The 144,179-nt window shown below is 45.7% G+C and overlaps 4 protein-coding genes across 5 annotated transcripts; 1 reads left to right on the top strand and 3 right to left on the bottom strand.

The window, feature by feature from the left end:
- Positions 1-34,112: 34,112 nt before the first annotated feature.
- On the bottom strand, positions 34,113-86,544 carry brip1 (BRCA1 interacting helicase 1). Its single transcript, XM_080460219.1, has 20 exons — positions 86,419-86,544; positions 86,082-86,281; positions 85,291-85,402; positions 84,475-84,561; positions 83,583-83,716; positions 81,521-81,625; positions 72,921-73,193; positions 71,241-71,462; positions 70,957-71,156; positions 70,752-70,884; positions 69,386-69,540; positions 68,733-68,910; positions 68,323-68,463; positions 67,269-67,430; positions 51,025-51,184; positions 50,671-50,792; positions 37,014-37,126; positions 36,854-36,936; positions 36,493-36,771; positions 34,113-35,187 (listed from the first exon to the last, which is right to left on the bottom strand). The coding sequence occupies exons 2-20, from the start codon at positions 86,172-86,174 to the stop codon at positions 34,598-34,600; spliced, it is 3,342 nt and encodes a 1,113-aa protein (XP_080316345.1). The 5' UTR covers positions 86,175-86,281; positions 86,419-86,544; the 3' UTR covers positions 34,113-34,597.
- A 6,751-nt stretch (positions 86,545-93,295) lies between these two features.
- Positions 93,296-97,977, bottom strand: LOC308107447 (transcription factor 7-like 1-B). 2 transcript variants are annotated; one of them, XM_080459766.1, is made up of 6 exons: positions 97,843-97,977; positions 97,696-97,758; positions 95,766-95,937; positions 95,554-95,661; positions 95,431-95,449; positions 93,296-95,208 (listed from the first exon to the last, which is right to left on the bottom strand). In XM_080459766.1, the coding sequence occupies exons 1-5, from the start codon at positions 97,860-97,862 to the stop codon at positions 95,432-95,434; spliced, it is 381 nt and encodes a 126-aa protein (XP_080315892.1). In that variant the 5' UTR covers positions 97,863-97,977; the 3' UTR covers positions 93,296-95,208; position 95,431. The 2 variants fall into 2 exon arrangements, with proteins under 2 accessions (XP_080315892.1, XP_080315891.1); XM_080459765.1 differs by lacking the exon at positions 93,296-95,208 and having other exon boundaries at positions 95,318-95,449; positions 97,843-97,974.
- Positions 97,978-111,644: 13,667 nt separating this feature from the next.
- LOC308107664 (uncharacterized protein) lies at positions 111,645-115,393 on the top strand. The gene is made up of 12 exons (XM_080460126.1): positions 111,645-111,783; positions 111,862-111,912; positions 111,993-112,037; positions 112,118-112,182; positions 112,468-112,573; positions 112,734-112,831; positions 113,333-113,479; positions 113,761-113,821; positions 113,901-114,029; positions 114,118-114,213; positions 114,315-114,409; positions 115,094-115,393. The coding sequence occupies exons 2-11, from the start codon at positions 111,904-111,906 to the stop codon at positions 114,393-114,395; spliced, it is 837 nt and encodes a 278-aa protein (XP_080316252.1). The 5' UTR covers positions 111,645-111,783; positions 111,862-111,903; the 3' UTR covers positions 114,396-114,409; positions 115,094-115,393.
- A 9,064-nt stretch (positions 115,394-124,457) lies between these two features.
- ppm1da (protein phosphatase, Mg2+/Mn2+ dependent, 1Da) lies at positions 124,458-143,374 on the bottom strand. The gene is made up of 6 exons (XM_080459842.1): positions 142,523-143,374; positions 132,445-132,673; positions 131,208-131,332; positions 129,611-129,792; positions 127,756-127,980; positions 124,458-126,065 (listed from the first exon to the last, which is right to left on the bottom strand). The coding sequence occupies exons 1-6, from the start codon at positions 143,133-143,135 to the stop codon at positions 125,757-125,759; spliced, it is 1,683 nt and encodes a 560-aa protein (XP_080315968.1). The 5' UTR covers positions 143,136-143,374; the 3' UTR covers positions 124,458-125,756.
- Between the last annotated feature and the right edge of the window lie 805 nt (positions 143,375-144,179).

The following is a 144,179-nucleotide window of genomic DNA, read 5'->3' as shown; positions in this document are numbered from 1 at the left end:
ACATCCTCAACATCTTAAAATCCTCAACATCCTCAACATCTTCAATACACTCACATCCTCACATCCTCACATCCTCAACATCTTCAATACACTCACATCCTCACATCCACAGCATCCTCAACATCTCAACATCCTCACATCTTCAACATGAGGAGCATAGAGGGAGGTTGGGGGAGGATAGAAGGAGGATGTGGAGGATGGAGGAAGGATGGGGATAGAGGGAAGATGGGGGATGATGGGGGAGGACAGACGGATGATGGGGAGGATGGACTGCTCTGGTCAGATCAGTGTGTTTGGAGTCGACAGCAGTTGTGACTTGCTACTGAACTTCAGGAACCATCAGACCAGAGGAATGTTCCAGTCTGCAGCGGCTGTGAGGCAACATGGACCAAGAAACTCCAAACCTCAGTCAACATGGTCTGGGACGTTCTGGAAGCTCTCCATACAGTTCTGCAGATTCAAACATCCTGGTGTGACTCTCCTGCTCCTCCACCTCCCAGAGGACCTCTGCTGGACTGAGGTCTGAGGCTGTGGAGGTCTTTGGAGTCCAGAGAACTCATCATGGTCCAGAAAGCAGTGCGAGAAGGTCTGCTCTCTGAGAGCTGGAAGTCTCCACCAGGAGATGGTCCACTGTGGCCATGAAGGGACAGACATCCTCAGGTAGACTGTGGAGTTTCAACCTGCTCGGCTGAGAGGAACCCTGGAGGTAGTTGGTGGCTAAGTGAGTCTACCTGCTGTTCGCTGTCATCAGAGCTGCTTCCTGGAAGCTGACCAATCACAAAGAAAATCAGAATTTCTTCTCCTGTGAATCATGAACATCCTGTTTTGGAATCAGACACAGACTCTGACAACTGCTACACAGTATAGGATGTTTTCAAAGTTCTTAAATAATTACAGTCTGGTAATGTGGCTATTTTTGTCCAGTTCTGTTTTGTAAGACGATCAGAAGTGATGAGGTGGCACATGTTCTATCAGAGCACTGACTCACATTCCTCCCACAGCCTGAAGAAGCCACGTCACTAACCCAGTTTATTTAAGATTAATGTTGTGGAATTGGTCCAACCTCAGGAGAGTAAATTAGTGTCATGTTCAAGTATTTGACAGCCTTTGTCACACAGATATAAATCAATTAATGAGAAGTTAAAGTTGTTAGTGCAGTGATCAACAGGAGCCCAACTGCAAATTAACAACTTCTCTCATTTCAGAGATTCTTGAACTCCGCTTCCATGGACCTGCCTAGAGCTGCATAGAGCCACACAGAGGTGCATAGAGCCACACAGAGGTGCATAGAGCCACACAGAGTTGCATAGAGCCACACAGGGCTGCATAGAGCTACACAGAGCTGCATAGAGTTGCATGAGAGACAGCTGTCATACAGGCTGAGAGAGCAAACGTCACACTTTCCTCCCTGATGAAGTGCGCACACATGCACGTACACACACACACACACACACACACACACACACACACACACACACACACACACACACACACACACACACACACACACACACACACACACACACACACACACACACACACACACACACAATCAGCTCTCCACTCCCTTGTTTGCACTGCAGCTTTGTTTTAGTCGCCTCATTGCTGTTTGTGTGTGAGCGAAGAGTGTGAGACCCGTTTTTGTTTGGATGACACTTGTTTGTTCTGCACAGGCGTGTTTGCGTTGCTTTTGGAGGAGGTGGCAAACATGTGGCCCACAGGCTGAAACTGGCCTGTCTGGCCCGCCGGAGGGGCTGAAACAGTAAAAACTAAAGAAGACATCCACCGTGGGTTTGTAATAACTTCTGTGAATCGTTATTCTAGAGGACATTACACTGTCCAAAACAAAAAGTCTCAAACATTTATGATTTAAAAATCTGTTTTTAAAAACCAAAAAAGACACAACTGTAAACAAAGTATTGTTTTCTGTATTTACCAAGATAACCCCATAGTGGACCTCCATTTCTGAAGGGTTAGGGTTCTGAACCCCTCCATCATACATTGTATGTCTTGATGCTACATGTTTCATGACTAAAGGAAAATCTACTCAGTGAAAACCTTCTCCATTAGTCATAAAGGATGCAGTGTATTGGTGTTCAAGTTCACACATGTTGAATTCTACATTTAAATGTTTAAAAAATAAATGAATTACAACTAAAAAATACAACAACAAAACTATTGAAAAATGAGAGGGTAACTTTTATACATGCATGTTCAATAAAGTAAAGACAATCGTGTGTGTGTGGGGTAATTACCATTTCCTGACTCACACACCAGCGATGCTTCATGGTAAAGAGCCTGAGGCTCAAACACCAGCGATGCTACATGCTACATGCTACATGCTACATGCTAAAGAGTGGAAGGCTCACACACCAGCGATACAACATGCTAAACAGTTTGAGGCTCACACACCAGCGATGCTACATGCTATATGATAAAGAGTTTAAGGCTCACACACCAGCAATGCTACATGCTAAAGAGTTTCACGCTCACACACCAGCAATGCTTCATGCTAAACAGTGTGAGGCTCACACACCAGCAATGCTACATGCTAAAGAGTTTAAGGCTCACACACCAGCAATGCTACATGCTAAAGAGTTTCAGGCTCACACACCAGCGATGCTTCATGCTAAAGAGTTTCAGGCTCACACACCAGCAATGCTACATGCTACATGCTAAAGAGTTTCAGGCTCACACACCAGCGATGCTTCATGCTAAAGAGTTTCAGGCTCACACACGAGCGATGCTACATGCTACATGCTAAATAGTTTCAGGCTCACACACCAGCGATGCTTCATGCTAAAGAGTTTCTACAGTAGCATAGCACAGAGCAGAGAGAGCCGCTATGCTACTGTTAACTGTGAGGCTGGTTTAGAGTCACTACAGTGATGTAGAGTCACTATAGAGGAGATGTAGTCACTACAGAGGAGATGTAGAGTCACTACAGCGATGTAGAGTCGCTACAGAGGAGAGGGAGAGTCACAATAGATGAGATGTTGAGTCACTACAGAGGAGAGGGAGAGTCACTACAAAGGAGATGTAGAGTCACTACAGAGATGTAGAGTCGCTACAGAGGAGCTGTAGAGTCACTACAGAGGAGAGGGAGAGTCACTACAGAGATGTAGAGTCACTAGAGAGGAGCTGTAGAGTCAATACAGAGCTGTTGAATCACTGCAGAAGAGATGTAGAGTCACTACAGAGGAGCGGTACAGTCACTACAGAGGACGGTAGAGTCATGACAGAGGATGGTAGAATCACTACAGAGGAGATGTAGAGTAACTACAGAGTTATAGAGTCACTACAGAGAAGCTCTCGAGTCACTACAAAGGAGCTGTAGAGTCACTAAAGAGGAGCTGTAGAGTCAGTACAGAGGAGCTCTAGAGTCAGTACAGAGGAGATGTAGAGTCACGACAGAGGACGGTAGAATCACTACAGAGGCGATGTAGAGTCACTACAGAGATGTAGAGTCACTACAGAGGAGATGTAGAGCTGCAGGGTACACAGCTCTGTGGCTCAGGCTCTGCTTCTTTCAGTTATAAGTGAGCCTGAACTGTCTTGATGCTTTTCTTAAGCATTCTTTCTCGCTGATAATGTCATTAACACTAAACCAGTTTGGACAGATTGGCAAAACAAAAGTGAGGAGATGAAGTGAACAATGGCAGCACCTTGTCTGTGACTAAGCCACTCACTCTGTTGGGACAGCAAATGAGCAGAATTAGCTGCAGAAACAGATGTCTCTTTATTGGTGCTGACACAATAGGCGAAACGGTAAAACCCCACAGCACATGCACAATGCTGATCCTTTGTGGGCTGTGGCAGAGCAGCGTGTTGCCGCTGGAGAGAAGGGAAACAGTGCCCCACTCTGTCCACAGCCCACCACACAGGCAGGGCTCTGCAGGCCACCGTGTCAGGGGCAATAAGGCTTACAGCCTCAAGCAGGAGGAGGGCAAAGGTGGTGACAACGTGTCTGCAACACCTCCACATCACAGTAAACACATTAATGCGTTGCCAGTGATCAGTGTACATGGATGCACGCACACAAAAACAAAAGTTGTCTAATTAATAGGAGACAAGGCTATTAAAGGCACAATAGGGTGTAAGGAGCTTTGTCCTGGTAAACTGGGTCATGATGGAAAAGCACCAGAGAGAAGAATGGAACAGTGTGTGTGTGTGTGTGTGTGTGTGTGTGTGTGTGTGTGTGTGTGTGTGTGTGTGTGTGTGTGTGTGTGTGTGTGTGTGTGTGTGTGTGTGTGTGTGTGTGTGTGTGTGTGTGTGTGTGTGTGTGTGTGTATGACCCTCACCTGCCCAGCCTCTCAGTGTTTGGCTGGAGGTTCACACACAGCGGGGATGAGACTGCCCTAAACCTGCCTTTGTCTTTCTGTCAATAATCATGTTTGCACTCTCATGATCCGATGGCTTTAGCTCTCCTCAGTTACCACCTACACCACTGACTGATGAACGGCCTCGCCGCAGCACAGGGATCAGTGCAGCAGCTACTGACATGTTGTCTTTTCTTTGCCTCCTTTCATCTTCTCAGTCGGCCTCCAGTTTAACAGCAATAGAGCAAACACCTTGGAGGGAAAACAGCCTGACGCAGCAGCAGAGAGAGCGAGGTTAAAGAGAGAGAACCAGGAAATGTCTGAGCTCACAGTCAGGAGATACAAACAGTAGCTCCTGCACCAAACACAACACTTATCACAATTAGCCTGAAAGATGTGCTTGAGTTCTGCTCTGAGCCGGATGAACCATGTGGAGGACTAAATAGTCTGAAAAAATAGTCAACAAAAGACCAAACAATTCAAAGGTGATACAGACCTCTGACATTTAGGTCTGCATCCTGCAGCCAGCCCCCGGCTAGCTCAGTTGGTAGAGCGTGAGGCTTGAAATCTCAATGTAGTGGGTTCATGTTCCACACCAGGCGCCACCTTCCTGTGGGCTCACCACCTGCAGAAAGGTTCTTAATCGGTGCAATGTGATCTGGGTGACAGTGCTCAGACTGCCACCCGGAAACAGATAAGCAGGAGAAAAAGGATGGATGGATCCTGCAGCCACATGTGACTCCACTGTGGAGACTCCATCAAGCTTCCACTACATTATATGGAAATAATTACCTTTATTTTTTAATTGTAATGCAATTAACATGATCTTTGAGATTGACTTGGAGATGATAAATATGATATTTATAGTTTCCTCTAGGTGAAATAACCAGGATTAAATACAAATGAAGGAAAGTTTTAGAAGAACGTGTTATTTATTTACTATGCATACTAACAACCTGCTGCTTTAACTGGAGCGCTGACAAAAACGAATGAAGAGCTGCAAAACAGTGAAAATTAAGTGGTTGAATAGTGGTATGGTCTAAAAAACAGGCGTGGTCTAATAGAGAGGTGTGGTCTAATAAACAGGCATGGCCTAATAAAGAGGTGTGGTCTAATAAACAGGCGTGGCCTAATAAAGAGGTGTGGTCTAATAAACAGGCATGGCCTAATAAAGAGGTGTGGTCTGCAGTCAGTTGGAGAGAAAGGTTTAAATTTCAGTCAAAATGTTTCCGGGGCCTGAATTTGTGTTATTTGTTAAATACCTGCGGCAAGAAACCTACAGCTCAATCTTTGTTTTAAAATAAAAAATTTCAATACAGCTATCACTCATTTTCTACTGTTCTGTATATTTAATCCTTTACAGGACAATGAAACTTTTGGAATCGCACAATTTCAGCACTCACATGTTGTTAAAGGATATTTCAAGGCTACTCGTTGTGAAATCAGTCTCCAGTAAGAGAAATCTGTTGTAAAGTTTAAAACCGACGAAATTTTAGTTAACTAATATTTTAAACAGGCCACTGGGAGTCCTCAAAAAGCTTTCCCAATCATATGGAACTAGTGTCCTTAAAAACGTGTTTTCACCAGACAAATGAAATGTTTTGTCACTTTTCAACTCATAACAGTTGATATAGAGGAAAAAGAAACTCTGGTCCTGGTCCTGGTCCTGGTCCTGGTCCTGGTCCTGGTCCTGGTCCTGGTCCTGGTCCTGGTCCTGGTCCTGGTCCTGGTCCGGGTCCTGGTCACCACGTTGGTAGTAACTAGTAGTTCTGCACATGCTCAGTAGAGCCAATCAGAACAAAGTTTCCTCTTTGTTGTCATGATTCCCAGTCCATATTCTCCTTGACTTGATACTTTTACTTTGACAGCCAACATAACAACAATACAACTTGGTAGTTTTATTTTGACAGTCACCGTAATAACAATCCAACTTGGTAGTTTTATTTTGACAGTCACCTTAATAACAATCCAACTTGGCGGTCTGTCCACTAGAATGTCCGCAGTCTCCCAGTGTTAATGTTTACAGCTCATTGTTCTCTGCTGCATGTGTGTGTGCTTTCAGTACTAAAACTAACAACAGCACCAACTAGTGGACCAAAATGCTAACTATATTATTTTCAGTGTTTCTGCTGTTGCCATGGAAACATAAATTGTTTTCAGCACTTTGCCGGGTAAACATAAACCTCCTCTAAAATAAAACGGGGCTTTAATCCAATTCCTTAGGGATAAAACTGAATTTAAAAAGGAGCCCAATAAATAAATAAATTGAGATCTAGTAGGTTCAGAATGACTTGTATAGACATTGACTGTGTTCAACATTATTAAACATCTCAGATTTCATATTCTTAAGCAATAATGAGTGGTAATAGGATCATATTTGAGGGTAAAATGTGACAATATGAATGATTGAAGAAGGTTTTCCATGGAGCACAGTGCAGTCGGGAGGAATCAGTGGAGCTCTAACCTTTGACCTCCAGCAGCTGGCTAAAGCGGGGGCAGAGGTCAAGCACAGGTTCAAGGGGATCCCCACCCTGGATCACATTCAGCACGTTGTTCTTTCTGTTTACTTGATCACTTGTCTTCATTTCTTCCTTCAGATTCTTACATTAACTTTTTTCACGTCATCGACGCATTTGAAAACTCCGAAGCACCAAGTGCACGTCCTCCAAAGGTATTTTCTTGGTACGAAACATTGTGATGACCAACAGATGAGCCAAACACAAAGCTGCTCCAGATAACAGGCATGTTTCAACTGTGATTAGCTGCTTCCACTCCGCTCAGCCAAAAATCGCTCATGGAACACAAACTGACTTTAACCATGAAATCTAATACTCTACTCAAGACAATTATACAGAATTATTCCCTTTCTTACCTCCAAGGGTTAAATAAATCAAGGTGCCAGAATATGTACAGTATATTTCCTCTCATCTGAATCCCAGAAGAAGAAGAGTTAATGATGGATTGTTGCTTCTCCCCTCAAAACTCCAACCTGCCCTCATAAAACCACTGAAATCCTTCAGTTTATCAGTTTACCTCGGTGGACTCTCATACCTGCCCAGGTGATCTAATCAAGTTCCAACCAGCTGAACAATGAAGTGTTCAGTAGTATAACTCCTCTGATAGAAACAGCCGAGGAAAGACCAAACAAACAAGTACAAATGTATTTACTCTCCCAAAGTCGAACACATGAGGTCACAACAAAGGAGATTAGGTGGAGGAAGGATATGAGTGAGCAGCAGTTCTCTGGACCAGAAGAGGTCAAAGGTCAAAGGTCAGACTGATAGAAAGCCAACAGGGACTCAGAGAAGTCTGAGGAGTCCACCAGGACTGGACAGGAGGAGGTCTGAGGACTCCACCAGGACTGGACCAGAGGACATCTGAGGAGTCCACCAGGACTGGACAGGAGGTGCTCTGAGGAGTCCACCAGGACTGGACAGGAGGAGGTCTGAGGAGTCCACTAGGACTGGACCAGAGGACGTCTGAGGAGTCCACCAGGACTGGACAGGAGGAGGTCTGAGGAGTCCGTCCCTCCATGGCCACAGTGTACCAGGTTCTGGTGAAGACCTCCAGCTCAGAGACCTTCTCAGTTTCTCACTCTGCTTTCTGGATCAATCCTCTGGTGATGATGAACCACGTCTGCAGCTTTGTGTCGGATGGAACAGAACTCTGCTTCTTCATCACCTGCTCAGGTGAGTCAGGTTCCTCTGCCTCTCTTTCTACAAAAGCTGATCATGGTTGCTGCTTTTTCATGTATGATCTATATGGATATTGATAAATATTGGTGGGTCATTGGCCACAGCAGCCAAATGAATAGTGGTTATAGGTATTGGCTGGATTTGTCATTAGTGCATCTTTTCTATATTGTTATAGCACAACAAGCTCCCTCAGTGTCCACTGCTGCCATCATTCATTCATTCATTCATTCATTCATTCATTCCTGTGGTCTGAAACTGAGCCACTGAGTTATGACCTCCCTCACCAGCAGGAGACTCCGCCTCCTCACTTCTTACCAGTCCTGATGAAGACACGACCAGAAGACAAGCTTTGACAAGATTTGTTACCACTGTTCGCTCCTCAGTAATGTTCCTATTAATAGGATGCATTGTGGGTATTATGTTCTGTCAAAATATCAAGAGGAGGAGAGAGATGGTTTGTACAGCAGTGTTGAAATACACTTCGACAACACTCTTTGGTGTGTTCACTAAACTATTCCTTCTAAACAACATATACTGTGTGTGTATGTTATAATATTCAGGTTTGGAAGAACTGCTCTTCTTCCAAACCTGATCTGATGAAGACTCTGATGAGGACTCTGATGAAGACTCTGATGAAGACTCTGATGAAGACTCATTCAACAATACATGGCAGAGACGAGCAGTGCCAATTCTCACAGGAAGAACATGCATCCCTTCATCAGAGCAGCAGTGCAAACACCATGCTTAGTGCAGAAGCACTAAGCCCTGCTTTCAAAAATAAAAGCTTGTGGGCTTGTCGAGTACATTCAGGGAGTCCAGGAGGAGGGAAAGTACAAAAAGAGGTGGAAGAAACAATGAGTGAGGAAAGCGGCTGGAAGCGGCACCTGTCACGGTACAGGTATCGGGCTGGAGGAGACAAAGCTGAGCATTAAGCTGCTGCTGCAAAGAGCAGCACTGCCTGTTTGCTTTGGAGGTGTTGTCCCGCTGGCCGGCGGCTACGTGAAGCCAGGAGGCCCCTGGCCTTTGTTTCCAGACACGAACTGAGGGTGTTGAGGGCAAGTTGTGGACGCAGAGCCCGACTTCCTATCAGATGGGTAGAACAGGGGGAGCCTCCAGGAGACACCTCTATTTCTCCTGTGAAGCCCCAACAAGGACCAAGCCGTCTGAAGACATCAACAGCATCGTATTCTGAAGAGCTCAGGCTTTTATTGCTCGCACTCACATCCTCTCTGTTCAATGATTCCTCCATATTATTACCGCTCTGCTCTGGTGGGTCGTGTGACCCAGAGAGAACGTCTGTGCTCTTTCAGTTATAAAGAGTTCTCATGTGAAACTCAGAATTCAGACATCGTCAAATGCATCACCACAAACCACAAAGTCCCTCTGACTCACCTTGTCACACAGTTTCACAGAAAACGATGAGAGCAATGAGAGCAATGAGAGCAATGAGAGCAATGACAGTGATGAGAGCAATGACAGTGATGAGAGCAATGAGAACAATGGGAACGATGTGAACGATGAGAACATTGAGAGCAATGACATTGATGAGAGCAATGGGAACGATGAGAACATTGAGAGCAATGACAGCGATGAAAGCAATGAGAATGATGAGAGCAATGATAATGATGAGAGCAATGACAGTGATTAGAGCAATGGGAATGATTAGTGCAATGACAGCTATGAGAGCAAAGAGAACGATGATAGCAATAAGAACAATGAGAAAAATTAGAGCGATGACAACGATGCGAGCAATGAGAATGATGAGAACAATGAGAGCAATGACAGTGATTAGAGCAATGATAGTGATGAGAACGATGAGAGCAATGAGCGTGATGAAAGTGATGAGAACATGGGAGCCAATATGCTACCAGCTCATTTTGTCTTTGTAGCAGCAGAAACAACATTGTTCTCTATGAGCAGCCACTGTGACCAGAGTGCAGGGACCGTCTGCAAATTACTAACTGCTGCAACAGTGAAGACAGAGACCACAGGAATACCTGATACCTGACTGGTATTCACTATGTCACCAGAATAACCTGACTGGTATTCACTGTGTCACCAGAATAACCTGACTGGTATTCACTGTGTCACCAGGATAACCTGACTGGTATTCACTATGTCACCAGAATAACCTGACTGGTATTCACTATGTCACCAGAATAACCTAACTGGTATTCACTATGTCACCAGAATAACCTGACTGGTATTCACTGTGTCACCAGGATAACCTGACTGGTATTCACTGTGTCACCAGAATCACAGCAGCTTCAATTGGTGACACTACAATGCTTGGTCTGATAGTGAGATATGGTTTGGAGTGTCTTGTGACTTTTGTCTAATATTAGTAATTCCACATGGAGACATATCAGACATTATGTGTGTATTTCGCTTTATGTCATTTCCTGTCTGAGAGGAGTTTGTTTGTATGACGAGGATCTTTGTAGGACCACCGTCACTCTAGTGGCTCCGGGTCTCTGACTGGTGTGGTGAATGAGTGGTGACAGGGTAAATGTGTGGTCACAAGGTCAATGTGTGGTGACAGGTTGAATGTGTGGTAACAGGGTAAATGTGTGGTGAATGAGTGGTGACAGGGTGAATGAGTGGTGACAGGGTGAATGCGTGGTGACAGGCTGAATTTGTGGTGACAGGGTGAATGTGTGGTGAATGTGTGCTGACAGGTTGAATGTGCGGTGACAGGACGAATGTGTGGTGAATGAGTGGTGACAGGGTGACTGTGTGGTGACAGGGTGAATGAGTGGTGACAGGGTGAATGCGTAGTGACAGGGTGACTGTGTGGTGACAGGGTGAATGAGTGGTGACAGGGTGACTGTGTGGTGACAGGGTGAATGAGTGGTGACAGGGTGACTGTGTGGTGACAGGGGGAATGAGTGGTGACAGGGTGAATGCGTGGTGACAGGGTGAATGTGTGGTGACAGGGTGAATTTCTGGTGACAGGGTGAATGTGTGGTGAATGAGTGGTGACAGGGTGAATGTGTGGTGAATGAGTGGTGACAGGGTGACTGTGTGGTGACAGAGTGAATTTGTGGTGACAGGGTAAATGTGTGGTGAATGTGTGGTGACAGGTTGAATGTGCGGTGATAGGGTGAATGCATGGTGACAGGGTTAATGTGTGGTGGCCAGCGTGGTGGCTGGACTGCAGCAGGAAGGTGAACACAGCGACTGCCAGCTGGTCAACAATACAAGAGGATTAGTTCCTACTTCAAACAGGGTGAGGAGCAGCCGTGTGCACGCTCACCACTTGTATTCAGGATTTATGAACCTTTTGAAGTCAGAGCTCTATTCTAACAGGCAGAAAGCCGCTGAATGGCCGCTGAGCCCAGAGAAAGTGGAATCAACCTGTTCAAACAGAGATGGGCTGAGAAGTGTCATTCCCACGGCGAGGTGTGCCAGCCAGCTTTGGAAGTGTAATGAGTCGGGGCAGGCTCTCGGGTATGTTGCCACAGAATTAAACACTGAATGTGTCCTGTTTGACTTTAAGAGCTGCCGTCCTTAAATAGTCTTGTCTGTCAGCACTCACAGATTCCACTAAGAGGCCAGAACAAAGAACTTTCCTGTCATTACTCCGTCGGGATTTTTCTCAGTGCTCCTGGTGACTGTGTGTGGTGAGAATAGGTGTAAGATAAGAAGAACTGCCAGGATATGACAGGGTGCAAAAGATCTAAATCCCTGGTCCAATCCCACATCTATCCACAGCTTGCACTGACACACACCTACTTTTTGGTGTGTTGAAGCGCGCTGCGTTAACACTTACTGTATTGACACAGGGCTGGACCACCAACAGAACCACTTCTCACGGCCCCGGCGCTCCTCAGCTCCCTGACAGGTTTTAACGCTGCACCTTTCACCTGCACTTTGTCAAAAGAAAACACAGCATTTAGCCAGAGATGAGTGAGAAGTTACATGTTTGATCTGCTGCAATATTTGCAAAAGGATTCCCGAACGTAGAAGCGATTAAGCGTGTCGCAGGGAGTTTCCCCACACCTGCGCGGTGAGTGCAGCTACACAGCAGAGTCTCCACCCTGTGAGCACAACATTTATTCTATGTCATGTTATTAAGATCTACTGTAATCCCGTTGCCAGACAGCGCACGCTCTGTGAGCCGATTCTGCAGAAAGCTGCTTGTTTTCTGTTTCCACATTTACCTCTGCAGTCACCGAGGTCCTTCACCAGTTCCCACTAAGATTTCCTAGAAGTGGAGGAGACATGTTGGTAGAGCGTTCGCTGTCCTAAAGTGCTTCTGTGTCTTCCCTGTTGGTGGTGACCAGGTTTTGAGGAATTTGTGAGGGAACCTTTACTGCACCATCATTATGAGGAGAACATTTCTTCACACAGATTCTGAGTTTCCACTCTACTCGACGCCTTGAAGGATGGAGAGAAGGAGCTGGCGGCCCCACATCACATTGTTTCCTCACAGCAACACAACACGAACAGACCTGTATGCAAAAGAATCCTTTTCAACATTTCTTGTGTTCTCGAGTGACGATCTTCATCACAATGCTGATTTCCGCACATTTTCTGAAACGAAAGTAAAAAAAATGGATCCGGTTTCCTGTCACTCTGATGTAAACAGACTTCAGTCTGGCAACACAACACACACCTGTCCTGAAAGAAATACCAAACAAGCGTCTCAGAATCAGCAGCAATAACATGCAAGCCGATCGTTTGGGAAGACTTTCTTAGTTTTGTTGTTTGTGATGTAAATAATGTACTTCAGTTGCTTTGTGTGCTGCAAGTAGAAAACTGAGTATTCTGCATTCTGAAAACCCACCAAACATGTTTAATCCTGTTTCCATCAGAACTAAATCCTGTGCTGTGTGTATGCGTGTGTGCGTGTGTGTGTGCGTGCGTGTATCTTCAGGACATAACATCAGTAGTAGATTTCCTTTCACTCAGGTTTGTTTTTTGGTTTGCTTCAGAATAAACAGCTGATCAGTCGACGACTAAACGTCTCCATTAAAGTCGGACAGACCAGCGACTCGTCCTTTTTAACGAGGGAACCAAAGTCTTCCCACTGTCGACCCCGTTGACCCCCCAGCTCCGCCACAGCACCAACATGAGAAAGAGTAGAAGGAGGCTCGTTACACACTATGTGAAGTCCAGTGTCGTTCTTCTTTTCTCTGAGGATAAACTCTCCGTCTCGCGGGGTTTGGTCCGCAAAACTTTCTTCACTTTGGGGGTCCGTTCACATTACACCAGTGTGCGGATCCACTGTATCCCAAGGTGGAAAGATTCTTTCCCGGTCACTATTCCCTCCTGCAGAGACTGTCGGAGGCTACGGCGCCTGTTACTGCACATACGCATCTCTCCCCCTCCCTCCCCTTCCTTCTGCTCAACGGCTTGTAAACAAACATGGCCGACTCGTAGTGGTACGACTCGCGGTCTGTATTCTAGTTTTATCGTCCAGATCAGTAGTTTTATAGTTGAGACTCACCCCTGATACCATCCGATTCCTCATCAGTCCATTAGAATGGCAGTTCTCTCCATTTTGTTCACGTTTATATCGTATCGTTCTCTGCACTCGTCTGTGTGGTTTCATTACAAAATCAAGCAACAGCGCCCTCCTGTGGCCCGGCAGACTAACTACATCTTTGTCAGTGTGTCCGTTGCTGCAGTGGAAACGCACTCCTTTTTTTAACGGATTAGGTGTTGCCACATGAAACGTTGTCGTGTAAACGGGATCCAAGTTTCAAACTTTTATTCTCCAGTTTTTTACCACAAAAGGTGAATTCAGCTCGGATTCAGTCCATCACTTCAGTGAAGCCAGATTCTAGGTAACTCTCTTGGTACAGTCTTTTTATTTCTGACAGGTTTATTCTCTTCAGACTGATGCACCACCATTTTATCTCCCACTGCTGACTGTAATCATTTTTCTGTGTATATTGGACACTTTTAAATATCTGTTTTTAATTTTTAAATGAATTATACATTTTCAATTTAAACCTGGTAATAGTGTGACATAAATGGATTAAAATGCTGATTCACCTATTTTCAAGACATAAAAAAATTCAAAATCAAACATGTTAAACCTTGTAAATCCAGAAGGCTTCAGGACTCCCCATGAAGCTTTGCCCCCTGGTTATGAATCTAAATTCTGATCATTGCTTCCATGACTCTGATGAGACACTGCTCTGACTTGGAGATCTGACAACAACAACGACGATGGCGACAATAATAATAATGATGAAGATGATGACAATAATAATATAGATGATGATGAGAATAATGATGACAATAATGATGACAATAATAATGATGATGATGATGATGATGATGATGATCACACTGAGATGACAATGATTCTTATATGTTTAATTTACATATCCATGAAAATCTTTGAAAGATGTTTTTATTTTACTTTCCATTTTAAACTTTCATGAGCACATCATTCGGTGATTTGCTGGACTTTAGTTGGCGATGCACAGATGTGGATTATTTACATCTACTATAGAAACATTAAGGCTGTCGGGTGGGACGGCGCCCTCCTCCTGTTTCTCTAAACATTAACACCGGGAGAACACGGACGTTCTCATGGACAGACTACCAAGTTGGATTATTATTACGGTGACTGTCAAAATAAAACTACTAAGTTGGATTGTTATTAAGGGACTGTCTAAATAAATTTATTAAATTGGATTGTTATTACAGTGACTGTCAAAATAAAAGTACCAAGTTGGATTATCATGGTAACTGTTAAAATAAAACTACCAAGTTGGATTGTTATTACAGTGATTGTCAAAATAAAAGTACTAAGAGGAAGAGGAGAATATGGACTGGGAGTCATGACACCAAGGAGGAAACTTTGTTCTTACTGGCTCTACTGAGCATGTGCAGAAGAACTAGTTACTACCAACGTGGTCATCAGGAGCAGGAGCAGAAGTAGGAGCAGGAGCAGGAGCAGGAGCAGGAGCAGGAGCAGGAGCAGGAGCAGGAGCAGGAGCAGGAGCAGGAGCAGGAGCAGGAGCAGGAGCAGGAGCAGGATAGAGCCAAGCGTTTTCCTCATTTACACGAGAACAAAGTTCCAGCTTGGGAGCCGTTTTAAATAAGTTGTATGTTCAGTGGTGCTGAGCTCCGTTGTCATGGGAACCGGGCCTCAGTTAAACATCAAACTAATATTTCAGGTTTCAGAAAACTTTATTTATTTATCTATTTAAAAACAAAATGCACATGGAGCAGGCAGAGCAACAGTGACGTAGAAATTGAGTGAAAAACGAAAGATAAGTGACCTAAATAAAACAGATGGCGATAGATAAAACAAACTATAAATATTATAAAGGTTTGTTATATTTTTTATCACTGTTTAAAGTAATGCACATGGAAACGGGGGCTTGGGGGGGTTCAATCCCAAACCGTTGTTTCAGTATATCTTCAGACTTACACTCGGATCAGATCATCAAAAATCTGCTGAAATGATAAAATGTGATGCATTATATAATAAAGACCTACAATTTAAAGTTTATTGTTCAAAATGACACTACTGTCTTATTCGACTTGTGATCAGATATTTCATGACATTATTTAACATTTACACATATTTTAAAGGAAGAAGATTTCTGTTTGGGTGATTGTGAGACATTTAGAAAAGTACAACACAAAGATTGAACTTTCAGCTGAAGAGAATTGTGAAGAAAGTGTGCGACGTGTTGGTGTCCTGATGAAAGGTTCAGAGGTCTTCAAAATAAAAGTTCTCATTTCATCCCCTGAAGAAAGACAGCAGCCTCATTGATTGATCTAAACGGATGATTGAAAATCAATGAGAGGGTTTCAGGAGGGTTCGAACACATTCAGGACTGTCCTTTGCAACTCAAACTGACTTCAGATTATTAGTTTTAAACTGAATCTGGACCTTTAGGAGCAGAAGAAGTTCAGCATAGTTTCACAAAAACAACAGAAACCGACCGATTCAGCTAAGAGACGTTAAGTGGTTTAGTGGATCCAGGTTTCTTATCTCTGTATGTGATCTTTCATAAACGGGGGGTAAAGGAGCATAAATGGCTTATTACTCCGGCTTAATGGCCTCCTACTGGGACCCTGCTTCAGTATGCAGAAGGAGAAGTTCATCCAGCACTCAGCTGACAAATGGCCGCCACCATCACACTTATAGTATTAACCAGCTTACGGTGTGACACAATAAGATGAGCCCAAACAACGGACGTCTATATCAAGATTATCAACGTACTAACCCACCAAGGCAGATTAGGTGTCTAATTCCTCTGAAAGAAATCTGGGTTTATTATGTGAGGAGCTGCAAACCTCCGACTCAAGCCAACTTCTGACAGCTGCTGCAGCAGACGAACCACTAAAGACCTCGATGATCCCAGCAGGGCAAACTGCTCAGATTAAAGAAATCAATGGAAGAGCTGTTCATGACACCACACACACACACACACACACACACACACACACACACACACACACACACACACACACACACACACACACACACACACACACACACACACACACACACACACACACACACACACACACACACACACACACACACACACACACACACACACACACACACACACACACACACACACACACACACACGCTGTTTGGGGAATGTTTCTCGAGATCTTTACATCTGATGTGTTTTACAAAAACAAACACAACACAACAAAGTTCATGTTTTTAAGATGTAATAAAGATAATATATCTGAGAAATAAGTGTGTATATCAAAGCTACTTAAACTATTTACGATGATCAAAAATATATCATGTATAAGGAATAATGATAAAACATTAAGAAGTAATGAAAAACTACATCATTAGAAAAAAGTGTTATTTTATTAATGTATGAATATACATGAAATAAGAAAACCCCACAAAAAATGCTTTAATACTTTTATGGATTTGTGAAGGTGAATTTATTTATATTTATTTTATCTTTATTAGACAAGCAACATAGTTGTTGACTTCAGTATTTATTCATTGTCTTCATTTGAAGCTTTTAAAAGTGATGATAACGACAGGACAGAGAATTGATATATCAAATATCAATATCAAAAGATGAACTGAAGCTCAGTATGGAACCAGAGCAGCTGTTCACACACTTCTACACACATCCAAGATATGTGTAGGATGAATACATGAACGTGTTGGACAGAATTTTTATCTCATTTAAATATTTTCTGTTTCCTACAAGTACTTAAATGAATGTCTCACCATGTTATTAAACTGTCATTTAGTCACAGTGCAGGTTTCATTCCTTCTATGAGTTTCCTATTGAAACTTCATGAACCACTGAGAGTAAACTGCTCTTTACATCAGGGCTGCAGCAATACCCGTACCCGTACCCGTACCCAAACCCATACCGATACCGATACCCATACCGATACCCATACCGATACCAATACCAATACTGATACCCATACCCATTATGATGCTCATACCCGTACCCATACCGATAGCCATACTGATACCAGTAGCCATACCGATACAGATGTATCAGATCCAATACTGCACTGAGGACTCTTAATCATGAAAGCTCTCCGATACAATACAGAGGTGGTCTAGACTAAAAGACTGGGAGCTGGACTCATTCAACTTTTGCTTCCTCCTCAACTTGTTGCAGAAACAGGAAATATCTGAAAGTTAACCTGAGTTCACCTGCTTTTCAGGGTTAATCTGTTTAATCTGAGAGATAATCTGAAGTGGGGACCTGTTGCCACAGAGACCAGTGGTACTGTTGCCACGGAGACTAGCAGTGAAGTTACAGTTTATGACGGAGCACCAACGTCTCCTCCTCCACCTGTTGGAGGTGAATATGAATCTACTGCCTCCGTCTGCTGGTGTAGATCTGGTTTCTGTGGAGAAACTAAAGAGAAGCTCAGCAGCTGAAGATATTTTAAATCAGAGTTTCTGTCAGACACATCAGAGTTTAAACCACTTCAGGGGAACGAGTCGCCACCTCCAGTCCTAGAGGTTTCCTTTGTTAAACAGTGATCAAGTTCAACACTGGTCTGGAATAATGTGAAAGAGCTATAAATATTTGAAAAACCTGTATTTTGAATGAATGTGAGTGAAATATTCAGGTACTGAACAGGATGAGGACGAGCGGCGGTGGAAGCAGTTTGAGGATTTACAGATCGATGAGGGTTTGTGGAAGACGTCAGTCTTTGGCCTGAGCCTGTGTTTTCTGACCACTGTAAGTCGGATTATGGATGGTGGGGGCAAAGGGCGGGGGGCTGCTGGGCTTTATTGATTGAAATATGCCTCCTGCCACAGCATGTGTCCACTCGGGGTAGATTGGAGGTACAAGTGACAAAACAACAACAGGAAAAGCCGCGGCAGCCCGACATGTGCTCCTCTGAGCAGATGACAAAACAGTCAACCGTTTTAAGGTAAGGTGAGAAGGAATAAAACTCAAAAGAATGAATTAAACTAACGGCAGGTTTATTGACATTCCCCTCCGTCACAACAAGTAATAACAGTTATTCAACACCAACTGGCGGAAAACAAGAACTTATCACAAGACTCGTCCAACATCAACACAAAGGGCCAGCTTTGTTGATGCTGTCAACAAGCTGCTGCTTAAAGTACAGTGCTAACCCCAATCTTATGACGTATCCAGTTTTGTCCTTGCCACAGGTGAACATCTTAGCAATGTCCAAATCTGGAAAAATCGACTTAAAAATATCCGCAATACCTTCGTTTGAGTTCATTGAGTAGTGATTTGCTGCTGTGTTGAGACACCAGATAACCTCTGCATGCAGCGTTGGTGTGCCGCCCATAGTCACCCTTATGTCAGCAGACGATGAAGCAGAGGATGAAGCAGAGGTCGCGGTCGTAGCTGTGTTGGCTAGCTCACTTGTCACGTTACCAGGCGGTCATGTTGCTGGTGGACCACAGAAACATGACCGCCTGGTAACGTGACAAGTGAGCTAGCCACGTTACCAGGCGGTCATGTTGCTGGTGGACCACAGAAAGATGCTGCCAACAGCAGTCTTGTGGCTAGTACCTTGCATGCGGGACTTCGGGCAAGTGCTTTCAACTTTTTACTTGACCAAAGTTTAATGGAACTCTATAAGATTGGGTAATGTATGAATTCGACCATTAAATACATTGTAATATATTTCTGTAATTGTTTTTTGAATAAACTTGAGGTATATTGGACTCCAATTAAAAATAGCTATACAAAGATAATAGGATTTCACAAATTACTTTTACAATTTACCCTTCTTTCCATGAGAGTACCCATGCAGATTCTGACATTGTTCTGAAACATTTAGCCTATCAGAGTTCATTTACATATTTAATTTATTTACACATTAACGGAGTCATTTCAATTACCTTGGAATAGTTGAAAACAACTGTCTGTATTATATACAAGTACTGCATTAATGATTTAAAGGAACGAATTAAATTCTTGTGCATACTAGAGAATTAATGACTAGTTTTAGACAAAAAATCTATTGTAATATCAAACATTAACTGATATTATTCAGTGACTAGAGTACACCAATAAAAAGACACAAAACTGATGCATGACAGAGTCCAGTAATATATAACACAAACTGACAAAATGTGTAGCCAGTTTGTCACTAAAATATTTTGAAAACAAGTATTGAAGCACAATTCATGAACATTCACATGTTCTTATTTCGGGTGTCTGATCGAGGGACAGCTTCAGGAACTTGCTCATCGACATTGCAGTAGGGAAGCACCGAGCCACGTTTTTTCACTTCCGATCCCGATACCCAAATTTGTATATCTGCTGATACGATTCTTATACCAGAGCTGTTTGCTTTAATATTATTATTATCATTGTTGTTGACGTTATATGAGGCTGTAATAAACTCCTCTCTACAAGCAAGTGTGAAATGTACCAATGTATGCATGTATCCTCTCAAAATGCAACTTGAGGTTAGTATAAGGTCAGAAAAGGAAGCAGTACAAACTATTTTTGTTCCATTTGGACAATGTGGGGGTCTGAGTGATGTCATCATCTCATAATAAACTAGTTCTATCTTTAAAACCTCAGAATCACTTTATTAATCCCTGGAGAAATTATTTAGCAACGCAGCACCAACAGAATGTTTCCAGCTCCAACGCAGCTCCAACCATTGGGACTATTTTCAGGGAGTTTTGCGCGGAGTAGGACGCAGCTTCATGGAGGTGTGAATCGCCTGCTACAGCGGAGGAGCTGCTGTTCATTGTTTTGATGCCGCGGTCAGTGCTGTTCTCCTCGGGGAGCTGGTGGTGACGTCTGGCGGCAGAGCGACCGCCTTGCTGTACAGCAGCTTTGCAAACATCCACGTCGATGCTTAAAATAAAAATAGGTCATGAAAAGTTGGATAGCACAGTGCTACTTCCCTAGCCTGCTCGCTGCCTGTAAACTGTGGAATGGATTTCCTGACTCATTCCTCCACGTCTCCTTTAGGGCTTTTCCACCAAAAAGAACCAGGAGCTAGTTCAGGGCCGGTGCCAGGGCCAGTTCTTAAATGAGCACCACCAAAGAACCGGTTCTTTTTCCACCGTTAACGGAGCCAAGCGAGAGCCACGTTATTGCATCACTCCAAAATGTGATACGTCACTGATTTCACCAATTTTGCGCTGACAGCGCTCATCCAGGTACAAGGACACAGACTGTATTCATCAGTTTAGTCCGGGTCGCTCCATCTAGTTTGGCCTGAACCTCAGATGCACCAAAGAGAAAGAAGACATTACGTCTCTTCGTATCTCTATTGGTGTTTTTTCATATCCATCTTGCTTTAGTCCGGAGCCCCAGAGTGGCCATTGAGGGCAAAAAAAAATAACGTGTGAATGAGTTTGGGGCTTATTTTTCAACATTTCGGCATTACCTAGTGAATTTCTGCTCCTTTCACTTTATTTCTGGGTGTGTCTGAATCAAATGCTTCAACGTCGGAGAAGAATGGAGGTTTACAATGATAGAACGAAGCTCTAAAAACTGTTTTCAATGGCAAACTACGTAAACTACGTAAACACTCTGATAAAAAATAATATTGGAGCGTCTTGCAGCGGAGCGCAACGCAGCCTCATGCAGACCTCAGCCCGCGGTCAAAACGACATACAAGACCTGGACGGGAACTTAGTTACAATGATGTTACCATGAAAAGTGTGAAAAAAAAATGACAATGGAAAACTGCTTCTAAATTATAGCCGACATAGCTGACTGACAGCAGAGGAGCCCTGCATCTCGAGAGCCACAGCTCTGCAAACGTGGATTAAATAATCCCGTTCCCTCGTATTATTAACTTCAGGGAACGACTTATTATATCGTTCCCGAGCGTTATTAAAAATTTTTTCTCTATAACCACTCCGTGGCTCCGTGTTGGCTGTAGTTTTCAGAAAGCCGGTACAGCCTCGCTTCCGCCTTGTAAATAGTGATAACTCCAGCGATAACTCCGCCCCCACCTGATGACGCGTTGGGCCCCAGTCTGGCTCCTCTTTGGCCCAGCAACGAAGTGGGGCCAGCGTAGCACCAGTTTAGCCCCTGTTTGGCCGGGGCTTTGGCAGTGGAAAGACAAAGAACTGGTGCTAAGTCTGGCCCTGGCTCCGAACTAGAACCTGGTTCTTTCTGGTGGAAAAGCCCCCATTGAGACCCGCCTCCCTTCAGGAAATCCAGTCCACAGTTTGCAGCCAGCGAGCAGAGCAGCAGCAGGGAAACACTTGTGGAGTCGTTTCAGCAACAGTAAAGCAGAGACGAGACTTCATGGATCAGAAATCTCAGCAGGTTGGATCGGAAATATCTTCTCGTCTGTTTTTGCGCCGGAATATTCGCTGTGACGTGATGACGTCGCACCTGTACGCGCGCGGCCCCAAGGCGATCTCGTTCCGACAACACAACCAAGTCAAAGCGTATAAAATTTGATACCTGATAGAATCGCGATTAATACTTTTAAGGGCGTTAATTTTCCAAATTGATTTATCAACTTTTAATACTTTTTAAGACCCCGCAGACACCCTGAAGATGTATACAATATAAATACATATATATATATACATATATATATATATGTATATAAGATGTATAGAAAATAATTCCTAAATAAGATTTGATTTACTTCAGGGACCACATACAGTCTAGTTTCATCTTGAGTGGATCAGACTGATAAAATATTGCTATAATAACCTTTAAATTTACACTTCAAAAGTTTTTCTTTGCTGTGGTCACACTGTATGTAATGAAATTGTCTATATTTTTGCAAGCTCAAACAGTTAGTACTGAAAATGATTACAATCTCAACATAAAGTCAATTTTAATGAAACATTCTGGTGTAAAATACAATGAAATGTCCAAAAAAAACTTGTATAAATTCTTTATAACCTCCTTGCTTGGTGGGACCAGATTGGAGCCTCTTAGTCGGTTTTGGCCCACAGGCCTTATGTTCTCTGCTGTTAGGGACAATGTGTGACGTGTGCGCAGACTATGTGTGACCCCAAAATAGTCATCCGCCCCTGTGCGCTAGGCACCGACCCTATGCGGTCGACAGCGCAGCCCAAATTTTGTGATGGTGCGACCTGTGCATGCACCAGAGCCAACTGGGTTCTTGTTCCCGTCTGAACAATCACGATTTAAAAGCAAATAAAGATCCAGACGACTCAGAACTCCTAAAGAGAAACATAAAGTACCTTAGGAAAGGTGGAGAACGCCGGGCAGCAGAAGTGGAGATATTCTCGGGATCGTTACGTTACGTTATGGAATGCGCACAGAAGTGAACCCAGAGTGGAGAATGGAGGAAATCGTGTGCGCACCCACGGTCTGCGGACAGTCTGCGGACACGCAATGTGGAAATCACGAAGGGGCTGACGGAGAGTGCAGCATCGTGCTGCGGGGAAGTGGCGATTACTCAGATCTCAAAACTAATCTCTTGACACCACCACAACGTCTGAATATTCCAAAAATCGGGTCCAGCCCAAGTATTTTGGCCGTCTTAGTATCGCTCAGCTTGAAATTTGCCAGGAAAACCTTTTCGTTGTCCGCGTTCGGCAGGTTGTCCGCTCATTACGGTGTGTTAACAGTTAAATATGTGTCCGTGTACAGTGACGTGTCCGCCCAGTATAGGGTGTCCACTCTTACCGGGTCCGCTCCTCACAGGTTCTACTTTATTCTAAAGCAAAAAGAGGATTATTCTGACTGATACTGACGGAGGCAGCAGTTTGGGTCCAGGGTGTGGAGACAGGATCACCTGCACAGGTGAGAGCCATCACACTTCAGGCTGAGTGTGAATGGACTGTCAATGGAAACATCTTTGGTCAGTTGTTGGAAGTCTCTGATTAATTGTTTAGTCCTACTACAGGCCCAGTGCCAGCAACCTTACAGAATGATGATACCTCCACCATGCTGCAGTAGGCTGGACTCTGGGCTTCATCTGGTGGCCTGAAATTAAACTGAAGCTCTGTATTCCAAAGGTCTCAGCTTCAGTTTCCTGTGTCCACAGCAGATGGTCACTTCTTTGTACGATAAGCTATCTGCAACTTAATACTCAAGAAACATCTTTAACCTGTTTGACATGATGATTTTTAGAGGAAAGAGTTATGGAGCTCTTCGAAGCATGTGTAGAGGTTCATGTACCTGATCCTGGTCCACGCTCTGGGGGAACTGCAGCAGCCTCCACACTGCAAGAACCTGGTGACACAACCTTCCTCCAGGTTACATACGGCGATATAGACTGCAGGACAGAACATAGATCTGCTGAGCTCAGAGCAACCTGACAGAACCAATTCATCACACCACTGTAACGCTGGTCGGCCACTTGTAGGCGCTGTTTCAGCACTGAAAGCACACACACACAGCAGAGAACAATGGGCTCTAAACATTAACAATGTGAGAACATGGACATTCTAGTGGACAGACCACCAAGTTGTATTGTTATTACGGTGACTGTCAAAATAAAACTACCAAGTTGGATTGTTATTACAGTGACTGTCAAAATAAAACTACTAAGTTAGAATGTTATTACGGTGACTGTCAAAATAAAACTACCAAGTTGGATTGTTATTACAGTGAATGTCAAAATAAAATGACCAAGTTAGATTGTTATTACGGTGGAATATGGACTGGGAAACTCTGCTACTGATCATGCACTATACGGGCATAGTTATTGTAGTTCTGCACATGCTCAGTAGAGCCAATCAGAACTCTGTGGTGTCATGATTCCTCGTCTGTATTCTCCTGGACTTGGTACTTTTATTGGTACATTACACATATCTTTAAAGCTGAGGCAAAGATTTGAATCTCTTCATGGTTGAGAGAGGAGATATAACTCATAGCCACCAGTAGAGCACTGGTGACAGCATGAATCTGGTGTTGACAGCATGAGTCTGGTGGTGACAGCACGAGTATGGTGGTAACAGCATGAGTATGGTGGTAATGACAGCATGAGTCTGGTGGTGACAGCATGAGTCTGGTGGTGACAGCATGAGTCTGGCGATGACAGCACGAGTCTGGTGGTGACAGCATGAGTCTGGTGGTGACAGCATGAGTAGTGGTGACAGCATGAATCTGGTGGTGACAGCATGAATCTGGTGGTGACAGCATGAGTCTGGTGGTGAGAGCATGAGTTTGGTGGTGATGACAGCATGAGTCTGGTGGTGACAGCATGAGTTTGGTGGTGATGACAACATGAATCTGGTGGTGACAGCATGAATCTGGTGGTGATGACAGCATGAGTCTGGTGGTGACAGCATGAATCTGGTGGTGACAGCATGAGTCTGGTGGTGACAGCACAAGTATGGTGGTGACAGCATGAGTTTGGTGGCGATGAAAGCATAAGTCTGGTGGTGACAGCACGAGTCTGGTGGTGACAGCACGAGTCTGGTGGTGACAGCACCAGTCTGGTGGTGACACCATGAATCTGGCAATGACAGCAAGAGTCTGGTGGTGACAGCATGAGTCTGGTGGTGACAGCATGAGTCTGGTGGTGACAGCATGAGTCTGGTGGTGACAGCATGAATCTGGTGGTGACAGCATGAGTCTGGTGGTGACAGCACGAGTCTGGCGATGACAGCAAGAGTCTGGTGGTGACAGCATGAGTCTGGTGGTGACAGCATGAGTCTGATGGTGACAGCATGAATCTGGTGGTGACAGCATGAGTCTGGTGGTGACAGCACGAGTCTGGCGATGACAGCACGAGTCTGGTGGTGACAGCATGAGTCTGGTGGTGACAGCACATGTATGGTGGTGACAGCATGAGTTTGGTGGCGATGACAGCATAAGTCTGGTGGTGACAGCACGAGTCTGGTGGTGACAGCCTGAGTCTGGTGGTGACAGCATGAGTACGGTGGTGACAGCCTGAGTCTGGTGGTGACAGCATGAGTATGGTGGTGACAGCATGAGTCTGGTGGTGACAGCATGAGTATGGTGGTGACAGCATGAGTCTGGTGGTGACAGCATGAGTATGGTGGTGATGACAGCATGAGTCTGGTAGTGCCGGCATGAATCTGGTGGTGACACAATGAGTCTGTTGGTGACACCATGAATCTGGCGATGACAGCATGAATCTGGTGGTGACAGCACGAGTCTGGTGGTGACACCATGAATCTGGCAATGACAGCACGAGTCTGGTGGTGGCACCATGAATCTGGTGGCGATGACAGCACGAGTCTGGTGGTGACAGCATGAGTCTGGCGGCGATGACAGCACGAGTCTGATGGTGACAGCACGAGTCTGGTGGTGATGACAGCACGAGTCTGGTGGTGACACCATGAATCTGGCGATGACAGCACGAGTCTGGTGGTGACAGCATGAGTCTGGTGGTGATGACAGCACGAGTCTGGTGGTGACACCATGAATCTGGCGATGACAGCACGAGTCTGGTGGTGACAGCATGAGTCTGGTGGTGACACAATGAGTCTGGTGGTGACACCATGAATCTGGCGATGACAGCATGAGTCTGGTGGGGACACCATGAATCTGGCGATGACAGCATGAATCTGGTGGTGACAGCACGAGTCTGGTGGTGGCACCATGAATCTGGTGGTGACAGCATGAGTCTGGCGGCAATGACAGCACGAGTCTGGTGGTGAAAGCACGAGTCTGGTGGTGATGACAGCACGAGTCTGGTGGTGACAGCACCAGTCTGGTGGTGACACCATGAATCTGGCGATGACAGGACGAGTCTGGTGGTGACAGCATGAGTCTGGTGGTGACAGCATGAGTCTAGTGGCGATGACAGCACGAGTCTGGTGGCGACAGCACGAGTCTGGTGGTGATGACAGCACGAGTCTGGTGGTGACACCATGAATCTGGTGGTGACAGCATGAGTCTGGTGGTGACAGCACGAGTCTGGTGGTGACAGCACGAGTCTAGCGATGACAGCACGAGTCTGGTGATGACAGCATGAATCTGGTGGTGACCGCATGAGTCTGGTGGTGACACCATGAATCTGGCGATGACAGCACGAGTCTGGTGGTGACAGCATGAGTCTGGTGGTGATGATAGCACGAGTCTGGTGGTGACACCATGAATCTGGTGGTGACAGCATGAATCTGGCAATGACAGAACGAGTATGGTGGTGACAGCACGAGTCTGGTGGTGACACCATGAATCTGGTGGTGACAGCACGAGTCTGATGGTGACAGCATGAGTCTGGTGGTGACAGCATGAGTCTAGTGGCGATGACAGCACGAGTCTGGTGGTGATGACAGCACGAGTCTGGTGATGACAGCACGAGTCTGGTGGTGACACCATGAATCTGGTGGTGACACCATGAATCTGGTGGTGACAGCATGAATCTGGCGATGACAGCACGAGTCTGGTGGTGACACCATGAATCTGGTGGTGACAGCACGAGCCTGGTGGTGACAGCACGAGTCTGGTGGTGACACCATGAATCTGGCGATGACAGCACGAGTCTGGTGGTGACACCATGAATCTGGTGGTGACAGTATTAGTCTGGTGGCGATGACAGCACGAGTCTGGTGGTGACAGCATGAGTCTGGTGGTGATGACAGCATGAGTCTGGTGGTGACACTATGAATCTGGCGATGACAGCACAAGTCTGGTGGTGACAGCATGAGTCTGGTGGTGATGATAGCACGAGTCTGGTGGTGACACCATGAATCTGGTGGTGACAGCATGAGTCTGGTGGTGACAGCACGAGTCTGGTGGTGACACCATGAATCTGGTGGTGACAGCATGAGTCTGGTGGCGATGACAGCACGAGTCTGGTTGTGACAGCATGAGTCTGGCGATGACAGCACGAGTCTGGTGGTGACAGCACGAGTCTGGCGATGACAGCATGAGTCTGGTGATGACAGCATGAATCTGGTGGTGACAGCATGAGTCTGGTGGTGACAGCACAAGTATGGTGGTGACAGCACGAGTCTGCTGGTGACAGCATGAGTCTGGTGGTGATGACAGCATGAGTCTGGTGGTGACAGCATGAGTCTGGTAGTGCCGGCATGAATCTGGTGGTGACACAATGAGTCCGGTGGTGACACTATGAATCTGGCGATGACAGCATGAGTCTGGTGGGGACACCATGAATCTGGTGATGACAGCATGAATCTGGTGGTGACAGCACGAGTCTGGTGGTGACACCATGAATCAGGCAATGACAGCACGAGTCTGGTGGTGGCACCATGAATCTGGTGGTGACAGCATGAGTCTGGTGGTGACAGCATGAGTCTGGTGGTGACAGCATGAATCTGGCGATGACAGCACGAGTATGGTGGTGACAGCACGAGTCTGGTGGTGACACCATGAATCTGGTGGTGACAGCATGAATCTGGTGGCGATGACAGCACGAGTCTGGTGGTGACAGCATGAGTCTGGTGGTGATGACAGCACAAGTCTGGTGGTGACAGCATGAGTCTGGCGATGACAGCACGAGTATGGTAGTGACAGCACGAGTCTGGCGATGACAGCACGAGTCTGGTTGTGACAGCATGAATCTGGTGGTGACAGCATGAGTCTGGTGGTGACAGCACGAGTCTGGCGATGACAGCACGAGTCTGGTGGTGACAGCACGAGTCTGGTGGTGACAGCCTGAGTCTGGTGGTTACAGCATGAGTCTGGTGGTGACAGCATGAGTATGGTGGTTATGACAGCATGAGTCTGGTAGTGCCGGCATGAATCTGGTGGTGACAGCATGAGTCTGGTGGTGATGACAGCACAAGTCTGGTGGTTACAGCATGAGTCTAGTGGTGACAGCATGAGTATGGTGGTTATGACAGCATGAGTCTGGTAGTGCCGGCATGAATCTGGTGGTGACAGCATGAGTCTGGTGGTGATGACAGCACAAGTCTGGTGGTGACAGCATGAGTCTGGCGATGACAGCACGAGTCTGGTGGTGACAGCATGAATCTGGTGGTGACAGCATGAGTCTGGTGGTGACAGCACTAGTCTGGCGATGACAGCATGAGTCTGGCGATGACAGCACGAGTCTGGTGGTGACAGCACGAGTCTGGCGATGACAGCACGAGTCTGGTGGTGACAGCACGAGTCTGGCGTTGACAGCACGAGTCTGGTGGTGACAGCATGAATCTGGTGGTGACAGCACGAGTCTGGTGGTGACAGCACGAGTCTGGTGGTGACAGCATGAGTCTGGTGGTGACAGCACAAGTATGGTGGTGACAGCATGAGTCTGGTGGTGATGACAGCATGAGTCTGGTGGTGGCACCATGAATCTGGTGGTGACAGCACGAGTCTGGTGGTGACAGCATGAATCTGGCGATGACAGCACGAGTCTGGTGGTGACAGCATGAATCTGGCGATGACAGCACGAGTATGGTGGTGACAGCACGAGTCTGGTGGTGATGACAACACGAGTCTGGTGGTGACAGCATGAGTCTGGTGGTGATGACAGCACGAGTCTGGTGGTGACAGCATGAGTCTGGGGATGACAGCACGAGTCTGGTGGTGACAGCACGAGTCTGGCGATGACAGCACGAGTCTGGTGATGACTTCACGAGTCTGGTGGTGGCAGCATGAGTCTGGTTGTGGCAGCATGAATCTGGTGGTGACAGCACGAGTCTTGTGTTGACAGCACAAGTCTGGTGGTGACAGCACGAGTCTGGTGTTGACAGCATGAGTCTGGTGGCGATGACAGCACGAGTCTGGTGGTGACAGCACGATTCTGGCAATGACAGCACGAGTCTGGTGGTGGCAGCATGAGTCTGGTGGTGGCAGCATGAGTCTGGTGGTGGCAGCATGAGTCTGGTGGTGGCAGCACGAGTCTGGTAGTGACAGCACGAGTCTGGCGATGACAGCACGAGTCTGGTGGTGGCAGCATGAGTCTGGTGGTGGCAGCATGAGTCTGGTGGTGACAGCACGAGTCTGGTGGTGACAGCATGAGTCTGGTGGTGACAGCACGAGTCTGGTGGTGACAGCATGAGTGTAAATGAACAAAATGTACCAGTGTTTTTGAAGATGTCCTCTTAAGCCTCCTGCGTCTCTGGACCTTAAGAACTGAGTTGAAACGAAACAAAAAATAGTCAATAATCAGTTGAATAGAAACACTTTGTATTAGAGTGTTAGTTTGGCACTACCCACCATGTATTTGTATACATAGTATGTGAATTACATGCTTTGTGATGTCGTTTAAGTTTTTTGGCATCACTTTCAGTGCTGCGGTGGCACTTGAATTAAAACCTTTACATTTCTGGCCATCCTGAAATGTCAGGAGTTTCCTCAGTGGTGTTTGTACACAGAAATTAACTTTGTTATTTAGCACGAGTTTGTACATCAGGGGTGTCAAAATCATCTTCAATGACAGGAGCAGTTTAACAATCTATTCAGACCAGTACTATGATGGCATCAACCATGCTAGATGGCAATTAATAAGTACTGGTATCGGTACTCTATCAGCAAGTAGCTAAAGATTAGTACTCGTACTTGTCCTTTAAAAGAGTAGTATTGGTGCGTCTCTAGATTGAACCCTTTCTGGTATGCAGACAGAAAGTTGCGTTCTCATTGGTTTACCGGTTGTTTCAGAATGCTTACCTCCAGCTTCTTGTTTGGGGGTGAGAACTACCAGCACCAGTCCTGACTCGCGAACAGGAGAGAGGGGAACGTTGAGTTTCCTCACCCTCTCAGACGGTCTTCCTGTCTCTGAGCCTCTGGAGGTCTGACGGGGTTTCAAGCTTTGCTCAGAGAGCTTGTTTGCTTCTTGGATCTCTGGTAGCTCGAGGTCTTGATGTGCAGTGGTTGAGCTGTGTGCACATCCAGCTGTGGCTCTAGATGACCTGCTCATCAAACCTTTGACCTCATATCTGGTCCTGGTCTCATCTGCATTCTTCTGGCTGTTCCTGGCCTCAATCAGACCAACACTGACTCTCGCTACATGCCTGCCTCCATTGCTTCTGCCTGTCGATTTAAATAGAGGCCCCTTCATTAAACGTCTGGGAAAGTTGTTTGCTACAACCAAAACAAAGAAGATAAGTTCTGCCAGTCATTCTTTACATTGCATCAGGCATCACCAGAAACCTTCAGTCTGACTACCAGGAGCTCAGATCTGATAACTTATCATCCACACTTGTCAGAAATGTTTACATACATTTATTGAGCAATAAAAAGATGGATTGATTATATATGGATGCAGAGGTCATGTTCAGGATTTATTCAACTGAGTCACATCTTCTTGTGCGTTATTATATACAGTTGTGACATGATGATCACAACAATCACACTGATGCAGAAATCCCCTACGGCGGCTCAGCGCCATGGAACTGCAAAGTCAATGGACCAGTGACTAATGGCCCGTTTACATGGCAAATATTTCAAGCAAAAACGTTGCGTTTCGGTTGTTAGTTTCCTTGACAACGGTGCGCAGAGCCACTGAAAACACAACTTTATGAAAACACCCCCCAAGGTGGATCTTTCAGGGAAACGCTGTCACCACACATGGTCACCATGTTGGTACTAACTAGTTCCTCTGCATATGCTCAGTAGAGCCAGTCAGAACAACGTTTCCTCTGTGGTGTCAAGACTCCCAGTCCAAGTTCTCCTGGACCTGGTACTTTTATTTCGACAGTCACTGTAATAACAATCCACCTTGGTACTTTTATTTTGACAGTCACCGTAATAACAATCCACCTTGGTACTTTTATTTTGACAGTCTCCGTAATAACAATCCAACTTGGTACTTTTATTTTGACAGTCTCCGTAATAACAATCCAACTTGGTGGTCTGTCCTCTAGAATGTCCTTGTTCTCCCATTGTTAATATTTAGAGCTCATGTTTCAAACTCAAGGCTCGCGGGCCACATAAAATTACGTGGTGGGCCACATTTGGCCAGCGGGCCTTGAGTTTGACAGGTGTGTTCTGGAGCAACAAGCAGCGCTCTGACCCAACATGTTTTAGATCAACACCAGTGATGCCGGTAACGCGTTAATTAGTGATGCGTTACTCTGTTATCACCACTTTTTTCAGTAAATAGTAATCTAACGTGTTACTATTTCCAAACCAGTAATCAGATTAAAGTTACTTATCCACGTCACTGTGTGTTACTATTATAGCGTCCCGCAGGATGACTTTCTTGTCTGCAAAGCCACTTTATTATCAAACAGAACCAGCAGCTCCTCAGTTCTCCTCCAAACGGACACAAACACAGGCAGAGCATGTATGCAGTCTGCACACTCCCCTGACCCGCCCCCTTCTCCACTCTCAGCCAATCACAGGCCAACTCGCTCTAATGCGTGTTCATGTAACACAAAAGAATGGGAACAAACTAATGTCATCAATAAACCTTAACATTGCAATCAGCCCCCCATTTTTTCAATCAATCAATGAATGACTTTATTCATTTGTTCCACCCCGGAGGGATTAAAAGGTCGCATGGACCAGGTAGTGCAAATAAATAAATAGATAAATAGTGCAACAACAACCTACAACTACCTCTCCGGGTAAATAAATACCAGTAATAGTAAAAATCTGATAATAAAACCATGAGCCAGATATAAATACAACAAAGAATGAAGGTCAGATGTTAAATATGTGTCAGGCAGTGATCAGAACAGAGTTTTTGGTCAAACCGGTTGTAATTGATATGTGGAGATAGGGGGCTGCTGAAAGTACCAGAAAAGACACTTGTAATCTAACTTAGTCACTTTTAAAACAAGTAATGAGTAAAGTAACTAAGTTACTTTTAAAGGAGTGACTAGTAATCTGTAATTGGATTACTTTTTCAAGGTAACTGTGGCAACACTGATCAATAGGCAGCGCTCTGACCCAACATGTTCTAGATCAACATGGAGCGCTTTGACAGAATATGTTCTAGATCAACACGCAGTGTGAGGAGATCCTCCATCTCCCGTCTGAACAATCACAGTTAAAAAGAAAATACAGATCCAGACGCTCAGAACTCCTGGAGTGAAACAGAAACTACTTCAGGAAAAGAGCAGAACGCCGCCATCAGAAGTGGAGATATTTTTGGGATTGTTACGTTGCGTTATGGAACACACTCAGAAGTGAACTCGCAAGTGTGTGTATCCTCAGTCTGCGGGCGCAAAATGCAGAACGTATGGAGGGGCCTTGAGACGGTCGGTACTGCAGAGTTCCTTCACTCAGTGTGTTGTTCTTTCTGTGTTCTGCTGTTGTAGAGAGCAGGGACCTGGAACAACCCGAGACACATTCCAACCAAGAGGTTTACACTTCTGACCAAACTGTGTGGAACCCTAACCCTGACATGTGGGATTACAGATGTCAAACTTATTTTTAGATTGGAGGCCACATCCCTCCCAGATTGACCTGAATTAAGCTGGACCAGTGAAATATTTGAGTATTCTATGAATGGTAATACCCCACCTCCCCTTTAAACTAATTGCTATTTGCACTTTTTACAAGGAGTTCAAAAACAGTGGCAGCCAAAGAGAGCAAATTAAGAACGAGTTAGTTTGATTGAAGTACTGCAGGTTATGATTTCTTTCTTATTTGTACGTCCTGTGGGGCCCGGATTGAACTCTCTTACGGACCGGTTTGGCCCACGGGCCACATGTTTGTCACCCCTGGATTACTGTTGGTTCAGAATCCTGTTTCTGTGAATTTGGCTCCAACATTTGTTTTAGACTGAAAATGTTTTCTTAGTGTAGCTTTAATGATTGTTAGGAGAGGTTGAGTTGGTTAATGGCAGAAAACAGTCATTCACAGCCATTACTGAGTCCTGCAGTAATGTGGACCCTATTAAGTGCTTTTAACACACATCCGTGGCCTCTCCAGGCTCAGACTTTTGATTATGTTAACGAGTGGTCATGCACGATTACATATACAAGGGTCTTAGGGAGGCAGCTGATGGGCAAAGAAAGGCTTTTATGGAACACTTGTCTACTCCGCTCGCCTACGCAAATCACACATTGGTGAAGTTCGTCCTGTAATGAGACAAATCACATCAGTGTAATCATGTTTAATGTCATTGTCGTGTCTCCGTTTGATGATTCTGCATTAAGCATCGGCTTGATTAGACCACATCCGCTCCTCAGGCTCAATCAAATGTGGTCTTTAAAGTGCCCCCCACACACACACACACACACACACACACACACACACACACACACACACACACACACACACACACACACACACACACACACACACACACACACACACACACACACACACACACACACACACACACACACACACACACACACACACACACTTCAAACTGTATATAAAATGAATAGAAGAGATGAGGCTGAGCTCTATAAAGCATATATACCACAACAGTTTAGAAGGTTTGGCAGATAAATGAAGCTTAAAAGCAACATTTCATTGCAGCAAAGTGGCGTGAATTTTAAACAACTCTACTAACACAGGATTGTGTTATCAGGATCCAAACTGTGAAACATAGTGTGAAGACTGGCGACACAATGAACCCATTACCAACACTTCCTTTTATTGATTTGAAGTTACAGTTAGAGTACAGTCGTGGTTACTTAAATGTTGACGGCTTCTTCAAACTCCTGTTTTCAGATGGGCTGATATACCCTGTACCAACGGGTGAAAACTGATCACTGAAGGCCTTGGTGAACTGCTCACCAGACTGTAGTGAACTGTTCACCATCAGACTGTAGTGACTCATATCATTCTTTAAAACAAAATGAATGTGTTCACACACCCACAGCACATTTGTTTATGGCGTGTAATTAGAAATGAGATAGAAGTCATGGATTGTATTAAAACAGCCATGTCCAAAACATAAACATCATTAAACTGCTGAATGCAGCTGCACTTCCTTCCATTCCAGCGCTGTAGGTTAGTGAGGTGTGTTTCAGCGGAGGACAGACCATAATAAGGCGAGCTGTCGCCCTGCATGAGGAACTGCTCTCTGACGGATCAGATCTGCCCCAGGCTATATATATACATATATATAGATATATAATTTGAGATTAATGAACAAGATCATGTCTCCTTCAGTGTTGTTAGGGTTTTCATTTGAAATACTCATTTAGTCCTTATACACAGTTTGCTGCTGTTGTGATACTCAAGGTTTTTAAAGTGTTTTTTTTATTTTAATGAGGTTTGATCCTCAGATCCTGTTGTGCTGAACCTTCAGTTTTTTCCTGCTGCCCCCTGTGGGAACCCGCCCCCCACTTTGAGCCCAGGAGGCCGTGGTGTCTGTGTAGAAGCCTGCTCAGATTGTGGGGGTCTGATGGTTATTTACCTGTGGGAGTGGGTGGAGCTCTCTGCTTGGACCTGGACAGCCTGTGGGACCTGCTGCTGCCTACATCTCTGCTCTGCCCCTGTCCTTCCTGCACCCCCAACCCCTCCTGGCTGACTGAAGCTGGAGCTGGACCCCCCTCTCCACCTCGTTTGGAGGTACCTGGTTCTGCCAGTAGGGTGGCGCTCTTCAGCCCTGCAGCAGCCTCGGCCACCTCCTCTGGGCTGTTAGCCCCGTCGCCCTCGAAGAGTTCTGGAGTGAAGAAGACCGAGTGATCCTCTTCGTCTGAACTGTCTGCTGAGGGTGTTCCTCTCTTCTCTGGCCGGGGTGGGGATGTGACGGAGGACGGCTCTCCTCCAGCTACATGTTTAGGGCTGAGGCTCTGGGAGGGGGTTGGTGGGGGGCCGGCGGGGGGGTTCTCAATGTCCTCACAGTGACTGGACGTCTCCGGGGTCTTTCTGGGCGGGGTTCCTGTGAAGATGGGGGTCTTAAATCGGGTGCTGATGGGGCTGGAGGTGAAGATGGGGAAGAAGGAGCGAGGTGGGATTTTCTCTGAAGAGGGACCCTGGAGCATCTTCAAACACTCTGCAACAAGAAAGCAAAGTTCAGCTTTGTTTTACATTCACAAATATACTCAGAAACTTTTAATCCTCGAAATAACAAAACTGAGTGACATTTGGGTCGTATTGTGAAATGAAGCTGGTATGCAGAGTGACTGCAAGACTGTTTGGCCCAAAAAGATGAAGTAAATCCAGGCGTACGCTCAATATAACCCAAACAAAGGTGAAGGGGATTTAATTAAAAGCAACAGTCCAACATCTGCTCATCAGCTCGCTTCAGCGCCACTCAGGCATGCAAAAGACCTTACAGTAATGAGGCAAGCCACTCCACTGAGCCCACCCCCACCACCAGGGAGGGACCGGGCTGGGGGGCCGCCCCCCCAACACTCTGTCCACCTCGCTGCATTGAACTGGGTAAACCGCTCCACCTCGTCCTGACCCCTGAGGACAAAGGAGGCACGCCAAGGCGATGAGCAAACACATCATGTATTTCCACAACGTGACGTCGCTGGCAGAAGCCCCTCGAGCCTGAAAAACGATACGCACCTTTAATCCCTCCTGCTTTAAATGTCAGGACTCATGAAGGGGAACACAGGAGCGCCGTCACTTCACCGGACGCCATCTTTTCTGGGATCATTCGTTTTAGTGGATGCTCCAGGTTGTCACCACGTTAGGTCTAAACCACATTAGTTCCATCATGTTGTGATAAATGAACAAACGGGAGACGCTGCTGATGTCTGTTTTCGTCGTCCTCTGTTGGCCAACATTTCTTCTTCTTTAGATCACATGTATGTTCACAGGCTCCTCCAGCAGTGCATCAGAAGTGGAGCTTCATCCACTTGTTTCTTGCCATTTGTGCTTCTGGCTTCTGTCCTGTGCTCACCAGGTTTCATATAATGTTGGAATAATGAAGTGAACTGATCTGTTGTCAACAATGCAGACATGAATGCCCAGTGCATGGAGATGTGACTGCAGTGGAGCAGGAGCTTCCAGGAGCTTCTGCAGTCAACGGTGTGTCTATAAAACCCCTGGGTGACTTTTAAATACTAAATAAAATGTGTTCGAAAATGTTGTATTACCACAACTCCCAGCCCTGTGTGTGTGTGTGTGTGTGTGGTCCTCCTGAACGGGTCAAATCAGTATAAAAACAGTGTTTTGCATGAACGTTGCAGGTCAAAGTGCAATAGCCATTAGGCAAATTCTGGGATATTTTGCAGCAATGTATATTAATATGCACTGTCCCTATAATAAAAAATAAATAAATAAATAAAAAGACGAGCTGGTTGGTCGACTGCAGGGAATATTCATCTGCATTAGTTCAACTTCTCACCTGTGCTTCCTCTCTGTCCATCCTTCAGGTGTGTGTGTGGGTGGAGGTGGAGGGTGGAGGTCTGCTTGGGTGTGGCTGGTGTCTGAGGCTGACTGTCTGCAGTAACAGGAGTGTGAGAGCTGGCAGAGGGCAGATTGAGGCTGGGGGTCTGGCTCTGAGCAGAGTCCACCACAGCCCCCGGTCCCCCCTGCTGCTGCTGGGAAAAGGCCTGCAGGGACTGCATGGCGTTACTGAAGGTGTCGTGGTGCTGGACGAGCTGCCGCACCCACTTGGACAGACCTGTGGAGACACACATACACTCAGAGACAAACCGTGGAGAGCTACTGCCATCTAGTGTCCACAGTGTGACAGGCTGCAGGACCTGTGATGTACTTGTTGGGATTGTTCCTGTAGCGGTCGTCCACCAGAATCAGAGCTCCCCAGTCATTCTTGTGGCGGATACACCTGCAAACCAGCGTACGGTTATGGAGGCAGAAACAGGCACATTCAAAGACGACTGCAGCTTCTGGAGACTCCTTCACCTTCCCAGCGCCTGGTTCAGAGCTCTGTAGGCCTGAATCTCGTACCAGCGATTCCCGGGGAGAAGACCTCTGGAGCTGTAGTGCTGATTGTTGTACTTCATCTTTAATTCCACCTGAAAACAAAGATCAGTGAGATATAACTGTGACTGAGGTACAGGAGATGAATGGGTGAGTTGGAGGGATTTTATTAAGGTTGTTTCTTCTAGCCTGAAAGTAAGTTGATGACAGGGACACAATACATGATTTAAACATTTAGAGAAGTGCTGTTTTTGGATGGATATGTAGAGAATCATAAAAAAGAACAATACTTGTCAGAATACCACAAGTACCACATTCAGTATCAGATATGACACTCATCATTCACACTGTGAATCGTGCTCGAGACGTGTTCAGTTTGATTCTGAAGTTCAGTCACATTCAGGGTCTTTCTCCACTGTTACACAACAGCAGGACTCAAAAAGGTAAAGAATGAGGAACATTTTGTTGAGAAATGTGTCTCTTTTGAAGGACTATTGATTTTGGTTTGTTTGGTTTTCAAATAGCTTATAACATCATTGGGGTTACAATTTACTTATTTCCTCACAGGCTTACAAACACCGACATTTCTACATGAAAAGGCAGGACAAGATTTTATTGTCAGCTTTAAGTTATTACCGAGCAACACACAGTAACTACCTGGAGGGGAAATGGGGGGTCAAACCAGCAACCTGCGGTTTTTAAAGACAGCGAAAGGTTTGTTTTCTCCAGCGAGAGATTAGATTCATGTTGAAGCTGGTTTCCAGTGCTGCAGAATTAAATCAAGATAAATATTGTATATACATTGACAGTAGAGTCACTACAGAGTCACAAGCGGCTGCAGAGCCGCAGGTTCATGTTACAGTGAGATACAGTTTGTTTAAACGATAAAATGTCATGAATCATTATGTTACTTTATGGGAAGTGTTTGCCTTTGCAGGAATATACTTCAACAAAATATCTGATCACCATTTAAAAATGAAATAAAAAAACAAGAAACAAAACTGAGTTTTTTGACACGAGCTGAGAGTAGCCTCGGCTAAAATAAGAGCGATCAACAGAAGAGATCTATGTGAGCTCAACACTACGGTGATGGGCTCAGATTCATTTATTCCTACCATTTCATCAACTACAAAGCAAGACGGTAAAAACCTGTTGTGAAAAGCAATAACCAGGAGAGAGCAAAGGTTTCCTGTCTGTCACCACCAGGAGGGGCAGCCAGATGTGTGAGCTGCTACCTGCACTGGACAGATGTGATGTGAAAAGGGAACAAAGGGGCTGAAGAGAGGTTGTGACAGAGCTGAGCGAGGTGGTGAGGGGGTGGAGACTCGGTGGTCAAGGTGACGTGAATCAGCCCCGCTCAGAAATGCCAAGAAAGCATCCATCCATTTGCATCTGTCGCTGCTGGTTTTAGCGCTAACCTTTCAGAATTGACAAGTGAAAAGTTCAGTTGGCGTCTGACGGGATGCCATGCAGGGCAGGGCTGCTGAACGGGGCTCTAACTGCTTTTGACAGGTACCGTGTGCTCGCCCAGAGCCACCAAACACCGTGGCAGGTACAGCCTGTTCCCTTTACACGCATCACGCAATGCTGCCGTGGCCCTGCTTCTGCTCGTAAACAAACAAACCCAGTCACAAGGATTCTTTAAATGTCGCCCGAAAAGTTAGGCGATGACTAATCACACCTCAGCAAAGAGGCAGCAAACCACCACCAAACACCTCCACAATGCAGGAGAGAGGCCTGGGCCTGTCAGGAGATTTACAAAAGCCCCGCTTGTGTCTGGAACGACAGCTCCGGTCCCACCTGTCGCCGAGGGGACAGCCCGGATCACTGGCAGTCTGGAAACGCCGCCGGCTTCATGGTGAGCGGCCTGCCAAGGCATGAGACACCGGGGCAGTCAAAGAATCCACTTCAAGACCCACAGAATGCCGAGTAGCCCCGAGCCGGCCGTGTCATCTGAATCCAATCACAGTCCATTTCAGTGTTCCAGCCCCAGCGTGCCCGCTCTGCGCCATGTCGGCGCCCGATCCGACTTGACAGGTTGCATATGTGAAAAAGCCAATCCTGGCTGCTAGCAAATATCACAAATGTGCAAGAAAATCACAAGCTAGAAGGGATTAGTTAAAATGTCAAGAGATCACCGGCTGTGCTGTGGCCTCGTCCTCCATGGCAACCTGTTCATCCCTGAAAACATATATTTGACTACTAGGCATGGTTCGCAGCTGAGCGCATCTGTTTGAGCTACATTGTACGTGTGTGTGTGTGTGTGTGTGTGTGTGTGTGTGTGTGTGTGTGTGTGTGTGTGTGTGTGTGTGTGTGTGTGTGTGTGTGTGTGTGTGTGTGTGTGTGTGTGTGTGTGTGTGTGTGTGTGTGTGTGTGTGTGTGTGTGTGTGTCTGTGCGCGCGCGCCCCTGGCAGTGCAGGACATCTTGTGCCTGTCACTGAGATTGCTGAGCGCCTCGTCTGCCATATGTGGCGAGGCTGACAGCTGAGTGACTCGTCTTCAAGTGTGTGTGTGTGTGTGTGTGTGTGTGTGTGTGTGTGTGTGTGTGTGTGTGTGTGTGTGTGTGTGTGTGTGTGTGTGTGTGTGTGTTAAAGGCAGCAGACTATCACTGCTTCCAGATATGATCATGGGTCAGCTCACGCAGTTCCATTAAAGCCTCGGTGCCACTGCCGGTACGATAAGGCGGGTCAGGCCAGTACGGTACAGTGAGGCGGGTCGGCCTGGTATGGTACGGAGAGGCGGATCAGGCCGGGCCGGTACGGTACGGTGAGGCGGGTCAACCGGGCCGGTATGGTGAGGCGGGTCGGCCCGGTATGGTAAGACATGGTGAGGCGGGTCGCCCCGGTATGGTAAGGTACGGTGAGGAGGGTCAGGCCGGGCCGGTAAGGTACGGTGAGGCGGGGCCGGTGAGGTGAGACGAGTCGGCCCGGTACGGTAAGGTACGTCAGGCTGGTACGGTACAGTGAGGCGGGTCGGCCCGGTAAGGTATGGTGAGGCAGGTCAGGCCGGGCCGGTAAGGTATGGTTAGGTGGGTTGGGCCGGCGAGGTACGGTGCGGCGGGTAGGGCCGGTACGGTAAGGTACGGTGAGGCGGGTCACACCGGTATGGTGAGGAGGATCAGGCCGGGCCGGTAAGGTACGGTGAGGTGGGGCCGGTAAGGTGAGACGCGTCGGCCCGGTACGGTAAGGTACGGTGAGGCGGGTCAGGCCGGTACGGTACGGTGAGGCAGGTCAGGCCGGGCCGGTAAGGTACGGTGAGGTGGGTTGGGATGGCAAGGTACGGTGAGGCAGGGCAGGCTGGTAGGGTAAAGCAAAGCGTACCCAGCCCCCTGGTCCCACCACAGAGTGTAAAAGCGAAGGCATATCACGTCATTACGCAAGAGTGCACCAAACACGGAAGAGTTTTGTTATTCATTGTCACGGGCCATTTCAAAGCAGTTTGTGGAAAAATTCGTAGTGCGTGAACTTCATAACTGACGAAAGGTTGTCCAGAGTGACGTAAATCACTGACCAATCAGCAGGCGGCTGCGTTTTGCTCCTCCTTATGGCACCGTTCTGTAGTGCTGGGTACCCCAATGAAAGGGTGACAAAAAATCGTAACCCTGGGGTACCATTCTTTCGGTACCATCCACAACTTTTGCAGTGGGCCACATTCCGTCACATTCTGGGACCGAGGCTTTACGGTTTGTTTGTCTCTGTTGTGTCTCAGTCAGAAAAACTGTTCATTAAAACATGAATGATGTTGTACAAGATAAACAGACCGGCCAGGTGAGGAAGGGGTTCCAGTTCCTTTATGCTCTTTACACATGAAAACAGGTAGGTGCACTTCAAACGGTGTAGACATTACTGGTAAACAGGTACATCGCAAAAAATTTGAATATTGTGAAAAAGTTCAATAGTTTTTGCCAGTCATTACAGATTATCAAACTCTTATTTTATATAGATTCATTTCACATAGAGTGAAATATCTAAAGCTTTTACTTCTTGTAATTTTGATGATTGTGGCTAACAGATAATCAAAACCTAGACTTTAGTGTTTCAGACCAATTACAAAAGGATCTTTTAAGCACAATTGCCATTCCTCTGTAAAGTACACTGCTCACAAAACTAAAGGGAACACCACAACAACACAATGTAACTCTAAGTATATCACAGTGGTGTGAAATCAACCTGTCCAGTTAGGAACCAACACTAATTGTCAATCAATTTTACCTGCTGTGCAAATGAAACAGACGTGAAAAAATAAAAAAGGCAATAAGCAAGACAACTCCTATAAAGGAGTGGTTCTGTCGGTGGGGACCACAAACCTCGTGGTTTCTGGTTGATGTTTTGGTCATTTTGAATTTTGTTAATGTTCTCAGTCCTAGAGGCAGCATGAGGTGGTGTCGACAACCAACACAAGTTGCTCAGGTTGTGCGGCTGAAACAAGATGGCACATCAATGTGAGCTGTGGCAAGGAGGTTTGCTGTGTCTCCCAGCACAGTGTCCAGAGCATGGAGGAGATACCAGGAGACAGGTGTTGGGGCCAGAGCTCCATGAACTCCTCCAGAGGTTTTCCCCCCGAAAGGAAAACACCAGGGACAATGGATAGGCCATAAAACAGCAGGGGAGCGAGCCAGACCCCGGAAGTGGCCAATGAGGACGCTTGAATCCGACCCGAACACAGCAGGGGTCCAAACCCAAGTTTGTGAGACTCACGTTCTATCAAAGCTCTCGGCTATTCTCAACTGGCCATGGAGGGAGATCACCAAGCAGAAACAAAGAGACAGAACCAACGCCAGCCCGCTGGACGAGCAGGACCCAGTTTGGACTACATCTTCTGTTTTCCGCTATTTTTCCTGTTTTTGGGAGATTCTGGAGACCAGAGCCAGTGTCGTCTCCTCCCAAGATCATCCTCTCAGTTGCACTCCTGCAGCTGGAGCCAGGCCTCTGAATTTCAGGACGCTGAAATTAAGACCCGGTAACAACCAGTTACCACCGCCTCCCAGAACCAACAGCACCACGGACGGTGCTGTCCAGAACCGGAGGGTGAGCGCTTTTGTCTGGGCAGAGAATAGTTAGAATGATGTTCTGTTGAAAATGCAATATGTTTCCCTGTGCTGCTCAGAAGGCCGCAGTATCTCATATGTTTGTGTAGGCGCGTTCACGCGCACCAACCAAGTCCCGGACTCTGGTTTTCCACCTCAGAACCAGAGGTCCGAGTGAGCTCCAGGCCCACTGGGAGCTCTGTGTGGAGGAACCAGGGTTCAGGACCGAGCCTCACAGAATTCTCTGTCTTTCTCTTGTCTTCATTCTCTCTCATCTCTCCCCCTCTTTCACTAATCGCAGCCCTGCTCCCCCCTTACCTGATCAACATAAGCTCACACACACTGCTGCATGTAACACCTATCTGTTAGCTGCTGCAAGAGCAGATCTGCCGTGATCACAAGAGCCCTGACTGCCGGTCCCGACCTCCACTTAGGTGATCAGAACCGGGCCAACGGAACCGCCCGTTCGTTACGCCCTCGGTAGACTAGCGCGCTCGACGGACGTCTTGTTATCTGGCCGCTAAGCAACCGCCGCGTCCCCAGAAAGAGCGAGTCAAACGCCCCTAGTGGTCGCGTGGGTCATCGCAATCCCTCTTGACATCCACCGGGTGGACACATCAGGTTATTGCGCTCTCCCTCTGCGCGCCGCCGCACGCCCCTAGTGGTCGTCACAGTCACCGCATTGACCCGCCGACGTCTGCCTCCACCTGGTGGACGTTCGAGGTCATTACACCCCCTCACTCCAGAACGCACGCACGCGCACACGCACACATGCACACACACTCTTTGTACATAGTGTCTGCTGTTTAATAGATTAGATCTCCGTGTTAGATGTCGTTTGCTATTTGAATGTGTTGATTTATGAGATGATTTCCGAATTATTTATGAATTAATACATTTTTATTAATAAACGCCTGTTAGCTGAATTGTACGCTTCTTGGTGATTATTGTGTATTTATTGTTGACATTTCACTGGTTTGTAACAGTCTGTGCTCGGATCTCACACCTTCCAATCTATTTAAGATGGTTATATTTTATGCAGAAATATTAACTAACTTAAATAAACTTTTTACAAACGAGACTGATATTTTGGTATTAGCTATTTCCAGTTTATCTGGTGGTGCCCCGATTTATTATTAATACATAAATAAGAAATTTATGCAAATTAATAAAAAAAGATTATTAAAAATTATTTTCGATAATTTTTCATTTTTTGTTTGTTTTTAAAGTAATTATTCAATTACTTTAGGAGTTGTTAATGAGTAAATGACCGTTTACTTCCATTAATAATTTCAATTTTTCATAAATTACTTCCAGTGATTTATTACTTTTAGTAATCTATTACTACAGTAATTATATGCTAATAACCAACCATAAACCCCAACACAGGCCAGTACACCAGGAGACGTGGAGGAGGACGTAAGAGGGGAACAAGCCAGCAGCAGGACCGCTACCTCCTTTTTTGTGCAAGAAGGAACAGGAGAAGCACTGCAAGAGCCCAGCAACAGGACCTCCAGCAGGCCACTAATGTGCCTGTTTCTGCTCAATCTGTCAGAAACAGACTTCACCAGGGTACGATGAGGGCCCACGTCCACAAGTAGGGCTTGTTCTTACAGCCCAACACCGTGCAAGGCCATTGGCATTTGCCAGAGAACACCAATATTGGCAGATTGGTCATTGGCTCCCTGTGTTCTTCACAGTCGAGAACAACTTCACACTGAGCACATGTGACCGAAGTGACAGAGTCTGGAGATGCTGTGGAGAACGTTCTGCTGCAGGAACATCCTCCAGCATGGGCGGTTTGGAGGTGGGTTAGTTATGGTGTGGGGAGGCATTTCTTTGGATGGCCGCACAGCCCTCAATGTGCTCGTCAGAGGTATCCTGACTGCTAATAGGTACCAGGATGAGATCCTCAGACCCACTGTGAGACCAGATGCTGGTGCAGTGGGCCCTGGGTTCCTTCTCATGCATGACAATGCCAGGACTCATGTGGCTGAAGTGTGTCAACAGTTCTTCTATGATGAAGGTATTGATGAATGGAGTGGCCTGCCCGTTCCCCAGACCTGAATCCAGTTGTGCACATCTAGGACATCATGTCTCGTTCCATCCACCAACCACATGTTAGACCACAGACTGTCCAGGAGTTGACTGATGCTTTGATCCAAGTCTGGGAGGCCATCGCTCAGGAGAACATCTGCCACCCCATCAGAAGCATGCCCAGGCATTGCAGGGAGGTCATACAGACACGTGGAGGCCACACACACTACTGAGCCTCACTTTGACTTGAGAATCACACTGCAGGCTGTCGTATCAGCCTGCTATGTGATTCTCCACTTTTATACTGACCATGGTTCCAAATCCAGACCTCCATGGGATATCAATTTTGACTTACATTGATAATTATTTGGGTATTTTGTTCTTGACGCACTCTACTATATATTGAATAGCGACTTTCAACTGCAATATTTCAGTTTGTGTTACTTTAAGCCGCTGTTCCACCGCGCAGTATGTGGCAAAGCGCGGCGGAGCAGGAGGTTACGGCACGGCAAGCGCACCCAGGCTCAACTCTGTCAGCGCGGTCCCACCACAGAAAGTATGGTAAAAATGTAGGCCAGGTTGTGAATGACTCGGAGAGCGTCCAGCGAAGAACACGGAAGCGACCTGCAGCCGTCTGAGTTGTTCTCTATGACACAGGTTAAACCAGGGGTCTCAAACTCAATTGACCCGGGGGCCGCTGGAGGCAGAGTCTGGGTGAGGCTGGGCCGCATCAGGGATCCCACAAAAAAAGTTGTACAAAAAATGCTCAAATGTCATTATTAACAGTTTTAATGATTTCTTCTGGACATGATGTGTCCTGAACATGAATGGAACATTGAATGAAGATCATGAACGGCTTATCTGAACATAGTTTCTCTTGCCTGCACTTCTTATCACATATCTGAGCCACATTTGGCTTGAGAGAAGAAACAGTTGAGACCCTCAAAATGTCTAGAACAGGGGTCAGCAACCCACAGCTTTTTGGTCCCTCGAGCTGTGCAGCGTCAACTTTCAATAAACACTGATATTTGTAGAAGTCTACTTTCATAATCAATGTATAGTAGGATATGGCAAAATAACACGCAAGTACAGTAAACCGCACCAGTCTCTCATGGTCTCAGAAGTGTCAAGCCATACAGAAAATAAAACACATGTGGAAACTCTCTCATGAAATGTGTGATGGGCAGAAACTTTTACTTTGACACTCACCAATCATTAAGAGCACCATGGCAGGACGACACCCCACACAAAACCCTCTTCACTCCTGGATCACAGAGCGGATCGCTGCAGTACATCATGGGAGTTTCTGTCCGTCGTGTTTTAGATGTAATTATTGGGGGTTATATTAGGTTTGTATTGTTGGGAATGATTGTGTTGTGTTTTGTTGCTTTGTTCATGTAGTTAGTTAATTCATCTAGTTTAGTTTGGTTTATTAGTTGTGGGTGGGCAACCAGGAGTGAAGAGGGTTTTGTGTGGGCTGTCCTCCTGCCATGGTTTGCATATTGGGTGATGTCAAAATAAAAGCTCAACTTTCCAGATTGAGTAGCAGTAATGATGTTCCAATCAAGCAGATTACCAATGCTGTCTGCTGTAAGAGCGAAACTGTAGTCCACTGAACTTATACTACTTGTAAAATATAAGTTATGTCCCGCGTTTTCAGCCAATAAACCCTTAAAGATCATGAACTTACCCAAATAAGTAAACACAACATTTAACAACATTGTTGTGCAATTCATCCACGATCATCACCTCAGAAAACCAGTCAGTATGACCCCCCGCTTGATATGCCACACCTGTGAGGTGGGATGGATTATCTCGGTGCTCACGAACACAGATTTATACAAATCTGTCAACAATATTTGAGAGAAATAGGCCTTTTGTGTATATAGAAAAAGTTTTAGGTCTTTGAGTTCAGGAAAAATTGGAGCAAAAACAAAAGTGTTGCATTTATATTTTTGTTCGGTATATAAACAGTAAAAGTTGTGATCATGGAGTATGAAGCATTCCTTCAGCAGCTGATAGGGTCGCTGATAGATGTCCTACATATGGTTTTTTAATCATTTCCAAGCTCTTGAATTCCTCCTCAATCCCGCTCACTCCCACTCTTCCCTCCTCGCAGGCCTGAGAGTTTAATAGAGAGCAGCCAGAAAGGTTGACTGAGCCCATCATTAAACTGAGAGATGCCTTATCAGTGGTGAGCGTCTTTTTATTGCTCGTTAAAACGACTTATTGTTTGACTTACTCACGCAGGACGTGGCTGCTCGTCCCACAAACACGCTGATGGAAAAACTCAAACGTCCTGCCACCTGAGGCAGGCTTTTCTCTGCAGAGGACTTTCCAAGTTCAACCTTTGATCTCCGTCACAATAACGCAACAGGCCAGTAAAATGCCACGCTATGTGCTCGGGGTTGGAGCGTCTGTGAGTTTTGCCTGTCTGGGAATGCAGCTTTGCTCAAACCGGCCGACACCTCTTGTCCTCACCATGGGGGGCTGTGGTGTAGTGGCACACCACCAAGCAGATCTTATGTCGGAGTCCATATGTGCTGTCAGGTGACTGAGCACATGGTACTTAGTACTTCAGTGCCACATTGACCATCTCGCAGCCGGTTTTCCAGGAGAACCGGGGCGTGAATGTGAGAACGTGTCGACTTCAAAGGTGAAAACAGGTTAAACCTGAACAGATCGGGATGCATTAAATACAATAATAGTTAAAGATCAGACTCCATTAAAAAAATTATCAAACTAATTTGGGGCTTTCTAATCAATTAACAGCGTTTTAACTAAATGTCAGTAATTGAAACAAGCAACATTTTTCAATCCCCCCCCCCCCCCCACAGCGAGGGGTAAGAGGGCCAACCACAGGCCCCAGGGCTCTGAGGGCCACAGCGAGGGGGCAGGAGGGCCAAACACAGGCCCCGGGGCTCTGATGGGGCAGGAGGGCCAAACACAGGCCCCGGGGCTCTGGGGGCCACAGTGAGGGGGCAGGAGGGCCAAACACAGGCCCCGGGGCTCTGAGGGGGCAGGAGGGCCAAACACAGGCCCCGGGGCTCTGAGGGCCACAGTGAGGGGGCAGGAGGGCCAAACACAGGCCCCGGGGCTCTGAGGGGGCAGGAGGGCCAAACACAGGCCCCGGGGCTCTGGGGGCCACAGTGAGGGGGCAGGAGGGCCAAACATGCAGAGCTGCAGAGGAGGACAAAGTGCATGAAAGGACAGGAGCAAATGAAGATGTGCCTGGTTTACAAACATACATGAATTCACAGCACTTCCTCGATCCTTTTGTGTGGTGAACAAGGAGGCTGGATAGTGGGCACAGTCCAAACCTCCGTCAGCCTCCGTCAGCCTCCATCAGCCTAGCTCACCTGATCATGCAGCTCTGACAGGAGACGAGAGCTCTCTGTGGAGCTCTGCATGTCGCGCACAAACAAAGGCTGTTGATGTGGAGCGTACAATATGTCATTAGAGATGCACAGCCTCTTCACGCTTGGTCAGCTCCACCTTGGCTCTAACGAGCTCTGGCTTCCTCCGCCCTCCCTGTGGTGCTCCAACCACTCAGCTCCTGCTCTTTCCCAGAGAAGGCGCTTCATTTCACAGGCTCCTCGCAGGAAGCTCGTATGAAAACACCACTTTCACAATGTCACAGTTATTACTATGAGAATACGATCTAACAGGAAGCTTTGGTGGGGAAAAGACGCCTCTCCAACTGTATACATCATCTTTCAAGCAAAAATGTATTTTCACACATAATTTGAAATCCAATACCTGATACCTACTTACACCAATCGAGGTGCACCAGCCGATCTACCAGCATACACATCTGACCAATATGCATGCCTTCTAAACTGCAAACTTTAACTCTTTAAGTCGATCTCTACCTGAAAACACATCCATCTATCTCATCTGCCAACATTCACAATGTATATACAATTTACACACATTTACCTATATAACTAAGAACATATCTACCTACCTGCATAATGTATGTGTACATCTACCTCCCAACAAGTTCACCTAAGAACCTACATATATACAGGATGTACTAGGAATGCACTGATACTGCTTTTTTAAAGTAAAGTACAAGTACGAACCTTTCTCTACTTACTGATAGAGTACCGATACAAGTAGTTATTGAATGCCATAAAGCCTAATTTATACTTCATATGCAAACAAAGTATGAAGGCTGCATTGCTGTGAACTACCTTTGTGTGGACGCGACATCACCTACACCAGACATGTGTGGACACTACATGACCTCCACCAACCATGTGTGGACGCTTCATCACCTCCACCAGCCTCTGTGTTGACGCTCCGTCAACTCCACCAGCCATGTGTCAATACTACGTCACCTCAACCAGCCATGTGTCGACACTACGTCACCTCCACCAGCCACGTGTCAACGTTGCGTCACCTCCATCAGCCTGAGTTGATGCTACGCCGATGCTACTTTAGCATGTAGCATCTCTGGTGTGCGAGCCTGACGTCTTTAGCACGTAGCATGTAGCACGGCTCGACACTACTGGAGCCACTGATGAGTGACATTGAGCTAACTCTATTTGGCAGATAAACATAATAATTTTCATAATTGACATAATTTACTGCCTTATGTTTGTCGTCATGAATTTTAAAGAATCTCCAAACATTGTTGGTGCTCTCTTGTGTTGCTGCGCCGAACACGTCAAAGCCCCGCCCCTATCTCTGCCTGCACTGACCGTGCAGACTAACGAGCACTGCCATGGAGGATTACAGGGTTCAGTTCAGGCTACAGAAAATACTGTTTCAGCTTTTACAGCTCTTGACTTTCTTTTCTTTTGTCATGTCTTCTACTCTGTTGTTGGAATATTTGGTAGTTTTGGTCTCCACATGAATCCAATACATATATACAACGCCTGCTCTACCAATTAATCTATCAGCCGACTCCTCAGACCCAATCTGTGACTTTCCTGTCAAACTGGAGCTTTAATCACTAAAGCTCTTTAAAGCACTAAAGCTAAACTTCTTTACACTTACTGAACGTGTTAAAGATTAATCTACAATTGATGTTTCTTTCCTTCATTCAACCAAAAACAATCACTTTTTTTGTTCTGCAGAGATTTGAAGGAGCCTTTTTTTTTCCAACCCTCTGACCTCGACTCGTACAGTCTGGGAGCCTTCTGTAAGAGTGTACATCGCTATGATTTCAAGTGAAAACGCAAATGTCCCCTTTACAACAACAGAGCTCGTAGCCACTAAAAACACAACGTTTTGAAAATGGCTCCCAAGGTGGAACTTTTTGATAGTACACTGCCGCCGTAGTAACTAGTTCCTCTGCACATGCTCAGTAGAGCCAATCAGAACAGTGTTTCCTCCGTGGTGTAATGACTCCCAGTCCATATTCTCCTGGGACTTGGTAGTTTTGACTGTCACCGCAATAATAATCCAACTTGGTAGTTTTATTTCGACAGTCATAATAACAATCCAGCTTGGTAGTTTATTTTGACAGTCACCGTAATAACAATCCAACTTGGTGGTCTGTCCACTAGAATGTCCATGTTCTCCCAGTGTTAATATTTAGAGCTCATGGTGCTCTGCTGCATGTGTGCGTGCTTTCACGACTAAAGCTAACAACAGCTCCAACTAGTGGACTAACATGAAAACTACACAATTTTCAGCATTTATGCTGCTGCCCTGAAAACAGACATTGTTTTCAGAATGTTGCCATGGAAAAGTAAAATTTTTCCAAAATGAAAACACAAAAACGATCGATGTGTAAACGGGGCCAGAGACTCAGTAATGTTGGATGTTGGTATTTCAGTCTCCACCCACATAGAATCACTGTCGACACAGCTGGAGTACGACTGATGAGTTCAGTACAAACTTCAGCATAATGATCTTCTAGCACACTTCAGTTGATCCACTTGTTTCCTACAAACTGACATAACATTGAGAATGTAAAGAATAGACGGTGTGAAATGAGATGTAGAGAAGAAACGAGGCCTGGTGGAGCTGACAGAGGTGAAGCTGACAGCTGAGGCCGAGGTGAAAGGCTCTGGGAAGCTTCAATCAGCCACACGTCCTGCTCCTCTGACAGAACAGGTTAGTGAAAGCGCCATCGTGCTCTGACAGGAGGATGAGGAGGAGTAACGGGAGGAGAGGTGCAGACTCAAACTTAAAGGTCAACTTTATCTACTGAGGACGAGGGCACACACGGCAACATCGCTTTGGGATTGTTTTTCACGGATCACCAAAAAAGGGATGTTTGGTGAGGCCGTGCATGAGCGTGCACGTCTGTGAGGTCTGACTCCTTTTATTTGTCTTTGTGCAATCCAAAGTGTTGAAGAAAAGGAGGAGGAGGTCGACGTGATACATGGTGACTGTTCCTAACGATCACTGAGCTGACCAAGACGACCCAATACAGAATAAGACGAATGGCAGCGAGCTGCAGGAGGAGGAGGTCAATCCCTCTGTGAGTGAGGGTAAAATACAGGAAGAGATACAACGAAGTCAAAACGCAAAACTTTCGTTCTGTTTTGTCACCGCGACCGTTACTGGTCACAGGACGTTGGAAAATTTGGTGTGAGGAAAACTGCTGATGGTACTTGCCTGGAGATCTTTGATGTTGGGGAAGGGAATTCCAATGGTGACCACAGCTCTGGCATTATCATCAGTGAAGTCCAAGCCTTCGCTCACTTTGCCCCTGCAGACGGCAATCAGCAGCGCACCATCTACAACAAACCAGGGAGTGGATGAGAGTAACCGTCACAGGAGCTGAGAGGATCACTGCTGGCATCTGCTCCAGTGAGCCTCACAGTCCAGCTGCAGTCCATCTCTAGTCCAGCTGCAGTCCAGCCCTAGTTCGGCTGTAGTCCAGCTGCAGTCCAGCTACAGTCCAGCCCTAGTTCAGCTGCAGTCCAGCCCTAGTTCAGCTGTAGTCCAGTTGCAGTCCAGGTGTCTCACCTCTGCCCTCACAGTATTTGATGGCATCGTAGTACATCTGAAGCAGTTCCTCAAAGTCGGCCTTGGGACCGCCGCGGGGTTCAGTGATGACCTTTTTGTGACGTTCTAGCTTCTCCCACAGACCCGTGTTGGTCCATCGGTCTCTCAGCTTGTCCAGCATCTGAAACGAATCAGTCAGTCAGTCACTTGGTCCAGAAGCCAAACACTCCAACCTGATCTCAGTGGAAGGACAGCATGTCAAGACAAACTCCACGGTTCTCCCTGAGCTTCTGCTGGAAAATACAACATCATCCTGAAAAAGTTCACATCACAGTGTTGGTGCTCAAACTGCTAACAGCAATTACTTTCATTGAAAATGAATATGTTCTTGATTACACATCTGCTCACCAGGTTCAGCTCGCAAGTCAGATTGGATCCACCCCACCTTGGCGGGTTTGTTCTGCGGGCCACATGTTGCTTTTTCTTGGCTGCTATCGAAGCTACCAGAAAGTAAAAGTTTCTCTCCTATAGAAAGCTAAAAGTGAAGAGGTCATCTGCACCAAACACACTCCTGACAACTTTTTATGAGCGTTCAGTGTTCAAATGACAAGGAAAGACAATAAATAGTCATTAACTGACTTCATCACAGTTCATCAAATTTGATCTTTTTTCATCTACCCTCTGGTGTATCAAGAAAACATGGACTCGTGCGTCAGCTCCATTAAAACCTGTTGCTCGGTGCCTTTGCTTTTGCTGCCCAAACTGACAATGAAGTCATTCTATGATCCCAGTTAAGAGCATTGTGCATGGAAACCATGTTTATCACAGTTCAGCCGTCTTTTGTGTATATTGTACATGTTGATGAGCCTGAACTGAAGGACAGGGTGGAACTAGACCAACCACTATATACAACCTTCCATGTCTGAAACAAAGAAGTGTTCATGTTGAAGCAGTTGTGATTTCCTTCACTTGCACTTGGCGGAGAGCTGCTGTATTTCAAGCCTCTGCAATAAAATCACTGTTAGCGTACTATTGTCAGTGCAAAAAGTCATCAGCTCTCCGGGGAGGCACATTGATCTAAAATCCCTCATCCTAGCATGGCCTCGCTCATGTCTGCGCTCTACAGATTACATCCTTGAATAAGCTTGCCTTCACAATCAAAAAGAAGCTCCACTGGCTCGGAAATGTGTCGGGAGGGTCAAACAGAAGTTCTTCTTGCAGTCAGCAGAAAACTTCCTACCAGGCTCATAGTGTCGAGCTGAAAAGCTTCAGTCACATCAGAGGAGGAGGATGAGGAGGGGGACAAGGAGGAGCATCCACCAACATCTTCTCTGTTTACGTGAACGAACAACCGGCTCAAGTGTTCCTCAAAAACTCACACGGCTCAGGAGCTGTTTACTCGGCGGGTTTTGTGCAGCGCGGAGGAAAAAGCGGAGCAGAGGACAGGAAACAAGAGCAGAGTGCTGATGGTGTGCTGCATGCCAGGGTGCCTCACTGTGGTGAAGTGAAGCATGGCAAAGATTTTATCAGGTTACTGCCTCCTAAAGCAAGTAAGGTCGGGACGTTAACATCAATAAAACATGACACATTGGCTAAATATGCAGTGTTACATCGACGAGGACCCCCCCTTACGTGCATCTTCAACTCAACAAACGGTTTGCCCCGTAACTGCTTTCCAGTGCAATCATGAGCGAGAGCTGAATAATTCATGTTATGTACTTTAGGACGATCCACCACTAAACAAAACAGCCATTATCTGCCAGGCTGCACTTGGAAAGGAGGCGATTCCAGAAGGACACGAGCACGGAGGAAAAGAGCGACGTGACGGCTCAGTTCAGACACAACTTCACAGAAAGAGGTGCACTTTTAGCACTAAATAACATAAGAGTTTAACTAGTTCATCAATGTTATCAGGATTCTTCCAGTGACACAGATCTGACCATTTGCCTGCGAGGGCAGGAGAAACAAAACTCAAATACCACAGACGTCCTGAGGGGACGGCAGTCTGACAAAAGACCATTTTAAACTGAATCTGTACAAACCAGCAGCACAAAGTTCTTTTTGTTTGACTGAAGGTGGCATGAGGCTGGCCTGCTTTCTGTTTAGCACTGCTCCAGAGCTTCTTATGAACACGCATTACACACCACCACTGATGAGTGTCTGCTGGGGTTGTTCTGATGGTCCATACGATCGCACACCACCAATCTCACTCTTCATGTGTGTTCACTGATCCGACTATGAACCTTAAGAGGCATCTCAGTGCAAGGTCAACAACTCAATGAACTCATGAAGACACTTTGATAAGGGACGAAACGTCTCATAAGACATATGACCTAGTCCAGTTGGCCCGGTTCTATTTGCATTGCGAACTGTGATCGTTCTCAAAAGGCCGTCTCAACAGAATGAGAGGCCCCGCCTACACAACATCCATTTCAAGTGAAACCGCAAAACTAACTTTCGTTGCATGTTTAGTGCCCGTTTACACAGTAATGGTGCTCAGAACATGCAAATTGTTTTAGAACTGCTCCCAAAGTGGAACTTTTTGAAAACGCTGGAGCTCGGTCTCTCTGCAGACGGCGGAATTGCTGCTCCTGTCGGGATCAATCGCACAATAAATGACATGAACTCAATAATGGTTTCAGCCTCGATATATCGCCGTATTACGCATGCACAGTGTTTGTTTTCTCTCCTCGTCTCCAAACAGGCTGGATGACAGGGGCGTTCACTCTCCGATCGGCTTCAGCACCAGAGCTTGGGCTCCATTTCATCCCGTCAAAACGCCAGAGGCGAGGCTTTAAGCACTGGATGATCATTCTTACGCAGATCGAGAATGTTATGACAACAAAGTCACTTGTGACCTCCCCCTAGCTTGCGTCAGTCTTGATGGTCACGTGACACCGAAAGCTCAGTCCCTTTTCACCTTCTGGCTCGCAGGTTTGTATGTGAGGTTTGTCGGCATGATATTGCTGATTTCCACTGCTTCCCACTTGTTTGCTGCTTGTTGCCTGTAGAACTGCGACCTGCGATCGGAGCTGCGATCATCTCGCCCTCCAAGGGCTGCACAAGCGGTGTTTCTGCAGACTTTTCATCAGAGCCGAGTGGTAGAAATTCAACATCTGGTGAGTCCATTGATTGTGTTTTTCGCCGATGTGTTATGCTCGGTAGATTATATTTGTAGCTTCCTGGCTCGCTGTACTTTATTTGAAGCTGTAGCCGTGTTTGGTTGATTACAAGCCCTGTTGGTTGTGTTTATCACGTTTCTCGTTACAGCTGCTTCAGTTTGGAATAATTTTTCTACGCCTGCGTGCTTATTTTTATAAAAAGCGACAGCAGTCTACTTATATTGGATCTGTTACAGAGCCAGTTACGAATCGCTAGTGACAGCTCTGTTTGACCCGGTTTGTGACACCACGTTCAGTTGTGTGAAAAGAAATCTCAAAACTTGCGCTCGGCTTGCTTGATTTGGAGTCTTTGATCGATGTGACTTCCTAGAACAGTAGTATAATACTACAAACAGTACTGCTTAATTAATTTTGTTCACTAATTGCATGATTATGCCCCGGTCCATGAACGTTGCCCGCCTGGCCAATTCTGAGGAACCTCCTAATTGGGAGACCATGTAGTCTGGCCAGCTGTCCCCTGACCAGCCTGCAGACCGCTCTGTTACAAAGACCAGGCCTCATCAGAGGAGGACTCTGGCAGGTTGGCTTGTAAAGTGGACAACCTCATAACGGAGCTGACTCAAATGAAGGTTCTTCAGAACCTTCAGGCTGATGCCAGCCACAATTTTATCGTTCCTCGGGAGCCGGAAGTGACATCTCACGATGACGATGTGAGGTCCGGGGCTGCTTCTGTTACCCAATTTCAGAGGGATTATGATGTATGATGTATGAAGCTCCGAGGCAGGCTCCCATACCTCTGCGGGCTCTCAAGACACGGGGGAGGAATCTGTGGCTGTGGCGATAAAAACCGCCCATAGCCTGTTGGGAGTAGAGTTGCCAACGTAACGACAGGCACCCTCCAGTGCCTTCTTCCGACACCCATCGACTGCAGCACCTGTTGCTTTTCCCCCTCCGGAAGAATACGTGAAGGGGCTACACGCTTGTTGGACCAACACAAAGGTTATTCAAGGCAGACGTCAGACGGACGGCCTGGGACATATACCGGCCATGGAACCGGCTATTGCCTCCCTCATTGTACACCTTGAGGAGATTTTGAGGACGAACACCCGGTGCCCGCGAACCAGTGTCAAATGCACGAATGGGTCGCATCGGAAACTCTCTGTCCCACCTATTGTTGGGTCTGGCTGCGTCATTGGAGGAGGGGCCCCTTGACCAACCAACACAGGGCTTAATGGACACGCCTCTGCAGGCTTTTGCCTTAATGTCAAGGGGGCTCGGCCGCTTGATGTCCACACTGGTTCAGACCCAGCCTCAAGTTTGGCTGGCACAGTCCAAACTGTTGGAGCCCAGCCGTGGGACGTTACTGGCGGTTCCCAGGGAACTGTTTGGTTTGGCTGCCCTTGAGGCCCTCGAGCCCACCGCACAGGCGAACCGCACTAGACAGCAGTTGGTGGGACTCTAGAGACAAGCCACTCAGCACGTGACTACTGGAGTTGGAGCTTCTGCTGGACGGAAGTTTTCAGCCACATCCAATCCATTACTGAAGCTAATCGGCAGGGCTTCAGACTGGTTCAGGACCAGAGGTCACAAGGTCCTATTCTGCCCCCCAGCGCTTCTAGAGCTGGAAAGCCAAAACAGCGGCCCCCCAGGACCCCCAGAGCCCGGGTCGCACTCATATGAAACCTGTTGGCCCTCGGTAGGGTCTGGCCCTCGCTACACAACTCCTTTCTCATTGGGTTGTGGAGATTATCAGGCACGCCTATAGCTCACAGGGGCGTCCGCTGCTGGCTGGTGTACACGGTCCCGTGTTCGTTTGTATCTTTTTGTGAGCTATGCTGTGTAAAGCTCCTTCACACCAGACAAGAACTGATTAATATCGGAACACAACGTAGTTCCCAAGTCTCAGACTCGTGACATCCGAACATCTGCCGACCACCGGAGCTCCGTGGATTGTTGTCGGCTCTTCCAAGCGCCGCAGGTGGAGGAGGGAGAGGAGGCAGCAGCAGGGCTGCCGAGCAGGTATGCTAACCTGGCTAAGGAGACAGACTCCCAGTACCAAGTCTCTTCTCTTCATAGACTTCTGCAGGATCAACGGGGACGTGGTCTCCTTCCTGGGAGATTCCTGGGAGTTCACTTATCAGAGGAGTTGACCTGGGCTGCAAACACTGAGGCAGTGATGGGGAAAGCTCAGCAGTTCTTCCTGAGGGTCTTCAGGAAGAACAAACTGGAGCAGAGGCTGCTGGTGGCCTTCAACACATCCACCATCAAAAGCGTACTGATGTACTGTACAGAGGGAGCTGGCCAAAGAAAATGACTTTGTTTCGTTCAGCAGGACCCTGCAGTGCGGAACTTTCTTCTTGTTCTTATGGTGTATGAATCGGCCTGTAGATTCAGGAATGCTGAAGCAGAGGGAGAACTAAAACATGCAGGACACCGGCCCTCCAGGACCGAGTATCGAGACCCCTGTTGTACATACAGTGGGGCAAAAAAGTATTTAGTCAGCCACCGATTGTGCAAGTTCTCCCACTTAAAATGATGACAGAGGTCTGTAATTTTCATCATAGGTACACTTCAACTGTGAGAGAAGCAGAATGTGAAAAAAAATCCAGGAATTCACATTGTAGGAATTTTAAAGAATTTATTTGTAAATTATGGTGGAAAATAAGTATTTGGTCACTTCAAACAAGAAAGATCTCTGGCTCTCACAGACCTGTAACTTCTTCTTTAAGAAGCTCTTCTGTCCTCCACTCGTTACCTGTATTAATGGCTCCTGTTTGAACTCGTTATCTGTATAAAAGACACCTGTCCACAACCTCAAACAGTCAGACTCCAAACTCCACTATGGCCAAGACCAAAGAGCTGTCGAAGGACACCAGGAAAAGGATTGTAGACCTGCACCAGACTGGGAAGAGTGAATCTACAATAGGCAAGCAGCTTGGTGTGAAAAAATCAACTGTGGGAGCAATTATCAGAAAATGGAAGACATACAAGACCACTGATAATCTCCCTCGATCTGGGGCTCCACGTGGGGTCAAAATGATCATGAGAACGGTGAGCAAAAATCCCAGAACCACACGGGGGGACCTGGTGAATGACCTGCAGAGAGCTGGGACCAAAGTAACAAAGGTTACCATCAGTAACACACTACGCCGACAGGAAACCAAATCCTGCAGTGCCAGACGTGTCCCCCTGCTTAAGCCAGTGCATGTCCAGGCCCGTCTGAAGTTTGCCAGAGAGCACATGGATGATACAGCAGAGGATTGGGAGAATGTCATGTGGTCAGATGAAACCAAAATAGAACTTTTTGGTATAAACACAACTCGTCGTGTTTGGAGGAAGAAGAATACTGAGTTGCATCCCAAGAACACCATACCTACTGTGAAGCATGGGGGTGGAAACATCATGCGTTGGGGCTGTTTTTCTGCTAAGGGGACAGGACGACTGATCCGTGTTAAGGAAAGAATGAATGGGGCCATGTATCATGAGATTTTGAGCCAAAACCTCCTTCCATCAGTGAGAGCTTTGAAGATGAAACGTGGCTGGGTCTTCCAGCATGACAATGATCCCAAACACACCGCCCGGGCAACGAAGGAGTGGCTCCGTAAGAAGCATTTGAAAGTCCTGGAGTGGCCTAGCCAGTCTCCAGACCTCAACCCCATAGAAAATCTGTGGAGGGAGTTGAAAGTCCGTGTTGCTCGGCGACAGCCCCAAAACATCACTGCTCTCGAGAAGATCTGCAATGGAGGAATGGGCCAAAATACCAGCTACTGTGTGTGCAAACCTGGTAAAGACCTATAGTAATCGTTTGACCTCTGTTATTGCCAACAAAGGTTATATTACAAAGTATTGAGTTGAATTTTTGTTATTGACCAAATACTTATTTTCCACCATAATTTACGAATAAATTCCTTAAAAATCCTACAATGTGAATTCCTGGATATTTTTTTCACATTCTGTCTCTCACAGTTGAAGTGTACCTATGATGAAAATTACAGACCTCTGTCATTATTTTAAGTGGGAGAACTTGCACAATCGGTGGCTGACTAAATACTTTTTTGCCCCACTGTATTTAAAATTTCTAAAAGTTCTTGACATTCTAACTACAATGGTAAAAATGAGAAATAAAAGTTTATTGCATTTGAAATGGTGTATTTGTAATATTATGACATTATCATTACATCAATGGTTAATTTGGTGTAAAATAAATTTTGACAGTAACATTGTTTATCTGCAATAATTTATGGGACAATATATCATCCAGCAAATGTTCTGGGGCCTCATTTATAAAGGCCGCTTCTGCACAAAACGGGTCCTGAAAGATGCGTACGCCACTTCCCACGCCAAGTTTATGATCTATAAAAATAAACTTTGCGGGAGAATGTGCATACCTGTAGGCAAACACTGAACCCTGCGCACGCACATTTTGTAGACGGGGAACCTGACGGAGCTGATTATGATGTGGAGAATTGAAGCCAGATTCATCTCATACATTTAATATCTTCAAAAATCAGACTTACAGATCCACATAATCATAAACAGCCAAGCTGCAGTGGTATAGATGTTTCTTTAGTGGAACATTACTACTGAGCGGTGGATAGAACTGTTGATTATCAATTGTGACAAAGTGTGTAACAATCAGTCTAATTTCAGAGTAAACACATAAATAGTGCGATGACAGCCGTGAGTAGAGCTGCAGTGTGGATGCCCCGGTGTTGTGTAAAAACTGATTCCTGTTCACGGGAGCGCACACTGCCTGGCTGTCTCCAGTCGCTGGGGACGTCTGTTCTAGTCCAGCTGCTTTTATTAGGATTTACAGCAATAACGTAGAAATATACTAAACTGTACGTACACAGTATAATTAAGTGAGTCTCTGGGAAAGTCTCATGCAAAAAAAAACCTGCAATTGAGATGATTTACCAATCGGTTAAATGTAAAATAAAGATATTTTTAGATTTTATATTGCTTATTTTATTATCATACATACGTGATACAGTTTAGTATATTTTTACGTAATGGATGTAAATCCTGATAAAAGCCACTCACAGTACAGTCATGCACACGTACTGCTGTTGGAGACAGATGACCTCCTCGTCACTCTCCGCCTCCAACTCTAGTGACTGAGGATAAAACACAAAGTCCACTGAGCCTTTTCACAAGTCCCTGTTCAAATATTTACATCATACATTTAATAAACAGATACAACTGAACTTTATCGGTCTGCTGTGGCTCCACCAAAATGTCTCCTTCCTTCTCCGTCACAACCATTAGGGCTGTTTTGGGGTCCAGCAGTGGGCTCTGGTGCTGCCCCCCATGGTGTCACTCTCCCCCATGATGTCATCCTCCTCTGGCCTCCACCTTCATATCCGATTCTTATTCTCCACCTCTGCAGTCACTGATCTCTCTGTAGCTCTCACACTATATAGCTGCCGATCGCTTGTTTTTCTTTTATTAGTGATTCCACTAGTATGACACCAAATATTATCATTCTCCTGACCTCCACCTCCTCAATAACTATTTCTCTCTCCGTAAAATTGCTTTTCATCGTCTTTTCTGTCAGGATTTAGCGTGAAATGCCAGCGATCAACAGGCTGATTGAGTTGCAAAATTATTGACGAGGCACTTTGCATGGACCATTTATGGTAGAAAGTGGGCGTGTTGAGGGCGGGGTCTGAACTCAACCTTCCAGGTGGACTGAGATCTATAAAAGGAAAGTGTGTGCAGTTGTGCCTACTCACGGTTTTATAGATCCGATTTTTTTGGAGCGCACGCCATTTTCTGCTTTTGGGCGCGCTTATATTTTTTGTAGGAATCCTACACAAGGTTTTATAAATGAGGCCCCTGGTCACCACGTTGGTAGTAACTAGTAGTTCTGCACATGCTCAGTACAGCCAATCAGAACAAAGTTTCCTCCGTGATGTCATGACTCGCAGTCCATCCTCTCCTGGACTTGGTACTTTTATTTTGACAGTCATCGTATTAACAATACAATTTAGTCGTTTTATTTTGAAAGTCACCGTAACAACAATCCAACTTGGTGGTTTTATCTTGACAGTCACCGTAATAATAATCCAATTTGATAGTTTTATTTTGACAGTGACCATAACAGTTGGTGTGACACCAGCTCTGCTATAAAATACTTCAGAATATGAGTTTGAAATGAATCCGTGCTGTTGAACAGAGGATCAAACTGACCTGAGGTTCAATCAGACTAAACTTCAAGTTTGAATTAATCGTTTAACTTATCAGTACCTGAAGAGTCGGGCTGAGCCGATCGACTGTCATCCATCACAAGAGGTGCTGAGGAGTCAATACCACCCCAATTACTATATCATTATGTTAGTATCTTAAAGTATCATATCAGGACTCAGTACCACTGTATATTTAAAACGTGAAAAACACGACGGGTTTGTGGCTCCAGATGGTCAACAAGTTTCTGTGGGACTTTAAACGCAGCAGCATTCAGATAATTCCTTCTTTAGAGGAAAAGAAGAAAAACGTACCCGAGCAGGTTTAACCAAAACATCAGACTGTGGTCACATGAGTAAGAAGATTTTCACATATTCTAAAAACATAATGCTTTCTTATCGGCACTGTCTCCATGTGCAAAAAAAGTTCCAAAACTAAATAATGTATTTAGCAATAAATAAAGTCCAGTGAATAAAGCCACAATAGGCAGACTGGTGGACTGTACTATGTACTGGACGTTTACTGGTGTGAGCTTCTCGTCGACTCGACCTGCTGCAGGCTGCATCACAGTGGGATGAGCCCGGCTGCATGGCTGCAGGTGTGAAACGCAGCATTTTACCGTGCACTCAAACGCATCTCCAACGCCTTCAGCAAAGCCTTTCAACCATGAGAGTGTGAGACACTCAACACAGAAAATTACAGACACAGAAATTACAGACATGAGCGGCTTAATGAATAATTCAGGAGCAACATCTGACAAAGAGCTGGTGTGAAGCTGGGAACCTCCACCCACAGCATCTCCACTCACCTTAACCCCGGCTGCTGCACAAGACTCACTGTGGCTGGCCGGCCGCTGAAAGCTGCTGGTTTTATCACTGGACTCCAAGTCAAAAAACCGTCTGGACCTTCTGGACATGCGAGACGTTTATCTTTGTCGAGCCAACATGGGAGAGATACAAAGACAATCTGCTCTCATGACCCTTCCACTGCCCGTCTGGAGGCTCGGCTTCACTAAGACACTTGTAAATCAACATTTTTATCTTATTTGTATGTTTTAAAGAGAGTCTTACTTCACAGCTGGAGGTGACGCTTAAATAAAAATGTTCTATGGTTCGTTAACTGGAATGTGCAACAGTTTGTGTGTGTGTGTGTGTGTGTGTGTGTGTGTGTGTGTGTGTGTGTGTATTAATTTTATTTGGTGGAAAAAACTCTCCCGATGTCAGAACGGTTGCATATCTCTGGTATACATGTTTCAATTCTTTAATTCAATTAACTTAAATGAATGATGAAACCTTTGAAACCATGATCATAATATTGTTCATGGATAAACAATATACTACACAGAAATGTATTACTACTGATTATGTCAATGATTGAGAACAAAATTGGTTATTATCACAATTATCATTGTTGTTGTTATTATTTAGCAAGCTGAAATGATCTAAAATACTCAGTTTTTACCCTGGGGGCATAAAATACATCTATATGTCAATTAAGACAAGGTGTTATAACGTTTCATGTAAGGGGAATAAGTTATAGTTATTTGGATGCCAGAAGTTTCATCCTTCTCATGTTTGAGTTTTCAGGTGTATTCAGTCGGACTTTTTGACAGAAAACTTTAAACTCTCAACGTTTTAATTGAAGTTAAGAGAAGACTTATTGCCCCTGACCTGCTTTATTTGCCCCAGCAGCTCGGGTTATTCCTCCCCGAAGCTCCACGGGAGATCAGTGTGTGTCTGAAACGTGAGCTTGAAGCTCCATTTGAGAAAACAACAAACGTGTCATTTTGAAGTGAATTCATTGGACTTCCAAACATCAGGAGGCATGAAGGCGGCGCCGTGGCGCTGCCCAGCCAACATGAATGGGAATGAGCAGTATTTAGCACATAAGAGGCCACAACAAAGAGTGAATAATTCATGCTCCTTCCCTGGCAGCACGTGGGGCAGATCCTCCACCACCGGGACACAGACAGAGGCAGTGAACTGCAGTCCTGCCACTTTTACACTCCTCTCATCTCTCTTTCTCCCACTATCTCCCCATCTTTCACCTCCTCTGCATCCGGCCTCACCCTGGCCTCCCTGGCCGTGTCCCCGGTGTCACTGAGCTGTGTGGCGACACATCGCGGCTCCTCTAGTGCCTGCTGAATTATGGAGAGGGTTTGGAGGCGATGGCATTAATGAAACATGCAGCCACATTTCGCAGCGGCGAGGGGCGACGTGTTGTTGCCGTGTGAATTATTCAGTCCCAAAATATCACAGCAACTATCACGCCAAGACTGGTGGCAAGAAGCCACCTGCCACCTTCCCCTGGTGTCTACACACCGCGGACACAAGGCCGGTGACAACAGCACGCTGCCAAAATACCACCACCGAAGTGACTTCACCCCGACGGCAAACATCAACAGAGTCAGCAGCCTGCCATGTCTTCAGACCCCAAGCAGCGTCTCTGTAACGCCACGTTAATCTGCAGCAAACTAGAACATTTCAACCATCTGCAGGAAACTGCAGATTCATACATTTCTGTCGAATAAAATTGAAATGTTTGCAGTTTGAATGTCATGGTACAAGTCCACTCAGTGTCTGTATGGAGAAATGTTGTCTGTGTATGCAGATGATGGTGTTGTAAATGTGAGGAAATGTTCACTTTGTTCAATTCTCACAAACACGCCGTCATTTCATCTAGTCACACGTCCTGTGGTATTCAGAAAAGTTTACTCAGAAACAGCGGCGTTTGAAAACTGTTGTTCTGTGGAAGAAGCTTTCAGAAAGTGTTCAGAGACTCACATCGCCGTTGTTGGGTTAAAAACAAGAACAGCTCAAATGCCACAGAAGTGTGTTGTTATCACTAGAAAAAAGCTGCAGCAGGGCCTTCACTGGAAATAACAACTGCTCTGTCCTGAAAGAAACATGCTGCTCAGGTAGAAAATAAACTAGGTATGTCTGGATCCACGATGTTACACTGCGAGCTGACACTAAAACAAAAAAATGTTTAAAAACATGCTGACATTACTACTGGATATACTAGTGATCCCAGTTTATAAGTCTCAATGTTTTAGCTGTTAATGTGATGGACTGTCCCCAGAAAGAAAAATGGAAACGCATCCTATGTGTGTTTTTGTTTCACATTTACATGGCAATGTTTTCAAAACGGTGCCCGTTTACACAGCAAAGGAAGAAACACTGAAAATGGTGTAGTTGGCATGCCAGCCCACTAGTTGGTGCTGTTGTTAGTTTCAGTACTGAAAGCACACACAAATGCAGCAGAGAGCAATGGGCTTTAAACACTAACAATGGGAGAACACGGACATTCTAGTGGACAGACCACCAAGTTGGATTGTTATTACGGTGACTGTCAAAATAAAAGTACCAAGTTCAAGAGAATATGGACTGGGAGTCATGACAACACGGAGGAAACTTTGTTCTGATTGGCTCTACTGAGCATGTGCAGAACAACTGGTTACTACCAACGTGGTGACCAGGAGCAGATTTTCAGAAAGGTTACGTTTTTCTTTTGTTTGCACAGAAACAAAGTGTTTTCAAAAAGCTCCACCTTGGGAAACGTTGTATTTTCAGAGGCTCGGAGCACCAAAAACAACAAAGGTTTTGTTTTCAATTGCAGTAGTTAGCAGGTCACAGCTGCTAATGACAGGCTAATTGTTTAAACCAATAGTAGTTTCTGAAAAAACTCTGACAGCTTTTGTATTTCTGAGCTGTGGGAACTCGGGATGAACGATATTATGAGAGCAGTGTTAACCAGGACAATAACCAAGCAGTTAAAGTTTGCAGCCTGACATTATTACGTCCATCTTCTCAACAGTTTCCACATCAAGCTCAGCTCCACTTCAAACAGCCTGACAGAAAGCAGTCAGCTCTGGAGGAGGGACGCTGCAGACAGACCACTCAGGCACCATTTAACATCAGCCTTTGAGTCTGACAATGTGAGCCTTCCTAAAAACGCCCAGCTTAGTCAAAGAGCAATAACCCTGAAGTTTCCACTGTAAAAACCCAAATAAAACATCAGCACTGATCCGCTACACTGGGCAGAGGCAGCGCCGACGAATAGCGTGGCCCCGGACAGACAGAAGGAGCCTGGCTGGTGCTGCGGACGCTGCTGTCCTCTGACTTTGATTTGACACGAGGCGGCCGAGCCCGGCGCCGGCTGGGGGCGTCCTCACGCAGACAGCGAGGCGACATCAACTAATGGCCCTTATCTCAGTCTGCTTTAAAAGCATCTTGTATTCCTCGCCATCTATTCACCTCCGTACACCAGCCTCTTTTTTTTTGTTTTTAATAAACCATCAGTGCCTCTCCTGTGGAGCAGCGGTCCCTCACTCAGAGAGGAGAGTGTGTGTGTGTGTGTGTGTGTGTGTGTGTGTGTGTGTGTGTGTGTGTGTGTGTGTGTGTGTGTGTGTGTGTGTGTGTGTGTGTGTGTGTGTGTGTGTGTGTGTGTGTGTCCAACACACTGGGTTTTGAGCATTAATGTGACAGGAGAGTTTTAGAGTCATTGCTGGGAAATGACAACAAACTTCTAAGGAAAACACATTCACTTGTTCACTGCATTAGCTCCACCTGTTCGCTGCAAAAAATAAAAAATAAAAAATAAAATAAAATCTCTAAAAATCCATCAAACAGCTACAAAGACCAGGTAAAAGAAGTGAAAGGTCTAATAAAACACCAGTGGTTCTCCAGGGTCCTTCTGTTGCACACATGCAGCATCAAGCAGACGGTTGTTAAATAAAGCATCAAAAATACTCAAGTTCTTTTAAAGCTGAAGCTTTTGTTTGACCATTATTTGGCATAAAGTGTTAAAACCGTGTCTACATGTTGGAAAGGTCACAGGTCTGATCTAGGAGCGCACACACACACACACACACACACACACACACACACACACACACACACACACACACACACACACACACACACACACACACACACACACACACACACACACACACACACACACACACACACACACACACACACACACACACACACACACACACACACACACACACACACACACACACACACACACACACACACACACACACACACCAGGCGGGACTCGGCGGCACCAGCGATGCCTCCACGGGCTCCAATTAATACCCCGACCCTTCATCTCCCCTCATCTTTCAGATTAAATATTCATGTCTGGGCTCAGAGGAGAGAGAAGGAGAGAGTAGGAGGCAGAAGGAGGCAGAAGGAGAGTCGACTCCGACGAGGCATCAATAATAAAGAAACATCCTGGGCTGGCCGTCCTGCTCTGCCACTGCTCAGCTCAGCAAAAGGAGGCCAAACCCAGAGTCTCACTCCTCAGCAGATACTGAGCCCACCGCCACAGGAATCCAGCCAGGTATCGCTGCACGGGACGGGACACACCCACACCAGCCCTGCTCACACGCCACGGGCAGGAAACTGCCAGCCGAGGGCACAACACAGCTGGAGTCGCCCTGCTGGGGACACAGTGTATGAGGGGGGCAGCAGAGACCCCGGGGTAACTGATCCAGAGCAAGACATTCAAATACTGAGAAATGAAGTGGTTTGAGGTATTTATGCAGAACTGAAATATACTCATGTTGAAGTTTTTACAGTAGTTTGTTTTCTTTTTGTGGGGATGGTGGAGCTGAAGCTCTCCAGTGATCCGATCAAAGAACCCAGGATATCTTTATGCTGGCTCTCGGTGACGATGCTGGTGCTAAATTCCCAAACCAAATGCTATGTGCCTGATCAAACTGCCTCATGATTAATGAGTTGATTTTGAGTTTAAATAGCAGATGAGTGGATTTTTTTACACAATGAAACAGGTTCAGACTTGATTTCCATCACGAGGAAGCTGAACGCCACCCTGAACACTGGAGTCATGTTCCAGGGTCACAAAGAGAAAGTCCATATTTCCAACAACACGTATGTTAATTGACCACATGTAATGTGTGTGTGTCGTGTGGACAAACACACACATCCACCCGGCCCTCCATAACTTGATGTGACAACTGAGCTGCAGCCACGTGATTTATTCATGAGCCAAAACGCATCCCAAACAAAGAGGGACAAAGTGTGTGTGAGTGTGCTCTCATTAAGTGAAAGAGGATCGGCCCTGTGAAGATGTCACCACCGAACAAGAACCTGACAAGCTCCTCTATTGATCAGCACTCATCTATTGTGACACGTGACACCACTGCTTCTGCACTCAGAAGAGAGAGCAGGACTCACACACAGTTAAAAATGTCCCTCCAAGTCTGCCCACGCCTCAAACTGAAGTGTAACCCGTGGTCTGCAGCGCCCCCCAGTGGCGAAACGTGGAGACCACAGCACCAAACAGCCCACCACTCTCTGCAACCAGGGATGAGGTGCAGGGTGGAGGTACAGGGTGGGGGTACAGGGTGGCACAGTGGTTTGCACTCTCACAACAGATCAAGACAGTTTGAAGCCAAAGGTCTGTGTGGACTGTGCGGTGTGTGTGTGTGTGTGTGTGTGTGTGTGTGTGTGTGTGTGTGTGTGTGTGTGTGTGTGTGTGTGTGTGTGTGTGTGTGTGTGTGTGTGTGTGTGTGTGTGTGTGTGTGTGGATTAACCACTAACACTTTAAACGGTCCAGCTGTGGCTCATTCATGAACTATTTGCAGTGTTCCCCAAAGGGTGGGCCGCAGCCCCCTGGTGGTCCATGGCGGTATGGCAGGTGGGCCATAACAAGTCATTTGCCATGAGTACATAAAAATGTATTGTATTACTGCGGAGATATACACAGATGAAAACCGATTAAATTTGGTGTATTTCTTCTCCGTCTCATACGTCAGTCAGGTTTGCCAACAATAAAGCTCAAGCACGTAGCATGACATGGGAGCAGTGTGAACGTTTCCACTGCGTGTGATGTGAATCAAGTTATTCCAGGTCAATGGATCAGTCCTGGGGGTCCTGCAGAGAGACCTGGGGTAAATCTGGGGTGTGCAGGGCAGTTTACCTTGTATGAGGGCAGGAAGCAGAGCACTCCTTTAGACATGAGCTGGCAGACGTGGAGCAGCAGCCCCCCCACCTCGTCCTGGAAGCTGAAGGTCTCTGTGTGCTGGAAGGTGCCACGCAGCTGTCGGCCCTGCGGTCCGCTGCCCACCGTGCCCACCCACACCTGGGGGGGGGCAGGAACAGCAACGCTAAACTGACTTGGTGAGACTGAGACACCTACTGGACAGACGAGGAACCACGGCTCATGTGAACAAAACTGCTTCAAAGCTTTGAAGGAGAGAAACATGAAGACCTCACTTTAATGCACCACCTCAAATCCCTCAGGAATTAAATGTATACTTTAAAAGAACTGCTTGGAGAATAGTTCAGATTATTGTCCTTTTTCTGCTTTAATCTATTTTGGCTGAACTATGTGTGACAACTTCAACGTGAATGTTTCTGTCAGCTGACGTCAAATAAACAAGTGAAGAGAAACTCAGATAAAACCAAACACATTTCACCATCTCTCCAGTCAAAACACTCCTGAAGGACTTTGTAACAGCAGATAATCTTTAAGAATGACCAAACTGGAAAAAGCTGAATAGACTTTCCTTCATGACGATGTGATACTACAAAATGACACAGAGACTAGAACTCACTGGACTTTTTGTGTTTACGGAGGCTTTCTGTGTTTAAACTCTGTACTTTCTGATAAATTTAATGAGCATCAGGTTCACTGACCAACTCCCATTCCTCCATCAACACATCCTTCACATCGTTTCTTAAATCTTTTTTTCATTTTCCAACCTTTCTAGTGATCTCTGATTATTTTGCCAGAAATAATTTGTATATTTCTGGGATTGGCCCTCTGGAAAGTTCAGAAACTTTGCTGAACATCAGAAGGGGTTAAATAATAGTGAACAATAAATACAAGAATAACATCTACTTTAATATCTCTTAGCCATTTTTCCATTTTATACAGTCTTTTCAATCCATTAAGTCACAACATATTGTGATGAAGGTTAAACTAACTTCAGCTCTGAGGAAAACTACCAAATAATCAATCATGTTCTCACCTGGGAGGTGTTGATGACGTGGTTGGCCTCCAGCTGGATGGAGAACTTCACCCCCAGTTCAGACGAGAAGGAGCCCATCGGGGAGAGAGTCCCTGAGGTCAGCACGATGCAGTGGACCACCCCGCTGAGGTCAGAGAACGCCTGGCGCGCGCACACACACACACACACACACACACACACACACACACACACACACACACACACACACACACACACACACACACACACACACACACACACACACACACACACACACACACACACACACACACACACACACACACACACACACACACACACACACACACACACACACACACACACACACTTAGATGGCAGCAATGTGAAGTGATGGAGTCAGATCCATGGTGTTCTGGGGGGTGGGGGTGGGGGTGGGGGTGTCCTCTCACCACAGCAGGGTTCAGGCACCAGAAGCTCAGCGTCAGCACTTCAGTCTTGACTCTGACGTTGTGGCGGTGTCGGTGGCGCCGGATGGCGAGGAAGCCCTGCGCATCAGGAAGATCCGGCGGGACCTGGTTGGTCCAGGTGTAGCTCTTCTGCAGCGCGACCCGGTAATCATCAGCAAACCTAGACAGACAGACAGACAGACAGACAGACAGACAGACAACTTTCTGATAAATTTAATGAGCATCAGGTTCACTGACCAACTCCCATTCCTCCATCAACACATCCTTCACATCGTTTCTTAAATCTTTTTTTCATTTTCCAACCTTTCTAGTGATCTCTGATTATTTTGCCAGAAATTATTTGTATATTTCTGGGATTGGCCCTCTGGAAAGTGCAGAAACTTTGCTGAACATCAGAAGGGGTTAAACACTAGTGAACAATAAATACACGATTAACATCTACTTTAATATCTCTTAGCCATTTTTCCATTTTATACAGTCTTTTCAATCCATTAAGTCACAACATATTGTGACGAAGGCTAAATTAACTTCAGCTCTGCAGAAAACTACCAAATAATCAATCATGTTAAACATTTCAGCCCTACACACACTATGACAGCTCCCGGAAGCAGAGACACGAGCACACGGCCTCTGACCTGCGGTTGTCCCTGTACAGGAAGTCCAGCACCATGAAGAGGTTCTTGAGGAAGGTGGAGGTGAGAGAGGTGATGGTGGGGACCTGCACCATGTCCTCTTTACCGTGAACCACTCCCACTCGCTCCTCCTTCTCCAGTACTGCCGTCAGGTTCTCCTGCAGCACACATCCATCACAGCTCTTCTTCACTTTTTAGACCCAAACTGCACAAGAGCTGCTAACAAGCTGTCATTTCCAGGGATTGCACTGTCATCCATCTATTTTTACCTTATTGGTGTTTCAGAGGATCTCTAACAATACTCCCATGAGAATAATATTTACATATTTATCTTCATTTGTCTGTACTTATTTCCCACCTTCATGGACTCTATGTTTGTTTGATCTGCAGTGTCAAGTATTCCTTATCTTTTCTAGTCTAACTGAGTGTGTCTGTTTTTTGTGTGTGAGTGGAGTTGGTTTGGTTGGATTGGGGGTGTTAACTTCATTCCGTGTCTGAATTTATATATATATATTACAAAAAAGAAAAAAGGACATGTCAATGACTGTACATACCTCTTGTACCATTTTGAAATAAAAAGAACAGTAAAAAAACAAAAAATAAAGGAAGAGCAGGAGAAAGATAGTTCATACATCAGCAGCAACTTCATCACCACAGATGTTTGGACCAGCAGAGTCAGCTCGATGTTGCTCAGTAGTTTAGCTGCTCACTGGATCAAGAGGAGTTTACTGCGAGCCGTGCTACATGCTACATGCTACAGAGTTTCAGGGCTAACCCACCAGCAATGCTACATGCTACATGCTAAAAGTGACTGAAGCCTGACTGATGCTGTCATTGCTCGGTCCCTCGGTCTCCAGTAGCTTAGCGCAGTGCGGACTGTAGACTGTTGGAGGTGACGTAGCGTCGCCATACACGCTGTGTGCAGGTAGTTCACCACAACACGGAGCTTTCGCACATCGTTTTCAAATGGAATATAAAAATTAGGCTTAAAGGCATTAACAAGTACTCGTACCGGTAGTTGGTTTCGGCAAGTAGCCTAAGGTTACTACTCGGACTCGTTCAAGTACTTGTGGTACCGGTGCGTTCCTGTTTCCTTTGAAAGAAATTTATTGAAACATGTCTTGAAGAATGTTGTTTTATTCTTAATTTGTTCTGTAAATTCTTTAAAATTGTTTATTAGTTTATTTTTCAGGGACCATGCACAGAAAACATTAATCTTAAAGAAAAGATGCTTTGTACCAGATTTACCCGTGGCTAGTTTCCATCTGCAGTCCCTAATTCAAGTTTTCAACTGAGTCCGGCTAAAAACCAACCGACAGGAAGGAATCTGAGACGAAGGACAGAGGAAGAACGAGTTGAAGACTTGTACCTTCAGAAGTTCGAATGTGTCCGCAGTGATTCCCAGGCCGTGAAAGATATCCAGGATTTCTTTTCCACTCCAGACTTTGCTGGCATTCTCGTAGCCGCGGTCCAACATCAGGACCTGGCTCTCCTGGATCCAGCTGCACAAACAGGAGTCAGCATGAGCTCACACTGAGCAGCAGACAGGATGAGGAACCCAGAGCAGGACTGACTTGATGAGACTGTAGCAGAGGTTCCTGAGCGGCTCGTGTTGGGAGGCTCTGATGTTGCTGTGGATCATCCCGTCCAGCTCATCTCGGGCCAGCAGCAGAGTGTTGTAGGTCAGCGTGCAGCTCGCGCTCTCCCGCGCACAGTCCTCGATGTTGTGAGCCTCGTCCAGCACCAAGATCTGCCCCGTCAGGTCGATGTCCATCTGAAGGAAACATGGACAGAAGGTAGCGGGAGATTCTTTACTCGTGCCAATGCTCCAGCACCTTCTCAGTGGAAGTGGACTCACGCTCTCTCGGATCATGGGGTCCAGCAGGTAGTTGTACGGGCAGAAGACGATGGAGGATGTAGCCATCAGCTCACGAGCAGCAAAGTAGGAACAGGAGCGAATCCGTCTTCCCAGTGAGACCAGGTCCTCGATGTCCCAGGCCTCTCGCAGGCCGTGGACCTGCTGCAGCGTATGCTGCTCCCGCATCCTCTGCACGCCGTGGTAATAACGGCAGGACCGGCCCTGTGCAGCACGCAGCAGGGAAACTATCAGGATCAGACTCTCACAACATGTTAGGGACAACTTGCTCAGTTTAGCTGGGGTCTGAATGAAATGTCCGACATATTGATCAAACACCAGCAGTCACGAAACCTTCTAACAGTTTGTCATGTGTCCATCATGTTGAACAGTCTGCAGTGATCTGAGAAACTTCACATCATGGTATCATAATATATCCCAGTTCACTGACTTCAAACTGTTTTCCCGAAGGACCCAGTTTTTTAACCACTGTACACCTCGGTGACCCTCCACCTCCACTGGTCCTCTACCCTTAATGAGTTTCTGTTCTCTGAGGATTCACTCTGTCAGGTTGGAAATCACTGTCCTAGTCCACACTGAAGTTGAATGTTGAACATATGCGGCAACCTGCAGTGCCAATAAGAATCTGGCTTCATGGAATAAAGGAAAACATGACGGGGGAAGAAGTTCCATATGGAAGAGAGCCGAGGTCAGCGCTGGTTTAACGTTACCAGCCCTTCTTTTTAGGTCCATTCAACATTGGTCTCTGGTTTCCTCTCTGAGAGACGTGAGAACATACATGTCCCGAACTGACAGTCAATGTGAATCCAGTGTGAAGAGACAGCCTCTCATGTAGTGAGCACTGATAACTCTGATTACTCTGAGACGCTCCACCCTGTAGCTCCAGGTGACAGCGTCACAGACTCTCTAGCCTTTGGACACAGTGATAACACCTCCTCCTCAAAGGGACGAGCTGAGCTGGGACCCTGGCGACACTGAAAGAGGAGTGGGGAGGATTACCGGGCGGCAGCCTGCTTCAGGAGCGCCTGCACGGCGTTCATCACCGCAAAAGCTGTTGTGACTGAAGACGATGTGTGTGTCTGAGCGTGGGTCGGCGTGTATGGGTACAGCGTGGTCACCTGACACAGAGAGGACTGGAGCCCGAGGCTCAGTAAGGTTACCACTGGGACACCCATTTTATATGACAAGGTGACACCGACACCTCCAGTGACAGCGTAATTGTGCTCATTACAGTAGGCGCCTCCACTTCAGAACAGTACAGGGAGTTACAAGTGTCTCATGTCGGTAACTCTGTGGTTCCTGACATTTCACCGTGTCAATAAGAGTCAACTTGACCAATTATGGATATTGTAGCAGGATAATTACTCCTCTCATTGTATACTTCAACAGCAGCTTGGTGTGGGTTTACACTGCTCGGTAATCCAGCAGTCGTATTGAGGGAACTCTTCAGAGGACAGGATGGTCTGATCACACACTAATACATTTGGAGAAAAGGATGCAATAAAGATGGACCAGCTGGAGTTACACAAAAGGACAGAATGTTTCTGCTGTGGCTGCTGCTCTGATTCCAACAAGAAAGAGTCAGAAAGAAATCCAAAATCCTCAAAGACAGAATTGACAGGATAGACTGGTGTCAGAGAAGCAGTACCGCGTGGTCCTCACCTCTTTGGCGTCCAGCAGCTCTTTGCAGCGTTCGTTGCGGTTGGAGAGAGGCGTCACTTCGGGGTTGACGCAGGTGTGATCTCTGCTGGATAAGATGGTCATGGGCACGCCGGAGTACGCGGTGCGCTTCAGCTCGTGTGTGATCTGAGTTATCTGTTTATGAGTTCGAGTGCCGAAGAAGATCTTCGGGATCCTCGCTCTGCCATCTTTGGCTTTGTCCTTCACACCGTCTCTGGCTGCAGCACACGGGCACAGAGAGCACGGTTCAGCCGCCTGCACACACACACACACACACAAGCAAATATTAACAAGCATGAAACCCTGCAGCCTCTGTCCCACAACATCTGTCAGAGAGATTTTATAGGAAAGTCTTTCAAGACATAATTCCATAAATTTCTTGTGCTAAAGCTGCATTTCAACCAAAAGCACCAGGGACCTTCAGCTCCAGGTACTAAAACGGATCCTGGGCCAACTTGCTGCCTGCTTTTCCACCACAATCTGAAGTCCCTGGAGGACCAAGTCCATCAGGCAGTGACTGTTAATGAACCACACCTTTGTGGGGGAAGGGGGGGGCAAAAAAGGTCATACCATTAAAACAATGGCGATCCATTGTACACATCAAATTGTCTCTGATGGAGCTTCAGTAGAAACACTGAGGAAAACCTGTACCTAGATGAGTCATCATAACAAGACGAATCCAAAGACACAGAAATGTGATCACAATGTTGATAAATAAATGTAAAAGCATTTAGCATAGTAACTATTTTAAAAATGGAGGCTCAAGTACAACACAACCGGTATCCATTCAATCAGATATCTTCAGTAGGGATGCATCGATGCCGATACCGGTATCAGGTCCGATACTGTATGGAATACTTGTACTCATAAAAGATCCCTAATGCAACCTGTCGAGTATAACCCGGCATCAGCAATGTCAGGATGTACGCTGATGGGACGAGCGATGTCTGCAGCTTGACTGTAAATTATTTGGACAAAATATCAAGAGAAGCTTCACAGCAACTCGTAGCCTTCACATATTGTTTGTATACAGAGTATGGATGAGGCTTTATGGCATTTAATAAGTACTCATATTGTACTCTGTATCAGTAAGTAGCTAAAGGTTAGCACTCATACTTGTACTTTGATAAGCAGTACTGGTGCACCTGTAGAACACACAGATGCACAACAGATATAAAAAAACATGCAAACTTGCCAGAAACACTTTTAAATGTTATGAAGAGTCTATATGACTCCAGACATAGAAAAGTACTCAAACACAAATAAACGATGTAAAAACGATGCAAAATGACCACAAAGAAACAAAACAGACATAATCTTGACGGTCAAATCATCATGTCTCCTCTCCAATGAGAAACATGTAATTAAGACGCCAGGCTCCCTGTCCACTGCTGGACGTGGACGAGCTCTTGTACAGAATCAGGATCCAGAGGGAGCTGCTCTCTATTATGCGAGGCGTGTGACAGACTCTGCAGCCTCTTTACAAAGAGCAGAGAGAATCTGTATCGAGACACGAGGCGTCCCGTCACTCTGCACCAGGTGACCTTTCCTGGCTCTGAAAGACGAGAGCCCGCCATTGTGGAGGCTGAGAAAATCTAGCTGCTTCATAATTGGCTGTCCGGTGACGTGCTGGATTCTTCTTTCTCCAGCACCCGCAGGTGAAGTGTAGCCGGCGACGCTTATGAAACCGATCCTGCGTATGTGTCGAGCTCTTTTAAGTGGTGCAGCCTCAGACCTGTTCTCCATGTGAACGTGTTGGCTGACCTGTTGTCAGTCAGAACCCACCCTGTGGTCCCACAGAGGACGGACAACGTCTCGTCTTCAGGAAATAAAATATCTATGAAAGGAGTTTCCTGAGTGAGGAAGCAGCAGTAACGTCGACTTATCGACCAGAAGTCAAACCAGTTCAGTCTGCTGAGGGGAAGACGTGTCTCCAATCGGAAGAGATTCAGTCACACACCAGGACCCTGAATGTTTTAAACTGATGTCGTACTCATGTCGGGCCACTAGTTATTGTTTTTCTTAGTTTTTGTTTTTATCAGAATGGAAATGTTATTGTTGAAATACAGAGCGGAGAGGATTTCACTGCTCTATGCAGGATGAGACTCCAAAAATCCAAAGTCAAGTAATTTGCTGCAGTTTCAGAAGTATTTATGGTTTTCTCACTGTGTTTTTGACTGTAAATTTCAACTAACTACCTCCATGTAGGAAACATTTGGAGATGTATGGATTTTAGAGAAAATCATGCTTGTAAACTGGTGCTCCGTCAGAATGGTCTGCATGTGGCTGCTGAACTAAAATCAATTTGACTCTAAGACACGAAAGAATTTCAAATGATAGGTTAAACCTACAGCAAAGCTGAAAATGACAAAAGTGAACTACTACTACTACTACTACTACTACTACTATCACCTAAAACATAGAAATCAGTTCAACCTGGATCTATTTTCCCAAATAGTCATGTGACTCAGCGTTTCAAGTGAGGGAATGTATGTGTTTGCATTTTCGTTTCAGAAAAGGTTAAAGTCTCAATGGCAAAGTTCTCAAAAAGATATCCGTTTACACGTAAATGGCACGATGTAGTTTTCATGTTGGTCCACTAGTTGGTGCTGTTGTTAGTTGTAGTACTGAAAGCACACACACACACACACACAGCAGAGAACAATGAGCTCTAAACATTAACACTGGGAGAACATGGACCTTCTAATGGACAGACCACCAAGTTAGATTGTTATTACGGTGACTGTTAAAATAAAACTATCAAGTTGGATTGTTATTACAGTAACTGTCAAAATAAATCTACCAAGCTGGATTGTTATTACGGTGACTGTCAAAATAAAACTACTAAGTTGTATTGTTATTACAGTGACTGTCAAAATAAACCTATCAAGTTGGATTGTTATTACGGTGACTGTCAAAATAAAACTACCAAGTTGGATTATTACGGTGACCATCAAAATAAAATGAATAGGTCCCAGGAGAAGATGCAACACGATTAATTCCTGAATCGTCTACAAATGACTGGACTGATTCCTTGGAAGAATGGCTGGTATGTGATATGAGGCGGTGAAACTTATCGTGGGATCAGAAGGTAGCACGCCTGATGACAGACGAGCGGCTCCAGTTTCCCGCCGGCTCAGATTTTCCGAGCATGTTTGCCCATCAAATATTACAAAGTGTGATGGAGTGGCGGCGGAGAGGCCCTCAGAGAGCCGCCTCGCAGCGCTAAGCGGGATAAGGAGCCCTGAGCCCAGGTGAAAAACAAACAGAGGTGCTGCGGGGCCCCATCACAGCTCCGGTTACCTTTCTCCTCTGGAACAGTTACGCTCCGCAGCCCGGGCTCTGGGCCGATCACCTTACCTGCTGCTGCACGTTAAAAAGAGCCTCCAAATATCCTGGCCGAGATGGCCAGTAATCACTTATTCATTGGGGGGTGGTGGTGTCGGGGGGTGGGGGGTTGGTGAATAGGGGCCTTGTCAAAAGCTGCAGCAGGAAACAGCTGACACAGGAGGATCCTTTTACGAAGCTGCCTTCCGAGATGCCAGGACAACCAGGTCTGAAGCCTGGCCCCTTAGCCCGGACCAGACACCCCCTGGAAAGGAATGCAGATCACTTGGGGGGGGGGGGGGGGGGGGGGGGTAACGGCTCTGCTCCCAACCACAACACCACCTCTGCCTCTGTCAGCATACCATTTACAGCATCCTCCCCTTCACACAAACCAACCACCCACAAACTTCACCGCATTCACAGGGTGAGAACAGGTCCCGAAAGGTCCCGACAGGTCCCTCCAAGACACAGGTCTCTCCAGGACCCTCCAGGTTCCTCGGTGGGCCAGGTTTCCTGGTCTTCCTCCTCTCACAGGTGTACGTGTCACAGCAGCTGACAGCCCAGAGGTCAGCGGTGTTACTGAACACCTCTGAATCTTCACAGGTAGGCTTCTATTGCCATCCTGACTGCCAACACCTGAGAGATGGAAATCTCACACCCCGGGGGGCCAGGATGAGGGCACCCGGGGCCCCAGGGGGCCGGGCAGAGGGCACCCAGGGCCGTGGAGCACCAAGGTATCACTGGCGCCTCTCACTGGACACCAATTTGCTCCTCATTCCAGAGTTTTCCAGAGCCTGAAATCAGCTCCAATAAGGGTGGGTTTCAATCGTTCATACCTGGGAAGACATGACTACCCCCCCCGCCCGCCCCCGATAGGACCGGTAGCACAGGTAGGGGCGCTGGCACATATCTGCCCTCTGAAGCACCTGTTTATCCCTCGGGCGCAGTCACCAGCGGGTGAACCCCATTCAATATTTATCCCGTGGCTTTCACAGATCAGCGGCCCAGGCGAGGCAAACCCTCTTAATTAAAACTGGAGCTTCCTTCAAAGGGCCCATTCAGGCCGTCAGTCAGCGCCGGCGGGACAAAGGAGCCCGGGTCATGTAGCTGCAGGGAAACCAGAGCCCCACTTCACTTTCCCTCCTCCTGTTGTTCCACCTCCCTCCATCCCAGCTGCACACCTGCAGCAGGTTCAGGTGCAGCAGAGAGTTTGGGGCTCTACAGACTCACTGCACAGGCAGGTGAGCAGTGTGAGGGTCTGGATCCTGCAGAGAACTCCCACACCTGGATCATTCAGCAGACTAGAGGCCCAGACCCCCCAGACCACCCAGACCGGCTGCAACACACAACAACACAACTTCTCACAGCCACGGCAAAACAAACATGCAGCAACTTCCAAAGTGACATTTACTTCTGAAGGCCGTCACAATAATCTGGATCCACACTCAGAGTATTTAGTGTGAAACTGAACCTCTTCAGCTGCAACACCAACTGGGCTTCGTGAAAACTCCAGGAACATTTCAGCTCCATATCCTCAAGGCTTGATATAAAACACTTTCAAGGATTCCAACACTGACCAGAGGACTCCAACCTTTATGAGCAAAGGAGCCATTTCTGCTGGAGTCCCACCAACATCCACTTAAAGCCACAGAACAACTTTAAACAGCCAATAAAAATAAGTGTTGCGTAGAACTCTGCTGACTGACAAACCCGAGGTTTATGATGAACTTATAAAAGTGACAACTTTAAACAAGAACCAGTGACGTTAGTTTCAGCAAGTTGAGCCAAAAGCAGTTTTAACCATTTCAACTGGACTTCTTGCTCATTTCTTTTTACAAACCAAACATTGTGAACATACACACTTTTTAACTACTTTTTTTAAATATAGGTTGGTTGTGAAGAATTAACACTAAATAAATAACAGGATTAATTAGTCAGTTTAACCGAGGACAAAATGTTTAGAGGAATATTGATGATTTGAGTAGTTTGAACAAAGCGCTCCAGTCCTTTTCTCCAAACGTGGTGGGAAGCTTCACGTCCTAGAAGCTCATGACGGTTAAACAAGTCAACAGACGCTCGCAGCAGTGGGACTCGTGAACACCGGATGTTCTCAACGCAGAAAACAAAAACCAACCAGCCGCGTCCACCTGAGCAGTCTGAGCTGAGAAAGACTAAACTATGAACAGGACTGAGCTTTGCTCTCTTGTCATGAAGCTTATTGACCATGAATCATTGGGAAGTCTGTTTCTCTCCATTTCACATGTTGCTTCATTTGTAAGAAACATGAATTTGTGGAATGAGCAGCAGAGCTCAGTATGAGGCTGAACCCATGAAAAATGTTTTCAATTTTCAAAAGAAGTAGACAAGAAGCTCATGTTTAAAAAATATATTTGAAGAGCAGTCAAAAATGAAATCCCTTTTTTCTAAATAAATATGAAAAAATAAGAGCAGAGCTGCTGGAACCCGACTGGAGGAGATGGAACCAGCCAGTTGAACTAATACGGAAAAGAGCGTTCCTCCCGTTTGCAGTTTTATACGATATGATATTGAAATAATAAACATTTTAAGAAAAATATGTGAATTGTTTTGTTCAGCAGTGGTTGTTGAATCAGACGACATCGTTGGATTCCTCACTCTGGTTCAGCCTCCGTTCACATAATGTCAAGTGAAAACGCAGCGGTTTTGCATTTTTGTTTCAGAAAAGTTTTACGTTTCCACAGGAATGACAGAAACACTAGAAACGATGTACTTCTCATGTTGGTCCACTAGTTGGTGCTGTTAGTTTTAGTAGTGAATCAATGAGCTCTAAACATTAACACTGGGAGAACACGGACATTCTAGTGGACAGACTACCAAGTTGGATTGTTATTATGGAGACTGTCAAAATAAAACTACCAAGTTGGATTGTTATTACGACTATCAAAATAAAACCACCAAGTTGGATTGTTATGACGGTGACTGTCAAAATAAAACTACCAAGTTGGATTGTTATTACGACTATCAAAATAAAACCACCAAGTTGGATTGTTATGACGGTGACTGTCAAAATAAAACTACCAAGTTGGATTGTTATTACGACTATCAAAATAAAACCACCAAGTTGGATTGTTATGACGGTGACTGTCAAAATAAAACTACCAAGTTGGATTGTTATTACAGTGACTATCAAATTAAAAGTACCAAGTCCCAGGAGAATATGGAGTGGGAGTCAAGACACTCTGGAGGAAACTTTGTTCTGATTGGCTCTACTGAGCACATGCAGAACTACTAGTTACTACCAATGTGGTGACCAGGACCAGGACCAGGACCAGGACCAGCATTTCGGAGCCCGAATGTTTTTGAAAAGTTCCACCTTAAGAGCCACAAACACAGTTTTGCGTTTTCACTTGAAAAGGTTGTAAACAGGGACTCCGTACTAGAGGGGCCTCAGTGAGAACCTTCCTGAGACTGTTGACGGCTCATTCCAAAGACTGATGTGAATAATAGTGAAAAGAGTGTAATCCAGTCTGATGAGTCATTTCTCCACAAACACACACAAAATGGTTGCTGCTGAGTCAGCAGATGTTACGAGGCTGTCTGTGTTTACTCAGCAAGGACGTTGTTTATGATGAGGAGGCACAGTGGTGAGGACAGACACAAAGCCTGACTGGTGCTTTCTTTCATCACGGAAATGAACACTTGTATGGATATTTGAATGTAACAGGAAGTGTGGAATCAGACCACATATCATTGAAGCAGGTCCTGTGGAGCCTCTGCACTGCAGCTTCAGCAACATGACTGAATCTCACACACACACACACACACACACACACACACACACACACACACACACACACACACACACACACACACACACACACACACACACACACACACACACACACACACACACACACACACACACACACACACACACACACACACACACACACACACACACACACACACACCTGACATTTGTGAGTGCACGCTGCCCCCCAGTGGTGGGTGTGACTGCACAGCGGTTGAGGGGCCACAGACAAAAATATGACCCCACACATAAAATCACAAACTAATCATCTATAAATACCAACAACTCCAATACTTTACCTCACTTTTAGTACCAAAAATATAAGTACACTTTAAAATGTAATACTTTGATTGTTCTTTTTTCACAACTCTACAATGACTTGACATTTAGATGCTCGTTAGACTCAAACTGTTCAGTCCGGTGGAGAAAAAAACAGCCACTTTTATTGAAAAGTTGCAGGTAAAATTTCTCATTTCAACACTTTGGCCTCATTTACACAAAACTCATCGTTTTTCCATTATAGTTTGATAAAATGTTAAGTTTATACAGCAACATTCTGAAAATTATGTTTTGACTGCAACGACAAAAACGCTGAAAATGGTGTAGTTAGCATGTTGGTCCACTAGATGGTGCTGTTGTTAGTTTTCGTACTGAAAGCACACACACATGCATACAGAGAGCAATGAGCTCCAAACATTAACAATGGGAGACTGCGGACATTCTAGTGGACAGACAACCAAGTTGGATTGTTATTACGGTGACTGTCAAAATAAAACTACCAAGTTGGATTGTTATTACAGTGGCTGTCAAAATAAAACTGCCAAGTCCAGGAGAATATGGGCTGGGAGTCAAGACACCACAGAAGAAACTTTGTTCTGATTATCCAAAACGCAGATCGTGGACCAAATGTGGCCTGATGACAAAGTGTAGAAATGACAAAGAAATCATAAATACCATTTGTTTTAAGGAACTGCTGTTCCTCATTAATCTACCGGAGGTCCGACAGTTTCAGTACAAGTGGAGGTTGTAATGCAACGCTGAACATGAGAACCAAATCTGCTTACACATAGAAAAGTCACATTTGTTCTCTTATTCCACTGATTGAAAGCTTCATGTCGTAACTATTCATGATTATATGAAAACACTATGGAGAACCGTTAAAACCCCTCATGAACTGACCACTGAACCACACTTCTCTTTACTAACAGCACCGAGGGGTAAAGTTAACATTAAATGCAGTGAGGATGTTTGTTGTCGGCAGTAACAAATGTGTTTTCTTGACATTCTTGAAGTTTCACCTACGATTTGAGACACTTCATGACATCCGTAAGCCTTTGCTTCACCAAGTTTAAAATGTTTAAAGACTGAGAGGATCCCGTCTGTTGGAGACGCAGACAAAAACCCTGTGACGATGATGATGATCAGGACCAGAACCCCTGGACACGAGACTCTGGGTCGTACTCACACAGCTGGCGGAGGACTCGCTCCGGCTGTGAGGAGCTGGCGGCTGATCGTCCACCTCGTCGTCTATGAAGACCACTCCCCTCTCCAGGTGCTTCTTTTTACAGCTCTGAGGGAAACGCAGAGGATCACATCATCAGCCAAAACATTGAGCCCACGGACAGCACCACTCACTCAGACACGCGGCAGGCAGCAGGTAAACGCCTCGTCTTCATTTGACGTGTGAGAAGCAGGAAAATGGACAAGTGGAGGGTTGGAACATGTTTAACAGGAGGGAACATGTTGGCTCCCAGAAAAACTGCACCGTTTGTCAGGTGTTGATTCAAAAACAGCCCAAAAATCAGTAAATACGGGAGAAGTGTTAAAGGTGTGGCCCGCAGGCCAAAGCCGACCAGTACAAGCAGGGGTGACGAACACATTTCAGTTCAGACCCCACTCCCTCCCCGGCAGACTGGACTGGTCAAATACTGACATTATTAGTTTAGTTTACTTCACTCATGATAAAAATAATGAAAAAACCAAAGTCAATACAATGCACAACAAGAGCTCACAAAGCAATACAGAACAAAAGTTTTCAAAGTCCTGAATGAAAGGGAGCAGAAAGAAGATTAACTTCTATACTCTGCCCCTTCATCGCAATCAATCGTTTTTCATTTCAAATGAAAAGAAAACAGCACATGAGAAACAAAATGACACTAATTTCTGAGAGGCCTTCATAGCTACTCTTGTGTCTATCCATCTATTGTTTTAATTCTTTCATTTATCTAGAATAAGAAAAAATCCTAAACAAACAACAAACCTTCTGCGTCATTTCCTTAAATCTACTTTAAAGTTCTTCTACGTGATCAAAATGTCTATATTTTCACTAAAAGGTACTGCGATCTGAACATGAAGCCAATTAAACTTTCTGCTGCAAAAGACAGTGAACTGTCCACTAATCTCCTCAAGCTGTTGCATTGTGGGTGTTTTCACAAACTGGCCCTGACGGCTCGGCTCTGAGGCTAATGCTAGTTCACTAGCTTTCATGGCAGCATCACTGATGACTCAACTCTGCTCCCAGGCCTGTGTGGTGGCGCTACGCCAAGAAATGGGTTATAAAATAATCAAGGTTTTCTTTAAAGTCTTCACCAGTTACTTGATACGGTGGTGGTGATGATACGGTGGTGGTGTTGATACGGTGGTGGTGATGTGGTGGTGGTGGTCGTGATGACACGGTGGTAATGTGGTGATGGTGATGTGGTGGTGGTGATGACTCGGTGGTGATGTGGTGATAGTGATGATATGGTGGTGATGTGGTGGTGGTGATGATATGTGGTGATGATGACACGGTGGTGATGTGGTGATGGTGATGATATGGTGGTGATGTGGTGGTGGTGATGATATGTGGTGATGATGACACGGTGGTGATGTGGTGATGGTGATGATATGGTGGTGATGTGGTGATGGTGATGATATGGTGGTGATGTGGTGGTGGTGATGACACGGTGGTGATGTGGCGATGGTGATGATATGGTGGTGGTGATGACACAGTGGTGATGTGGCGATGGTGATGATATGGTGGTGGTGATGACACGGTGGTGATGTGGCGATGGTGATGATATGGTGGTGATGTGGTGGTGGTGATGATATGTGGTGATGTGGTGGTGGTGATGATATGTGGTGATGATGACACGGTGGTGATGTGGTGATGGTGATGATATGGTGGTGATGATGATATGTGGTGAGGGTGATGACACGGTAGTGATGTCGTGATGGTGATGTGGTGGTGATGACACGGTGGTGATGTGGGGATGGTGATGATATGGTGGTGATGGTGATGACACGGTGGTGATGGTGTGGTGGTGGTGATGATATGGTGGTGATGATATGGTTGTGATACGGTGGTGGTAATACTGTCTCTGTCAAAGTCACGTCCACATGGAAGGCCAGAGCTGAGGCTTCCCAGCAGGACATTCAGAGCTTCACTTCTTCACACAGTTCATCCTGAATCCCCTGATCGCACCACCTGTCTGTCATGTTCCTCCATCAACCCACCTGCCTTCTTACAACAGATCACAAGCAGTTACCGTGTTCTCTGCTGTTCTGATGCGTTTCCGGTGTGGTTGGAAGTCGTCGTCTGTCTGGCTGTCGGACCTCCTGAAGTCCTGAACCTTCTGGGACAGACGAGACGCTAACGTTGGGTCTGTGGGAGGGGACTCGTCTGAGGAATGAACACACACAATCCGCACACGTCAGAGAAGCAGAACCTAGACCCCAGGCTGAGAGAAGGTGCTCAGAAATCTGTTTTCCACTGCGACTCAGAAACATAGTAAACACACAGAAGTCTCTTTCATTTCAGTTAAGAACCAGTTAAGTGTTTCCAGTGTCGTCTAGTCGAGTCTCTCACACTGTGGCGCAGACCAACAGTGAGGCACCAGCTCCTTCTAGTGGTAGATGGAGGAATGCCATGCTTCTTCAAAATATCTAAAAATACCTCAAATTATCCAAATACTAACAATCACTGTGAACATTTCTGTTACAGGAACAAAGAAGCTCAACAGTTTGGAGTAGCTCCAGATGAGGGATGACAGCTTCACTCAGATTCACACTGTATCGTCACAGTATTTTCACTGTATATTTGAAATATACCATCAGAAAGGTCAATGAAACTAAAATCCTCTATAAATGAAGAAGAATCTTTCTATGTTTCTCAACCAAGCCTCCATGTTTATGAACCAGTGAGGAGCAGAACACGTCCACAACGTCTTCTCTCGTGGTCTGACTGGGATTTTCACCAAAACAGTGAGCAAAGCTGCAGAACACAGATGAATTGAGCTGGTGGGATCAGACTGATCCTGAGTGTTGACTCACTGCGACCTGAAGGCCGAGCTGCTGCGTCTTTGCAGGGAGACACTGTGAGGTCCACCACAGCAGGACCTGCTGCTCTGCTGTGACACACACACTGACAGGAGGAGGAGGAGGAGGAGGAGGAAGGCGGCTGCTTGCAGTCTTCACCGGCTTTATTCCACTGGCTCTTGTCCTCAGCTGCTCCCTCCTGAAGCTTGGCTGAGGAGAGAGAATGAGAACACAGAGAACAAACATTTCATGACTAAAAGAGGTTTTCATCACTTTCCAGACGAGTGTTCCTTCTTCTGGACCAGGAGCTGATCGACAGGTTTTGATATGGATCACTAAAAGCTGATCTTTGTGCCTCACTCTGGTTATTGAACTTTGAATGTTTGAAGAAAAATGTATGTTATTATATCAGACAATCAAATTTCATCTTGGCTCACATCATGCCCGTCATGATCCAGAAAAATCTGATTCAATTCTTTAGAAAGAACCCATCACTCCCATGAAAACTAATGAAAGCGGATGAACAGATCAGTTCAGTCCAGGGTCTCGTCCTGGGACCACTGCTGTTCTCTGTGTGGCTTCATGAAGGCTGATCTTCTAGAGTGGTCATCAAGGCTTCACTGATGATTGGAAGCAAATGTCTGGGGTGGTGATCAGTCCAAAACCCAAAACAAGACCAGTCAGAGCCCAGTAGAAACCCACCAGGAGCCCAGTAGAACCCAGCAAAAGGCAAGTAGAACTCCAGTAGAAACCCACCAGGAGCCCAGTAGAACCCAGTAGAAACCCACCAGGAGCCCAGTAGAACCCAGCAAAAGGCAAGTAGAACTCCAGCAGAAGCCCAGTAGAAGCCTAGCGAAATCCCAGTAGAGGCCCAGCAGAAGCCAGTAGAAGCCAGCAGAACCCAGCAGCTCAGCCCTTCCCTCCTCTGAACACACTCACCGTTCCTGGCCTGCTGCCAGGCCAGAGCCGAGCACAGCAGAGCCAGACTCTTGCCGCTTCCTGTGGGACTCTCCAGCAAGCAGTGCTGCCCCGAGTTCAGGCCTCGCAGGATCTGTGGAGGAGTCACACACACTTCCTGTCAAAGACCCCGAGTACTGAGGTTAGTGCTGAGGTTAGTGCTGAGGTTAGTGTTGAGACTAGTGCTGAGGTTAGGGCTGAGGTTAGTGTTGAGACTAGTGCTGAGGATAGTGCTGAGGTTAGTGCTGAGGTTAGTGCTGAGGTTAGTGCTGAGGTTAGTGTTGAGGGTAGTGCTGAGGTTAGTGCTGAGGTTAGTGTTGAGGGTAGGGCTGAGGGTAGGGCTGAGGTTAGGGCTGAGGTTAGGGCTGAGGTTAGGGCTGAGGTTAGTGCTGAGACTAGGGCTGAGGTTAGGGCTGAGGTTAGGGCTGAGGTTAGGGCTGAGGTTAGTGCTGAGACTAGTGCTGAGGTTAGGGCTGAGGTTAGGGCTGAGGTTAGTGCTGAGACTAGTGCTGAGGTTAGTGTTGAGGGTAGGGCTGAGGTTAGTGCTGAGGTTAGTGCTGAGACTAGTGCTGAGGTTAGTGCTGAGGTTAGTGTTGAGGGTAGGGCTGAGGGTAGGGCTGAGGGTAGGGCTGAGGGTAGGGCTGAGGGTAGGGCTGAGGGTAGGGCTGAGGTTAGTGCTGAGGTTAGTGCTGAGGTTAGTGCTGAGACTAGTGCACGCACATAATAAACTGTTTCCTCCAGTAAAGCTTCACTTTGTTGACTTTAGTACTCACTGAGTTCATCATGGCCAGCTGGGACGGGTAGGCCTTACAGGGGAAGTGGACCTTCACCCCCCCGATGGTGTACTGGGGCGGGGCAGAGGCCATGACCCTCCGGGGCCCAGGTGAGGGGCAGCAGCCTTCTGGAGCTCTGGTGGAGGGGGACAGCGGTCTGCTGGAGCTCTGATGGAGGGGGACAGTGGTTTCCTGGAGGGCTAAGAACACAAATATCAGGATTATTGATCAGAATTAGGATTAAGGTGGTGCGTTCCATCTGATTCACTGTGTCTGGACATGTTTCCTACCTCCAACACACACTCACACTCACTCACACTCACTTACACACACTTACACAGTGACGCAACAGGAGCGGCTCGGTGATTCAAACTTCACGGGACGGATAAATAGAGTGAAAACTGCTAAAAAGCATTACTACCTCTTAAAATTGATTTACCTCTTCCCGCTTTCTAAAGTCACTCGACCGGATGTGACGTTTTTAGTGTACATCGCCGCAACCTTCAAATCAAAGCCATTATCAAGCTCTGCTGAAGATAAACATATAAAAATCGAAATTTAATCGACAATAAAAGAACTCAGTGTGAAGAAAAGGACTTAGTGTGAAGTATGAAATATTCTCATTGTACGTAAAGTCACTACATCCTATTTTAATTCCAATACTGCTGGCTTATGGCTTTTATTTTGAAATGTTTTTACTGTGGGCTGCGCACATGGACGTAGAAGAGGAAACATAAACCTATAAAGGTAGATCCTTACCAGTATAGAGGCAGAATCATTACTTATGGAAGTAGAATCAGTGGCGGCTGGTGATACATTTCTTAGGTGGGGCTCTTTATTATTATGCGATTTCAGTCAATGTTAACTTCATTTAAGTAAGTGCATTTACAAACCACATTACAACAATTTTGCCTTTTTTAGATTCAGTGATGAAACATTATAGTTCTTTTAAACAGCTACTGAACAGAGAGCACTTATTAAGACTTTTTTTATTAACATACTTGTAAACAAATACAAGCAGATGCTTCATTAGTCCCTTTTAGGAAGTGAATGTGTTTTGGCTCTGGTTTACTTGAAATGACAGTTACTCTGAGTTTAGGAAAAACAAAAAGTATATCAGGTATATTTTCAACAACACATCAGTTCACCTTTCAAAGCATTTTAGAATGCTTTGAATGGAAAAAGAAGAGTAACTGCAAAATAAACAGCTTTTTTTAAGCTCCTAGATTTTCAGTCCTTAATATATATGAGCATATACAGGTACATCTCAAAAAATTTGAATATCATGAAAATGTTCAATATTTTTTGTCACTCATTTCAGAAAGTCAAACCCATATATGATATAGGCTCATCACACAGAGTGAAACATTTCAAGCCTTTAGTTCTTCAATTTTGATGATTATGGCTTATAGATAGTGAAAACCCAACATTCAGTGTCTCGGAAAATTTGAATATTACATAAGATCAAGAATCTTTTTTTACTTTAAACACAAATGTGAGGCTTCTGAAAAGTATGTTCATTTCTATGCCCTCAATACTTGGTTGGGCTCCTTTTGCATGAATTACTGCGTCAGTGCGGTGTGGCATAGAGGCCATCAACCTGTGTTACTGCTCAGGCGTAATGGAAGCAGGTTGTTTTGATAGCAGCCTTCAGGTCATCTGCATTGTTGGTCTGGTGTCTCTCACCGTCCTCTTGACAAAAGCCCTGAGATTCTCTATGGAGTTCAGGTCAGGCCAGTTTGCTGGCCAATCAAGCACAGTAACACCATGATCATTGAAGCAGCTTTTGGTACCTTTGGTAGTGTGGGCAGGTGCCAAGTCCTGCTGGAAAATGAAATCAGCATCTCCATAAAGCTTGTCAGCAGAAGGAAGCATGAAGTGCTCTAAGGTTTCCTGCTAGATGGCCGCGTTGACTGTGAACTTCAGAAAACACAGTGGAGTGACAGCAGCAGACGACATGGCAGCCCCAAATCATCACAGACTGCGGAAACTTCACACTGGACTTTAAGCAAGGTGGATTCTGAGCCTCTCCACTCTTCCTCCAGACTCTGGGACGTTGATTTCCTAATGATATGCAAAATGTACTTTCATCTGAAAAAAAGGACTTTGGACCACTGAACAACAGTCCAGTTCTTTTTCTCCACAGCCCAGGTAAGACGCTCCTGACGTTGTCTCTTGTTCAGGAGTGGCTTGACACCAGGAATGCCACATTAGGATCCCATGTCTGGGATTCGTGGCTCTTGATGCGCTGACTCCAGCCTCAGTCCACTCATTGTGCGCCCCCAAATTCCTGAATACATTTTGCTTGACAATCCTCCCAAGGCAGCTCCTTTTCCTTCCTCTCAACTTTCTATGAACAGGATTGGATACCGCACTCTGTGAACAACCAGCTTCTTTAGCAATGACCTTTTGTGGCTTACCCTCCTTGTGGAGGGTGTCAATGACTGTTGTAGGGACTTCTTACCTCATAATAATCACTAAGTACCATTTATGTAGTGCAGTCCACCCACAGGGTACAATTTATGTTGCGTTTTGGCAGTTTAGCTATCGATAATGTTATCGAAATTTTAATCTGATTTGTATCCGATACCTCGGGAGTACCACCTGTTTAACAGGAAATTATAGCCTTTCAGTTATATCAGTCTAAAAAGATATACTAAACAGTTAATTAGGAATTTGAATTAATAGTTAAATTATTTACGATTACCAAAATTAACAGTAAAGCTCGAAGGATTTGGGAGTTCTTCACACAGAAGAGAGTGACATTTCAGTCACCCTTGTGCACATGAATTAAACAGCAAGTATGATTCCAAAAATTATATTTATTTACATTGAAACCAAATAAAACACAGATTACAATAACCTTGAACAAAACTGCCACTGTAAATGCACATATACGTACGGTGGCCTGGAATTGCAAAACACTACAAACTTCAGAAAACACTTCCAAATCCAAAAAACACTTCCCAATAGAGAAAACAGTTCCCAAAAGAGAAAACACTTCCCAATTCAAAAAATACTTCCAAATAGAGAAAACACTTCCAAATAGAACACAACAGAAACGTGACTCATTATTGCATCCACAACAAACCATACAATCATCAACAGGAACATGCATGTTTAATCAAATCCAAAACAATCTATGAACCCGTCCACAGCACGTCTCCATTGCACTTAATTATATTGACCACTAGATGTCCTCCTCGAGCACTGAGTGTCATTGAAGCCTCGAATCATGAAGCATGTTTAAATTGATCTAATAAAGCTTCAATAAAGCCTCGACCAGCCGTCAGTACCTGTAGGCCACAATGAGGACAAAATACTTGTCTCTTAACTATAGAAGACAGTCTTTTATCAACAGACTGCAGACCATGTCATTGGTAGCGCGTCCAATCAGTGACGACCCTGCTGTCAGCAGGTACCGCACGTTTCCGTTCTGTTGTGGTGAATTTGTAAATGTTTTTTGAATTGGGAAGTGTTCTTTGGATTGGGAAGTGTTTTCTGAAGTTTGTAGTGTTTGGCACTTCCAGGCCACCGTATATACGCATACTATTTGACGTAATGATCTTCGTACGCACACTGTAACGTTAACTGAAAGTTAACTACCGCCAGGTTCATTTGCCAAAATCACCGCCCCGGCACCGGACATCTTCGCCCAGACGGGGTCCGCAGCACTCAAACTTCTGCGAGCCCAGCCACATCGCATGCAACTGCCCCGTCCCCATGCCGATAGCCAGAGCTGCCATGCCGGAGGGAATCGACAACGGGATGTGGAGATGAGGGACTTCCCATCCCAACCTTTCACACCCTTCCGAAGCCGCTGCATGCTGGTGGGACGTTTTGGCTCCACCACTCAGGACTTTACCTGAGCTGTGAGCTGGACTCTGTGAGCTATCAGGCTCTCATGGACATCGGATCCACCATTTCTCTGGTGCGGCCAGGAATATTACCGGGTACCACTGACCCACTTGCCGCTGCGTGGACCCACACCGGCACCGCTGCTGGCAGCACTGTTCCAGCACCACGCGCAGCCCTGCAGCGTCCTCCGCACAGCGGCAGCAGAACATCAGCAGACAGAGACAGCAGTGCAGAACCTGCTACACCGCAGCTGCAAAGGTCTGAACTCTGCACGGCAGCAAGAATTAGCAGACCTGGTGAAAGGATTTATGGACAGTTTTGCAGCCAAACATGAGTACTGCACACAAACCGGGCTGGTCCAGCATCACATCGACACCGGCTCAGCTCAGCCCATCCGCCTGCGTCCCCACAGACTGGCTTTCGCAAACTGCCAAGCTGCAGCGGGCATTATCAATGACATGGCTGCTGCTGGAGTGATCGAGCCATCTGACAGCCGCGGGCGGCGCCGGCTGTGCTGGTCAAAAAGAAAAACGGTGCCTGGCGGTTCTGCGTTAACTATCGACTCCTTAATAGCGTCACAAAGAAGGACTCGTATCCCCTCCCCCACATCGACGATGCCCTGGACTGGATCACTGGGTCCACTTGGTTCAGTTCCCTCGACCTGCAGAGCTGCTACTGGCAGGTGGAGCTGGCCCCGGATGCTAAACCCAAGACCGCATTCACCATCGGTCAGGGACTGTTGCAGTTCCGGTTGATACCTTTTGGACTTTGTAACGCATTGGCGACATTCGAACGGCTGATAGAGAGAGTCCTGGCTGATGTTCCCCAGAGCCGCTGCATCGTATACCTGGACTACCTGCTGCTGCATATGGATAGGTACGAGGGGGCCCTGGCCAACCTGAGAGAGGCCTTCACCGCCATCCTCCGGGCCAGGCTGAAACTTAACCCGGCTAAATGCAGCCTCCTGACCAGAGAGACCGAGTTTCTGGGTCACGTGGTCAGCGAGAACAAGGTGGCCACAGACCCAACCAAGGTGGAAGCAGTTAAAGACTGGCCCTCCCCCACGAACGTCAGTGAGCTGCGGAGTTTCCTGGGACTCGCATCCTACTACAGGCGCTTCATCAGAGGCTTCGCTACAATCGCCAGCCCGCTCCACTGCCACCTGCTGGTTGTGGTTCTACCAGTAACAAACTGACACCTGCTGGAATGGTGGTGGGCGGATCGATCCAAATATTGATCATATCAATATCTACGTTGGTATTGATGTCGAATGATACCAGTGCAATAAGATTAATACTTAATGTTAGTTTCTCTGTCGTTTTCTTCTGCGTTACGTGTTGAGCCTGCCACTTTAAATGACAAGTGCATTGTGGGAAGTGGATTCGTAGCATGTGTTGGTTTTGGAAAATGTAGTTTTTGTTGGTGTTATACTGCAGGTGTGTGTGTGTGTGTGTGTGTGTGTGTGTGTGTGTGTGTGTGTGTGTGTGTGTGTGTGTGTGTGTGTGTGTGTGTGTGTGTGTCTGTGTGTGTGTGTGTGTGTGTGTGTGAGTGAGTGAGTGAGTGAGTGAGTGAGTGAGTGAGTGAGTGAGTGAGTGAGTGAGTGAGTGAGTGAGTGAGTGAGTGAGTGAGAGAGAAATAACCTGGTTAGTACAGCGTGTGTTAAAAAGAGGAATAACCAACCACAATTCTGCAACTTCAGGTGTCTTCCCTTCTCCCTCCATCAACTCCACATCAGAATCAGACAGACAGCAGCAGACACGAGCCAAAACTAACAAAGCAGGCTTCTTCACTGCAGTTGGGATGAGGAAGGAAACACCTGTTTGCTGCTCTATCCTAAACACTCTACCTGAAATAATAATTTCTTCTGATTTCTTCTGGAGTGATAGTTTTCTGCACTTTGTTTATTTAAGGAATAAAAATTCAGACATTGCAATGTTTGGGAGAGAATTCTCATTTTTTTTATTATGATAAAGTATTTTATATTTACCTCTAAACTTTTCCCAAATTTTGTTTTAGGTTTAACTAATTAATAAACCAAGGGAAAAAACATAAACATACTTAAACGTCATGAAAATTAATCCAGATTTAGCACTTTGATGATACATTAACCTTGAATAATAAAAAGTATTGGTATCTGCGATTTATTGATTTAGTTTATTTTTCAAGGACCACGTACAAAAACATTCAACTTGAAAAGATGCTTCATACCAGATTTTAGCCGTAACTAATTTCCATCTGCAGTCCCAGTAGAGACTGCCTTGTATTTACTTGGTATCGGCTCGATACCAAATCTTGGAGTATCACACACCACTATGCTGGACCGCTTTAACCAATCAGGGGACGAGCGGCCTGACGAACAACCAATCTGCCCCAAATATCTATATCGTGCACGGGACTCTGTAGGAATGTGAGGAAGTTTTACTCAAGTACATTTACACATTGGTGGTACTTCTCCCTTGGGTATTTCTATTTTATACAAATGCATATTTCTACTACGTCACATTTGTGAGGGAAATACTGTAATCTACTGCGTGTCAGCAAGCTTTAGTTACATCTACTACAATGCAACAGACTCATTAATACAGCAGTTATATTAATTTGAAGAATTATATATTTGGCGTACTTTTGATACTCTCAGTACATTTTTCTTATTTTCCGTACTTTTAGTAAAGGACCTGAGTTCTTTTTTCACCACCAGAGATCCACATACAGTATGTCACAAAAGTAAGCAAACCCCTCACATTTGTGCAAATATTGTATTATATATTTTCTTTGGACAACACTGAAGAAATAACATTGTGCTACAATATAAAGTAGTCAGTGTACAGCCTGTATAACAGTGTAAATGTACTGTCCCCTCAAAATAACTCGATAGACAGCCATTAATGTCTCACCCCTAAATGAAAATGTCCAAATTGGGCCCAAAGAGCCATTTTCCCTCCTCAGTGTCATGTGACACGTTAGTGTTACAAGGTCTCAGCTTTGAATGGGGAGCAGGTGTCTCGCTCTCACACACTCTCATACTGGTCACTGGGAGTTCAACATGGCACCTCATGGCAAAGAACTCTGTGAGGATCTGAAAAAAAGAATTGTTGCTCTACGTACAGATGGCCTCGGCTATAAGAAGATTGCTAACACCCTGAAACAGGACCACGCTCAAGCCTAAGAGCGGGGATAGTCCCACTCCTCCAACACTGACTGATAACATGCATTTATCTATAGATATTTATAGCAGCAGCTTTAGCAGGTTCCAGTCCAGCCTTTCTGTTTGGAGTTTACACATCCTCTGCCGCCTCCAGCCCGCCACAACATAAAGTTATTAGAGGACAGATGAATTTAAAGAAAACCTACTGAAACATGGGTAAATGTTTTCTTTATACATATGAGCACAGCCACAATACAATCAGGCAGGAACAAATGAGGACAATTGTTGTAAAAAAAGTATCATAAAGTTACATGTTTCATCAACACAACTACTTTTGTAAGTAAAGTGTTAGTAAGTGACGACTATTATGAAGTTATACAATACCTGAATAAGAAATTACAGCATGTTTATTAATTCAAAGTTGACGTGTCAGAAGCAGAAAAATGAGCAGTTTGATACAGCGATTCTAGATGACTGGTTTGGAGTCGTGTTTTTCCATTACAATGGGAAAGTAGATGATGGAACATCTTCAGTGAAAGATGAATCGATGACTCTTAGAAGAGAGAAGCAAAACAAGAAACTAGAGTGTTTCCACTGTTGTGGACGTTTATTTTGTTTGTGCTTTTAAGCATCAAAAATCCTCAGGTGAAAAAAGAAACAAAGAGGATAAAATTACACTTCATTAATGCTAATGATAATGTAGTAATAAACAAATCATGATAGGATGGCATTGAATTGTTTTCATTCTTATTTATTGTGATTTGAAAGGCTGAAATGCAGCAGCAGTGGGGAAACGCGTTGCTCCATCACTCAGGGCTTGACATTAAGGAGTAAGTCTAATAAATACCGATAAATACCAAGACCAATAAATACATTGCAAGATGTTTCTGTAATTGTACATGTGCTTGAATTAATTTGACTCTGGCAGTGGACCCTTGTGAAGGGGTTAGGGGGTCCAACATGGCTGGGTGCATGGGGTCCAATTTGCTGGTTTAATTATTTGGAGTAACTTTTTAGATATTTACTACATTTCACTGTGGGATTGCAGGTTTTAGTTTTAGTTTTATTTTAAAGAAAAAAACGAGTTTTAAACACTGCTTCCATGGTGGGGCCATGGACTGGACTGGAGAGAAAGCGAGAGAGGGAGAGGAAGAGAGGGCAAGTAAATTACTGCAAAAATACACAAACACTGAGGGTTTTATCCCTGGTCATGAAGTATTTGCTGATTGTGATTGTGAGAAGAAGAGATTTTCCTCTGAGGATGTTTGGTCAGTCCCGGAGCGCAGCCACGGAGGGCAGAGTTACGTGATGTACCTGAACGCATCACCCATGTATCGTAAAAATCCATAAATTAGCCTCATTGTTTAAGCCGCCGGGTTCAAAGTGCATGAAAAAAGTAGCGGCTGACAGTCTGGACATTACGAAAAGTCCCGGTACGTGCCATACGTTAGAAAAAAGTCCCAGTATGCTGAGGGGTGACATTTAAAAGTGCCGGTGCATACCAGCCCACTTAAAGAACTGTTGCTACCAATAAAATATGGCGCTCTTACTAGCGGCACTCTCCAGATGTTTACATTCACACCGCTTTCCCACGCTATCATCGGCGATCAAAAATAAATAAATCATCGGCGATCACACGAGAATCACGTGATCGCGCTCTCGGAGTAAGATCCCGTTGAAACATCATGTAAAAATTGCCGCGCCTGGCGATGGTGTGATCTGTGGGCGATACCAAGTAATGTTTGCCGAAAAAACGCCAAAATATCGCCCAAAAAAATTACTAGCCCGTTCGGGCAAGGTGGGTAGATGATTCTCTTGCCCGAGCAAAGTTTTCACTAGTCCCGGACGTTCGGTCCAGCCTTAATGTCGAGCCCTGTCACTGGAGATTTCTTGCAATGTCCTCTGAATTGAAGGAAACTGAACGTGAGGATGAGTCCAAGTGTGAAAGAAGAACTGAGCCGTGGCTGGATAACACTCCGCTGACACGCTACCAGAGCTTGAAAACACCTGGTTGTGTCTGCCAGATGTTCATGGAGGCTGTCAGCCAGTTAGTTGGAGGGTGGGGAGCCCCAGTCAAGGGAACAAGCACCTTCTGGGTCTCAGTCTTGTGTTTTCATACACACACTGTAACATAAAGAAAAACCACAACCTTCTTAAGTATGTATGAAACACAATGTTCATAAGAATGTTAGTTTTGCATTTCACTGTCATCTGACAAAAGATTTTCACTGTCATCTTCAAAAAACACAGTTTAATATTTCTTGTGGACTGAACAGCCTGATCCAGGTCGTCACTTTAAAGCAGTGATCCATAGACAGTTGGTCTTGTGTTTAGTTGTGGCGGTACCTCATTTCCGCCTCTTCCCCTAAAAACAGAAAATGTCATTTTAACCAAGCTGATGAAACACTTTTTGCAATTTTACTGGCAGCATGCGAACATCTACGAGTTACACGTGATGAGAGTTCATACATAGTTCTCAACCGTCGTCCATCCTGGGTGTTTCTCTGCATGGAGCCTTGCCTCTGCTCTCGCCTCTTCAAAATACTTCTCCTTCTCCAATTTTGATAATGACTTCCACTGTGTAGAGAGGACAACACATTGTCATCAACACACAACGACAACCAGTTTCTAAACATGAGGACTAAATCGTAGCTTGAACATGTAGGCGCAGACAGACTTACTCTCTTTGCTGCCTCCTTACTGACCACCACAATGTTATTGACGCCAAGCTCTGCCAACAAAATCGTCCTCTGCTTCTCAATGAAGATCATGAAAGCGTTTCGCGGTTTCTTTACGTACGGCGGGTCTTCGTACGGCGGGTCGTCGTCCTCCTGGCCTTTACGTGTTCGATTTCTGCACGCACAAAAAACAAATGGTAACAGCACACATTCAGGGAGATTTCAAATATAAATCAACATTGGACAGGGTGTATGGCAGGGGTCCTCAATTGTCCCCCCCCCCCCGAGGGCCAAAATCAGAGCAGCATGCCAACCCAAGGGCCGGAACCGTAGCGGGTTTTTTGCATGATGTCAGTAAAAGTTGTTTTAATTGAAAATGTTAGCTACTGTTACCATTATTACTATTATTATCCTCATTATTATGAGTAATAGTCAAGGTGGTTGTAGTAATAATTTAAGCCTGAGATTTTCACAGTTTGTGTTGACGGTCACATAAAAAAGCACTCTTGAAAAACGTAAGTGTAAAACCAAAAAACGGACTCACAAAACCAACTAAATATTTACACAGAGAGAGAGAGAGAGAGAGAAATACAGGGAGAGATTTACAGTTTGTTACTTTTTAAATTCCATAATTGTTGTTTCAGTGCTGCTTTTGTTTCTGTTCTCATTTCATTTATTTATTGTTTTTAATCGTGATCTGTTGCATTTGAAGTATAAAAACTGCTAAATGAACTTATTATTACTATTGTTGTAATTTTTGTTATAGTATTACCCGACAGTTACCAATATCATTTTGCCGTCATTCCTGACTTTCTTTATGTGACGTAATGCATCTGAAGACAGTTCTTAAATGGGCCTGACATTCCTGAAACATCTTTTTGGCTGCCAATGAATCTTAGAATCACCTGTATTCGTGACGTTTGCAACTGAGAGTGTGGATTAGTTGTGATGTGTTGATGTGTTCTACAGCATGACAGCATTCGCTTCCTGCAGCATCCTCCTCTCTGATCAACTCCATGGGATTTCTCTGAATGCTGAGTGATCTGGAGGATGTGAACTGTTCAGTAGCTGTTGGTAGAATCACTGGGGTGTGTGTGGAGTCATATATATATATATATAGTTGTGGACCTGACTTGTTTTACGCCATGGCCGAACACCCAGCCTCCACAAGACGCACCTGAGACGGGTGCGTCTTGCATCTCCCACTTTATTTCATGCTGATGTGCAGCTGATGGCCCGGCACGGGCCAAACAGTTGGCCGCCTCTTGAGGACCCCTGTGTTACACCTGAACATGTGATACACAGGGTACGTCCGAATTGTCCCTCCGAACTTCTTAACTATCCACTTTTCCTTCACCCCGGAAGTGTTTTGTGTGGCGGCCATGATAAGGACGGTCCGAATTCTCAATAAGCAAAGGAAAGGAGGCTCGTTGCTTCCTTTAGAGTCTCTTTTAGCTTAGGAACCACTGATGCATCCTTTAACAAAGGAGGTGAGCTCATGTTGCCCCACAATTCCTTGCAGCAACAACATTTAAAGGGACCCGCTCATCCGAGCGTTCAGGGAAACTCACGATGTCGGAAAAATTTAACAGATCATGTAAGTTATCAACGCAATAATCATCTAAAACCCAAATGCACTTTTTGTAATCCATTTTCGACAACTTATCGTTCTTTCTCCACCACGGCAGACGTCACTAACTTGCGCCGCTGTCACATCATTATGATGTCACTAAGTGAAAGTGCTGTGTGACTGCCACACTAACGTGATCGCCTTTCACTAACTACTTTAGGAAGCCCTCCAACACCTTTCCTTAACCCCGTGACGTCATCCATCATTCGGACGTACCTGCAATCACTCACTCAGGTAGGTAAAAAGAAAATCCTGACAAAACCAAAAGCTTATTTAGAGCCAAAACGGGACAAGTCAACTCACGGTGATCTGGGCATGTTGATGGGGAGCAGAACAGACTCATTAGGATCCAGCTCTAGTCTTTTCCTGCACAATGAAAGATGCATAAAAATACATTGAATCAGTGAAAAGTGAGTCCGGACAAAGAAACAAAAGAAAAATTTTGCTCACAGAACAACAACAGGCTGCATGATGAGGTTGACGCTCTTCTTGGGAACAGTAACACACTGGAGACAAAAGAAAAGGAATACGTCCACAAGCTGATCTGACTGCAGGACTTCCGCTCGCAAGCATTTCCGGTCCAGCCTCACTGTCAAACAGGAAATTACGACACGTTTATCCCGAACGCGCAGGCGCGCGCTACATAGCGGTAAGTTACAACTTTTAAATTTCCCGAAAAAGTTATGAATGTATGGTTTCTTGCGTGTGCTCGCCGTTGATATATCTGCCGCAAGCTAACATATATTGATGATGCAAATAACAGCGTGTTACACCAGAGGTTTAGGTTACGTGTCATTTTGAAGCTAAGCCATGCTAAAGATGGTTAGCATTAAAACACCGTAGGTTTAACTTTTTTCAGTACATAACGTAAAGTAACTCCGTATATCCGATGGGTCAAACAGTTTGTAAAGAGTACAGCAAGCGATAAACCCTCCGTGCAGTGGCTAATGCATTGCAATGAAGGAGAAAGGGTGTTTTTCTCAGCTCCTGAACGTTTTAGAGAAGCATGGTTCTCACAGGACAGCCAGAGTATCAACAAATAATGTAAAGCAACATGATTCATCACTGCAGTTTATATTGGTATCTAAAGTTGTTAAAAGTAACTCAACCTTCATCAGTTGTAGTAAAGAAATGAACATCTATCAAATGCAAGAGTAATATTAATCCAATAGCGATTGATAATAGTGTCTGCTTTTAATTTTCTCCTTTTGTTTTAATTATTTTTGTATATGGTTATGTGTTTACATTTGCCATGTATTCCATAGGGGAGAAGCATCTTTGTGGTTGATCTCAATGACGTACCAACATGACAACCAACAGCCCGCAACACACCTCAAAACTTTTACCCGTAAGTGTACCATGTCGTACTGATTTTCAATAAAATCTTTGTTAAGCATTTTCCACTGTTTTCATTCAAAATATTGCTTTATTTTAGAACGATGCTACAGTCAAAGATGCCATTGTGGTTCCTGTGTGGAGACCTGCTCACTCCCTGCTCTCTGTAAGTAATGATGCTCACTGTGACATGTCACTTTTATAGGTAAACATTATCAAATGTTCTTAAACATTAGTTTTATATAAGTTGTGTTGTCTTGTGCTGTTTTGTTTTGTTGTCTTGTTCTTTCACACCATGTTGAGTTCAAACGTCTGTAAGGTTTTGAAGCCAACAATGAATCATTCTTCAGTCAACGACTAATATAATGTCAGTGTGGATTATGTAATAACCTTAATGTCTTGCTTGTGTTTGAATTTTGAAACTGATCATTTTAGGTGTTTATGTGTGTGTGTATGTTTTAAGAGCAGTGCTCTAATGTTTCTTTCAGATTGGACGTCACTCCACCAGGTGGGGAGACAACAGTGGAAGAGGAGTCTTGTTTCACAGTCTCTGTCTGTCAAATACTCTTGATGCAACGTTGGAAAGATAATTTTTCTGTCTTCCTTTTCCATAGGACACGTGTGAATCCAGAAGTGTTGGTGACTGCAGACGTGCAGCAAAGTGGGTTCAGGCAAACATGCACCTATTTACTGGGCGAGCTGACCTGCCTTCAGCACTGGACATGAGGGAGCAGGAACAGGCCCTTCAGCACTGGACATGAGGGAGCAGGAACAGGCCCTTCAGCACTGGACACGAGGGAGCAGGAACAGGCCCTTCAGTACTGGACATGAGGGAGCAGGAACAGGTCCTTCAGCACTGGACATGAGGGAGCAGGAACAGGCCCTTCAGCACTGGACACGAGGGAGCAGGAACAGGCCCTTCAGTACTGGACACGAGGGAGCAGGAACAGGTCCTTCAGCACTGGACATGAGGGAGCAGGAACAGGCCCTTCAGCACTGGACACGAGGGAGCAGGAACAGGCCCTTCAGCACTGGACACGAGGGAGCAGGAACAGGCCCTTCATCACTGGACACGAGGGAGCAGGAACAGGCCCTTCAGTACTGGACACGAGGGAGCAGGAACAGGTCCTTCAGCACTGGACACGAGGGAGCAGGAACAGGCCCTTCAGCACTGGACACGAGGGAGCAGGAACAGGCCCTTCAGCACTGGACACGAGGGAGCAGGAACAGGCCCTTCAGTACTGGACATGAGGGAGCAGGAACAGGTCCTTCAGCACTGGACATGAGGGAGCAGGAACAGGTCCTTCAGCACTGGACATGAGGGAGCAGGAACAGGCCCTTCAGCACTGGACACGAGGGAGCAGGAACAGGCCCTTCAGTACTGGACACGAGGGAGCAGGAACAGGTCCTTCAGCACTGGACATGAGGGAGCAGGAACAGGCCCTTCAGCACTGGACACGAGGGAGCAGGAACAGGCCCTTCAGCACTGGACACGAGGGAGCAGGAACAGGCCCTTCATCACTGGACACGAGGGAGCAGGAACAGGCCCTTCAGTACTGGACACGAGGGAGCAGGAACAGGTCCTTCAGCACTGGACATGAGGGAGCAGGAACAGGCCCTTCAGCACTGGACACGAGGGAGCAGGAACAGGCCCTTCAGCACTGGACACGAGGGAGCAGGAACAGGCCCTTCAGTACTGGACATGAGGGAGCAGGAACAGGTCCTTCAGCACTGGACATGAGGGAGCAGGAACAGGTCCTTCAGCACTGGACATGAGGGAGCAGGAACAGGCCCTTCAGTACTGGACATGGGGGAGCAGAAACAGGCTGAGGCTGGTCTGCAGTACAAAGTCTCGTGTAAAGAAGCAATCCTGGACGACTTGGAAAATGAATCATTTTTCGAGCAATTTAAATTTGTTTATTATAAAATTGGACATGTGGACATTTTGTGAAGAAATCGTTGACCAAAGACATTATCAGGGTTGTTGGGAATGCCACACAGATGACTGAATATAAAACAATAAAATCATTTTGACTCTTTGTGCTTTCTCGTTTGTGTATTTGCTTTATGGAGTACTTTGTATTTCAATTCAATTGTACTGTGGACATCTCAGAGCTAAGGTAATATATTTATTGACATTCCCTCAGGTGTAAATCTATGTGATCCAACAGAACAAGAACAATAATTAAGACTAGGGATGTCCCGATCACACTTTTTTACCCCCGATACCGATCCGATGTTTCAGAATTGAGTATCGGCCGATACCGATACTTTCATTGCTATTGCAAATATACTCAATAGTCTATTTTTGGAGCAACTAAGATGTCTGAAGCTAAAAGCACTATTGGCAGAAGCTTTGTTTAGCTAGAAATTATTGTAAAACTCACTTATTGAATCAAAATTCTTCTCAGAATGACTTAAGAACTTATTTAAACTTTATTCAGTCATAACAGAAAAAAAAATAATAATTACACTCTGCAGTCTTGTATCTCTTATTTATGTTAACTTAAACAACTTCACCTGGATTTTGTGGCAAATTAAAAAAAATAAAAAATGAAACCCAGTGAATCAGTTTGACTAACATATAAACTATAAAAAACTACAACATAAACAGTATTCAGTAAAACCAATCAGAAGAACCCAATTCCCAATTGCCTTTAGGGGGCGCTGTGACTCACCAAACACAACAATGCAGAAGAAGACAGACCACATAGTTATTTAGAAGTAGACTTCTGCACATAAACACAAGAGATGCCAGTGGGGAGCAGAACAGATTCATGAGGAACCATCTCTAGTCTTTTCCTGAACAGGGAAAGATGCATACAAACACATTGAATTAGTGTAAAGTGAGTCTGGACAAAGAAACAAAAGAGAAATGTTTGTTTTACTTACAGAACAACAACAGGCTGCATGTTGAGGTTGATGCTCTTCCTGGGAACAGGATCAAGGTTCCCGTTCCAACCGAGAGATGGACGGAACGATGAACAGAAGAATGAGTTCCACAGTCACCTTAAAGCCAAAAGAGTTTCAAGAATAATGATATTTAAATATTTCTAAACATCAGAAAAGTTTGGATTTATAATTTCAAAGCAGTATAAATAAATGCATCTGATACCATTTTGAATAAACGTAAACCTCACAAATATTATCTCACAAATGTAAACTGGGCTCAATAAACTGCAAGAGCAACTTAATGAATACAAACAACAGAATCTCCTCAAAACATGGAGCAACATTAAAATTAAGTGACAATTAAGATTGTGTAAAGCTCCCTATGTCAACACTCACTCTGATTAGTGGCAACTCTGGTTGGGACAAAAGTTATGTTTTTATAGAAATGGATAGAAGACTTATTTGGATGATCTTCTGACAGATCAGTGTTCCTTGCTGAGCTGCTTGTTGGAAGACTGAGTCCCAGCAGGATGCTGCTTGTCTGCTTTTCGGAGTTTGAGGCTTCACTTCAGGTATCAGTGGAAAAGTGCAAGATGCCATTGGAAGTCATGACCCAATAATATTAACTGATGTGCAGGGAAATGACATTTGGAGTCAGAGGGAACAACAGGTGGATAGTATTCTCTTTTTTTTTTTCTTTTTTCTGCTGGTGCTCTAGGGGAGCTCAATCTTTCAGTGACGGTACTGGGGAGTTTAGGGATCTCTTCTTTATATTCTACTGTAGCACCGACAACATGCCACACCGCACTGATCACGCAATAGTCGCTCACATACAGTAAAAGCTCCGCTATTTAAAACATTCCTGTGCGACACAATACACAAGATATCTAGCCAAAGTGATGAAAGGTTTACAAGCCTGCCACTAAAACTCACCACTGAATGTAAACTTTAACACAAGGATGTCACTGATGGAGCCTCAACAGCAGCAGGAAGCAAAACACACAGCAAGTTTTCATTTGGGCCTCAAACACAAAGACACTAACTCCGGCTGCCAGTCACCAAAACCTCCACTGAAGGAAAAATATTCACTTCAATGGATCTAATGACGTTAATAAGCACTGCACGGAGAGAACCAGAAGGAGTCCGAATTCAGATCTCAACCACCAAACAGGCAATAATCATCACTCACCATGAGACGTCATAATAAAACGATACATCAGTTGTTGTGGTTGAGAGTGAAGACATCAATGATTTTGTCACATCTTTTTTTTTGCAAAAAAGCGCTCCATACATTTTTGTTAATAAACGCCTGTTAGCTAAATTGAAAGATTCTTGGTGATTATTGTGTATTTATCGTTGACAATTCACTGGTTTGTAACAGTCTGTGCTCGGATCGCACACCTTCCCTTTTATTTAAGATTGTTATATTTTAAGCAGAAATATTAGCTAACTTAAATAAACCTTTTACAAACCAGACTGATATTTTGGTATTAGCTATTTCCAGTTTATCTGGTGGTGCCACAATTCATTATTAATACATAAATAACACATTTATGCAAATTGATAATTTTTCATTAATAAATTATTTTTGATAATTTATTTACTTTTACGTAATTACTCGATTACTTTAGGAGTTGTTAATGAGTAAATGACTGTTTACTCCCATTAATAAGAAACACTCGCAATCTCCGATGTCCTTCCAAAGTTGCTGGGTTAAATCCTCAGCCATGGCTTCACAGCGCCGTGGAACTGTACTTCTTGACAGCTGGAGAGCTTTGATCGAAGATAATATTTCTGCCTTATTTTTAAAGTCTCGGAACAATGAGTCAGCTGCTTCAACGAATGCCTCCTTTACCATCTCTCCGTCTTGGAAGGACTTCTTGTTATTAACGATGATGTGACTCACCCGGAACGATGCTTCGGTGGCGGCTTTCGCTTTTGAAGTTTGTTGTGTGAAAAATGACTGCTGTCCGGACAACTGGGATTTCAGTTCCTTCACCTTTCTCTTTCTCAGCTCGCTTTTCAGCGGGAAGTCGGTGTCGTATTTTCCATGAATAGTCCGAAAATGCCGCTCCACATTTCCCTTCTTTGGTATTGCGATGGTAGACTGGCAGATGAGGCAAACGCACTTCGAAAATGTCATCGTGAACAAAAAGTCCTCCTCCCATTCCGTATGAAAGTGATAAGTTTTTGTCTTCTTACTTGGTCCTGCTCCCCCACTCATTTTTATACCCTTTCTTAGGTTTAAGAGAAAAAACCGAGGGCTGAAAATTGGCGGTAACTCGCTGACAAGCTTGTTAGTTTTTCCCTATGGTGCAGTGCGCCCTATGTGTGTGTTGTTGTTGTGAAGCGGACGTAGTAGGGAACACCATGAGAACGTTAAAGGGGGAAGTGTGGGCGTGGATTGTATATAAATGAACGGGTATGTGCGTTATGCAGAACATCGTTGTTTTAACAACCCTGAAAATGGCGAAGAGACACGCTTATGAAGCACAGTTTAAACTGAAGGTCATCAGCTATGCGGAGAAACATGGAAATTGAGCAGCCGCGAGAGAATTTAAGATTAATGAATCGATGGTTCACAAGTGGAGGAAGCTGGAGAACGAGCTCCGACAGGTGAAGAAGACGCAGCTGAGTTTCCGCGGACATAAGGCGAGGTGGCCCGAGTTGGAGGAAAGACTCGAGCAGTGGATCATCGCACAAAGAACGAGTGGGAGAAGCGTTTCGATGGTCACCATTCGACTAAAAGCAGTAACGCTAGCAGAAGAAATGAAAATTCTCGGAACTCCAACCGCTGGACATTTCCAAGGAGCCGCACGGCACGGAAAGTGACTCTGACAGTGAAGAAAATGAACCTGGTATGTTTGATGGAGATTTAGCGCAGCTGTTCAATTCAGAAACAGAGGACGAGGAGTTCGATGGGTTTGATTGATGACGATTACAGGTAAAAAAAATGTTAGTACTTCGTCATCAATACTTAAATAAAGCACAACCAAACTCAGTTTTGCTCCCGCTCTATTTTTAAATACGCACACTTGTATGCTTGTGTGTGTGTGTTGTTTTAATGCGGACACCATGAGAACGTTAAAGGGGGGAAGTGTGGGCATGGAACCCGCGCCCTATGAGCGTATGTAATGCGATCTACCAATACTACCTTCGACCAGTCGATCGCGATCGACGTATTGAGCACCCCTGGGTTGAAAGAACAAGACGCTGGAGTCTCGACTGATGCTTCTCAATGCCCCTTTTATTTCGCAGTTGAGCAAAGCTGAGCACCGTGAAAACTACAAGACAATACAAAATACAAGTTATTCAATTAAGAATTCTCATACAGTGCAAACAATTCATAAACATACTTTATTTAACCATTTCAATTTTGTAAAACCAGTCACAAGTAACTGTCAATCTTTAATATAGTACCATTCATTAAACCTTAATATTAAATAAATAAGCGGAGTAAATAAATGCAACAACTGTATTTAAAGATGAGACAACACAACCCGCTTCACCTGCAGTAAGAGGTCAAATAAGACACTGCATTACGTACCTCATTCCGCGCACCAAGGGCGTTAGAAAAAAGGAGTCTTTCATAGTGTAGGGGACTTGTCTTGGACTTGTAGATGCACCACTAATTGAAAGCGCCACGACTTGTAGATGCACCACTTTCACGAATCACGCTGCCTCTGAGCGCACTGCTCTTGTTTGACAGCTCGCTCTGGCAGCGCGATCTGAAGGCTCGCACTGGCAGCTCCTCCCATTACTTTCCATACCAGGACGAAACGCCGCTCGACAACCCCTTTATTCCAAGAGATGCCAGTGGGGAAAACCAAGATGGCGGTGTTGCGGGCGCCGCCATATTTATTTCTTGGGCGCCGCCATCTTGAAATGGTGCTATGCGGAAGCATGGACGGCAATGACGCAAAATGACGCGCCGGAAGTGACGTATATAGAGCCGCCCTACAGGAAGTGACGAAACGGACTGAACATGAAGGAAGTTACGTAGACGGGAGCCGACCCACAGGAAGTGACGTGCACGACACGCACATGCAGGAAGTGACGTGCGCCGCGCTGTTCAAACGCACATTTGTTGTTTTGTTTTTTTGTACTCGAAGCTCAACAGAATAAAAGATTGTCTTCTGTTAAGGTAAACAATTGCTTTCTTGTCGATGTAGAAAATATCAGCCTGCACTAGAAAATATCAGCCTGCACTAATAAGAATGAAATTGTAGCTGTAGTTATATCAGTATTAATGAGAGTAGGAATAGTTTTATAGTTTTGTTAGGAGCAATGCACGTAAGATCAGCTCGAAGTTTTTGTTGCTCTTTCTATCTTTGTTCCATGTGTTCGTTTATTAAAAACGTGTAATTTATTGCCACAGGAAATCTTGCTAAAGTAAATTTTGCTGTGTTAAGAGACTTATAGGCCAACATTGGCCCTGCCTGGTATTTGTTTTTCATACTGTATTAATACCGTATTACATACTATGATAACACCGCGCATACTGGTGTTTTGTCCACAGCTCAAAGTTTATGTTGCTCTTTTTATCTTTGTTTCATGTGTTGGTTTGTTTAGACCTGTACTGGTATTTTTATCATACTGCATTAATGGATGTATACAACCTGCTTGTGATCGCTGTGTTTTTATTGGTGCATCCAAATTAGAAAAAGATTAATGGTTTTGAGAGAGGTTGAATATCTAATATATAATATACTGCAATGAATCACTTAGATGTTTGTCAGTTTGCATTCATCAATAAGAAATCAGTAAGTTTAAACAAATACCGATGATTCTGATTTACATCTTTTTCAGACACGGTCTTCAATCAGAATGTCAATTCGTTCACCTCATCCGGGGGCAGTGAGTGCCGAATGCAATAGCAGAGATCACTCATATGCGCGCCCAACAACCACAGGGTCTGTGCTGACCACAGATCCTGAGACGCCAAAGGAATCAGGTCTTGCATGTATGCACGCGGAACACTCGTATGCGTGTCCAGCAACTCTGCACACAGCGTCTGTGCTGACCACTGACTTGCCCAAACAAGCATCTCCTATAGAATATTCTCTGTCACCCTCAGCTACAACCACAGACCATCTCAAATCCTTTTCTTCCACAACTAAGGAAAAAGTCAGTAAATTCACACAGAAAGCAAAAACTGTGAAACAACAAAAAAAGGAACGCATAAAATGTCCTTACTGCCCCATTAAGATTTACAAAAAGAATATGAAGTTGCATATTCAAAGAAAACATGGGGGACTAAAAGACATCACAGCAGCACACCACCACAAAAGCATACAGATTGATAAAGACAGTGGGTTGTATGCTGTTAAAATGAACTTTAATGCCTTCAGTCTCCCCGTCCATGTGCAAAGGAAAACATGGGGCCTGCAACAAGTAACTAAATGTGAAGTGGAGGACTGTCGCCAGTATCACTTGCTTGCCTTACGGAGTGGTCCTTCTGACAGTATGTGCGACCACATACGTTCCATTAATTACTGCTCCAAAACTGCAACTGAAGAACCCCTTCAACCCGAGGTCCTTGATGAAATGCTGGAAAACAGGTTTTTTAGTGAGCCCAAGGGAGCATTGTGCAAGAAGAGGCAAAGGGAAGCAGAGGAAGCACATGTCCCATTGTGTGTGATGGTTGATTTTTTTAGTTCAAAAACTAAATTATGTTTCTCAGTTAATGAACCAAGACTATCTCGTCATAGTACTTTGGGCAGAGTCATGGTGACTTATAGCATTAAAAATAACACATGGCATTGCCCTTGTATAAAGGCACGTCTATCATGTCCACACAAGAACATTGCGAAGTGGCATCTTTTTCAGACCCGCAGAGAACTTTTTAGGACTCCTGTGATAACCTCAACAGCGGCACCTGGAACGACTCATTCTGCTGCTCATCCCCGTAGTGCAGAGATTGAAAGATGTGTGAGATATGTTCATGAGAACAAGAAAATCCCAACCACGCTTCCTGAGGAGCCAACACAGACTACCCACATCAGTTGTTCCCTGCTGAAAGGACGTGCAAGATGTGTCCTGGAAATCCTGACTTGGAGGAGGCCGTCCGAATCACAAACAAAGCCAGAATAATTGGCATGGGTGGTGTAATCCAAGGTAAATTATACATATTTGGATTTTTTTTCACTACATAAATCTTATTTTATGTCTTAATATTTTGTATTCATCTCCATTTCAGATGTCTCAACTTACAATCGGAAGTGTTCCCAGTGCAACATGATGTACCGCTACCAGGAGTGGAGAGATGGTCTGCACAATTTTAATGACCATCTAATCCTAACCCTGCGTTTCTGTCTGTACTTGAGACAGAATCTCCAGGTGTGTGTAAACAATGCTTCTGTGAAATGATACAAAGTGCTGTGCTCATTTTCAAAAAATATTCATTATTTTTTTGTCATTGTACACACAATTGTCGCTTGGCCTTAAAAATAATATGTCTGTTTTGTTTGTCCATACTGCAGTTTCTTTGGCATGTGCTCTGTAGTGTTTCTATTTTTGACTGCATTATGAACAACTTGATTCTTTTTGGTTTGTTTATATTCCAAATATTTTTCCTTCCCTCTTTTTACCATAGAATCACATGACTGTTTCAAGGGTCATTCGTTGTCTGGAAAATTTGGATGAAACCAAGTTTCCCAGCACGGGCAGAATTCTCCATGGATACTGCCACTTCGAAGCACTTTGCGACCCACAGTATAAATACTCATGCATACGCTGCGGCTTCTATCCTCCTGTTGTGGTGATGGACCTCCACAGAAAAGGAGTATTTAGTTTTGAGGGTATGTCTCTCTTACAGTTACATCAATACAAGTAATTTGTAAAATACAAATTAGGTATTTGTCAAATAAAAGTGATTTGCAATAGCATCATTAGTCCAGAAGTAATGTTTTTAATTTTGTGTTTATTACAATTTCAGCGAGTGAACTGCAACAACCAAGGGACGATTTCATTGGAGAGCACAACATTGAGGCGTTCTGGGAATCTGTTCATCTGCACATGATCAGCCGAGGATTTTTTGAGAGTGAGTATTCATTTTTAAAATTTAGTCGCTAATCGGTTGTGCTCAGTACTCTTATTTTGATTAAACGTTATTTTATTGTATGTGTTCTTTTCATGAAGCTCCCTCACAGAACCCATTTGTTGTTAAACCAACATTTGAGCACTGGGCACCTTGGATTGGAAGGGACACTCGCAGAGGCGGGACTGTTCTTAACACCGAGGTTGAAAAAATGCGGTTGAAGTCCTGCCCGGGTAAAGCCCATCTTGCAGACTTGGCTGAGGACCACCTTACAGATCAGCTGATGAAACAAAGGGTACTATTTACTCATTGAGATATTGTTTTTTATTATCATCAATGTGATCCAATAGAGTTGCACTTTGTTGTTGTGTATAAACTTCATTTGTGAAACACATATTTTCATCCAGGTATCAGTTGTCCGAAAGCTGTGTATCGCATGCAACTTGGACTCAAACGGATCCCGTTTGGACCTCGTTAACCGGCTGCGAGGGGAGATGATGAGCAGGCAGGCCTATGACAAGGTCTTTCAATCCATTTGGGGTGCTTCTGGTAAATATAGAAATTTCTGTTTTGTTTTCTAGATGAATACATCAAACTGAGACCGTGTTACACATCCTTCCTTTTGCATATATGTATATTTCCATAGGAGGATGGTGTGTCATTATATGCCCACACGGAATCGTGTACAGCTTGAAATTCAACCTCCCAGCAGAGAGCCCCAGGGATTTTACGGACCTCCTGCTGTCATGGAAGCATTTTCCAAATGTCTGCGTGTACGACTTTGCACGAGGCTTGGTGGCTCATGCTAACCTAAGAGTTCCCGACAACCCTCCATTCCAGCCTTTTGAGGGAAGGCTGGCCGAGCCGACAAAGGACAATATCGAGGCTGCAGCTAAAGGCTCCTTCAAAGTTTCTCTCCCTTGGCTGGTTAAAAAACTTGAACATGCTGAGCCAAATGGCCACCCCATGACCGGATCCAGCAAACATTATGCACTTTATGACAAGTTTCATCAGGGAAATACAAAGGACCCTCGAGATGTTCTGCGAAGGATCGAACTTGTTCCGGAGGTTGATCCGACGCTTAACAGCCAGGCTGCAGAGCAGCTTTTGCGTTTTTCAGAAACAACAACTATTTTCTGAACAACATGGGGCCTTCTGCACATATTTTCCTAATGCGCAGCATGATAGAGCACCGGAACAACTACCAAAATAAAGAACTGCTGAGACGCCACTTCAAAGGGGTCCGCCGGTTGGACAACGTCGCTCTGTCAGGCTTGGGCCACGCCTTCATAGGTAAAACCAAATATGAAAATTAACAGTAACATTGATTGTCCTCTTAATAAGGCACTGATCAAAATGTATGCATATATATTGTGTCTCATTTCACTAAAGGTGATTGGGACTGGTCTGACGACAGTGGCAGCATCTCGACAGATTCATCTCCACCCCAGCACACACAGACCGATATGGACCTCCCTGATGCAGGTATGTCTGGGTCTTAGTCTGGACAAAGCTATGTAAAATTAAGTAAAGGTTGTTTCATTTCAGTTTTCTTTCTCCTTATCTTTAGAACAAGAGCCACCTAAATGCTCAAGTGAGGGAATCCGCTGTGGGTCTCACTGTGCAAGCACCACAAACTTGGATTCTGTGGAAGCTCAACGCTCTTCCTGGTCATTTTCCTTGCATGCTGGTCAAGAACAAGTGGTGAATTTGTGTTCTAATTTTAGTTTTTTGTATGTGTGTGAGGAGGGTCACGAATGTAAACCTTTTAATGGGTTTTACTCATTGTTTTTTGTTGTTATTTATTTTTTTTCTTCCCCCAGCTCAAGTATGTTTTGGACACAAATCGACCAGGTAATGAGTTAATTGTGAAGACATCAAAGACTTGCCTGACACGATCCGACTTCCTGACCCTGGGCCTATCGCAAGACATGGAGGCCACTGTGAGTTTATTAAACAACATATTTAAAATATGGCAGCATGCATGTTGTTTTCCAACTATTCGCAAACTTTTGTTTGTTTGTTTTTTTAGGTTGGAAATGCTTGCCTTGAGTTAATAGAGAAGATTGCTCTTTCTAAGGTACTGTGTCCACTTAGTGAGTTAATTGTAAATCTTTATGAATTTTAAGATAAAACTTTATTCATCCCACATGGAGAAATAGTATAATGGCGTTTCCTTCAACTGCTTTGCAACTGTTGGAATGCATATTCTCTGCAAATATATATGTGTATATATATATATTTTTTTTTTTTTGTTTGTTTGTTTTTTTAATGGGGGCTCAGGGCAAGAATATCTACATAGTGGATCTGTATATCCCTCCCACCTGGCTGCCACCCTGTAATAATGATCCCATGCCAAGTCTACCCGTAAGTATACTTTGTGCATTTTCGATGTTATACTTGACATTCACATATTCATCTGAAATATTTCACTGTTATCCTTTAACAGAATGATGCTCATCAGAAAGATGCCATTTTTATCCCTCTGTGGATACCTGGTCATTTCCAGCTGTGTGTAAGTCACTGTTTCCATATTTGGGTATTGGTGCTATGTTGTTTGTTCTAACTAAAGTGAATATTTTGCTGGGGAAAAGGCAAAATATAATTTCTGTTGTGTGTGTTCATTTTCACTTTTTTCTAAAATATTCAGTGGTCCATAAAGTCTCAACTTTGGTTATGGGGCCCTTTCTCCTCAAATGCACTGTGAATCACTGTATCATTATGCTGATGTTCCTTGGCTATTGGTCATCAGGCCAGCTCAGAAAGAGCTCTTCTTTCTGGACTCTCTTTACTCACAAAGCGAGTCAGGATTTACAGGCCAGCAGTACAAACCGCTCTTGAGGTTACCCATCCACAATGAAAAGAGAGCGTTCTGATGACATCTGCATGTTGTTTGGTCATTTGCATGTTGTTTGGTCACGTTCTGGTGACATTTGCATGTTGTTTGGTTGCGTTCAGGTGAGGTTTGCATGTGTGTGGCACACATTCTTGAATCTTCTGAATTTGGAGGAACTGCTGGATTATTGACTGATTTGTGTTTTTCTGTTGTCGTCACAATTTACAGGAATATTGCTGCGAAGATTGTGTCGGGCACCTGGACTGTGAAAACGGGCAAGGATTTGAAGGTACTCATATTTCACTTGGGAAGAAGGATATTGTATGTGGAAAAGGATTTGTTTAGATTTTTGTTTTTCTCGAATCAGGATTACCCGAAGCAAACTTTTGGACGGGACTGTGGTGTGTTCATGCTGATGGTAGGTCACAGGTTCCTTGTTTCACAAAATGTTTCTTTGTTTGCAAATTAAAGTTGACAATTTTTTTGTTTTTGTTACAGTCCACTTTATACATCTCTTTGGATGCACAGTTTGACTATACAGTTGTAAGTGTATTTCTCCACTTAATTGCATATGCTTGCATTGTGTGTTGTGCACTGAGATTGATTGCCAGTTATAATTTCAGCATGACATGCCAGTTTTACGGAAGTGGTGGTGCCTGCTGCTCCTGGAGAACTGGGCGTTGAACAGGTGTGCTTCTACATGCATGCTTTGAGTGCTCTTGCCCTATCAGAATCCAATAGAATGATTAAAAACTGTTTCTGAAAACTTCTTAGGGCCTTGTCTTTAGTTTCTCCCCATCTTTTTTCACTTTTTATTGAATAAGTGTGTTTAGGACATCATGCAATTTTGGAGTTTACTCAGATGTCTGTCTAGTCACTGTAAATGGGATATTAAAATAAAAACCTTGGAAAGTAAATAAAAAATTTACTTTGCAATGTCTGTATTTTGTTTTTTCATGTAATATCTTTTCAGTTATGGGAAAGTATTTGCTCATTGGACAAATGAATGCAAAAAACTTCTCGAGGGGCAACATTCTCCGGTCTTCAGGCTGAAGAGAAAGCTAGACCACAACACTGCGGTTAGTTAACACACAAATGAGATATTAGAAACTTAAGTACTATGAACAGACAGTTTGACATGATGTATTCCTTAAATACAGAAGATTATTATGATTATGGTTTTTGTTCCGTGTATGTAAGATAGACGTGGATATAAATGGTTCAAACTGACTTGTTCAGGCAACCATGGAAAAGAAGGCCGCTTCCAGCCAACGTGAGTGCATGGCTGACGTGATGCAGTTCTGCATCTTCCAGAAGTCCAGGAGCATAGGAAGAAGGTGAGTTGAAAAGCTGTTTGTTGAAAATAAAAGAAGTGGCAAAAGGACCTTCTCACTCCTTCAACCGCATCACTCAGGCTGCCAGCATGGAGCCAGACTCTGCTCAGCCTTGTTGGCTTTTAGTTTGCACTAACAACATATAACACACAGGAACCATCACTCATCCACCTACATATCTACTGATAAAAAGATCACACCTAATCCATCTGATTCCTCAGCCTCTGCTTCGTGAAATGATGTTAGAGTATTGCTTTGTCTCCAGCCATTGGTTCATAGTGTGTGTGTGTGTGTGTGTGTGTGTGTGTGTGTGTGTGTGTGTGTGTGTGTGTGTGTGTGTGTGTGTGTGTGTGTGTGTGTGTGTGATTCAGATAACTATAAAATTGTTCTTCTCTCCTTTTCATCCATTCATATTAAGTTTCTTTTGTCTGTTTCTTTATCTATAAGACATAAAGGGAAAAAAAAATGTTTTTAAATTACGTGAACACATCTTTTGTTTTGCAGGATTTTATATCCAAACGTTGACATTGTGGAATGGGTGGCGTGCACAGTTTGCAGAGGCTGGCTGCATGTGGATTGTGCTGGAAAATCCACAGATTTTCTCAGTGCATCATTCAGCTGTGGATGCAACACGTCAAAAGAGAGCACAAGGTACTACAATAGTTGGTTCAGTAGTTCAATAGATGCAGGTGGTATGGCAGAAATGACTGAAACACCTGGTGACATATTGAGCTGCACTCCTTTATGTTGAATAGAACAGTTGTTTGATGATTACCTTGTGAAAGCAAAATGTCAGCTGATTCAACAGTTGGCTGATTCCTTTTGTTAAATGACAGGAACAAATAAAATCCAGTAATTTTGACTTTAATCAAAGTGTAAATGTCAAAGTTGGTGCTGCTTTTTATCTCATTTGAACTCATTTTTATCTGCAGGATCATTGATGCTGTTGAAGAGGGTGGCATCCTAACTGTATTTTCCAGAGAGCAGATCAAGGTGAGTGAAACTAACTGTGCTGTTAGTGGTTCTATTCTCTAGAGCTGCTATATGTTCTCTCTTTGCTCTTTGTCTTCAGATCTTACATGATGATCTCATGGAGTCGAGGGTCCGTTCAAACAGACTATATCTCTGGAGGATGCCGTCAGCATCGCTTTTCCTTAATCAGCACCTCAAGCTGAGGATGTTTCCTTTCAGTGACCAGCGGGTAAGAAAACATCTCATCAATCAAGTTTGAGAGGTTTTACGTAACATAAGCTGGATTTGTTTACTTTTATTTCTCTGTATTGCAACAGATCTTTGAGATGCTGAAGGAGATCGAGGAGGTCACAGGAATCGAGAAGGAGGACCTGAGACTCATCGATTATGTTTTCGATGTTATGCTCCCTGAAGTAAGATGATCAATGGAATGGAGGACATCATAGAAGTAGAGTGCTCAATATTTTGAGTTTTTGGAAAGCTATCCACATTCACAATGTCAATGTTTTTTCAGATCATCATCAACATCCTGATGGCCGAAGGTCATACAAGGCTTGAGGCAGAAGTCATCATCGCCAGTGGGAGACATTTCTAACATCCTTTCACAGGGTAACCAACCGTACATGATGAACAAGAGAGTCTGAAGGCATCCGGTGATGTTGTAGTAATCCTATATCTTCCTACTACATCCGGTGATGTTGTAGTAATCCTATATCTTCCTGTGTTCACCTGATAGTAGAGTGAAGCTGCACTGCTGTTGCTCATCACTATCTTATCTATTGGAATCTGTACATTTGCATAATTTCTCTAAAATCAAGACAATATTGATAGAGTGACACTGAGAAGCTAATCCATGCATTTACTTCCAGAGTAACTATTGTAACTCCCTATTATCAGGGGGTCCAAGTCACTGCTTAAAAAGTCTTCAACTAATTCTAAAGATCTTAAAGAACTGCTGGTCCCAGATCTCCCCAGAACACTTGGTTCTCAGAGTGCTGGCTTACTGGAGGTTCCTAGCTTTTCTAAAAGTAGAATGGAGGCAGAGCTTTCAGGTTCCTCTGATGTGGAACCAGATCCAGTTTCAGTTAAAGAGTCTGACACAGCCTCTCATTTGAAGGTTAGGATGAAGACTTTTCTATTAAAGTTTACAGTGAGAGCTGCTTCAGGACACCTTAGACCATTTTCTAGTTAAGCTGCCAGAGGTTAAGACTGCTGGAGGACCTAAACTGAGCTTCTTTCCTGTTTTATTCACCACTATTACATGTCACTAACATTTACCTTTCTCTCCTGTAGTCCGTGCTCTCTGCCGGATGTCTGACAGTGGAGCTGAAGGTGGATTGAAGCCTCCTGTCCTGATCAGTCTTCCGGGTGGATCTCTCTCTTTTATCTATCTGTCTGTCCTCTCCTCTGTCCCCTCACCCCAACCGGCTAGCAGAAAGCCGCCACCTCTGAGTCTGGTTTCTGCAAAGGTTTCTTCTTGTTAGAGGGAGTTTTTCCTTTCCACAGTCGCTCACGCTTGCTCATGTGGATTTGTTGGGTTTTCTCTGTTAAAGTGATTGTATATATAAAAGAATAAAACCATCATAAATCTTGTCATTGTTCTTTATTAAACAGGCGCAGTGATGTGAAATGTAATGCAGAATTGAGAATAGAGCAGAGTGGAGTTAGATGAGACACTTTTCTTATTTTGACCTGAAGGTAAGGAAACATGACAAATAGACATCCTGAAAAAATTCTACCTTGTTTCATTGTCATACATTAAGATAAGATAAGATATCCCTTTATTCATCTCACATGTGGAGAAATGTGCAGTGGTACAGCAGGATAGTACAGAGAAAGAAGCACACATAGCAGAAACTAAAAAAAAAGCAGATAAAAATACAATATAGAAACAATATGCACACGGTGCCTACAAGTGTGGACATGTACAGAATATGGGGGTGGATGTATTTTACATAGTAAATACGTTCTTATAGTTCTAGCACCACTTCTTGTCCAGCTGGAGTGGAGTGATATTGTCCGGTGGTGGTGTGCAGTGGTCTACTGGGAGCAGGCTTGGTTGAAGAGTCTGACTGCAGCAGGGAGGAAGGACCGGCGGAGTCTCTCCTTCAGACACCGTGGGTGGAGAAGCCTGTCACTGAAGGAGCTGCCCAGTGATGTGACGGTACCATGTAGGGGGTGGGAGACGGTCTCCATCAGGGATGAAAGCTTCTTCAACATCCTCCTGTCTCCCACCACCTCCACAGGGTCCAGGGGGCAGCCCAGGACAGAGCTGGCCTTCCTCACCAGTTGGTTCAGTTGGTTCCTGTCTGCAGCCGTAGTGCTGCTACTCCAGCAGACCACTCCATAGAAGATGGCTGATGCCACCACTGCGTCATAAAAGGTCCTCAGGAGCGCTCCCTGCACTCCAAAGGACCTGAGTCTCCGCAGCAGATGGAGTCTGCTCTGGCCCTTCTTGTAGAGAGCTTGTGTATTGTCAGACCAGTCCAGTTTATTGTTCAGGAGAACACCCATGTACTTATAAGTGTCCACTATCTCAATGTCCTTTCCCTGGATGTTCACCGGTGTGTGTGTGTGTGTGTGTGTGTGGGGGGGGGGGGGGGGTCTCCGCCTGCGGAAGTCCACCACCAGTTTTTTGGTTTTACCTGCATTGATCTGGAGGTGGTTCCGCTGGCACCAGTCCACAAAGTCCAGGTTGAGTTCTCTGTACTCCGCCTCGTCGTCGTTGGTGATGAGGCCGACGATGGCGGAGTCATCAGAGAACTTCTGCAGGTGACAGGTGGATGTGTTGTGGGAGAAGTCTGCAGTGTAGAGGGTGAAGAGGAAGGGTGCCAGGACCGTGCCCTGTGGAGCCCCCGTACTGCAGATGACCAGGTCAGACACACAGTCCCGTGTCCTCACAAACTGTGGCCGGTTGGTCAGGTAGTCCAGGAGCCAGGATGTGAGGTGCGGGTCGACTCCAGTGTGCTGCAGCATGTCCCCCAGAAGCGTGGGCTGGATGGTGTTGAAAGCACTGGAGAAATCCTAGAACATGATCCTCACAGTGCTCCCAGCCCTCTCCAGGTAAGAGAGAGAGCTCTCCATGAGGTAGAGGATGGCGTCCTCCACCCCGATGCCTGGCTGGTAGGCCAACTGCATTATTGCCTCAAATAACATTTTAATTTATTTGCAGAAATATTTGTAGTGATTCCTTCTGAGCCTGGAGATCAGTCAGAGGCTGTTTTCATGATGATTCTTCAATTTAAATCCTCCTCACAAACATTACAGTAATAAATGATTTAAAGTAATTCAGCATTTTGTTTAGAATAAGAAGAATCATACAGGTATCTAAATAAATTCAAGATCTCCTTCACTATACTTTTTGGTTCTAAGTATTCTTCCCCATTCATCATGAGAGTGAATCTTTTCTTTCTAGGCTGAATGTGGAATATGATGGTTGCCCGGCTAGCTCAGTTGGTAGAGCATGAGACTAATAATCTCTAGGTGGTGGGTTCGTGTCCCATGCCGGGCGCCACCTTCCCGTGGGTGGGTTAATTGGTCCAACAGTTGGTGACAGTGCTCAGACTGTCACCGCTGCGAAGTGGAAGAAAATGAATGAATTACTGAATATGATGGTGTTTTCTCCTTCCTCAATCCAATTGGCTCTGGACCTTATAAATACTCTCCGAGCTTTAGTCAAATACAATCTACCTGGATCTACCTTCCAGAGTACTTGTGCTTCCCAGAACTGGACATGACAAGCCATGATGTAACTTTAGCCACTGACGTCTTTCTGCCCTTTAAATATGGCGGCGACCACATACAAGTATGGCGCGGACCATAAACAAGCATGTCGGCAACCACAAACAAGTATGACGGCGCCCTTACGCCGCCATTATTTGATACCGCACTGGCGGGGTTTCAATTTTGACAATAGTATGGCGCTTACCGTGTGCCATTATGGCGGCGACCGCTAACAACTATGTCAGCGCCCGCAAACAAGTATGTCAGCGCCCGTAAGCCACCATCTTGATACCGCACTGGCGGGGTTTCAATTCTGGAGAAGCAACGTCGCACTGCGGATCATGTACTCTTGCCTCCCACCGACAGTGGCGCTGTGATTGTGCTTTGGAACAAAATGGTGGCGACCTGAAGGAAGCGGCCATATTTCATGTACTACCGCCTCCCACCGAGAGTGGCGCTGGGGTGGTGATTCGGAACAAAATGGCGGAACAATATGACGGCGATCTCAAGGAAGCAGCCATATTGTCGTCCATTTTGGATTCCCCACTGGCAGCCTCTCGGAAGAAACGCCGCTCGACACACCCTTTATTCTGCCTGCACAGGTAAGAGTGCCGCTGGGTCCTAAACCCCATGCCGTTTAGGCGCTCCGACAAGGAATCCTGATGCCCAGTGGAAGCTACAGGTAACTGCAGGGATGAGTTGTCTCAAACACACAGAATCAATTGTCCAAATAACATCCAATACGAAACCAGTGCCCTCGACTCCCAACAAGTGAGCAGAGGGTCAGTCACAACGTATTTGAACCACCAAGTTGACAGAATGCAACATTTGCTTCTCTGAACTCAGAAACATCAGTGGGAAGTTTCCAGTTTGACGTGGTTCATGTGTTATTTACCAGCAACACTTGAAAGCATAATTTGTCTTTAGCCCACGTCCAGTTTTTTTTTTCTCCCGTCAATAAATCACTTCTAACAGCACAAAACCCGTTTCCTCTGTTTGTGATACAGAATAATATCCATTTAATGCTGAAGGTTTCTGACTTAAAATCACTCTTGTTTCACTTTGAACCAGAACTGCAGCCGCAGGCTCATTTCTTTCTGCGAGCTTCAAAAGAAATTCAACAATCCTCCACCAGTCACATTCATGTGTTCATTCTGACTTTTCTACATACTTCAAAATGACCCGGCGTCCACATTTCATCTATACAAAGCCTTAACAGAACTTGAAAAAAGTGCCAGACCTCCCTCAGAATTCCCCCAAATCCCACGGCACACTACGTTTCGGGCAAACGAGGCTGCCGTGGCCATAGTGTAAACATACCTTAAACAACAATGTAGGCACAACCAATGGAAGCAGAGCAATCCACCCCAAAATGCAGGTACAGGCTGTGCATGCAAATACTGTGGCAACTCACATGAGAGGGGCAAGGAGCACTGCCCAGCATTTGGGAAACAATGCAAATTGTGTGGAACACAGAACCACTTTGCTAAAGTGTGTCAGAAGAGCAAATGATGATCTACTGATGAAAAAGTGCAGTGCACAACAGACAATACAGTTGTGAACTTAGAGCAAGGCAGTGATGAGGACATATACATGCTTGAGTCAATTGGTGCAGTGCAAACAAAAGGAAAAAAATGGTTTGTAACACTACGCTTCAACAACAAGCCACTGCAGTGTCAGCTGGACTCTGGAGCCACATGTAATGTGGTGAGTTATCAAGATGAGAAAAGACTGGCACCGCACACACCCCTCCGGCCAAGCAAAGCCAAACTGAAGCTATACTCAGATGAAGCACTGAGCTCCATGGGCATCTTTGAGACTGAATGCAAAGTAAGAGGCCGGAGATACTCACTGTCATTCGAAATAGTGAAGACGAGCCAGCGCCCCCTGCTGTCTGGCTCCACCTGTGTACACCGAGGCTTTATATGGTTCTTGATCCCTGAGGATGTGCTCAAAGTGGAGCATGTCCATCCTGAGGTTTTGACCAGGGATCAGCTGACCAAAAAATACAGTGATGTGTTCAACTCACCAATACAATCTGTGCCCGGGGAAGTTCATTTCGATCTTGATCCCAGTGTTCATTGTGCGCCTCGCAATGTGCCAGTTGCGATGAAGGATGCAGTCAAAGCCCAGCTGGACAAGTACGAGGCCGATGGCCACATAGCACTAGTCACAGACCCGAAAGGATGGATCAGCAACATGCTGGTTGTAAAAAAGCGAGAGAAGCTCAGGATTTGCATTGATCCTAAATTCCTCAACAAGGCCCTGAGACGCTCCCATTATATCATGCCTACCTTGGAAGACGTCCTATACAAACTGCCAAAGGCCAGAGTCTGCCAGGGATGCATTTTTGCAGTGGAAACTGGACCACGAGAGCAGCCTCCTGACGACTTTCTGGACCCCGTGGGGGAGGAAACACTGGCTCAAGCTGCTATTTGGGGTTTCACTGGCACCTGAAGTTTATCAGCAGAGGCAGGATGAGCTTCTTTCCGGTCTAAGGGTCATTGAGCCAATCGCAGACGACGTCCTGGTCGTGGGCTGTGGAGACACAGACGAGGAGGCTGAGAAAGACCACAATATCAACCTTGTAGCGCTGATGGAGCGCTGCCGCGAGGTCAAGCTACACCTCGGCTTGAAACTACAGTTTAAGGTTGCTGAAGTCCAGTTCCACGGCCACATTCTTACATACACAGGACTGAAGCCCAACCCAGAGAAGGTGAGGGCCATCATCAACATGCCCAAACCGAAAGACACAACAGGCGTGCAAGCGTCTCATCAGTTTTTGCCACACCTGTCCAGTGTCTGCGAGCCATTACGGCGCTTGTTGGACAAGGATACCCCCTGGCATTGGTTCCCCAAACACAAGGCAGCAGTTCAGGAGCTCAAAACCCCCATCCTGCGCTACTATGACATAAACAAACCAGTCACAATTCAGAGTGACTCAAGTCAGAGTGGTTTCGGTTGGTGCCTCATGCAGGAGGGCCAACCCATCGCGTTTGCCTCGAGAGCTCTAAATCCTGCTGAAAAAAACTATGCACAAATTGAGAAGGAATGTCTCAGTATCGTCTTTGCATGTCAGAGGTTTCACCACTACCTATACGGCCGCGATGTGATCACAGCAGAAACAGACCATAAGCCTCTGATCTCCATTTTCAGCAAACCTCTCCTGCACGCACCCAAGAGTCTTCAGTGCATGCTCATGAGCTTGCAGAACTACAGCCTGAGGGTCATCAATAAACCAGGGCCTGAGATGTTCATCAGCAACACCCTCAGCAGGACAACAGCAAAATTCACAGGCAGAGGAACAACCTATCAGCGACACTCAATCTGCTCACTGCACCAGGCGCAAGAAGACATACAGCATGTGAACCAGGCGGAGTACTTGAATGTAACTGACCAGCACCTGGAGCAAATCAGGCTGCACACAGATGTCTGCAGAGGCTGAAGTCCACAGTTCTTATGGGCTGGCCAGATGTGAAGGATGAGGCTCCTCTCATCACCAGAGAGTACTGGTCCTACAGGGATGAGATTAGTACACAAAACGGTGTCCTATTTAGACGCCAGAAAGTCATCATCCCAAAATCACTCTGTCCAGAGATGCTTACATGCATACACTCAAGCCACATAGGAGGAGATGCATGCTACTGACAGGCTTGGGAGACACTGTTCTGGCCTAACATGCAGGCAGAAATAAAGAACTTTGTAAACACCTGCTCAACCTGCAACGAGTATGCTCACAAACAGCAAAACGAAACCATGCTTTCACGTGATTTGCCGACCAGGCCATGGAAAATTCTGAGCATGGACCTGTTCACTCACAGGCAGAAAGACTACCTTCTCATCGTTGACCACAATTCAGATTTTGTAAAAAGTCGAGCTCCTCCCCGACCTGTCTGCGTAGAGTGTTATAAAGAGATGCAAGGCTCAGTTTGCGCGCTATGGCCAGCCAGACAAGGTCATCACAGACAATGGCCCCACAATTTACTCCCAGTTCACAAGTTTTGCCTCACAATGGGAGTTCGAGCATGTGACCTCCTCTCCACGGCACCCGAAAGCGAACAGGAAGGCAGAGTCGGCAGTTAAGATTGTGAAGAGCCTGCTGCACAAAGCCATGCATGACAGTGATGACCCCTGGAAATCCATCCTACACTGGAGAAATACTGCCACTGAAAACATGGACAGCAGTCCGGCACAACGGCTCATGTCTTGTCGGCTGCGGACCTCTCTTCCTGTGACTTACAAGCTCCTGTAGCCAGCTGTTGTGGTAGGGGTAAGGGTCACTAAAACGCTGCACCGCAGAAAGCTGCTTGCCAAGTCTTTCTACGACCGGACCACAAGGGACCTGCCAGAGCTGGAGGTTGGGAAAACAGTCAGGATGAAGCCCCTGCCTGGTGACAACACAGGCATCTGGAGGGACATTGATCACTCCCTCGACCGCCGCAATAGGGTCGACCTCAGAGTGGCCACTCGGGCCTGCGAAGGGAGCCAACTTGTGGTGCCACCTCGTATCCCAGAGAACATTGCTTGTGAGGCCCCGCCAGCAGTGTCAGAGCCAAGCCCCATCAGACACACACACAGGGCTCTTGCAGCCTCACCTGGTCCTGTCTGTGCCACAACTTTAGAGGGCCACATGTACAATAAGACTGGACGGCTGTCTAAGCCACCGGAGAGATTCAATTTGTAACATGGACAGTGTCTGGCTGTGAAAAAAATGAAAAATAAAAAATACTGAAGTTGAGAGACTGTTGCTATCTTTGAATATAATCTTTATTATTTCATTTATGCAAACATTTAAAGTGCTACAGGTTGCCATACAATGTTATAAGGTAACGAGACGTTTTGAGATAAGCTAAAGGAAAATGTTTATTTGTTTTGCACTCGGTGATATGCTGGCACTAAGTTGCATCTGTTTATGTTTACTTGGAAAATGAGAATGTTACGGGTCTTGTTGGATCGATGCCATCGGCAATCCTGTAGTTCAGGCTGTTGTTGTTTTCCCAAGCACATCCCGCATTCAGAAATGTGTTCACCTGCACTTCTACTATACACGACTGAATGTGATACCAGTGTCTGTTGTTATTCATGTGCATGGCAAGCCAACCAATCAGTAGCTGCCGCTGCAGCCACCGAGAACGTGGCTCCGCTGTCCATGGAGGAGCTTGGACAGCAGCAGGAGGCTGACCTGACCCTGGTGCAAGTAAAGAGGTCGTTGGAGGTGGAACAGCGGCCGGAGTGGACGGAGGTGTCAGCTCAGAGCCAGGAGCTGAAATCGTACCACTCCTAGCTGGACAGCATCGAGCTCTCTTCAACCGCACCCTGGCCACCCAGCTGGCCATCCTGACCAGCCAACACCAGCGGGACTAGGACCTCCAGTCCCAGTGCCCCTGGTTCTGTGATCATACCGCAATGCTGTGCAGGAGTCCAGCCAGTGCTCACCTGCAGCCCACATGTTCGGACGGAAAAAATAGACATTCCCAGCAACATCTTGGTGTTCCTCTGCAGAGAGCACATACTGTGAGGCGCCCTTTACATTTCGTAGTGAGGCACTTTCTTTAAGATTGACTGATTTCAGTTCATGAGTTCAATGGTTTGTTTTTTCTTTTTTACTTCAACTTTACTTCCCCCGGCTAGCTCAGTTGGTAGAGCATGAGACTAACAATCTCAGGGTAGTGGGTTCATGTCCCATGCTGGGCGCCACCCTCCCATGGGCTCACCACCTGCAGGAAGGTTCTTAAATGGTGCAATGTGATCTGGGTGACAGTGCTCAGACTGTCACCCCCGTGACCCAGAAATGGATAAGCGGGAGAAAATGAATGAATACTTCAACTGTAGCCTACAATTGTTCCCTTTGAGGCACAAATACTTGATGTTTACAAGGTTTCCACATACTTTCAGTTTGCACTTTTCTTGTTGCACTAAATGTCCATTGTTACAGGAATGTTCTGCTATAGAATGTTTTCTATGAATTTAGACATTTTAGTTAAAAATAAGCAATTTATGTTTATTCTGTTTTGGTTTAAGCCAGTTGTTAAAGGAAGATATATTTTCAAGACAGGTTTTCTATTTAAGAAAGGTATTTATTTTATTCTGCTCATTTTGTGATTTTGCAAAAAAAAAAAAAAAAAAGCTAAATATTAATCTGTTTCCAATGTGTTCATGTTACAAAAAATATGCATCTACTTAATTCAGGTTAAAATCAAATTGTTAAAAAATCATTTCACACACACACACAAATCGAAAAAAATAAAATAAATCCCCAATCGGGTCGACCGGCCCTGCTATTGAGGTGTCCCTTATTTTTTTCAAGAAGTTGGCAACCCTATTTATACATGTTATATTTATTTTTTTAAAAGTGAGGGGAAATCATTGATTTATAGAAGCAGAATCATACACTTGTAGAAGTGGAACCGTAGACTTATAGAAATATAACCATAGATTTAAGGAAGTAAAATCCTAAACATATGGAGGTAGAATCATTGACGTATAGTAGTAGAATCGTATAGGTAATAGGTTTCATCCCAATCGACATCAAGTAGACGTTTGAAACTCTGCTCCTGGTCTTGTTCTTGTCCTGGTCCTGCTCTTGATCCTCAACCTGGTTCTGGTCCTACTCGTGGTCCTGGACCTGGTTCTGGTCCTGGAGCTGTACCTGCTTGAGGTCATAGACTTGGTCCTGTTCGTGATCCTGGACCTGGTCACCATAGTAACAGGTTGTTCTGCACATACTCAGTAGCTAAACGATATTGTTCTCAGCATTTCTGGCGCTTTGGCGGAAACAGACATTGTAATCAAAACAGCATTTAAATACAAAACTTGTGTGAAACGAAAAGCGACAACTTTTCATTTAAATGTCAGCAGGGACCAGGTCCAGTCACGCTGGTCTCAAACCTGGACCAGGTGCTGCTGCAGGGCGTTTCCTCTCAGGTCGGCTGTTGGAGTAAAAACAAGCCGAAACACAGCAGAGAAGCTGCTGACTTGAGCTTTTTATTTAAAAAGGTTCCTTTGCAGATAAGAGTTCTTCACATTTACACTTTACACAAGCTGCTCAACATGTGACAGTGACAACATGTGAATATGAACATCGATATTCCTCCAGTATGGAACGACCTCTGACCTCCACGGTCCTGTCACAAACTGCACTCAGTTTGTGGTCGTTGTTCTGATCTACAGATTATTTCATGTGGGAGTCACACAGAAGGAAAACTGCAGCAGCTTCAACCCAAAAAGAAAATATCATTTATCACACACGCACACGCACACGCACAGGATGAAGGACAGAGGAAGCCCATTCTTAAAATACAGTATAAATGTTTTACTTCATTCGTCTGGAACTTCACAAGCTTGTGTAAACTCATGAGATTAGAAGTTCGTTATAATGCACTCTCCTGACCAAATTTAAAAACAAAAGAATGTAAAGTCTTTGCCTAACATGCTGTAATCACCGGAAATGCAAAAACGATGTTTCACTTGAACCTGTGGTGGAAACGAGGATTAGAACACTGAGAAGAAATAAAGTGCAGTAAAACTCTAATCCAGAAGATTTTAGCTGAAGTCTGCACAGGTTCACAAACTCACACTTATTCCCACGACTTTTAGAAAAATAGCTTCATTTAAAGAGAAGTATTTTCTTTGAGAAGAGTAGTTGATATCAGTTGAGGATATTTCCCAGCCCTGATTAAATGAATGATTAACATTAACATGGGGAAGCCGTGACCTCCATCGCTTCTGCTCACTTGTTTAGTTGCATCTGCAGACGAATGCAGAGGTGAAAGAAATAGCTTTGATTCAGCTTTAGCAGAGGACACACGAGACATATGATTTATTTCTTGATTAAAAGCAAGTAATCATCAGAATATTGTGCTGACTGATGATCGTTCATTTCAAATATCATCTGACATCAATAAGATTTCATTGTTTACCAGCAGGACATAAATAATCATTTACAGAGCTAACTTATTACAACGGGTGTGATGTGGTTTCACGATGAGCAGTGGGTGACAGTGACACACACACACACCAGTGATGAAGTGTGTGTGTGAAGGAGTCAGGACGGAGCTGCTCCGACAATCGGCAGCTTCTCTTTCCTCCTTGTACAATAAAAGAAGGTATAAAAAAATAGAGGGACTTTTAAAAGAGCAGTTCCACTTCCTGTGCTGCTCGGTTATAAAAGCAGAATATTTACAGCAGCAGAGCCTCCAGTGTCGGGGACCATGGCGGGGAGGAGCAGTGTGTCTCAGCACACACACATGGCGGTCTTGTGCTGGAGGACGGGGGACACGCCGCTGGACTCCTTCTGCTTCTTCTCTGCGTTGTGCTGTGCCAGTGGCGGCCGGCCCGCTGTCCTCCGCCGGGCTTTCTTTACGGCGAGCGACAAGCCGTTCGCCCGCCGAGTCCTTTTGGCCGGAGCCGTCCTGTCGAAGTCCTGGGGCCGCGGGGACGTGTCGCCGTGGAGCAAGCTGCCGCTGCCCGATAATCCGTCTTTTCTCTCCAGAGCGGGCAGGAAGTCACAGAGCACCGAGGGACAGTCGTCCTCTGGAGGGCGCTGTGGAGCAACAGGAGATAACAACACTGAGACACAACAGGGGAAAGAGGGAAAGCGACGATGTGAGGACCCATGTGCGCAGGCTGTGTGGCCAAGAAGATGAGCCTCCAATGTAGGGATGAGGCCGATCCGATCCAGTGTCGGGATCGCGTTCCGATACCAACGCAATTCACGGATCGGATATTTCCAATCCAACCTGCAGAGATTTCTGATCCATTAAGCCTCGTCTGCTTCACTGTTGCTGAAATAATTCCCTGCAGCTGCTCTGCTCGCTGGCTGCAAAATGTGGACTGGATTTCCTGAAGGGAGGCGGGTCTCAATGAGACGTGGAGTAATGAGTCAGGAAATCCATTCCACAGTTTGAAGCCAGCTAGCAGGCTAGCGTAGTAGCACATTGGCTATCAAACTTTTCATGACAACATGTCCGCAGTTTGGACGTATTTTACGCTCAAAACACCATGAAGCAACACAGAAACGTGCAATGTTTACAAAGCTCTGCAACCAGGAGTCACCGTCTTCAAACACCAGCTCGCCAAGGAGAACGGCACTGACCGCGGTATCAAAACAGCGTGGACATTAAGGCAAAAGCCTGCAGGGATGTGTCCATTAGGCCCTGTGTTGGCTGGTCAAGGAGCCCCTCCTCCAACTAGCGTAGTAGCACTGTGGCTATCAAACTTTTCATGACAATTGAACAAAAATAGTTTGTACTGCTTCCTTTTCTGAACTTATACAAACCTCAAGTTGCCTTTTGGGACGTTAAAGGGTCATAGTCAGGGAGTCAGGGTCGGGCATCTGGGTCAGGTCGTCGGGTCAGGGCGAGGACGTTTAAGTGTCAGGGCTAGGGCATCAGGGCCAGGGCATCAGGGCCAGGGCCGTCAGAGCATCAGGGTCAGGGCCGTCAGAGCATCAGGGTCAGGGCGTGAGGGTCAGGGCTTCAGTGCGTCAGAGCATCAGACCTGGGGCGTCAGAGTCAGGGTGTCAGGGCCGGGGAGTCAGGGTCTCAGAGCCGGGACGTCTTCACGCCATGTAGTCGACTATTTACACAGTGGTGGAGTCGGAGCGCTTTCAGTGGCTCCCAGCTCCGCTGTCATGTGAACAGACCCATCATGATGTGAACAGACCCGTCATGGTGTGAACATGTCGTGATGTGAACACGTTGTGATGTGAACAGACCCATCATGATGTGAACACGTTGAGATGTGAACACGTTGTGATGTGAACAGACCCGTCATGATGTGAACACGTTGTGATGTGAACAGACCCGTCATGATGTGAACAGACCCGTCATGATGTGAACAGACCCGTCATGGTGTGAACATGTCATAGTGTGAAGAGACACGTCAGGATGTGAAAAGACCCGCCCTGGTGCGAACATGTCATGGTGTGAACATACCCGTCGTGGTGTAAACAGACCCGTCCTGGTGCGAACATGTCATGGTGTGAACATACCCGTCGTGGTGTAAACAGACCCGTCCTGGTGCGAACATGTCATAATGTCAGCAGAGAGGTTGTGATCTGAACAGACCCATCGGGATGTGAACATGTCGGGATGTGAACAGACCCGTCGTAGTGTGAACACGTGGTGGCGTGAACAGACCCGTCGGGATGTGAACGGGGTCTCAAACCCTCCAAATAATACCACCCTTTGGTAGTGGGATTGTCTGGAGGAAATTGTTGTGCAGCCGCTCACCTGGAGCAGAGGTGTGTCAGCGCGGGACAGCGAGGTGGGGGGGCACTGGGACACCTTGGACAGGTCCAGCAGCACCTCCTCGTGGTGCAGGGTGTTCTGGGGGGTCCCAGGCTCCTGCAGGGCGATCACGATGGCGCTGGTGTTATCGGCACGCAACATTCGTTGGCGCCACCGCAGCAGAGCGTGGCTGACCAGCTGCCGGGCGCTGGAAACACCGCAGGGGGCCTGCAGACAGAGAGGCTTTAATCTGAGGTCTGATAAACACCAAACCAGTAGGACTCACTCAGAAGATTTAATCCAAGCTTTCACAGAGGTGTGTGAGCTTTATGGCTAAAAGAGATTCTTCTCCCTCTTTGCAGTCGGTCAAATTCAATTTGAAAATAAGACAAGGTGCAAAAGCCGCAGCTTTAATACATTCACTTTATGATGAACTTTAACACTATCAGGAGGAAATAAGAACCGCTGACAGTTTTTAAAAGTTTAAAAAGTTTCCCCATTCTAAGTGGTTTAAACGATTTTGGCACTTTTAATAATTTAAAACTGAACTAACTAATCATACTTTATCAATCTCCCCAGGGAAATTCCTTTATCCACACTGACCCATCTTAGAGCGTGTTCACATTGCCCTGGTTGATGCGGACCAGAGTTATCTTTAGGGACTTTCTGGGAAAGTCTGTTTCATTTGGGCAAATATGAACACACCCCGAACTCGGTTCTGGAATTTTCAAGCGGAATCTGGTCCCCTTCAAAACACGGGTCTCGGTCCTCTTTCAAATGAACTTTCGAGCGGGTGGGTGAGGGTTGAGGAAACGTGACGTCGTGCGAAAGAGGGAGTCCTGTAACATTTGTTTTCTCCTGGAAAATGGCTCGCGCACAGACGTGGAGTAGCGAGGAAGTGGTTCCTTTACAAGCGATCTTTCTAGCGGGTGGGGTGAGAGGATGGGGGAGGAAGTGACGTGCCTAATACATTCTGGTTAGTAAACAAACAGCTAACCCTGCGAATCAGAAGAAGCAGGTGCAGAAAGAAAAAGTTGGTAACTATCTCGCAGGCAGACGTGGAGTAGTGAGGAAGAAGTAGAGAGGAAGAAGAAGTGAAAAACACGCTTAATGATATCTGGTCTGAAGACTATACATCGCGGTTGTTTGTGGCTACCCATTAGCCATGGGCTAACTGGCCTAGCCATCACGGGCTAAAGTAGCAGGACATCCGGTTTCGGTCCAGAGCATCAATAAGCCGTGTTTCTTCTTTACCGCCTCTTTGGTCTGTGTTCGTGTCAGGCGACAGCGCCCCCAAACTAGCAGCTGTTGTAATTGCGTAATATTTTACAGATGGCTTGGTTCGGTCTCAAAACTGAATGTGAATGCCACCCGAACCAAATGAAGGTTCTCGGTTCCCCCCCTCCCAAGTGAACTGAGTCCCGAACTATCCAATGTGAAAGGCCCCTGATTGCTAGGATGCGGAGGTGCAGCCACATTATGGAGAGCTGCTGGGGGTCAAAAGTCATGCTCAGGGACCCACAGTCATAACCTGCCGGCTGTGGGATTATAACTGGCAAACGCCCTAATCCCAAATCTGCTTCTCTAACGTCAAGACCACCACTGCCCTGAATCTCAGCCGTTTTATGTGATTTACACATTTTGGCAGTTTCTCTTCTGGAAACTGTCAAAGTTGTTTTAGCTTGATCCTTTTTTGAGATTTCATCACTTTCTTCATGGCTTCTTTGTGGCTTCTCTCACATATCAAACAGACGAGAACCACAATGAAGTCTCTTTTCCCCTCTTTGATTGCTTCAGGGAAATCTTTGAAAGCTTGTTTGCTTCTGTCCCAGTGTTGTGGGAGGGCTTGAGCGCTCACCATCTCCTCGTCGTTGTTCTGGCACATGGAGACGGCCTCCTGTGGGGGAACCATGTTCCACAGGCCGTCGCTTCCCAGGATGATGTAGCGGTGCTTTCTGGGGTCCAGGATCAGCACGCTGGTGTCTGGCTCAGGGGAAACCACAAACTCTCCACTGTAGAAGTCATAGCTCCACAGATCACCTGGGGAGGGCAGAGAGAGAGAGATTTATCTACAAGACTGTAGAAATCCAATCTTTCATGAGTGAAATGTCAGATCATGGAGCTGAGCTGCTGGAGCTGAAAGCAGCATGAGACAGCTGGAATGATTCTGAGGGAACATATCCAATCGTTTCCATCTCAAATCTACATGCGAGCTTAACACATGTTGGCTAGTCTGTGAGACCCAGTGTCATGGACCTTTCTTTTACCCCAGCATTTGTCTCTCCAGGTTAAATGACAGAGTGAAAGCAGCACACAGTGCAGCCAGCAGACGATTTCTCTCAACATTGTTTCTTTCACCATGATAATGCCTTTCAAACTCATATTATTTTCAGATCATTGCAGTTTAAAGATGAAACTCTCCTGAAACAAAAAACGTAAAAACGATGCATTAGTACGTCCCTGATTATATGGTAACATTTCAAGTGAAAACTCATCGTTTTTGCAATTTCACGTTTACACAACATTCTGAAAACGCAGATAGCATGCCAGGCCAGTAGTGGACACTGTTGTTAGTTTTAGTACTAAAAGCACACACACAGCAGAGAACAATAATCTTTAAACATTAACAATGGGAGAACACGGACATTCTAGTGAACAGGCCAAGTTTGATTGTTATTACGGTGACTGTCAAAATAAAACTACCAAGTAAGGGAGAATATGGACTGGGAGTCATGACACCACAGAAGAAAAAAATTTCTGATTGGCTCTGCTGAGCATGTGCAGAACGACTAGTTACTACCAATGTGGTCATCAGGACCAGCAGCAGAGGTTCCGACGTCAACAAAGCCGTTTGTGTTTTCAGAAAGTGCCGTTTTTTGCCTGTTTTGTGCCTGTATGTGGGCTGCGTTGCTCCACTATGAGACGCTCAACAGCAATTCTTTATAATGAAGAGATACTTTTGGTTCATCAGTAACTACTAAACCAACTACTTACTACTGTAAATGAAAGCTTGGATTTTTTTAGCCCTAAAATGTGGTTACATCAATGTTCCCCTGATCCACCCTGATAGTTACATGAATATTCTCCTGATCTACACTGACGATTACATGAATGTGGATTGCCCCTCTCTCACCATGCAGTGTGTATTGCATGCAGTAAAGTCTTCATCCTTTGAAGTTTGAAACTTTGACTTTAGAGGAGAAACTGGTTGAAACTGGTTGAAACTGGTGGAAACTGGTGGACCCAAAGGTGCAGACGGCCAACAGAGCCAGCAGCACCACTGCATGGTGCAGACAGCTTCGATTTCAGGCTGCTGCCACAGCCCTGCTTCTTCATCTCCAGAGTGACGAGTCTCATAGGACGCTCCTCACTCTCTAGTGTGTGTGTGTGTGTGTGTGTGTGTGTGTGTGTGTGTGTGTGTGTGTGTGTGTGTGTGTGTGTGAGGTTCTCCTCACCCAGAGCCCGGGCCACAGCGAGGAAGGGGATCTGGTCGATGACGGTGCTGCGGCGCACCGGACCATTGTGGCTCAACCTTGGTCTCTTCCACACCACCCGGTTCACTCCAGACTTCTTGATCACACTGTGAGGAGGAGGAGGGAGGAAAAGAATAGCACACACACATTACACACTAACACCAGTCCAGGGAAACTGTGTGGGGGTAGTAACTTTACCATCGTGTATGTGGACCTACACACGATGGTAAAGTTACTACCTGGAGGGTAAAGTTACAACAGGAGCTTTAAGTAAGTACTTGTTAGCATCTATTAGCATCTTCTAGCATGCTCCGTTAGCATCCCTGTTGTCTCTCATGTTCCAACACACACTCCATGTAAACCAACAGGCTGCAGCAGCAGCTCCGATCACCCAGATATCTGATACTGTATTGATCGCAGGCTGACGAGCAGCAACATGGCCGTCTGGTGAACCTTTCACATGGTGTGAGGTACGACCACCATTCAGAGCCTCGATCACAGATTTTACTGACGACTCTGGCCCGAGCCAATCTTTTATCTACACTGGCTGAGAATCGCAGAGTGTTTGGCCACATCCACAAAAGTCAGATTTATCTTTTTTCTCCCTGGGGTTCTCAAAACAAATTCTGTCCACACGTCACTATGAACACGGCTCAAAACGATGCCTCAGGACATGTACTCACCAAATACACTAAAAACGTAGACTCCTACTTATAAACTTCTACATAACTCTGAGTTATACAGGTCTATGGCCCTGATCCTCCTGCTGTTAGCGTCAGAAGCTTCTGCAGCTCCACCGGAGCATGACTGTTATTTGAAAACCTTGCGGACCGCGGTGGGGGGAGAGGGGGGCGATTACGTAAACTTTTCCCCACAGATGATTGTCTTTGCCGTACACACCTTGGGATGTGAACGGCACACACCGGGGTTTTAGAATTTCCCCACTCTCGCCGAGTCGTATGGATAATCGGCCAAAAACAACTCGTCTACTTGAACCGGCGTTCTTGTGTGGACGGCCCCTTTGAGCCTTAAGAGCAGCAAAATTTCATCACAATTAATGCTCATCTTTGGGGAAAGGATTTTAAATTTAACACATGTGGAGCTGCAGTCTAGCTTGTTAACACCAGGTCGTACCTGAACCCCTGGCTGTGGTTAAAATCCCAGCAGAGCAGGAGATGTTTAGTTCACCTGCGTCAGTAATGACAGCGCTGAGCCTCACCTGCCTCCAAGACCTTCAATACGCTCCCTCTCCCTGGGCAGCTCAGGCTTGTGGTCCTGTGTGACCTCCACCGCTCTGATGAATGGAATTGAGGCGTCGTCCTGGACCCCCAGAACCACCGCAGAGTCCCCCACGTGGGCCACGTACATGCGATTCCCCCGGAGGACCACCACACTGGCCGTGGTTCCTGATGTGCTGGGAAGGCCTGTGAGTGTTTTTGGCCACTCAGCTGGAGAAGAACAAGAAGGGATTATTGACTAGAAGGAATGTGATGCTGGAACACAGTGTGATACTGCTGTGGAGCCACATGCAGTCGAGTTTACAACCAAAACTTCCAGAAAGATCAAACGGCTCCAAGAAGAGTCTCATTCTAATACAATAGAATACAATAGAATACAATAGAATACAATACACATACTTTATTATTCCTAGGGGGAAATTCTTAATTATTTTAAGAACTGTGTTTACTTCACAGGGAGGCTTGGACTGTACAGATGTATGTAACTGCGATTCTATTTCATCCCGTCAGACCACCAGAGGTGGCAGCGCAGACCTCCCGGTCACTGCAGGACCAGAAGCCCCGCTGCTTCTTGATGAACTCCCATAGAAAGTCCCGTGCAAACTGCGCAGCCTCGCGACCGCCATGGCCGTCCAGAGGCTTTAAGCGCTGGAAGATCATCCTTATGCAGATCAAGAATGTTATGGCAACAAAGTCACTGATGACTCCCGGTGACTCATGTCAGTCTATATAGTCACGTGACACTGGAAGCTCAGTCCCTTAACTTCTTGCGAGCTCACAAGAATTCCGAGGGACTGAACGCTCTGGCAGTCATCTGTGATTCATCGAACCACAGTTATAATTGTAATTTTCGTTCTGTTTCATCCCGTCAGACCGCCAGAGGCGGTGCTTTAAGAACTGGATGACTTATAACAATAAAGTCTCGAGGAATCACCAACTGCGTAAAACACCCACCTCACAACATAGAAGGGTGCTGTCTCACAACCCCCTCCAGTGGGTGGAGCACTGCCATATTCACTAGGTAGAACCGTGGAAACGTCGTCTGCAATAACCACAAGGCTGCCTCACAGATTATGTCCAGTGGGACCCACTGGACACAGCCCAGGATGTTGATAAGCTCCTTGTCGAATGACAGCGTGCCCCAGCAGGCAGTGTACTCCCCTGTGAGCATGCCTAATATTCTACACAACCCAATGGGAAAGGTATTGTGTTGTGAGGGCCAGACCCCGCCACGGCCTGGCATAGCACACAAACAGGTGATCGGACTTTCACATACCTGCCGTGGCCGATGTGTACACCTCTAGTGCACGGACAGGACACGCGATCAGGAGACGCCCGCGTTCCAAAAAATGCCAACTGGAGCGGTTGAGTACTGCACATAGACACCTTGCATACAACTTGGGGACAAAAGATGCATCCGTCCACAAGGTCACTCCAGAGCTATCTGCTGCCCACCTAAGACAGGATCCATGGACAGATAGGGCTTGCAGTTCACTTAGACGTCTACCCGAGGCCATGGCCAAAAGAAATGCTGTCTTACATGAGAGCCACCTCAGGTCTACCTGGTCCATGTGCTCAAATGAAGAAACCTGAAGGGCCTCTAGCAGCATGGACAGGTCCCATGTTGGAGCCATTGGTCAGCTAGGTGGGCGTAGCCTACGGCCACCTTTCAGAAAAAGCATCACACTTTTGTCACAGCCAACCGAAGCACCATTAATGCCAGCATGAGAGCATGAAATGGCAGCAACATACAACTTTAGTGTGGATTGAGCCCGTCCTTGGTTAAGAAGTTTGTGTCGGTACTGCAGTATGGAGGAGACAGGACAGTGTGCAGTGTCCAAGCCATGACCCCAACACCAGTGGTCGAACAGTTTCCACCTGCTTGCATACAACCTCCGTGTAGACGGTGGACAGGCATTAGCGATTGTAAATGCTATGTCTCCATCTGAGGGACTTTCCTGGCCCCGCAGCAGCTACACCCACAGCTGGAGGTGCTTGGGACCTGCCCCAGAGGATTCCTCCTGGACAGTAGGCACCTAGTCGGGCTGCAGCAGAGCCTGCGTAGCAGCAGAAACCATGTCCTGGCTGGCCAAACCAGAGACACTCGGCTCAATGTGTGCCGTACTTGAACAACCCTCAGTAGCATTGGAAATATCAGTAGGAACTGTGAAAACAGATTCAGTAGAGTTTGGGGCCAGCTGTGAGCCAGTGTATCCCGACTGAGAGAGCAGACATCGTCCATGAGGAAAAACCACTGTCCATGGACTCTGCGGAAGTGAAGAGGTCAACTTCTGCCCTGCTGAAGGTCTGTCAACCCCGGTGTCATACTGCCAGGTGATGCCTCCCTTCCCCTGGCAATGGTGATTGACATGACGGAAAGTCTGCCGGCATGTTCTGCAGTCCTGGGATGTGTATGGCTCTCAGATGGGTCAGATGCAATGCTGGCCAGGTTAGGACCCGAGCGGCCAGCCTCATTCAGCTCACGCACCTGGTTCCCCTGTGGTGGTTGAAGTGAAAAACCACACGGGTGTTGCTGGACCTCAATAAAACATGTCTTCCCTATAGATGTGGAAGGAATTTTTGTCGTACCAACCACACAGTCATCAACTTCAAAACATCTATGTACCGGCCTTGTTGACATGGTGTCAACGTTACTTGCACCATCCGCTCTTGCCACATCGCTCCCCAGCCCAGAGAGGCATCCGCATGGACGACCTCCCATCGAAAGGGAAGCGAACCCAGAGGAACCTCTTGTGCGATGTAATCTCTCGTCCTCCACCAAAACAGAGACAGTGGGTACTGAGCAGACTTGTGCAGCCTCCTGTGCCTGTTAAGGCTGACACGCAAGCTGAGCGAAGCCATGTGTCCGAGCACAGTCCACGTGTCCCAACCGACAACCTCGTGAGTCTCTGTATACATCAGTCAGTCGTCTCGACAGAGCCAGATCTGAAACCCCAGAGCCTGCCGTGGGGACAGAGCTGCAGCATCGCATCTGGGGAACACCCTGGGAAAATGGGAGAGCCCAAAGAGAAGAATCCTGAACTGGCAGTGCTCTCCTTGAAACGCAAACCGAAGGAACCACCAATGTTGAGGTGCAGTTGGAACATGAAAGCAATCTTCTAAAGTGTTGATGTGAACCAGTTGCCCAGAGTCATTACCTGGAGGACCTGGTTGATGCACCAAATCCTGGACAGGATGACCCTTAAAAACCTGTTCAGACCTCGAAGGTCTAGAATGGGGTGCAGATCGCCCGTTTTCTGTGGTATGGGATAGGGACGGGGCCGATCCGATCCAGTATCGGTATCGGGCTCTGATACCAACACAATTCCAGGATTGAAAATTTCCGATCCAACCTGCGGAGATTTCTGATCCATGAAGCTGCGTCTGTGCTTTACTGTCTGCTGAAATGACTCCACGAGCATTTCTCTGCAGGCTGCTCTGCTCGCTGGCTGCAAAATGTGGAATAGCTTTCCTGAACGGAGGCGGGTCTCAATGAGACGCGTAGTAATGAGTCAGGAAATCCATTCCACAGTTTGAAGCCAGCTAGCAGGCTAGCGTAGTAGCACATTGGCTATCAAACGTTTCATGACAACATGTGGACGTATTTTACGCTCAAAACACCATGAAGCAACACAGAAACGTGCAATGTTTACAAAGCTCTGCAGCCAGGAGTCACCGTCTTCAAACACCAGCTCGCCAAGGAGAACGGCACTGACCGCGGTATCAAAACAGCGTGGACATTAAGGCAAAAGCCTGCAGGGATGTGTCCATTAGGCCCTGTGTTGGCTGGTCAAGGAGCCCCTCCTCCAACTATGCAGACAGGCCCAGCATCAGGTGTGAAATTGAGTTCCTGATGCGACTCATATTGGCATCTATATCGTATGCCCTGCAGGTCATCTGCTCATCTCCACCATCCTTTGTTCATTCTGTCCATCCTTCTGTCCAATACCTCCACCCTCCTCTATCGATTATGTCCATCCTTCTGTCCAATATCTCCACCATCCTCTGCCCAGTCTGTCCATCCTTCTGTCCAATATCTCCACCATCCTCTGTCTATTCTGTCCATCCTCACCTCCATCTTCTGTCCATCATCTGTCCATATTGTCCATCCTCTGTCCAATATCTCTACCATCCTCTATCCATGATCTCTACCATCCTCTGTCCAATATCTCCACCATCCTCTGTCCAATATTTCTACCATCCTCTGTTCATTCTGTCCAACATCTCCACAATCTCCTGTCCATTCTGTCCATCCTTCTGTCCAATATCTCCACCATCCTCTGTCCAGTATCTCCGCCTTCCTCTATCGAATATCTCTACTCATTCTACCCATCCTTCTGTCCAAATACTCCACCATCCTCTGTCCAATATTCCCATCATCCTCTGTCTATTCTAAGCATTCCGTCCTTCCTGTTCAATATCTCTACCATTTTCTGTACATTCTGTCCATCTTTCTGTCCAATATATCCACCATCTTCTGTTCAATATCTCCACCATCCTCTGTTCAATATCTCCACCATCCTTCTCCATCACAGGTCCACACCATCTCAACCTGACTTCTGTAGCTTCATCTCTAAACTGCACTACCTTCACCTTCCCTGTGATCAGCTCCGTCCTCATCCTGGTCCCTCCTGTAAACACAGTTCCTCATCCTGGTCCATCCTGGTCCCTCCAGTAAACACAGTTCCTCATCCTGGTCCATTCTGGTCCCTCCAGTGAACACAGTTCCTCATCCTGGTCGATTCTGGTCCCTCCAGTGAACACAGTTCTTCATCCTGGTCCCTCCAGTGAAGACAGTTCCTCATCCTGGTCCATCCTGGTCCCTCCAGTGAACACAGTTCCTCATCCTGGTTCATCCTGATTCCTCCAGTCAACACAGTTCCTCCCTGCACGACTAGATCAATTTGCACTACTACATCATGTATTCAATGTCCGGGGAGCAGTGAGAGTTTTTAACAGTGGCATTTGTACAACAACTGTTGTGGATGTAAACACACAGTCCTCCTCCTCTGCTCCTACCGGAGTCCGTTGTCCTGTTGTTCTCTGAAGACGGCCTGCTAGCTCAATGCTAGCATCCGGGGTGTTCCTGTCCAGCCAAGTCTCTGTGATGATCATCACACAGTAATCCAGTCTGTGTGAGGTGACCCGCAGTTGTAGCTCGCCCACCTTGTTGTTGAGCCAGGAAGAGACTTAGGACCGATGTTGTGAAGGTGTTAGCTTTTAGCCTAGCTGCTAGCCCCCCTCGCTTCCCCCGCTTTTGTTTTCTTTCGCGTCGTCGTCTGCGCAGCTTCAGCAGTGGGAGGATGAAGTGTGGTCCTCCGGGGACTCGTCGAATCTCTGGGGGTATGAAGTCCCAATTGTCCTCCGAACTGAGAAAGCCGATTTTGCCAGTGTGTGCCATTAGCTTAGCTGTACTGTACTGTAGGCTGGTAGCTGGGCAAAGCAAGGTACCGTATTTTCACGACCAAAAGGCGCACCGTACTAAAAGGCGTACTAAGTTATGTGTGCCATTACTGCATTTAACACACACATAAGGCGCACCTGCTCATAGGGCGCGGGTTCCATGCCCACACTTCCCCCTTTAACGTTCTCATGGTGTCCGCATTACAACAACACACACACACAAGCATACAAGTGTGTGTATTTAAAAATAGAGCGGGAGCAAAACTGAGTTTGGTTGTACTTTATTTAAGTATTGATGACAAAGTACTAAAAAAAATTTTTCCTGTAATCGTCATCAATCAAACCCATCGAACTCCTCATCCTCTGTTTCTGAATTGAACAGCTGCGCTAAATCTCCATCAAACATACCAGGTTTATTTTCTTCACTGTCAGAGTCACTTTCCGTGCCGTGCGGCTCCTTGGAAATGATGCCTGCTTTTGCGAAAGCTCGAACAACAGTGCCAGCAGACACGCTAGCCCAAGCATCTACAATCCATTTGCAAATTGTGGTGTAACTCGCCCGGCGCTGTCTTCCACTCTTAGTGAAACTGTGGTCTCCATCGGTCATCCATCGCTCCCACGCCGCTCGCCCTTACTTTGAACGGCCGGTTCACACCGATGTCCAGCGGTTGGAGTTCCTTTGTCAGGCCTCCCGGAATGACAGCAAGCTCAGAGTTCATTTGCTTCACTTGTTTTTTCACATCGGCTGTGAAATGGGCACGCGTAGAGTCACAGATCAACAGCGATGGTGATGCGTGGAAAAAACCACCTGTTCTCCTTACATACACCTCCCTCAGCCACTCTTTCATCATTTCCTCATCCATCCAGCCCTTTTGATTTGCCTTAATGATGACTCCTGAAGGAAACTTCTCTTTAGGCAAAGTCTTTCTCTTAAAAATCACCATACGCGGCAGTTTCTGTCCATTAGCATGGCAGCTAAGCACAACAGTAAAAGAAGACTTTTCGTGCCCCGTTATGCGTATCGCTACCGTGCTGGTCCCCTTCTTCTCCACAGTGTGACTCACCGGGATGTCGAAAGTTAGCGGCACCTCGTCCATGTTAGTGATGTGGCTGGGCTGGATGTGTTTGTCGGCGATGTGTTTGCTGCAGTAGGAGTGGAAGATGGCCAGCTTTTCATTATAATCCGCTGGAAGTTGCTGCGCTACCGTAGTTCTGGCCCGGATGGAAAAATGGCACCGTTTCATGAAACGAAAGCACCAAGACGGACCTCCTTGGAAATGTTCAATTTTCATTTCTTCTGCTAGCGTTACTGCTTTTAGTCGAATGGTGACCGTCGAAACGCTTCTCCCACTCGTTCTTTGTGCGATGATCCACTGCTCGAGTCTTTCCTCCAACTCGGGCCACCTCGCCTTATGTCCGCGGAAACTCAGCTGCGTCTTCTTCACCTGTCGGAGCTCGTTTTCCAGCTTCCTCCACTTGCGAACCATCGATTCATTAATCTTAAATTCTCTCGCGGCTGCTCGATTTCCATGTTCCTCCGCGTAGCTGATGGCCTTCAGTTTAAACTGTGCTTCATAAGCGTGTCTCTTCGCCATTTTCAGGGTTGTTAAAACAACGATGTTCTGCATAACGCACATACCCGTTCATTTATATACAATCCACGCCCACACTTCCCCCTTTAACGTTCTCATGGTGTTCCCTACTACGTCCGCTTCACAACAACAACACACACATAGGGCGCACTGCACCATAGGGCGCGCCGCACATTTTGAAGAAAATCTAAGACTTTTATGTGCGCCTTATAGTCGTGAAAATACGGTAAAAACAATGAAAATGCTGTCAAAGCGTGAGGAGCTGTGAGCCGCAGCATCTACACGCGCCGCCATTTTGACACTTGAGTAATGTATCAGGAAATCCATTCCAGTGAGCTTAGTAGCACCGTGGCTATCCAACTTTTCATGACAACATGTCCACTGTGTGGATGTATTTTACGCTCAAAACACCGCAAAGCAACAGCAACGTGCAATGTTTGGAAAGCAACGTGGATGTTTGCAAAGCCGTTGTACAGCGAGGTGGCCCCTCTGCAGCCAGGTGTCACCGCTTTTTAACGCCAGCTCGCCGAGGAGAACAGCACTGACATCAAAACAATGAAAAGCAGCTCCTCCAGGCTGTCAGAAGGCGATTCACACCTCCGTGAAGCTGTATCCTACTAACTCCACTCAAAACTTCCTGAAAATAGTCCCAATGGTTGGTGCTGCGTTGGAGCTGGAAACATTCTGTTGGTGCTGCGTTGCTAAATAATTTCCCCAGGGATTAATAAAGTGATTCTGAGGTTTTATAGCTATAACAAGTTTATCATGAGATGATGACATCACACAGACCCACATTGTCCAAATGGAACAAAAATAGTTTGTACTGCTTCCTTTTATTGAGCTTACATTCAAACATTCCTACATTTCATACTTTACTGTAGAGAGGAGTTTATCACAACCTCATATAAAATCAACAATAATGATATTAATATTATTAAAGCAAACAGAGCTCTGGTATCAGTATCCGCAGATATCCAAATTCAGGTATCGGGATCGGATCAAAGTAAAAAAAAAAGTGGCGCGGTACATCCCTATCCATAATAACATTATTTAACAGAAAACTGAACTATTCTCTTTGTCTGCATGGTGAGTGCAAAAGGTTATGGCTCTGTTTCATGGAAATGAAAGAAACACTGAAAAAGATGTAGCTTTCATGTTGGTCCACTAGTGGGTGCTGCTAACTGGGTCTGTAATGAAGCCATACCCACATGCAGCAGAGCACAATAGGCACTAAACATTAACACTGGGAGAACATGGACATTCTGGTGGACAGACCACCAAGTTGAATTGTTATTACAGTGACTGACAAAATAAAAGAACGAAGTTGGATTATTATTACAGTGACTGTCAAAATAACAGCACCAAGTTGGATTGTGATTACCACAGTGACAGTCAAAATAAAACTACCAAGTCCAGGAGAATATGGACAGGGAGTCATGACACCATATAGGGAACATTGTTCTGATTGGCTCTACTGAGCATGTGAAGAACTACTAGTTACCACAGCTGTGGTGCTCAGTATAGTCAATAAGAACAATGGAGCCACTGAAGACACAAGTTTTTAAAAATGCTCCGACTCCATCGTCATAGAAACAGGAAAAAAAAACACCACCTTCTGAAAACACAAATGGCTTTGTTGATGACGGAACCTCTGCTGCTGGTCCTGGTCACCCCGTTGGTAGTAACTAGTAGTTCTGCACATGCTCAGTAGAGCCAATAGGATCAAAGTTTCCTCCGTGGTGTCATGACTCCTAGTCCATATTCTCCTGGACTTGGTAGTTTTATTTTGACAGTTCCTAGCGTTTCCAGGAAGTGTCATTTTTGTCTGTCTCAAAGTTCCATTTTCAGTGGCTCTGAGCACCGTTACCATGTGAACAGAATGAAATTGTTGCCATGTAAACAGGCCCTAAATAATGTCAAAATAATACATTCTTCAACTTGCTGTATTTCTGAAAGGTAAAGAGGAGTTGCTGCTTGTTTGAATGAGTTTCAGTGTCTTACAAAGATGCTGCTCAGAACAGTGATAGTTATCCTTCAGTAATCATCTTATCTGGAGCAAACATGTTCAGGTTGATTACTGTGGTTAAACTTGGGGAAATCAACATATTTTCAGCTGCAGATTGCTGATTGAGTAGGAAATCAGGTCATATCATATCTGTGTTGACTATGACTAACCCTTCACTGTGTACAAACATAGAGTTAATCAGTGAGGCTGGAAATTGTCGACATGTCCCAGCATGTCCAACCAGACACTGGAGCACAACCGGGGTTTCTGGTTTACTGGTTTCCGTGTTAACTGGTGTCCAGCTTCCCCTGGCATCTGCCAGTAAGAGTAAGAACACATGAAAACAGAGGAGGTTGGTGTGACGATTAGTAATGCTTCCTGTGCATCATGTAGCCAAGCAGCTCAATGTCAGACGTGAGACAGTCACTTTAACACACACACACGGGCTGGTTTTAACACGAGCTGTTACCAACAGCAACCGCAGACGCCAGAGAACGCTTGACACCAGTTAGCAGGGAAGCCATAAAGTCCATAACACCAGCCGGCACGGCAGCGCTCACACACGTTTGAGGACGCTTTCTCAAAGGAAATGACAAGATAACGGGAATATAACTTATATTAAGTCCAAAACACTGTATTGGTAACACATGTGAAAAATAATACCGGATTTCTGGTCCCTGAAAGCAGAAGACCCGGTTATATGGTGTGCTTTGTTAAAAGTGAACCGGTGGCTAACCGTTAGCTCCGCCGGTTCTGCCTGTTCAGCCGGTTAACGTTCCAAACACCCGCCAGGTTCAGATCCGGGTGTTGCTCAAACTTAATGTCGCTAAACATCTCAACACACTACACACTGACAGCAGGTCTGGGAGAGCGAGCGCTGCTCCGTGAACCCTTAAGGCCACACGGCAGCTTCACTGTCTGTCCGAAGCTGCTCTCCGAGGGGGTGGGGGACCCGCTCAGCCCCCGGTGCCAACCTCCCGGTACAAACATCCCAAGAACACATCCCCCGGTAGAACCCCCCGGTACTAACCCCCAGGGGTGACGAGTGGATGGACTTACGGAGTTTCTTCCACATCGCGTGGTGACAGGCTACGAATCCCTTGCGGATGGCAGCGCAGACCTCCCGGTCACTGCAGGACCAGAAGCCCCGCTGCTTCTTGATGAACTCCCATAGAAAGTCCCGTGCAAACTGCGCAGCCTCGCGACCGCCGTGGCCGTCAAACACGGCGAAGAACGCCACGGAGCGGCGGGGAGCCGCGGGAGGGACCGGCTGCGGGCTGTGACCCTCGCGTGAAGCCGGTTCCTCCGTTCGGTCATCCCCCCGGGCTGTGTGTGACCCCAGCGGGGAGTCCCGGTCATCCCCCCGGGCTGTGGTTGACCCCTGCGCGTAGTCCCGGTCAACCCCCTGCGGAGAGTCCCGGTCAACCCCCTGCGGGGGGTCCCGTTCATCCCCCCGCGGAGAGTCTCCCGGCTCTCCGGTCCCTTCTGAATGAGTGTTCCCAGTCGGAGGACTGGACGTCCTGTCTCCCCCTCCGCTCTCCTCCGGATCATCCGACGTCGGCTCATCTTCCCCCGGCTCGGGCTCTACGATGACCTCGGTCACATCCTCCATGTATTTCCTGCCTCCTTGGTCGGTGAACACGCTCACTCGCATCAGGAACGTGGACTCCATGTTCCCGGAAACAATATATTTCTGTATTATTACAAAAAAGAACAAAATTTACAGTGGAGCGACGTCCTGCCTTTGTTTATATTCCAGCGTAGTAGGCATGCTCCGACGTGTTGACGTCACAGGGTGCGTGTTGCTACGTGCAGGTTGGTCAGCGCCACAAACTAGGAGAGCCTTGTTTCGTGCCTCGCCGCCATATTGGATGGGGCATCTCGATCTCGGCTTACACCTGAGTCAACAGGACTTAAAGCAGAACGAGCAACATTGTCTGTGTTTCGTTTACAAAAACTTGAAGGAAGCTGAAAAGAGCCGACCAGTGCACCTATCTTAGCCCTTCTCTGAAAGTGAACCTCAGTCTGATGATGTGAATATTTGATATGTTGCATAAAGCTGTGAGCATCATGAATCTGCTCATGTTAAAATCTCTCCCTTGATTTGTGTAACTCTTTTTAGAGATAGTAACACATACACTTTTACATTGTTATAAATAAATAGATAGATCAATATGTTAATGCACGAATACACAACCCCTTAACACACTTATGTTTGAAAGCAGCAGTGGACTGTGGGCCGACACACACTGGGTTAGCCTTACAGCCCTAGACGATTTGGTGCCCGTATATTTGAGCCAGTTCCGCCACAAATAGCATTTTTTACACATTTTAAGAAAAATGAAATACAGCTTTACAGTTACAACAGAATTTCTTTATTTTAAAATTAATGATAACCTGTGAACAACATTAACAAAATCGTTTTGACAAACTTTCCCCTGTGGACTCCTCTGCCACAAGAAACCCCATGAAATGTTCTTTAACATCTGGGATGTTTTCAAGGGACATAATCCTCACAATAACAGAGAGCTGTCCTTTATGGCTCAGGTCAGGAATGCATTCCAAAATAATGGAGAAATACTTTGATGTTTTTATGTCCTCCACTATTTTTCTAATATTTTTGTGCTGATTAAGTCGATTAGTTCATTTTGGATTCATTTCCCTAAGTCATGTGTGTGACTGCCTGTTCCACTTTGCACCCGAGCAACATGCTGCT

This window comes from Lipophrys pholis (genome assembly GCF_963383615.2).
Source record: "Lipophrys pholis genome assembly, chromosome: 3".
In the NCBI taxonomy this organism is placed as follows: domain Eukaryota; kingdom Metazoa; phylum Chordata; class Actinopteri; order Blenniiformes; family Blenniidae; genus Lipophrys; species Lipophrys pholis.
Note: the sequence above shows the minus strand (reverse complement) of the source record. Positions and strands in the feature narration are given on the sequence as shown.

Bases quoted from the DNA above. Each gene is read 5' to 3' on its own strand.
- brip1 (XM_080460219.1), bottom strand. From the start codon at position 86,174: ATGGCCTCTGCCCCGCCCCAGTACACCATCGGGGGGGTGAAGGTCCAC. The intron at 81,626-83,582 runs GTAACTGCTTGT...CGTTTCCCTCAG, and splicing joins TCAGAACAGCAGAGAACACG to AGCTGTAAAAAGAAGCACCT. The intron at 50,793-51,024 runs GTGAGACACCTG...GGTTTGTTGTAG, and splicing joins CAAATACTGTGAGGGCAGAG to ATGGTGCGCTGCTGATTGCC.
- LOC308107447 (XM_080459766.1), bottom strand. From the start codon at position 97,862: ATGCAGCCTGTTGTTGTTCT. The intron at 95,938-97,695 runs GTGAGTTGACTT...TTGTGCGTGCAG, and splicing joins ATCAACATGCCCAGATCACC to AAATCGAACACGTAAAGGCC. The intron at 95,662-95,765 runs GTAAGTCTGTCT...CTCTCTACACAG, and splicing joins GTAAGGAGGCAGCAAAGAGA to TGGAAGTCATTATCAAAATT.
- LOC308107664 (XM_080460126.1), top strand. The intron at 112,574-112,733 runs GTTAGTTAACAC...TGACTTGTTCAG, and splicing joins AGCTAGACCACAACACTGCG to GCAACCATGGAAAAGAAGGC. The intron at 113,822-113,900 runs GTGAGTGAAACT...CTTTGTCTTCAG, and splicing joins TTTCCAGAGAGCAGATCAAG to ATCTTACATGATGATCTCAT.
- ppm1da (XM_080459842.1), bottom strand. From the start codon at position 143,135: ATGGAGTCCACGTTCCTGATGCGAGTGAGCGTGTTCACCGACCAAGGA. The intron at 132,674-142,522 runs GTAAGTCCATCC...GTTCTTCTCCAG, and splicing joins CGCGATGTGGAAGAAACTCC to CTGAGTGGCCAAAAACACTC. The intron at 126,066-127,755 runs GTGAGCGGCTGC...GTTGCTCCACAG, and splicing joins CTGACACACCTCTGCTCCAG to CGCCCTCCAGAGGACGACTG.